This window comes from Peromyscus maniculatus, chromosome 5 (genome assembly GCF_049852395.1).
Source record: "Peromyscus maniculatus bairdii isolate BWxNUB_F1_BW_parent chromosome 5, HU_Pman_BW_mat_3.1, whole genome shotgun sequence".
Classification (NCBI taxonomy): domain Eukaryota; kingdom Metazoa; phylum Chordata; class Mammalia; order Rodentia; family Cricetidae; genus Peromyscus; species Peromyscus maniculatus.
Window position 1 is genome coordinate 23,120,744 of NC_134856.1, and position 144,179 is coordinate 23,264,922.

Below are 144,179 nucleotides of genomic sequence, written 5' to 3' on the forward strand. Positions count from 1 at the left end.
CTAGTTTAGCAGCTGTGAGACTCAGTGATCCTCCTGTCTCTGCCTTTTGTACCCGTCGGTGGCACTGGGGCTACAGGAGTGTGTGGTCAAGTCTGGCTTTTTTTTTTCTGGTTTCTATGCTTGCACAGCAAGAGCTCTTTCTCACCGAGGATCCCTCCAACTCTTTCCTGCATTTTTATGTCTCTCTTTAGGTTGGGCAGTGGTGGCACACGCATTTAATCCCAGCACTCAGGAGGCAAAAATCTCTAAATTTGAGACCAGACTGGTTTACAGAGCAAGTTCCAGGATGGCCAGGCTACACAGAGAAACCCTCAAACAAACAAACAGCAAAACCGGCCAATCAAAAAAGAATTCTCTTTAGTATTTCTAAATTATTATGCATACCCTTTATTACAGAGCTGCAATAATTAAACTCCCCCTTCCATTTTAACGTGAATGGTTTTGGCTTGGAGCTCTGAAGGGTACTGGAAGTTCATAAGCACATCAAAGCATTTGGAGAGGCAGGCACTTTCTATGCATATTCCCTGGGGGCTTTTGCATCTGTGGGACAGTCCTAATCAGAATCTCTTACCAAAACAAATGGCTGCACTTTGCAAACATGAGCTTATATTTGGTGCCATTTAAGCAAATTGGACTACTTTCCCTGCCAAGTAAGAAGAAAAAGGATTTTTTTCCCCTGTAAATAGTGCAAAGTGACAGAGAGTTGGTATTTCCATTCTCAAGTGAATCCCAATGCTTTTGGGGGAAGTGGCATCTCAAGTGCTGGGAAAGCACTCGGGACACACATCTCCTGAGAGGAAGGACTGCCAGTGTTCCTGTCAGGGCTGTGTGGAAAGTGCTGTGAAATCCTGCACACTGAATAGAGTTGAAAGGACAAATAAACTCCCAGATCCAGTTTTATTATATAAAACTGAGTGAGCTTAAATATTTAGAGTCTCAAGTTACCTGAAAATAAAATTACTGAGTTTGGATTGAATAATCCCTGATACGTTTTGAAATATAAAGATATTATTCTGTGAATACATACGGTTTGGGGACCACCATGATTGTGTGACAACTATTCAGAGCTCAGCCTCCTGATAATAGGATCTTGCACTCTAACTATTTGGGTCAAAGTAGTGTGGTCTAGGACTGGGGAACCTGAGTTGCCTGTCAGCACTTCCAGCGAGGCCCGCCGGTAGAAAGCCATCATTAGGACTGGTAAGTATTGGATCCCTGGTTATTGGGTGTCCGCCGCCGCCGATGCAATAGGCCAATCAAGCCAAATTAATGAGTCCAGGTTTAATAAACAGAAAAGCAACTCCTGGGTGACTCTCGGGAAGGTAGGAGAGGAATCACGTGACAGGTCTGGCGACCAGGTCCCAAATACCCTGTAGGTGTGGTCTTGAGCAGCCCCGGGGGAGGGGCTGAGCCTTGGCGGGCTTTCTGAGGGGCGGGGTCTGGAGAGGGCAGGTCCAGGGAGCTGGAGACCCCCAACAAGGATGAGGACAGGGAAAGGCTGAGACAGAAGATGTATACATGATCAAGAAGTGTCCTCAAACTGGTGTGCAGGTAAAACTTGACTGTGGCCTCGACAGGATTAAGAATTACCATGGAATCACATCTCTGTGAGTCATGAGGCTGCTTCTACAAAGGTTTCGCTAATCATTGAAGCGTCCCCTGAATGAGGGCGGCGCCATTCCATGGGATGGGAGCTGTGCTGAGAATAAACAGACAAAGCGAGCTGAGGCCAGTGTTCACCTCTCTCTGTGACCGGCTTCCTCACACAGCTGCGCCGTGTCTTCTCTGTCATGATGGACTGTACCCTTGAACTGTGAACCAAAAGAACGCCTTCCTTCCTTCAGTGGCCCCTGTTGGGTGTTCTATCACAGCAAAAAGAAAAGCAGTGAGCTCACCAGGCTTCACAGAAGGGAGGCAAAGCTGGTCTTCCGCACAGGACTGCAGTCTTGAATACGCTCACCTGCTCTCTTCAGGCTGTCCCCAGTCTAGAAGGGGAGATGTTTCTTCTGAGCAGGCTACAGTCCGAGCACCTGTGCCAGCTCCCGGGCGTGAGTCACAGGCCTGGCTGACCCATCTGAGCACCTGCATGAATCCCAAGACTCGCTCAGGCCTTTTGGGTGGAATATGGAAGCCTGGACTTTGGAGATGGAGTCCTGTGTCTGGGGCTCTTGACTTCAGCTGAATAGTGATGCCATTCAGGGTATGACCGCCAGGGTTAGAACCACTGATCACACATGTCATGATCCAAAGCCCCTCTTCCCAGCTAGATCCTGATGCGCTGTGCTGGGTGAAACGTTGCGGTATGAAGTGACTTTATACTAAGAAGTCGGTCACTTTCCTTGCTTTCGTTCATTTTTTGGTGCTTTTGGAACAGGACCGAATGTATTCCAAACTGGCCTGGAACTTGCTAGGTAGCCAAGGATGACCTTGATTCCAGGCTTGCGCCATGAGGCCCAGCTTTAGTAATTGCTGTCTCTAATGACAGATTAACTCAAGCAGACCTAACATAAACGTTTTGGGGAGTGAGGTCAGTACATGGGGAGGCCTGAGCCCTCCTCTTTTATCTGAACTCTGCTATCATTCTGTATCCGAGGACACTGACTGGCCATGAGACATCAGTTTAAGCACCGTGGCTCCGTGAGCGATGCTGCATCAGTGACCCCTGTGAACTCTTCTGTCACAGTGAGTATGTCACTATTCATGGCTCTGCTCTCAGGGGGATGAGAGGTAGACTGGATGTCCCCAAAGGGACTCGGAGCTGTGTGGGAGGGAGTGGCCCTGGGTACCAGAGTGCAGTCTGAATAGAAGCTCTCACCGGTCCCTTGATCGCCCCTTTCCCCTTCCTTGGGAGCATGTACGTGCACAGGGGCAATCAGAGGGCACATAATGCAGCCCCAGTGAAGCTGGGCACCCCTGGGCTGAACGTGACACATCTCTGAGTCAAACTAGCCCTCTGGCTGCTGGAGTTTGGGGTTGTTATGTAAACGAATATTTGGAGAAATAGGCAGAATGAAAAACAGGTGCCCATGGCTTGATTTCACTACGGGGTTCTCTGAACTTCCTGCCCGTGGCTTGATTTCACTACGGGGCTCTCTAAACTTCCTGCCCGTGGCTTGATTTCACTACGGGGCTCTCTGAATTTCCTCCCCGTGGCTTGATTTCACTACGGGGTTCTCTGAACTTCCTGCCCGTGGCTTGATTTCACTACGGGGCTCTCTGAACTTCCTGCCTGTGGCTTAATTTCACTACGGGGCTCTCTAAACTTCCTGCCCGTGGCTTGATTTCACTACAGGGTTCTCTGAATTTCCTCCTGGCCTGCGGGACCCCAGCACTCGCTCACACCTTGGACTTGCTTTCCCACACACAACCATCCCAATGGCAGCTGCCGCCAGTGAAGAAGGAAGGCAGGAAGACAGAAAGGAGTCGATCAGGCAGGGCAGAGCGTCTGTGGAAGAAGGTGTTTCGCCCATCAGAGGAATTTCAAAAAGCTGCACCCTGATGACTTCCTTGGTGCATCTCCCTTTTCCTTTCCTCCCACGGCCACAGAATCTCTTCCCGATTCCGAGTGTATTCTTTCTCTGTAGACAGGGAAGGAGGGCCACTGGGCACATGTCTATGTCAGCAGAGTTTCCTACTGCACCCTGGCTCGGCGGATGCTGCCTCTCGCCCCCTCAGCGCCTTGGGATGTCACCATTCAAGGTGTCATTCGGGAAGCTGGGGAGACAGCCCAGTTGGTAAAATGCTGGCTGTGCAAACCCACGGCCCTGGTGTCTCTCCCCAGCAGCCATATATGATGGAGGGCATGGTGGTGGCATGTACTTGTAATCCCAGTGACTCTTGGGCTTCATTGGCTGGGCAGCCCAGCTACTCAGTGAGCTCTAGGCCAATGAAAGACCCTGTCACAAAACAAACAAACAAACAAACAAACAAACAAACAAACAAACAAGGCTGATGGCTTATAGGGACTAACACCTAAGGTGGACCAATGGCCTGCAGTATGCATTAGCATACAAATGCACGTACATCCACATAAGTGTCCACACACACGCACGCGCACTCGCACGTGCACGTGCACGTGCACACACAGTTGGAGGGCACTGGCAGCCTTCCCTCCCAGTGATTCTGACGTTTAGCATCACTATTCTGCGCTAGCTCATCCTTGTTTCCTCTCATCTACATTCTCTCTATATGAACGACAATGATGCCATTTTGTCTGCTGGTGGCATCACCTATGAGCTTTCTTAGTGGAAGGCCCACCCTCCATCCCGTCTTTGAGAAGATTCAGGCTGTAATATGTTCAGAGTCCTGCCCTTGACTCATTCTATGCCTTTCGTTCATTTAGTTAGAATCCGCTGGGCATTTGCTTCAGTTTCATGTAGTCCTTGAATGTTTTTGTATGCACACACACGTGTATGTGAACTTGTGCATGTTCATGTGTGTGCAAGTGCACAGGTGTAGGGTACACTTGTACATGTGTGCTAGGGTGTGGGGGACAAAGGACAACCTTGGTGTCTTTTTTCAGAAGTCATTCACCCATTTTTTTTTTTTTTAACAGAAGTAGCTTTTATTTATTTCCATGTTTCTCAAATTAAGCTGGCTGAGTTGGTTGTTTTGAGGGGATTAGTCAAAGAGACCAAATCCCATATCCTCCTCTGATTCCTCCGACTCTTCCTTGGTTTCAGCCTTGGCTGGGGCTGCAGTAGCAGCAGGAGCAGCAGTGGTGGCGGCGGCCACAGGGGCAGCAGCCGTGAAGGCAGCCGGATCAGCCAAGAAGGCCTTGACCTTTTCAGCAAGTGGGAAGGTGTACTCAGTCTCCACAGATAAAGCCAGAACCTGCTTGTACCCATTGATGATAGAGTGCGGCACTGAGGCAACAGTCGGGCACCAATCTGCAGACAAACACTGGCAACATTTCGGACGCCCTCCAGGAAGCGGGAGTGCAGTCTGCTCTGTGATGTCGAGCACTTCCGGGTTGTAAATGCTGCCGTTGTCGAACACCTGCTGGATGATCAGCCCTAAGGAGAAGGGCGAGATGTTCAGCGTGTTCAGCAGTGTGGCTTCACTGGCACCTACTTTGTCTCCAGATTTTATCAGCTGCACATCACTCAGAATTTCAATGGTGCCCCTGGAGATTTTAGTGGTGATGCCTAAAGCCTGGAAGAAGGAGGTCTTCTCGGGCCCCAGACCAGTGTTCTGGGCTGGCACAGTGACCTCACACGGGGTGATGGCACCAGCACGGGCAGCAGCCGGCACCTTATTGGCCAGCAGCATGTCCCTAATCTCAGTGAGGTCCTCCTTGGTGAACACAAAGCCCGCATTACCCAGATATGAGGTAACAGTTTCTCCAGAGCTGGGTTGTTCTCCAGGTGCCCCCGGATGGCCTTGCGCATCATGGTGTTCTTGCCCATCAGCACCACAGCCTTCCCTCGCAGGGACATTCGGATCTGCTGCATCTGCTTGGAGCCCACATTATCTGCTCCCACAATGAAGCATTTTGGGTAATCATCCAAAAGTTGGATGATCTTAAGGAAGTAGTTGAACTTCCAGGTCGCCTTGTCTTCCCTGGGCATCACAGCGGTGCATCAGGGAGCCTTTTTTTTTTTTTTTTTTTTTAAAGACAGGGTCACTCTTTGGCCTGTAACTGGCCAAGCCGGCTAGACTGGCTGGCCGATGGGCCTCAGGGATCTGTCTGTTTCTCCCTCCCCAGCACTGAGATTACAAGCTTGCACCCCATTTTTGTTTTGTTTTTTAAGTGTGGGAACTGGGGATCCAAACTCAGGTCCTCACACCTGTCTGCCCACTCAGTTTTTGAAAGGGCAGCTGTTACCCTCCTTTGAAGAGAAAGTAAGCGGGTCCTCAACTCTCAGTGCTCTGAGGGAGGTGCAAGATCCTTCAAAGGTCAAAGGGTGGCCTTCCCAGGATGTGCTTCTGCGCATACTGGCAGAATGCATAGAGGAAACTTGGCCAGAGCTTCTCAGTGAGCCAGTGGTTGTCAGGGGCCCCCGGGGGAGTCGTCCGAGTCCTGCCCAGCACACTGATGGGAGTGGGTCAGATGTGCTAGCTGCAGAGGAGGGCTCTGTGACTAACATGGCTTGTTCTGGCAGAGATGTGGCTTTGGCAGAGTCCTGGGAGGAGGGTTGCCACGAGACTCATGAACCTAAGAGGAAATTACACAGGAAGCCAAAATCAAATCTGTCGGAAACACTTGGCAGCAGGCAGTCTGTGTTGTTAGAGACATTCTCTGTCTTCCAACAACTCTTATTCTTGGCTTCCTGAATTGTAAGAAGGAGGAAGAGGAGGAGGGAGAAGAAGGAGAAGGAGAGGAAAAGGAAGAAGAAAAAAAGAAGAAGAAAAGAAGACAAGAAGAGGAGGAAGAGGAGAAAAAAGAAGGAGAAGGGGAAGAAAGAAAGAGAGGAAGAAAAACTGCCTCTGGTACCTGCAGAGTCCAGCCTGGAACCACCTTCCTGGTAATATTTCCATCACTCTTGATTCACAGCTCTGTCTCTGCTTCTCCCCAGCTGTCTGCAGCATGAAGGGGTGGGACACTCATCTGTCAATTTTGACCAGAGAAATAAAACTTCAGCTGGAATGTAGTAAATGTGGGCTTCAAATCCAGTCCCACAGAAGCACCTTTAACTCAACACCACCCCCTGCTGGGAGAGAGTAGAATAGATGCTATGATAGACCGTGGAAGGCAATACAAAGGACAGAGTGGAGGCCCCTGGTGGGGTCTTCCCTGGGCAAACACAAAGGGCATGCAGCTCAGTTGACGGGGAGCTTGCCTGGCACACGTATGAGACACTGGGGAGGTGGGGGCAGTGGCATCAAAGGTTCAAAGTCATTCTTGGTTGCACACTGCGTAGTCCAAAGCTGAGTTCCCTTTTGAAGAGGGGGCGAGTGTCACACATTGGTGCATAAAAGTTGAGTCTCAAAATTGTGTGAAGCTACCAAGAAGAGGCGCCATGGTGAGAACCTGCTGGATCTGCAATTCAAGGAGACATTCTGTTTTTTAAAATAAAAAAAGGGGACTTTTCTGGTTGTGCAACCCAAGGCTGGGGCCACTATGTGCAAGGAAACGGAGTTGGTGGAGATGCTCATCAGCAGGAAAACGGATAATAAAGAATTTGTTATGTATACACAACACAATTTTATTCAGGTGTAATGAAAAATGAAATCATGTAATTTTCAGGAAAATGGGTGGAACTGAAAAAGATTAGATTAGGTAGTCCAAACTCAGAAACGTCACATTTGGAGCTTAGCTTCTAGTTCTATGTATGTGTGTTGATGTGACAATAATTATGAACAGAGGCTGGAAACCAGCCAGGGACTTTAAGAGCGGAGGGTGAGGCACGCAGTACGACACACGGGATGTAAAAATGGAAGGGACGTGCTGGGGTGCAAGGGTGTGAGCCGGGGACAGGGAGGGACCGGCGTCCGGAAGAGAAGAGAGAGCCGTAGGGTGGGGGAAAATCAATGAAACTATTCATGAAAATGACATAAGAAAACCTGTTTCTGTATAGTCTGACTAAAAAATAAATACTGTTTTGAAGTGCATTGGCAGACAGCTTACTGGGTAAAGACACTTGCTGCACACACCCTGCAGCCTGAGCAGAGAGAGTTCACTCCTGAAAGTTTTCCCTCAACCTTCATGGAGATGGCATGTGTGTGCACCCACCCTCAAACATACACATCGTATGTACACATACACACATATGAATGTATGCACACACATGCACACATACATATCTAATAAAAACAGAATAAGATTGGAAGTGTGACTTGTAAATATGCACAAATGGGAATAAAGGGGAGATGCTAAAGATTTATGAGTGTACTGGTATCTGCTTGGATCAATCAGTAGCGCCCAGGCTGGATTCAGTTGTGGAGCTGATACCAGAAGAACTGTGGTTTGGGGGAAGATGGGAAGAAATGGTGATGGGGCCCAGTGATTAGCGGCGGGCGGGCTTCATGTCTAATGCTGTCATAAAATGTCCTGACAAAAATCAACTCAGGGGACAAGCGTTTGTTTCAGCTTTATGGGGCAGTCAAGACAGGAGTGTGACATGGCTAGTCACATAACATCCACAGACAAGAGCAGAGAGAGATGAACACACATGCTTGCTTACTCGCCAGTTCAGGTTCTCCATTCTGCACTCCAGAACCCAACCCAGGGGATGGTGCCGCCCACAGTGGGCAGGGTCTTGCCATGTTAATTAAGATAATCGAGACAACCCCCCAGGGTGATCTAGACAGTTCCTCATTGAGACTCTCTTCTGGGGTGATTCTGGAGTGTGCCCAGCTGACAAAACCACCACAGCGGACCATAAGCAACCAAGAGGTATTAAGAACAATGCCTGGCTTCAGATACTAAATGGATATTGATGTTATTAATTAAGCTAAGAAGTAACTGGGAGAATTATGCTACAGAGGGAAAAAATTTCACGCAGAACAGAGACTTTGTCTCTTTTGTGACGTCACAGCTGTTAGCAGCTACTGGAACACCAATGTCTCTTTTGCACATCTAGAAAGCAGGCAGTTTAGGAGGGAGGCCTGGGCTGAGAGACATTGGAAGTCAGTGATAGACAGATGGAGTTGTAAACATCAGAGAGGGTGAGGTCAGGAGGGCAAGTCCAGAGAAGGGAGACTGAGCAGGTCACATGACACCATCATAGAAAGAGGGACTTATACTGTGGAGGAACACAGCTTGTAGGAGACACAGGTCTGTGCTCATGGATGAACACTAGGGGAACCAGGCATGTTAGGCACACAGGGTTGTTCCTTCAAGAGAAAGAATGCAATACCTGTAATCCACCCAGAAGGCTGAAGTGACCTAGACTAGTGACCTTTGTGCTCTCTGTGTGGCACCGGATCCTCTCCAGACCTTCACTGGAAGCCTGTTTTCCTCAGTCTACAGAACCCATCTTTATGAACTTTCCAAGAGTTTCAAGGCAGTCACATCTGATCTGCATTTAGCTTTCTTTGTTCCTCAGGCAGATTTAGGTATGCTTTGTTGTGCACATGGGATTGAGTTCATCACTGCCAGAGTACTTTTCATCAGACTAAGCTGTGCTTAAATATGCCTAAGATAAACTACTTGGGGTCAGACTTCTGAAGCTCGAACCAACTCCAGTTGTTGAGTCATGTTGAGCCCTGGACTGGCCACCTTCTTGCTTCCCATGAACGTCACAGAGACCCGGGCAACAGCTGTCTTGGATGAGCACATCTGGAGAGGCCAGCAGGGCAAGGGGTTTCTCAGGTGGTTCTGACGCAGTGAACGTGCTGATAATCAGCTGACTCCTCCTCAGACAACTCCAGGAAAGGGGCTCCTGCATCGGCGGCGGCAGCTTTTAGGAGACCCACTACTAACCGCCATCAGGAAGCACTCAGCTGCTGGGAGGAAAAGCACTCGATGTGCCCGGAAACACCAAGCTGGCACCACAGCAGAAGGGTTCGGTCAGCAGAGAGGAGGCCCTTGTGTCCAGCCACTGTACCCTCGTCACCCTGCCCACCGTACCCTCGTCACCCTGCCCACCGTACCCTCGTCACCCTGCCCACCGTACCCTCGTCACCCTGCCCACCGGACCCTCGTCACCCTGCCCACCGTACCCTTGGCACCCTGCCCACCGTACCCTTGGCACCCTGCTCACCGTACCCTCGTCAGCCTGCTCACCGTACCCTCGTCACCCTGCCCACCGTACCCTCGTCAGCCTGCTCACTGTACCCTCGTCACCGTCACCCTGCCCACCGTACCCTCGTCACCCTGCTCACCGTACCCTCGTCACCCTGCCCACCGTACCCTCGTCACCCTGCTCACCGTACCCTCGTCACCCTGCCCACCGTACCCTCGTCAGCCTGCTCACCGTACCCTCGTCACCCCGCTCACCGTACCGTCACCCTGCTCATTCAGCTGGAGAGCCTCTGGAACGCACTTGGAATGTACACTGCATTTCTTTTTGAAACGTCCCTTCCCGAGTCCTCTGCTGTGATGGACATGTGGGGGTCAGATCTGGATTCTCTTTTGAGGTGTATTTAAACGATCTTTAAAGGTGGGAACACTTGGGGTAATGGGACAATAACCTAAGTCAAACACTGACTCAAAATGATGCATATTGAACAGCACCGTGATGACGGAATAAGGACCAGACACAGGTCTTTCTGTTCTGACATGTGGAACAAGTATTTTTAATTTTTTATTGTTTTTTAATTGTGTGTATGACATGAGTGCAGGTGTCTACAGAGGCCAGATGAATCAGATCCCCCAGAGCTAGAGTTACAGGCCAGTTAAAAAATTATTTCTCTTAGACATTATAATCACACCTTTTCCCCCTTCCCTTTTCTTACTCCAAATGCTCCCATATAAAACTCTTCATTTTCCCCTTAAATTCAGGGCGTTCCCCCCCCATTAATTGTTACATATATAGATACACACAAACTTACATACCCAAGTACAACTTGTTCAGTCTGCATGTTACTAGTATGTGTATGGTTTTAGAGTTGACCGTTTGGTATTTGTGGTGGTCTGAATGAAATGGTCCCCATAGACTCATAGGGAGTGGCACTATTGGAGGTGTGGCCTCGTTGGAGGAAGTGTGGCCTCGTTGGAGGAAGTGTGGCCTCGTTGGAGGAAGTGTGGCCTCGTTGGAGGAAGTGTGGCCTCGTTGGAGGAAGTGTGACGCTGGGAGGGGCTTGGGGTTTCAGAAGCTCAAGCCAGGCCTAGCATCGCTCTCTTCCTGCTGCCTGAGGATCCAGATGGAGAACTCGTGGCTCCTTCTCAGCACCATGTCTGCCTGCATGTCACCATGCTTCCCGCCATGATGACAATGGACTGAACCTCTGAACCACAAACCAGCCCAAATTAAATGTTTTCCTTTATAACAGTTGTCATGGTCATGGTGTCTCTTCACAGCAATAGAAACCTTAACTAATAAAGTATTGTGTAACCAATTCATGTGCTCTTCCCTGGGGGAGATTATTTCTCCCACTCTCAGTGTGCCTTAGGTGTCTTGCAGGCTGTGCTGAGCTGCCTGACATGGTGCTGGGAACAGAATTCCGGTCCTCTGGAAGTGCATCAAACACTCTTAACTGCTGAGCCATCTCTCCAGCCCCAAACATTTTAAATTAGATAACTGGTACCAATGACCTTTCTTTGTTTCAAATATTCTTGAAATCTTGCATTGTATTTCTTTTTAAGTCTCTCTCCCCCTCTCTCTCTCTGTGTGCATATTATGTTTGTATGTGGGTGTTTGGGGGTGTGTGTTTTGTTCCTGTGTATGAGCCTACATTTACCACAACTTGCATATGGAAGCCAGAGATAGGATCTCTTTAGTTGTTTTCGCTCGTGGCTGGATGACCCATGCATGTCTGGTGACTCTCCCATCTTCATGTCCCATCTCACCACAGAGCACTAGGATTACAGACGCCCGCCACTACAGCGTGTACTACAGTGTGCTTTAGATGGGTCTGGGATCCAAGCACAGGTCTGTACCCAAGCACACCAAGCATTTAACCACTGGACCATCTTCTCAGTTCTACACATTTTCTTACCTCAAAATATTCGCCCATAAAATTTTACCGACTTAGTCCAAATAATTGTCTACTGATAGTTTCCGTACAAAACTGTCAAAGAAACAGCACAGGGTCTCAGGCAGCAACTCAAGCACAAAGACACAATGCCGCATCTGAAGTGTTTTATTTGTTCACATTTATCCTAGCTGAGGTTCATACTACTTCATTTGACAATTTAAAATCATTCTGTAAACAAAATAAAAAAAAAATCACAGCTGCAACAGCTAAATGAAGGACGTAGTGTGCAATGAAAGAAGGAAGCGTGTGGAAAAGAATGTCAGAATAAGCAAAGGACATGTGACCATGACTATGAGGCCAGGAGGGGAGGGTCCCAGGGTCTGTAGGGAACAAAGGCATTACGGTAACTCAACAGAAGCAGGAATTCAAAGTGCAGGTGTGCCAGCCTGGATTTCCACATCCCTTCAGGAGACAGGACATTCTCTTCTGTTACATAAAGTGACAAGTTCTGTTTTAAACATCTAGTTACGTTAGCTTGCAGAGTCTCTTTGCTGCTTACATAACATCTACACCGACATAATGGAAAGTTGGTCATGTGTGATAAATGATATAGTTTCTTGACTCTACAGAAAGTATGGAAATGGTAAAGATCATTGGTTTATTTTTTTATTACATTTTTTTTTTTTGCTGTATTTTCAATGAGTAACAAGAATCTAGAAACCCAGGATGAGAAGCATCAAGACTTCTAGTCCTTCAAAACCAAAATGGAAACAAGAAGCTGATCCTGCGTCCTGGGTCCTCGTTGCTTTCACATTCTCAGATGGGTGGGTTTTTCTGGCCAGCTGATATAAATAATCAGAGCAAGTTGTTGATGTCCAAACTGGTCAAACAGATCATTCTAGCATCATGTAAAAATCGCTTATATTTTCATAACTGCTTGGAACCCAAATGTGTCCCCTTTGAAGGAGGACCAGAATATGATTTTTGGTTAGAGGGTTTTTATGAAATATATTTCAAATCTTAAAAAATATTTTTAAGACTTACTAAAGTAGTTCAAGATTTACCCCAGCTGACAATGCCCTTTCCTTGTGTTTACAACACTCCATTTTCCTCCCCGATCAAATTTTTTTTTGGGGCCTGAATGCACAGAGCACGGCTGTCTTATTAGCATCACACAGCACTGTTTTTACACCATGGATACAGCTGGACAGCAAGAGCACTAAGTTATAATACACATATCACTGACAGTTTGGTTTTTTTTGAGGGGGTCACTGAATAAAGTAGATTCTGGTCGCCACACCCACAGGCAGACTGCTAGTGCCTTACTTTGGGGTATCTATCTCTCACCAGTTTTCATTGTATTACATTATGAAAACACCAGGCTTCAAGCCAGGTACTAATAAATATTTAATTTAAAAGAAAAGAACCCCCCGACACAGAAGAACATAAAAAACTCCTTTGCCCTTGGTCTCATGTCAGCCGGACAGGGCAGAGATTTCATAGTCACTGGCTGAGGTGAGGGGCTTGCCCAGCATCCGGATGTTCTTCGCACTGGTGACCCTGGCCATCATGCACACTGGCTTGTCAAAGTACTTCACCAGAGCAGGCTCTGTCAGCAGTGAGGCTAGGAACTGCTCAAAGGTAATGGCCCAGTCCCGGTCCAGGCTGCTGCTCCGGGGCAGGGTGGCTGTACCCTGGCTGCTCCGCACCAGGACTGTGTCCTCCCCAATGTCCTCACAGTGCAATTTGTCCTCCTCGTGGGAGCCGGCACTCAGCACCGAGTAGGATGACATGGAGCTGTCATCCTTGGTATCATCATCGGAGATTAGCATGGAGGAGCAGGCCCCATTGTCCCTGGGTGAGGAGTCCTCCAGTTTAATATCCTCCATCTGCCCTCCCAGTGAGTGCTCCTCACTGTCAACTGCCAGGCTGGCTGGGAGTGGATCTGCGGATTCCATGGTGTAGGGCTGGCTGGGCCCCTTCTTGGGGAAGAGCATGCCTGGGATGGCCTGGCTGCAGGGTGGCCCGGTAACACCATCCTCCTTGGCAGGCTGAGTAATGAAGAACTTGCCCACCTCTCCAATCTCCAACAGGAGGCTGGTCACCGCAGCTGTGGCATGGTACAGCTCCTGCTCATTGGGGTCTTCGCTGAACATGTTGTACATGGTCTTACAGAGCTCGATAAACTGCCCCTGGAGAATGAATGGGGAAGGTGAGGAGCTAAGAGCAAGGACTGAGCAACTATTAAACCACATCCTTAAAGATCCTAGGAAAATGCTCTTGGAGGAGAGATGGACCTACCGTTACAATGTCTTTATCAGTCTATTTCTTTTTTAATTAGAAAATTTGAAACATCTACAAAACTAGCAAGAATAAAATGATAAAAGCCTTCATAGACTCATCACCAAGAGTGACTATAGCAGAGGCTGGGGGATGGCTCAGTAGCTAAAGTACTTGCCTGAAGTCTCCTAAGAACCCATATTTTAAGAGGGAGGGGAGGTATGGTGACGTGCATTTGCTATCCCAGAACTGGGGGAGACAGAGACAGATGGGTCCTTGGGGCTCACTAGTCAGCTTTGCCTCCTTGGTAAGCTACGGGCCAATAAGAGACTGTCTCAAAACACAAGGTGGGTTGCTCCTGAGGCATGGTAGCTGAGGCTGTCCTCTGGCTGCATGTGTGTATCCACACATGCACCCACATGTGTGCACCTGTGCACATGAAAACACACCCTTCACACAATGACTGAGCTACACTTTGCTTAATTCCTTCTTCTGCTGCTACTTGGTTGTTTTGGGACAGGGCTTCACTATGCACCCCAGGCTGGTTCCAAATTCATTATCCTCTTTCCTCTGCCTCCTCAGTGCCAGGACTACCGGCATGGACTACCATGTCTGCTACTCAGTGCCGGGGACAACAGACTACTACCATGCTATGCACTACATCCCATTTTCTTTTTCTTTTCTTTATTATCTTTTTCTCTTTGCTGAAGAATCTTAAGGAGGCAGCAGACTCATCTCGTCTTACATCTCTGAAGTTTTAGGTCAGCTATAATAGCCTTTACACAGCTCCTCACTTCCCTGTATGGAATGAGAACTTCACTTCTGACCTGCGCCCTGTCTGTTCCGTAGCAGTTAACTCACCATTTCATGATCTTAACCACTATATCCCTCCTCCAACTACGTTTTCACTCTTAGGGAAAATGTGTTAGATGTTTCTACTCTGAACACAGTGACATGGAAGACTATGAACTATCTGAAGGTAATTCTACTGAGAGCAATGGATATATGGCTCTCGAAACTTAGTACTTCTTCTTCAAATTTTCTTCGAGGAGGACATTTTCTCACAGCTGAGCATAATTTTGACGCAAAATTAAATTTTGATGCAAAAATAAATCCAAACAGGACTGGAGATGTAGCTCAGCTGGTAGAGCACTTGCCTGGCATGTAAGAAGTCCTGGGTTCAACTCCCAGCACTACATAAACTGGATGTGGTGGGCACAGGCCTGTAATCTTAGCACTTGGGAGGTGGAGGCAGGAGGATTGGAAATTCAAGGTCATCCTCAGCCACACAGTGAGTTGGAGGCCAGCCTGGACCACATGACATCTTGTCTTACAATAACAGCAAAAGCAAAAATCCCCAAACCCAAGCAGATAATAGTTAAGTACCCCCAAGTCCCCACCATCTTTGGGGTACTCTTTCTATATTACAGAGTCTCTTACCTGATTCAACTTGGGCAAATCCTTTGCATTTTTTGATTTAGACTTATTTTCTGCAGTCCATAGTTTCAGATAATTACGGTTTTCTTGGGAATTTGCCCTCTTCCCTACAATCCAAATGCCAAGAGATGAATGTTCGTAGGTCAAGAAACAAGAAGTCAGGCAGCAAGCAGGTAAAGAGAGAGGAAGATGTCTGTACCTTTGTCCTGCTTCAGACTCACTGTGACGAAACCGTCCTCTGCACTCTGCTTGCTTCTGCTGTCCAACCCAACGACTACCAGCGGATATTCGGAAGAAAGAAGGGTGTTACAGCGTAACTACAGGCTTAGCAGTAGAACAGGAAGATTCTACAGGCAGAGTGGCCTGATTCAGCAAACAGAAATTTCAACCCTGGTTGTGGAGACAGCTCAGCTGTTCGGGCTATGATGCTCTCACAGGGGCCCAGAGTTTCGTCTCAGCACCCACATCAGGTGGCTTAAAACGGCCTGTCACCCCAGCTCCTTCTTCTGGTCCACACACTCACATGGCACACACACACACACACACACACACACACACACACACACACACACACACACACACCAATAAAAATAAATCTCTAGGGTTAAGGATTTAGCTCAGTGGTAGAGTGCTTGCCTAGCAAGTGCAAGGCCCTGGGTTCGATCCTCAGCTCAAAAATTAACAAATAAATAAATCTTTAAACATAAATACATACATAAAATACAAGTATCCCATGTCAGATAATCTGTTGGTCAAAGTGTATTCATGATGTATATTTACACTAAACAAATTATTTTTTAGAAATCTGAATTTCATTGCATGCCACATATTTTATCTAGCAACCCTACCTCTAGGTGAAGGATGGCCCCCTGATTTATTTCTCATAGCTGGGGTTTATTGTACAATGAAAAATGAAAAGGATGATGCCATGCGGTGTGTAGAGTTGTAGAAAATGGCGGTGCTTCCCAGCATTCCACCCTGCCTGTGATCTAGCACTTCTCAAGTGTTCGCTGTGACTTGAAACAGAACCAAGGAGCTTATGTATTCTCTCAGGGACACAGAATGCCAGCAGAAGCAAGACGACCATTTTCCTCCATAATTCGGCATCTCTAAAATATGGTTTTCAAGGACACAGTTATAATTGCATTTTCTTCAGAAAATTGGACATTACAGGACACACAGACACACGAAGGACAAGAGGTACAACACCCTCAGATTCTGATGGAGCTGGCTAACTGAGAGTGTGGCTGGTTTCCCAACTCTCCTTGGCAGCTTTTTAGCCAGAGGGGCAGACTCTGTGTGACTGAGAAATTCTGCCCTGCTTCATGAAAAAGCTTCAGGAGACAAATGGACACCCATAATATTTAATCCATGGTAAACCCCTGCTGTGGTTTTTATGCAACCATCTAAAAACTATGTTTTCTATGAGATTTTCCCCCCAGACTGCACATGTGTGAGATTTATTACTGAGCATGATTTGGTGGATATAGGATTCAGCACAGTAGAAGCCCTTATGGCTTATTCTTATAACACTGTAACACAGGTGTGTGTGTGTGTGTGTGTGTGTGTGTGTGTGTGTGTGTGTGTGTGTGTCCCATAGTGACAAGAGGGCTTTTGGTGGGCATCAGAGGAAAGGAAGACTGTTTTCAGAAATAACCCTAATGACATCAACACACTCCCACTGGACTTTAAGGAAAATGATAATTAACTAAGCGCATACATATACACAAACATTTTCAGAGACTTCCTCTAAAGAACCAATGAAAACGGGGCCTGGCTAGTCGAGCTTGGCAGGTGACCGTGTCTGCTGTCAAGGCTAATGCCCTGACTTCCATCCCTGGGGCCCACATGGTACAGGGAGAACTGACTCCAGCGAGTTGTCCTCCGACCTCCAAACATGGTCTGTGACACACACATGTGCACACGAATGCGCGTGGACACACACACACACACACACACACACACACACACACACTAAAGAAATGTAATAATGCCAAAGAACAAAACAAAAACAAAAGCAAGGTCTGGGAACATAGCCCAGTGGGAGCTTTTGTGCTCATGTGCAAGGCCCTGGTTTCCATCCCCAGCATTTCAGCAAAAACAAACCCAAAATTGTCTAAGTAGTGTGACCCCAGTTTTAGATGTGTATATTGTGTGTGTGTGCACAATCACACACAGTATAGGAAAATATGGAAAAGCAGTATTTCAAGATATGAATAGTTAGTAATTGTATGAGTAAGATTTTCAGCTTATCATATATGTGTGTGTGTGTGTGTGTGTGTGTGTGTGTGTGTATTTTGTTTGTTTGTTTTTGTTTTTTTGAGACAGGGTTTCTCTGTGTAGCCCTGGCTACCCTAGAACTAGTTCTGTAGACCAGGCTAGCCTCGAACTCAAAATCATACCTGCTTTCTACCTCCTGAGTGCTAGGATTAAAGGCATGCGCCACTACCACCCGGCCTGTCTTGTATATTTTAATTTATATTTCAAAACATCCGTCACAAAGCAATCACACTGCTGGAATTAGAAAGATACTCTGAAAAAAGCATTGTAAGGACATTCCACAGTGTGGCATAGTACTGTCTCAGAAGCATTTGTGTAAGAGGAGAATCCTCTCTGAAATGAGCATCCCTAAGAAGGTAAGGCCAACATGTTGCAGATGCATGGCGGCTGCCCACATGAAGACCAGTAGTGTGCTCAGGACCACCTGAGAGATGGTAACTACAGACTATGTGATCTCATTAGGTCTCCAACACACACTTTTTGGCAGCTGCCATCTCCATTATCCATAGAGAAACTGAGGCTCAGAGGCAGGATTCTGCCTGTAGTCACCAGGTCATGATATGCAGGGTTAGACCCCCACCCCCGTCTAGGCTCCTATCCTCAACAGTAGTGCACATTCCAAGACAGCAGAGTCTGGTTCCCTGCTCTGCAGCCAGCTCCTTGGCACCCATCTGAGGTTTAGAAGCAGGCCTACACTGGACTTATTCAGATACAGCAAGAGCTAAGAGGCCCAAACCAGCAACCAACCCCAAGAGGCAGCCCATGTTTACTGCTGGACCTGGGTGAGGTGCTGCTTAAACTCCCAAGGCAAAAGCCACAATACGGAACGTGTTTGGAGATAGATGCAGTGAGCCACACTGCGTATTAGGCCAAATGGCATCCATGTAGACCAAACAATCACACAGAAGAGGCTTTTGTAAACTTCTAGAACGGGCCAGATGGTGAACAGTCATCCCGGGAACTCCACGGAGGGTTGGTTCCAGGATCCCCTTGTGGATACCCAAATCCACAGGCACTCAGATCTGCTGTGCACTTGTGTACGTACAATCTATTTACACCGTCCTACATATTTTAATCTGTTTCTAGATTGCAACTAATGTGATGCAAATGCTATGTGAACAGTTGGAATGCCCCAGTGTTTAGGAAAATACGAGAAAAAAAGGGGTGGTGGTGCATATGTTCAATCTAGATGCGCTGTTTTGTCTGAATATTTTTCAATAAACAATTGGCTGAATCTGTGACTGTGCATAGAGTCCGGTGTGTATTTCAGCCTTTGAAGACTATATAGTTTCTGCCTTAACTGCTTGGTACTGTTACTGCTGCACAAATTAAACCAGTAAGCATGGGGTGTGCTCCTTCAACTTCATCTATCGGTACTAGAGGTCACATTTTACATACTTTTTACAGGGCAAGAAATAGGTTCCATTTGATTTTTAAAAACTTTAAATTTAAAACACGAACAGCTTTCTAAGTTCACGGGTTTAAAACAAGCAGTGGGTTGGGTCTAGCCCCTGAGCTGTCCTTTGCTTTGCAGATGTTATATAGGGCATACACAAATTATGATAATGTCTTCTTCAGTTTTTTAAACTCCCCCCTTAAGTGCATGCATGTGTGTGCGTGTGGGGGGACAGGCGTGTGTGTGTGCTCAAAAAAGTCAGAGGATAAACTTGGGTGTGTTCCTCAGGAATGCTATTACCTTGGTTTTGGCCTGGAGCTTGTCCATTAGGTCAGGCTAGCTAGCCAGGGCGCTTCGCCTCCTCAGAGATGATTCCAAGTGCGTACTGTGCACACCTCACTTGTTTCAAAATGTGCGTTTGGGGTTGAACTCTAGTCCTTGTGCCTGACGGCAGGCACTTTAAAGCCCAAGCCACCCTCCCAGCCTGAGAATGTCTTCTTAAACCAATACCAGTGGAAATTCTGCACAGCGGCGTGGCAATGCACAGTGTTGTGAGGAATCACCCTCATTGGGGAAGGCGAGAAAAGTGTGTGGCATTCCAAGCCATAGTCTTGCCGAGCCAGCAGGATGCAGTGGGTGTGGTTTCTGCTGCCCACGGTGCTTACCCTCAAAAATGTGAAGGTCCATGCTAGGCAACCTAACTTACACACTTCTTTCCTCAATTACAGCAGGCTCTACAGAGAGCAACACAGTCCCCGCGGGGAGAAACGTCACCTACCGTGTGTGCATTCTGGGGTGATATCTTCAAAGAAGTACTGGGTGGCTTCAAAGGCAGAGTCGGGCTCATCCTGATCGGAGGACGGCTCTGTGGGAGAGTGTTGGGACTGTGACTGAACAGTAAGTTCCCTTACTCAGGAAAATGACAGCTGAGGACGAAAATCTGAACTCATTAAAGAGGGATGGAGGGGGAGGCACCTCGAAGGCCTCTGTGGGGGTCACTCTGTTTTTAACTCCATCTTAACCCCACACCAGTGTCCCTCTATATTTCCCTGTTGGGGCAATTTCCCAAAGACTTTGAAATAATACTTCATGGGTCAGTTGTAGGACACTGTCTGCTCTACACACCCACATTTACTCCCATCTGGGGTGTGAGTGCTTAATCTGCCCTCACTTTTACTTTAATGTTTTAGTATTTGATAGACCGGAGCCCCAGGCCTCAGCAGCATGGCCATTTGTTCCCACTAATGTTAAAACTGCTCCTCGAGACACAAGCCCTCAATTCCTCATTTTCCACCTTGGAAAGCTTGTACCCTTTCTCTTGAAGAGAGGTGTGGTGCTTTCTACGAGTTCAACTCATCTATGCCACAGGCAAATGACAATCAAATCAAGGACACCCTCATCCAGGAACTCATGTGAAGGAAGACCTGGGCCTGGCCTTTGAGGAAGAGTGACAGGCAGACGGGGCCACCAAAGGAAGAGATGTGGAGTCAGGTCCAGGGCACCTGATGCATGCTGCTCTGTGTGGCCCACTTACCTGGCAAGACATGCATTTTGTACAGGAGTTTGAGTTTCTCTGTGAGGTCCCCATGGCATGCCGCACCTAGAAATCATGGAAGAACTGGTGTGAAATGTGTCTTGTGAGTCAGTGATGCCCCCAGGCTTAGAGAGTGCTCGAACAAGTTGACTTCTATATAGTCCAACCAAGGCATTGTGTGACGCAAGTTCTGCCTAGGACCTACCTGGGTTAAGACTCTCATTCTGAACCAAATTCTGGTTCCAAATGCTCTATACTTAACTGTGCACTACAGAAGAGCCAGCTTTTCTTTGTCCTCAGTTTCCCCTTCCTGATACTAGACAATAACAACAACAAAAAATCTACCAGTGATCTTGACACTGGGACCCCATGACACACATAAAACTTCATATATTAGTACACACAACTATTTTAAACGCATCAGCTAGATGAATGGTTATAGGTATCGTAAGTGACTTATTAATGGGAAATATCATAAACTGGGCCTTAACAGCCTAAACAACAAGTTCAGAAATAAATGAAGAGCATATTCAAGGTTAACTCCCAATTACTTTGAGAAACCCTTTTTCAGTGTTTTTCTGTTTCCTGAAATATGTTTTGAGTTCGCTCTAACCTTCATTTTAATTTATTCTGACTTTATAAGCTTCAATCAAGAGGATCCTCTACCTTCCCCTTTAAACTCTGAGTTACTCCTGCAACCAGAAGATCTGGAATGTTTGCATACGTCCCTGAGGATGAGTCAGTTTGGGAAGAGGGGAGAGACACTCAAATCCGGGTGGGAAGGGATGTTACGTTACCCTGTCCAGCCTCTCATTCCCCTTGGTTCTGATCCACAGGCGGCTTCTGTGTTAACTCGGAACCAATGTCTCTCGGGAGTGTTCTAGAGGAAATGTCCTCTGTGTGGGAAGTGAAGGACAGGACTTTTGGGCTGGATGACCCTCATTTACAGCCTGGCTCGTACCTGTGTGAACTACATACACTTTCCTCTCACTTGGGTTTGACAGCAGGTACTTACAGTGGCCTAAAAAGCCAAGTCAGCAAGTCACCTGACTTCACTGAGCCGTCAACAGCAATATTAACAGTAGGCAGGCAGATAATGCTGTGACTCAACATGTTGGTGTCACCCCACAAGTCCTGTGTTGAACCTTGACCTCCAATGGGATGGAGCCATTGGCTTTGAGGGGTGAGTAGGTCATGGAGGCGGTGACAGTGGGATTGGTGTCCTTACCCAAGGGACTCACACATAGATGGAACTGTCTACTGTATAAACTGAACGTGATCGATGCTGTTGTGCTTGAGATTCACGTTACAGAATGCTCCCTTGATCTTGGAGTTCTCACCCTCTCCAACTGTGAGCAATCCATTTCTTTTGTGCAAAAAGTGCTCGGTCTAAAAAGCACTTTGCCAGAGCAGCTGGAGCTGACTGAGACAGGTGACAGTTCTTCTTGCTCAGTGTGGCAGTCACAGCACAAACTTTGCCTATGGGCTGCTGGGACTCAAACCCGCTGTTTCTAACCCGTGCCTTAGGGCGAAGCAAATACATACGCACAAACCACTGGGCCAGTGCCTGGTGTGAAAATACTGTAAGCATGTCAGCCGCCATCATAGTTCAAAGGGCTGCTTGCCTTATGTATATACTTAAAGCTCCTTCACGTAAGCCTGCTAAGTGTGTGCACAAGGCTTTATATAATTATGATGACAGACTTAACCCAAGAGGACTTCCCCATGTAATACACTTCCAGCTTCCTCTGATCTTTCACCTCCTTGGCATTATCCTTGCAGAGGGTAAGTCGGGAGTGATTTCTGCAGCATCACTGGGAATATGTCTGGTCTTTCATCTTGGCCTGGATATACCATTTAAAGCATATGGTGCAAGGCACAATTGGTTACTACTGATTGTCAGTTTAATGGGACCCAGCGTCACCTAGGCATCTATGAGGGAGTTTCTAGACTGAGTTCATTGAGGTTGGAAGACACATCCTAGACATGAGTGTCACCATGACATGCGTTGTGTGGGCTCCCAGGCCAGATGAGGGACAATAGAGTGTTGCCCATACCCCGGACATATCTCAGAGAGCACAGCAGGAGTGGGGCTGCTCCCTACTCAAATCAGGCCTGGACCCACTCAACTCCATGGAGACGAAGGCCGCACATCATGTTAGAGTCAGCTAAGCTTCTGTTTCCCCACCAGAGAACTGGCTCATCAAAACCCACGTGACTGGCAGTCTGCTAACCTAACTGCTAGGCTTGGAAAGTCCCTGCCTCAATGCAGTACTTCCTCCCCGCACTTCCTCCTGCAAGCTTTGGTATTGAATTGGTGCCTAATGTTCGCCTGTCTTCAACCAGGTCCACCTGTGCAAATTAGGTGTACTTCCTTGTTCGTCTGTCCTCTCCTCCCCGGCTTGAGCTAGCCCTGTTGCTTAATAAACAGCTGACCCCCGCCCGACACAGTCTCCAGAGACCATCCTCACTGCCTCCTGAGACTGCTCCCCAGGCCCCCTCATCCTGGGACTGCTGGTGCACAATGGCTGATTGGGGTCAGGGGACCCTTAGGGTTGGGGTGCCAGACTGAACAGAGCTGAGACCAGGGGCTGAGCTCCTGACTGCAGGTGCAGTGTGACCCGTAGATGTTTCATTAGCCTGCTGCCAGTGCTTTCTTTCCCCACCATGAACTCAAACTGTGAGCCAAAACAAGTCTGCTCTCCCTCCCTAAGTGGCTTAAGTTGCTAGACATCTTGTCCCAGGGGTGAGAAAAGGAATTGATGCAAAGGTAACAGATTGGCACAATTCTCCCAGAAAAACTCACTCTGACAGCCAGACACAAATCTTGCTGCACCCCCACCTCACATTAAGGGGGCCAAGCTCTCTTACCACAAGACATGTTCTTCATCGAATTCTAAGTGGAGTAAGAATCCAACAAGAATACAGGGAAGTGAGCAAGGTAGATAGGTAGCAACCCGTGTCCTGCTGGTCAGGTGTACAGTGTGTGTGCATGTGTGTGAATGCTTGTGTGCATGTGTGAGTGCACACACATGTCCTAGCTATGGGTAGTCCTTCAGCCAGGAAATGGACAGGGAAGACTTCCATTTAGACAGTGAGATGTTTTCCAGTCCTTTATTAAAATAGATTTAGTGTTACTTAGAAATAGTAGGAAATTATATATTAGAAAGGTTTACCTATATGCAATTATTTTTATATAGGATATATTTTTAATTATTATATTTGTTTTGTAAGACAGAAGCAATCCAATTTACTATCTAGAGCAGTGGTTCTCAACATTCCTGATGCTGTGACCCTTTAATACCATTCCTCATATTATACTGACCTCCAACTATAAAAGTATTTTTGTTGCTACTTAACTGCAACTTTGATACTGTTATTAATTGTAATATAAAGATCTGTGTTTTCCAATGCTCTTAGGTGACCCCTGTGAAAGGGCTGTATGACCTCCAAAGGGGTCACAACCCATAAGTTGAGAACCACTGGTCTAGATATTCCTTTTTCTCTGGGAAACCCATCAAGGTTGTATGATTATGTTAGCATTTTACTGCCATATGCACTCTATTAATGTATTTGTTTAAGCCTACATCAAGTTAGTTACCTATGCCTATGGTGCATGCGTGCGCGTGTGTGTGTGTGTGTGTGTGTGTGTGTGTGTGTGCGTGTGCGTGCGTGCGTGCGTGCGTGTGTGTACACACGCGCCACAGTTCTTGTGTGAAGATCAGAAGACACTCTTTGGGAGTTGGCCCTTTCTCTCCACCACGAGGGTCCTGGGAATCGAACTGAGATCGTCAGGTTTGGGAGCAGATGCCCTTACCTGCTGAGCCACCTCACAAGCCCTCGGATAATATATTTTGAACTCATGTTGACATCTGTCTCATGTAGATTGTCCCTATAACAGGGCTATTAACTAAACACAATCTTATAACCAGCATGCAATCCTCATATGTGTTCCTCCTTCCTCTAGACCCAGTGTGGGGGCCCTGAGGGCAGTAGAGGGGAACCCAGGTTACAGCCCCATTGACCCCAACCAACTCATGCAAGAATACCATGTCCTTACTCAGTCCAGAGACGAACTCTCGGAAGTTAATTAGGGAGTCCCCGTTCTCATCTAGCAGCTGGAACAAGCGGGAGGCCAGCACATCGGAGTGAGTGCCACATGCCCAGGGAAAGAGAAGCACAAACATGCCCTTGAACTGCTCAAAGTCAATGCGATACTGCTCCAGGTAAGGCAGGCTGGGGTCGTGCCGGTCCAGGGCATTGCTGCTCCCGCCCCAGTAGCAGCTGGTCAGATGCTCAGCCTGAAAAACGATACAGAGTGGTTACTCCAACTTACATAGCCCTAGCTCACACACTATTATCCTAGGCACAGTATTCAATCTGCAAGTGTGTGCTCTTCCTACCACACGCAGGCACATCTAACTTGAAGACCCTTAAGTCTAGGAGATACCATGGTGAGAGTGAAGAGCTAGGCTCAGCAATAGCTTCCTGATGCTGTGCATAGAAATCGGCATCTCATTCCAAGAACGCAGGACCATACTACACTGATCCATTGCGTATCAAGTCAACACACATTTGGCCTACCCACCAGGGAGAGAGCACCAAGAAAGAGAGAGCGGTGCCCTCTAGTGGCTAAGAGGTAAGTGGGCGCTTTAGGGAGATCCCTCAGTCCCAAACTCTGTTCCTCTAGGAGCTGTCCACAGGATGTGGGTGGTGTCCTTTATATTTGTTCCTAGACTATCTTTGATCTGCACCAAAGATCTATTGGTAGCTTTTGCTTTTGAGACGTTTCATGCAAGCTAGGCTGGCCTCACATTTGCTATGTAGTCAAGGATGACCTTGAACTCCTGATGTTCCTGCCTCCAGGTACTGGGATGAGAGGCAAGAGCCACCACATCTAGCTGCAGATTTAGTCCAGAGAGTAAATTAGAGATTGTGGCATCATTGTTTCTTGCGTGATAGGAATCTTTTGAACCTTTTCCCTATCAACGGCCACATTCTAATCTGTGACAGATGATAAAACTTTTCTGTAGAAGAAAAGAATTACATTTAAAAAATTATTAGAGTGTTATTTTTCTTATTAAGGATGAGTAGTGGCTTAATGGAAAACACAGAGATTGAACCCATGATCCTCTTCCCTGGATCTGTAGACAGTTTTTGTTAGGGTTTGGGTATGCTTGGTCCCCAGAAGATGGATCCAATCATTGAGAGGTGACTGGACATGAGAGCCTGACCTTCATCAATGGATCTATCATTTGTTGGCCTTATTAGGACATGATAGAAACTTCTGAAAGTGGAGCCTGGTTGAAGGAAGTGTGTCATGTCTTGTCTTGGACTCTCTCTTGGTGTAGTTCTGTTCCCTGGCTGCCATGATGTGATGATGTTGCTCCTCAATGCCCTTTACCATGATGCTGTGCGCCAGGACAGCCCAGGATGGACACAGCAGGCCAAGCACAGGGGAGACTTAGGAAACAGTAAATCCAAACTAACCAGGCCTCTTAACATAGTACGCTTCTTCTTCTAGCTATATATTATTTTTCCTTAAGGCAACTTGGGGCTCAGTAGGGGAGATTAGGAGTTATAAGAACTTCAGGCAGAATTTGAACTTGACCACGACTATTCTGTGGAGTTTTAGAAATCCAGGTTCCATGTTCTAAGGTCCAAGAAAACAACTCCTCTGGTGAGGAAGTGAGCAGCAACATCAACTTAAATTAGTGCTAATCATTGATTTACTTTTCCCACTAAGTACGGCAGCTTTGTCTCCCGGCTCTGTCTTCCACCTTGTGCATGTTGGGGACCTGTGGAACCCCTAAACCACCTAATAGAAAGATCAAGAAGTCCCAAAACAATTAAAGAAAGTTCTTTCATTCCTTTGAACGGGCATGAATTTACTTTGAAACTCACCTTGAAGAGAGCATACAGTTCTTCCAGCTCGTCTATGGTAAAGGAGGTCTCTGTCACAATGGTCCGTACCTATAAAGGGGTGAGCACAGTGACTCCCACAGACTCAAAACATATCACGCTAAGAGAGCCTCTAAGTTCTTCTTTCAAGACCTGCCAGGCTGGAGCCGAGGAGCCAGCAGGAGTGTGCGCAATTTGGGGAACGTGAGGTACCCCCCACCCCCGCTGCCCTTCAGAGGACTTACCACATTGCGTTTGGTGGTGTCCTCCAGGGTCTGGATCACTTTCAGCCTCTGCTTGAATCTCATCTGCTCAATCAAATCCGCCCGGATAGTTCCGAATTTCTGGAAAGAAGCAATATTGGTGTTTCTGAAAAAAATGTGCTAAGGTCGCAGGGACACCTGCAGACTGGCGGAAATGTTCACAACTCAGAATAAACAGCTCTCTCCACAACAGTGACCTGGACTAGATTTTATGTTGGGAAGCCACTCTGGAACTATAAATTACTGATCCAGAGAGTCTCCCATTTCCAGCAGCAGAACTAAATTTCAGTCACACGTGCTCCCCTTGAGTCGACAGTCTATGCAGAAGAAAGCTTGGATGTGAGGCTGTGTGCGACGGGATGCATGTGTGATGGGAAGGGGAGCACCTGCTCCCAGGTGGAGCACTGAAGAGGCTGGGAGGCATTGATCTCCACGCTCCGTTAACAGCTTCTGCTGGGATCAGAAGTTCACTCGGGCATTCTGTGGGCTGGCCATCTCTCCAAATGCTAACCTGCCCACGGCCTGCATGTTTTCCCAACTCAGACAAGAAAGGAAAACATACGATTTGTTTCCATTAAACAGCCCAGTTCAGGACTTGGTAAGAAGGGTCATTGAAATGATTCACTCGGGGGTTCACTGAGGAGAGAAGCTCCCAGGGGAGGGATGTCTTTGGATCCCAACAGCAGCTCAGTGAGCCTCTTCTCTACCGTGACTGTGGGGCTGGGTGATGGCTCAGCCAGTAGAGGGCTTGCCCTCAGGGTTGAGGACCTGAGTTCTAATCCCCAAAGCCTCACAAAAGGGCCTGTGATACCAGTACTGGGAAGACTGAGGCAGGAGGACTTATGGGGCTTTCTGGAAAGTTAGCCAAACTTAGGGGCTCCGTGTTCAGCAAGAAGATCCTGTCTCAAAAATGTAAGGTGGAAAGCAGCGGAGGAAAACTGATGCCAATCTCTGACCTCCATATGCATGTGTGTGTGTGAACACACACACACACACACACACACACACACACACACACACACGCACACACGCACGCACGCACGCACGCACGCACGCGCACGCACACACACCATCAAGGGCCAAATTTAGTGGCACAGGTCTTGCTAAGATTTTCTAGGATTCAAGAGGCTGAGCTGGGAGGACTGACTTTACTTCTGGGACAGGGCAAGGTGGTGCAGAGGTTCCTCCACCTTGGATTCCTGCTGAGGCCATTGCAGGTTTGACTAGAATTTGGGGTCCTTGATGGAGAATCCCGTGGAGAATTACCAGCTCTATTCCAGAAAGCCGAAGTCAGGATGCCCTGACTAACTCATCTAACTTAGTCTGCGTGGGAGGAATCCCCGACAGCTAACTGATTATCTCAGCATCTGTTAAACTGTTTGCTTCTGCAAAACTGTCAAGTGAGATACCAGGGCATGGCTTCTGCCTTTAAAAACCCAGTGGTCTGGACACTTGGGCCACACCTAACTCCCTGAATACTGGGTGTGGTCCCAGGCTGCTGGAATAAAGATTTCCAATTGGCTATAAACTGTGTCTGAGTGGTCATCTCTAGTGGGACACTGGGTAACACTTGAAGGATAGCCCAAGATACATAACGTTTTCTCAGTAAAAAGAATAAGGAATAAAAAATAAATAAATAAAAATTGTCTATCTGAAAGTATATACTTCAGGGGACTCCTAACTACTTAGTGTGGGAATGGGGAATGAGTCATCGATGAAGGTTTCCCACGATGGCTCCTCAACCCACTGAGCGTTGAATCTGACACACTTCTAGATCACGTGTCAGAGGGCCAGAGTTTGCCATACCATTTACAACAAGTTAAGGCCCAAGAGAAATCCCGGGGTCCACTCGGCGTCCATCTCTGAGACCAAAACTTAGAGGCAGTCGCCTGCCTCCAACAACTAATTCTCACAATGTAAAAGGGCATGGGATTTCTGTCTGTCCCCAAACTCATGTTTAAACTTAATTCCCACTTGCTGCAGCATGGACAGGAAAGGCCTTATCTTCAGCTGTTTAGGTTAGAAAGAATGCTATAGAAAGGGCTTGCAGAAGCAGGTTATTTCTCCTCAACTTCTCCCCACGGGGATATGGTTTCTCCCACCTACAGGACACAGATGGTGTCCAAGGAAACAGAAAGACGGGGCTGTATCCCATAAGCACCTGGCCGTAGGCTTCCAAGGCTCTTGAACCAACCGTGAGAAGTCCATCCTTAATCTTTATGAAGCCACGGGACTGCTGTATTCCATGGCGACAGGACTAACTGGATTGAGACAGGTCAGGAGAGGCGGTGTGGGACCCAAGCCCAGCTGAGCTGGGTGGGAACACGGGGGTAACTCTTATCACATGGCTGGGAAGCAGACCCACCTCGTAGGATGTTCCTATGAGTCTGAAGATGTCCACTGCAGGGTAGGGCCCCACGTCGTCACTGAGCAGGGAGTGGAGGTGAGGGATGGGAGGCAGCGTGCTGTCTTTGTTGGTCACACTGTCTAAGTACCTTAGGGGAGACATGAACCAGCTGTCACTGGAGGAAGTGCGACGCCTCAGTTACAGATCTCTAATTGTACATATTAAGACAAAAATCCAAGCTTTTCTCGTCTCTTTCTGGTTGTGCTTCTCTTTCTCTGGGAAGTTCTGGGGATTGAACCTAGCACCTTATGCATGCTGAGCAACTCGACGGCCCCAGCCCCCTTTTTACCTTTTATTTCAAGATGGGTTCTCACTAAGTTGGCCAGGCTGGCTTTAATGTGTGATTCCCCTGCCTCAGCCTTCTGAACAGCTGGGATTACAGTGTGCAACATCAGGCCTTACTAAGATCTTCTTAAAAACAGAGAGAAACTCCCTTTATCTTTGAAGAAAAAGACTGTTGTGCTGGGGGGATGGCTAAGGGGTTAAGAGCGCTTGCTGTACAACCCTCAGGGCTGGAGTTCGGATCTCAGCACTCACAGAAGCCACGTATCCAAGCACACTGTAACTCCAGCTCTAAGGGAGGCAAAAAAGGAGGAGGGGGAGACCTCTGTTCACTGGCTTCCCAGCTAGCTGAGGAAACATGAGTCCTAGGCTTAGGGAGTGACCCCGCCTCAAGAGGATGGTGGAGAGTGATGGACGAAGATACCCAGTGTCCTCTGCATCTGAGCACAGGTGCATCTACGTGCATATGTATGCACATACATATCATACACATCCAGAAAATAAATAAACCTTAAAAATGAAAATGTGTCCTGGCCACAGAGAATAATAGGTCTTTTGGTCAATGAAGTCAAACTCATGAGGTGGCCCGAAAGCCAGACACAGCACAGTACCTTCCCAAAACAGTCATGGCCTCTCCATCGTCCTTGCAGTTTAACAGTTTATCCACGTTGGCATCCAGAACAGCGAGGGCCAACTGGAATATCACTTTGATTCCTTCATAGAAGAAACAGTCCACGACCACCACTGCGCTCTCAAACGGCATCACGCTGAGGAAGAGTGTGAGGAACCACGACAGGGAGATGGTAGAAATCACACCCAGGTCCTGCATGCAGTCGTACAGCTGTGGGACGTAGTCTCGTGCCAGCTCCTCGAAGACTCCCTGGTCCACCAGGGCACCTGAGTGGGTGACACAACATGATCGGTTAGCCCTGCACCTCCCTGGAGGACAGAATCAAATGGATAGGCTGCGTTCCGCCTCCATTTCTGTTGCTATGACAAAATGCCCTGACGGAAGCAACTCAGGGCAGAAAGGGTTTAATTTATCTCACAGTTCCAGCGTAAAGTCCATGACCGCAGGGAACTCAAGGCAGCAGGAACCTGGGCAGCTGTTCACACCCATGGGCAAGAGCAGTGAGAAATGGGCACACATTCATACTTCATGCTCAGCTAGCTTTCTCTATGCTTACACAGTCCAGGGCCCCAAAACAGGGAATAGTGCTGGGTCTTCTCACGTCAGTTAAGGCAGCCAGGACAGTCCTCCACAGACATTCCCACAGGCTCCCTTGATCTAGACAGTGCCTCACTGAGACTCTCATCCCTGGTGATTCTGGTTATGACAAACTGACACTAAGATTGACCATCACACCTGCTTTATGCCCTTATTTATGTAACTGCTCTTTAGCTGTGGGGTCCCAAGGCATGGATTGCTTTTCAAAGCTTTTTTTTCTTTTTCTTTTGAGATTATAGCTGTACACATTTACCACCAGCTTGCTGACATTTTAAGCTGGTACCACACATGTGATGGTCATTTTTACTGGATTTAGAATCACCCAGCATTCCCAGGAAGGTGTTACTGGAGAAATTTAACTAGGGTTCGAGGGGCCATCCTGAATGTGGGCATCACTGTCCCAAGGGCTGGGGTCCTGGACTAAATAAAAAAGGAGAAAGCAGACTGAGTGCCGACATTCGCTTCTCTGTTTCCTGACTGGGGCCCAGTGTGACCAGTTAGTTGCCTTGTGTTCCCTCTGCCGTGACTTCCCTGTACTGCGGACCGTATGGGCAGATTCAGAGCCACAACAAGTCCTTCCTCTCCCTCGCCGATTTCGGGCTGGGCATCTGTCACAGCTGAGGAGAACTAACGATTCCAAGATCCTTCTCCCACTGAGACAGGCTAAGGTGTTTAGCCACAACCACACGTACCTACGACTCTGGTGTTGTAGTAATCAGGAAGCATCCGCTCACACAAGGCTACGAGCAGCCAGAACGCCTCCTCCTCTTTGGCATAGAGAAGCAGTACGGAGGTGACAATGTTCATGGCCTGATGGAAGGAGAGAGGATGCCATCAGACAGAGGAGCAATCTTGGAAAGTGGTGAGGGGCGATGCCCACTCTAAGTCACTCCCAGCTGGAAGCCAGCAGTGGTTCAGGGCATGCCATTTGACAAGCAGCTTCTGACTCCATTTTGAGGATGAGTCCACAAACACCACCATCTGTCTGGTGCCACCCACACAGACTAAAAATACAACAAAACAATAACACAAAACAAACCCAAAAGATCTATTCCTGCAAGTCTACAAGTGACACTCTATAAATTTATTGGGCTGAACAGGAAGGTATCAAAATCAGAAAATTCAGGCCCAAGAACTTGCCGGACATGCCAGACTGAAGGGAGGGTGGAGCGTTCTCACCTGGATCCCAAAGAGAAGGACACCCAAGGCTGCAATGGGAACAGCTGCCACCAGCTTGTTTTCTGATACCTAGCGAGTGCACGCAGGACAAACAGGCGGAGGACTTGGACTGTCCCAGGGTTATCTGAGTGGCTGAGTTCCCACTGTTGACAAGGTCGACTTGTCCAGGCCTCCACCCATCCATCTGGGGTTTCTTGCTGTCATGGAGGCCTGCCCGCTCACCTCTGCAGCTGGACTGAGCTCTACAGCTTTGTCAAACCTGCGACCTCAGCACTGATGCTAGCTACCGCAGTGGCTCCCTCCTCAAAGTCAGACCGGGTCCCTTGTCAGCACAGGCTCTGTTGACCTTTATGTCAGCCTGTGTCTGAAACCCAAGATGCTTCCACAGTCTCTCTAACCCTCTGGATCCATAACACAGACAGACAGACAGACAGACAGACAGACAGACAGACAGACTGACGGTATGATGTTTGACATGGGAGTTATAGCAGTAATCAAGACTGCATTAAAAACTTGTATTAAGCTGGGCCAGACTGCCAAGAAGGTGGAAGGAGCCGGGAAACTGCTGCCACGGAATCCCCAGCACCTTGTGAATTTGTTGTTATTCATGAGATTCTGGCCTTATGGAAAGACACGCGGTGCTTGTCTATGTGTTGATACAGTGCACTCACAACATTGACTAAAGAAAGAAGGAAAATTAGCCATTCTTGCAGATGCCAATAAACGTCCAAGAAAAGCCAGACAATCAAGCTTAGGATTTCAAGGCCACCAAAGCTTGGTGGGTATTCTTCTGCATTGTTAGCTTATGACCCTTTAGAATGAAAAGCCAAGCCTGGCCCTTTTCAGCCACTGCTCAGGGCCTTTCCTCACTGGCACCATGGTCTACCTGACTCAAGCATGCACAAACAAGCCCTTACACAGGCCTCTGCCTGAGGCCTGTCTGACAATGCTTTCAGCCTGCTAAATCCCTTCAGTGTTCTTAATCCTTAACTCAGCGGAGGTAAATATTTCCCTTTCAACTCTCATAAATAGTTCCTATAAGCAAGCACACAGGGCTCCAGGCTGTCCACAGAGAACAAGGAGACCTTTCAGAGTTGGCGCCCTCCCCCTCATTTCCATCCAGGAAAAGATGCTAAAGATGAATAAAGTTGATTTAAAATCCAAAGTAACCAGGTTTTATTAAAAGATATTATCAGAAAGCCCATAACTGCTAAGCAGCTCAGTGGTAAGTGTTCCTTAATTAAAAAATGAAGATCAAAAGATAAAAATGAATTCTATTCTGTCAGAAACCAAGCAGTTCCTGAGTTTCTTTTGATCTTCCAGAAACCAGTACCAATTCATCAGACTTGTGCAATATAAATCCCCTAAAAGGTGTTTGACTGAAAAGGTTCTTTCTTGCAAGCCTTGGTGTTTCAAGGGAAGTGGTTATTAAAATTCCACATGAGAATTAGCCTGCGGGTTCTAGTCCATGTCTCAATTAAGGTCAGTTCCTTAGCCATTCAGGCAAGACAGAGTTCCATGGCTGTCATTTCTCATGGGTTCTGTATGAGGCGTGAGAGGACTGGGGGACAAGCTCACTAGCCTTGAATGCTGCCGAGAGAGAGAGAGAGAGAGAGAGAGAGAGAGAGAGAGAGAGAGAGAGAGAGAGAGAGAGAGAGAGAAACAACAACACTATAAAGTTATGAATCAATCTGGAGATACATTTAAATTAAGTGCTGTCAAAAAGATAAATAATGTGGTATAGGGAAACAGGTGTGTAAACAGGTGTATGTGTGTATGTGTGAGAGAGAGAGACAAGAAGCATGTGGGTATATGTCCACATGTAGGAGAAAGATGAGTGTGTCTAAGAGTTAAGTCTCCTTCAGCTTTTCCATAGACGGTCCAGGAAGACCCACTGATAATGTGGTCTTTGTATCTAGGATCACCTTATCTTGGGGCTTCCTCACTGTCACTTATGCTCAAGGTATCAGTACAAGACACTAAAACATTTACTTCAACCTGTGTTAAAACCTAGCCCTGGTGTGTGAGAAGCTATGTGTGCAGTGGCTTAAGCAGGCATGGCTTAAGAAGATGTAGTAGGAGCAGAACGGCAATCTTAACAAACGTGCCGTGGAGCTGGGTACTCTGCCCACAGGAAGCTATGGCAGGTGGGCCAGGGAATAACCAGAAGACCCTCACCAGTCACTCAGCTGGACAAGGACCAGAAAAGAAATGCTGCTGTTGGCTCCCTTCTCAGGGCAGTAGTTGTCTATGAAGTTGATGGTACTTCTTGGGAGACCTCGCCAATATCTAGAGGGGATTTTGATTTTTCAGAGTCAGGGTTTATACTGCTGCCTAGAGATAGGAGTTGGAGATGTTGCTGAACATGCAACACAGCACTAGGTAGCACCCAGGACAAAGAACTCACTTTCTATAGAAATAATACACTCCTGTGAGAAATCACTCTGCACACCTACAGATGATAGAAAAGCATTTTAGTAAAATATGTGCATGTCGGACTGGAGTTAACACCCAAAAAGGATTTGGCTTCCAGTTGGAGGTTTTACTAACTTATATGCACCTCAGGGTGATGTATTTCACACACACCCAGTTGGAGGTTTTACTAACTTATGTGCACCTCAGGGTGATGCATTCCACACACACTGTCATCCTTAAGTCTCCTTCCGGTCCCAGCTCCAGTTCCACTTTGAACAAGGGCTTGTGCGTCTGGCCATTGGGCAGACAGAGACTTAGCAGGGCCAGCATCACAGTTATTTTTGAAGTACACCAGTGATGCTCTTTTTAAATAGTGCTCACCCGGGGTCATCTGCCCATCTGGGGGCTTATGGCAGGCCAAGACTTAACAGTGGCTGTGACCCTGTGCTGCCCCCTTGAGCTGTCTGTCAGAGGTGTGTTCTTTGGGGAAGGGCCTGATGGCTGGTCAGTCCTGGTGAACAGATATTTACATCTTAGCATCATAAATTTAGCTTATCTCTAAAGGTGTGGTTAGCATACTATTTACCTCTGAGGTACTTAGGGGACAGTGCCCCCTTAGCCAGTCTACTTAGTGTGATTTAATGTCTCCTAAACAGATCTACTAACAAAACCTTTAAAACATTTGTTCCATCACTTTGACTTTCTCCTACGTCACTCTAACCCACAATGCCCATAGTGCCAAGATTGGGGCACCCTGCTGCAATGACTCCCACTAGCCTAGATAGAGCTTTCCTGTCCATTATCTGCTGGCAAACAAAACCAAGGAAAGGTTCACTTTGTCAGTATAAATGTTAGGCAGGAGGTCAGCTCTGCAGGGGACTGACCAACTAGGCCTGAAAGACTGGACATGATGAACAGTGGTGGGTCAGCTCAGAGTCCCCCAAAGAGACGCCAGGATCAATGGCTGACAGTGGAGCAGCCTGGCCAGCTCAGACTCCTCCAGGGGAGGCGTAGAGCGCTGGTGCCATTTCCCCAAGTAAACTTTGGGGTTCTTAAACCCCCACATACGTATTCTTGCTTTGTACGTGTCTATGTGCAACAGACCAAAATCTGTGCGAAACAGTGTTTTGAGAAAAAGCAGCCCCTATAGGTGACCACGTGAGGCAGGCATGAGGGCTGGACAAGCCGTTGCCTGCTGGGTTTGGGGCCATCGCTGCTTGGCTGGGCCAGCTCTGGCTTCCTTGCTTGCTCTAATTAAACTCCTGGCTGGTTGGTCTGGTGCTGAGTCTCATCTGAATGCTCCTCTTTCAGGACTGGAGGACACTTAGAGCCCTCCCCAAACATAAACTCGTGGCAATTACCTGGCAATACCCTATGTTGGGATTGCGAAAAGCGTAAGCCGTTAAGACTCTTCTCAGAGCGGCGATGCCCATTTCGTTCTGGAAAGCGGGGTGTTCTGGAAGGGAGCGGTGTAAGTCTCTCTCAATCTCCTCGGTGGCAAGATTGTACTTCCCCATAGACTTCTCCACTAGGTCCTCATAGTACCCGGGGTGTGTGGCCTTTTCGTTGATGGCCCCTGGGAAGCACACAACAAATAGGACATCAACAAAGCTTAAGTCCTGCCGTCCTAGTTATAGAGAGCGCCGCCCGGCTGAAACTCTGCTTGCCCATCCACCAAAGGAAATTGAAAAAAAAAGAAAATCACCCTGAAGAGTGTTTTCACTTACATCTAGACTGGTAATTTACCCGCGGCCTCCTTCCCTCTCTCGGCCCCACGGCAACATGGCCGCTCCACCTTCCAGCACGAGCTAGAGGTCCACAAAACTGCTTCCCAAGCTTACAGGGACAGAGCCGAGGGAAGTCAGAGTAAGCCAGGCTGAGTTGTTCTCACTCTTAGTTGCTTTCTTTGCTTTTAATTTATGAGAAGTTTTGTTAAAATTTCACTTGAGAAGGAGGAATGCCTCTCAGGAGTGCCTCGTTTCCTACAGAACACAGCAACAGTGACGGGGTGGGGGTAGAAGGAAGCCTCGGAAGGTTTAGGGCTCTGTAAGGCAGCAGGCAGGGCGAGGCTGAGGGTCCTCCAGTAACGATGGGTCCCTGCCACCGATGGGGGCTTCTGGGTGATAGGGGTGGGGTTGCAGAATGGGGCAAAGAATTGCTGATGTTAGATATTCATGTTAAGATTCTTGAAGTCAGAAAAACCCCGGGTATGCACATATCTAAAGCTAATATCAACATGAATTTACATTACCATTGGGAAAACGGAGAATCCACATGCAGAGAATGGACTGCGCCCTGACCTCACACTACATTCCCAACCAACACAGCACGGATGGAGGACTAGAGCATAAGCCGTAAAGCCAAAAAGCTGCCCGAGGAAAAGAGGGAGGACATTCTTGACAGAGCAGTTCGGTTTTGGGTATGATATCAACCACACCCACAGGGCACAGGCAGTAATAGTAGAAATGGGTAAGATCACCTAAGTTCAAAAGCTTGGCTCACAACAGAGAACAATCAACAGAGCGCAAAAGAAACAGACAGGACAGGGAAAACACAAATAAACCATGTATCCAATAAGGAGCAATTATCCAGAATGCAAAACTTTACAAGGAATTTGGGTGTCTCAGTAAAAGCACTCCCCATGCGAGTCAGATCAACTGAGTTTCATCTCTGGACCCAGAGTGGAAAGAGAGGAGCAACACAAAATACTTCGTTTTCTGACCTCCACATGTGCACTGTGGTGTGTACACACACACACACACACACACACACTCACTCACGAAAGTATCCAAAAGTCATGTCAACCCTCCCAGCACAGCCTAAACTGACTGTCAAGTGATAAACGCATCAGGTGCGGCGCTGGGCTCTAATAAGGAGTGAAATGTTGACACAAGCTGCAATGTGCTTGAACCCTGCAAACGCCATCCTAGGTGGAAGTCAGTCAGGAAACACTGAGGGTCCACAGCAGACAATCTACAGCGACAGATTGTAGGTGACCACTCTCTTCCATGGCTGCAGGACGTGAAGACTGACTGGCAAAAGAGTATGGGTTATTTCTTTTGAGAACGGTGACAGTGGTCTAAAATTAACTGCGCTGATCAGGAAGGACATGAGTCTATGGATATTCCAGACCACTAGGTTGTGTGCACTTTGGTAAATCTTACGTTATAGCTCAAAAGAGGTTTAATTTAAAACAAACGGTAAAGTACATAGAAAATGACAGAGTAAACATGTACATTTCATTTTAGAAGACAGTGTCACCAAGCCAATGGTTGGCCCTGTTCCAGTGCCTGACAATGGCCGACTGGTTGGCAGCATCCTGACGTTGGCTCTGCTCTCCCTGGGGACAGACTGGATGTGACTTCAGTAGGTCCAGAGAACAAGCAGCAGCCTTAAGGGGCATTGGAAGCAACAGGTCCCAGCATGGGCTTCCTGGCCAGAAGCTGGACGACCTTTATGGGCAGGCTGGTTCCCACGTGTACCCCACTCCTCAGTGTATGGGCATATACACAGCCAAGGGCGGTGTGCAGACATGCCACCCTTCGGTCACATACACCCCTCTGTTAGACAAATACTGACTGGACCCCTCTACCTGAGTCTGACTCTGTGAGTGGGCTGCGTGCTGCTGCTGTAGACTGGCTTCATGGTGAATTCATCTGAATCTAAATTGTAGCTATAAATAAGTTCTAATTTGAAGGAGAGGGAGAGAAACGAACTTTTCCTGTACTCTGTCGGTGCTCTGAATCTGGTTGTCAAGGTGACTACGCTGGATAAGAGAACTCTACACGATGATGGTCTTCTCTGATGTGTGATTAGAGAGTGCCATGTTCCAATCTGAGCTTCCTTTTGCTTTTTCTGAAACAATGTCTTTTTAAGTAACCCGGGTTGGCAATGAACTAACTATGGATCCCAGGCTGGCCTTGAACTTGAAGAGATTGTCTTGCCTCGGCCTCTACAGTCTTAGGATTGCAAACATTCACCACCATGCCCAGCTCACATTTAACTTCTAAATGAGGACCTGTGTCTGGTCTACTTAAGGAAATAGGGGAAAAAAATCAAGTTTACACAAAATAGATAAAACCATTTTTATCTTTATTTTATTTTTAGAACTTGATCCTCTTATTTCTGAGATATATCCCGTGATAGGGGATATTTTCCATTTTTATCTACCATTGCGTGATAGGCAATTTTCCATTTATATCTACTTTTAGAAAGATCCACAAGTGTTTGCAAGGCTTTCTTGTAAGTCCAGTCACTTTATTTTTAAGTTTCAATACTATTTTTTTTCAAGTAAAAAGATTTAATAATGGTACTTGGATGAGGCCATCTCTAGGTTCAAATAAAAATATTCTCATGGACCTAGTTAGAGTGCTGACATTTCCTATCTTCATCAGCTAAAGCAACTGATGTATGATTAAAGTGAAGGTCGGTGATGGCCAAAGGTATGTTCTGTGGTTGGGGTACAAAGATTTCTGAGGTGCACTGGATGTTTCCAGATGGCAGAAAACAGTGGTAGCTTATCCTAAAAGACTAAAATATTAAAATAAAAAAAACACAGAAAATTAGTTCACTATTTTAGATGACTTTTATTGTGGAATATTATTTTATTACAATGACTTTGTTTTATTATTGTTTATTAATATTTTACCCTGCCTCGTTAGTAAGTTAGCCTTTATCATAAATATGCATGTGTGTATAGGAAAATCTCTAGTACATACAGGATCGAAGTCTGCTGTGTCTGCAGACATTGACTGAGGGGTCTTGGAAAGCATTCCCTGAGGACAGAGTGTAATGAAAGCAGCCGCCAGTCATTTCTGGAGACCTTCCTCAGTGGTTTCCATGACAGCAGGTGGCCTGTCCTCCTGTAAGGACCCTCTCACCCACACTCTGATGGGTCAGCCTAATTACGCTCACTGGCTCACTAACCAGACCTCAGCGAATTTTTTCTTTAGTCATCCGTGGGTGCCCTAGTTGGGGTGAGTAGACGCATGCCCACATCTCCCCAGGAAAAGTCCACACAACAGGGTCCACTGAAATGTTCTCAGTGAAGTCAACATTGCCAGGAGAAGGAGCATTTCAACTTACAAAGTGTCACACTCCTACTTCAGATTCTGTTTCTTCCCCCTAAACAGCCTCACTGGAGAAACAGGTGAGGTGAGGGGATTGGACAGCAGGAACTACTGGCCTTGGGTACCCCATGAGGGAACCAGTTACTATGGCAGACTTCAGTACCTGGTGAGGAAACCAGACCCAGCTTTGATTTGGGGTCTCTTATCTCAAAGGACTTGGGATGCCTCTGTGGAGATTGGGAGGAGGCCCCAGTCACCCAACAGCGCTGCTCTTAGCGCCCCCTACCTGAAAGCAGCAGCCAGAGCTCTCCACGCATGCTCTCTGGGATCCCCTTCAGCACCAGCTCCCGAGTCTTCTCTGTGCGGTACATGCAGATCCCCTGCCCATACTCAGCAAAGTGAATCTTCCAGGCTTGCTCTTTCAAAAATTCTTTGGCCTGAAAGACATAATGGAACATGACTGATGTCCCAGAAGGCTCTGGGGGGAAGTGCTGAGGACTGTCATGACAGATCGGAACGCAATCCCTGTTGAACTGACAGAACTCTGGAGAATGTAGAACTCAGATGTTAAGAGTTCTTTCCTAACTTTATCCATCAATCACAGCCTGTTCCGTCACCAAGCTTTCTGTTCAGTATCAGGGTCCTACTTAATGGGCCAGTAGAATGCTAATCATACCTGTGGTTTTATGTGAATGTGAACTGGTGACTTTTAAACGCGCTCTGAGCAAGTATGTACTTATTTGTTGTTTGGCTTACACAGTAGTTAAAACAAGACCAAAGACAAAGAAAAGTAGTCATACCGCTGTTGTGGCTCTCAATGCTTTAGTAAATCACTCTGCTATCTAACGACATAGTTAGATAAATACTGCTTTGCTTGTTTATGGGAAAAATATGTTAGAGACATTCCCACAGATGTTTTTGGCCACTTTTGTAGATGTTAATTAGTTTAATTCCATTAAAAATATCTACATGGGGATTAGAGAGATGGCTCAGTGGTCAAGAGTATACAATCAGAATTGAGACCCCGGCATTCCCATAAGTCAGGAATCTTGAAATCGCCTGGAGCTCTAGCTCCAAGTGGTCTGTGCACACACGTGCATTAGTGCGCACATGTGCACAAGTAGCAGATATGAATCTTAACATGTTTTAATGGTTTTGTTTTAATACAGCAAGTTTTGGTGAAATGCAAGAGGTACCTACCAATTTCGGGTTGAATTCTTCTGGAGATCGCCGCCGGTACATGGTCATGAGGGTCTGTGTGGCTGTGGGGACGCTGTTGCCATTGAGGTTAAAGGCGCGCTCTCCATCAGGGTCGGAGCTAGTGCTTCTCTGGGGACTGGAGGAAACGAGGCTGCTGGGCCGGGAGTACACCTGTCAATGGAGAGGGACACGTGGATGGGCCTGGACGCACAACTGACTCCTTTATGTCTTCTGTACGGATATTAATGGCTAGGTTATGTTTTCTCATATGCTTCTTGCTACGTGAAGAAACAGGAAATGCCAACATGTCAATACTTTTTCAGGAGTTATAATGGGGCAAAAGTCATAAACAACAGCATTTCAGTGCTCAAAATAGATTTCCCGGGACCAGGCATGTAGCTCAGCAGGTATAGGGTGTTTGCTTACTATACACAATGCTCTGGATTTGAAGCCATAAGGGATGCTGGACCATCCTGAAGTTTTTTTTAGAGCTATGATCAAATACCAATTCCTAATAACAAGACAATCTTGCTGAAATATTGTACTGGTACTGGGGCAGGGGGCTTAGCACAGCTGTTAAATCTGACAGGCAAACAAGTTGACAAGGAGGTGCACACTCCAGGCCTGAGCACAGGAGCACCCCACTACGCTCAGGTGTCTCCTACCAACCTCATCATCAGAACTGTTGCAGCTTCCCGAGAACTCTCTGTCTGAGTAGATTCGAGAAGTCGTTTGCTGCAGGAAATCTGAGATCCTCTGCACCAGGAAGTCTCTGTCTTTCAAGTTGGCAAACAGGAAGGTCATTCTGTTCCTGGTGCTGATGGACAGGGGGCTGGGGAGCACACTGCAGCTGTCAGCCTTTTCCACGATGGTCACCTGAGGAAACAGGAAGCAGGGGCCCTCAATGGGAAGGGCTGGAAATGCAGCTACGCTGAAGTTCCAGTTCCCTGGAGGAGCCATCCATGCCCCCCTTAGACAAATGGGGGCCCTCCCAATTCTGCCCCAACGAAACACAATGCCTTATACAAATCAAACCGGGGTCGATACCAGAAACTACAACTATCCTTCGGGGTTTTTCCAAACCAGGGGGTGTTTTTCAGCAACCAGAGGCATATTTGGTTGTCACAAGTGGGGATGCTGCCAGACACCCTGCGGAGGCACAGGTCTGCAGCAATAACTGGCCCCGGATGCCCAGGGTGCCAAGGTTGAGAACTGAAAAAGAATTCCAGTTTTTCATTAAAATTTCATGGGGCGAAAGGAGACAGGACTCCTAGCTGCGGTCTCATCAGCAAGAGAGGAAGCAATTCCAATGCTGGCTCCTTTTACTAAGTAAAGGCTAGCTTTCGAAACACTACCAGTCCACTGGGTACATCACGTAGACGCCAGGGCTTGGCCGCTAACACTTTCAAGGACTTGTTCTGGAGCAGACATGACATAACAACTCAGCTGGAGCCCTATGCACACCCGCAGACTCTGTGTGCCTGTGTGTGTGTCTGTGTGTGTGCCTGTGTGTGTGTCTGTGTGTTCACACAAGTCTCCTACAGTGTAAAAGACAAGGGAAAGAGAAATAGCTGTCTTTGAACTGAAGACATATGTCTCTGCGTGTTTTTTTGTGAGCGTTGTGTTTGTGAATATGTGTTTTCTGTGTGTGCATGTGTGTGCACAGGCATGGGCAAGTCAGGAGGAAATTCTGAGTGTCTTCCTCAATCACTTTCCTACCTCACTTTTTGCTCCTGAACTGGGGGTTCACCAGTTCGGCTAGGCTGGCTGGCCAGGGAGTGTCAGGGACCCTTCAGTCTTTGCTGCCAAAACAGGAGCATACTGCCATGCTTAAATTTAAACACGGGTCCTGAGGATGCAAACTCAGGCCATCTCCCAAGTCCAATGCTGATGGTTTTAACAGGGTTGTCATCAAGCCCAAACAGACCCAAACACACTAAGACTATTTGCTTTGGTACATCAGGGGAAATCTTAAGGCAAACACGACATGGTGTGCCCATCATCACAGCTCCGACTTTCTGTCTAAAGCGGCATTTCCTCCACTCTGCAGTCTAAAGTCTGAAGAGTTGAGTTTCCTCTGCACATTGGATCACTATGCCTGTCCTGATCCCAAAGTGCATTTCCCTTGCCGCTCTGGGTAACTGCTATACCATGTCCAGGAGGGATCTGACGAAGGAAATTGTGCTAAGGCGTCAGCAAGCTGGTTCATCAGGTAAGGGGCTTGCTGTCCAAGCCTGGAACCAATGTCAAGTTAGAAGAGAATCACCACTGAGACACAACATTGTCCCCAGACCTCCATGCTGTGCTGCGGCTTTCATGCCATCACATACACATCACACACATCGTACACACATATATACACACACCACACACTCTCACATACACATTTACACACATCACACACATATCACACATGCACACACACACATCACACACACATCGTACACACATATATACACACACCACACACTCTCACACACATTTACATACACTCACACACACACACACACACACCACATACACACACACCACATACACACACACCATATACACTCACACACATCACACACACATCACATACACATCACACACTATACACATGCACATATCACACACACACATCATACACATATATACTCACACACACTCTCTCATACACATCACACACACTCACACACATATATCACACATGCACACACACACACACCACACACTCTCACACACATTTACATACACTCACACACACACATACCACATACACACACACACCATATACACTCACACACATCACACACACACATCACATACACATCACACACTATAAACATGCACATATCACACACACATATCATACACATATATACTCACACACACTCTCTCATACACATCACACATATACACTCACACATACCACACACATCATATACACTCACACACAACACAAACACACTCACACATATCACACACACACACACACACACACACACACGAAAAATTTGAAAATTATGCTGAGAACTAAGTGAAAAATTTATCAACCAAGGTGAATTTGCAGGAAAAAATTATGAAGCCCGTTAACTACTAAATGTAAATGTAATTGATCTCCCCACCTCTGAATTCACCCCCAGTAAATTATCCTGGCCTCAAAATATGTTATAATACCAATGAGCTAAACCTGTGACAAACTGAAGTGAATCCATCAACTGTTTGATAGTTTGTGGTTTGTTTTTTTTTTTTTTTTTTTTTTTTGATTGACCAATTCAGCTTCAGGGAATCCGTAATTGTAACTTAAGGAAATTTATACATGTGACGGGAAAAACAGCAAGAGTGAAAGTGTACAGCCATAGATAAATAGGTGAACACATTATGTACGTACATTAATGGAGTAATATGTAGTCATTAAAAATTGACTTAGGGAACTGATTTAAGGTATACTCACTGTTAGATGAAATAAAACTAAAAACTCCCCTACATTTATGTCTAAATTATATGACATATGCATAGCAATACACAGGAAAAGCTGGAGCAGGAAGGATATTGTCTTTTTATGATCTGTTCTTTTGCAAATGAGCTATGGCAGGAATGCATTACTCTTAAAATACAGGGAAAGAGGGAAATGTGATGACTCAGTCAACACTTTAAAAACAGAGAGAAGAGCAGCAGAGTGAAACCTGACATCTACCACGAGGCTCCTAACACAGAGTCCAAAAGCTCTGCTCCCCTAACTTCTGACTGGAAAACACAGGGCTCCCAACTCTGTGCTGCCCATCACAGGCATCATCGGTAATCACCGATGGCAAAAAAACCTGAATGATGTCTTGTTAAAAAAAGAACAAGAAGGGGGAGGGGGAGGAGGCGGAGGAAGAAGAAAGAAGCCCTGGAGCAATGGTGTGCTGTGGATAAGAGCACTCAATGTGTATTGGACTGGAGTTTGAATGCCACCGAATCCACAGCTCAGCATGGCTGCGTCTGTTCAGCCTGAGCACTGGGGGTGGAGACAAGTGAATCACTGACCATCAGCCAGCTAAGTTAGACCAGTGAGCTTCTGGTTCAGCGAGAAGTCTGCTCAAAGCAGAGATGATGGAGGAAGGGCCACCGACAACTTCTGTCCTCCACCGGCGGGCGTGGGTGCACACTGGCACACTCTTCTGCATGCAAAACACACACACACACACACACACACACACACACACACACACACACACAGTAAATAAAGAAAAGAAATCCCTGGTTCACACAGAAAAGCATTACAAATGGACGTCCTAAAATATGGATTTCCATTCAACACTTACTTCTCGGAGTGGAATTATGAGGCTGCAGAGGTTTTCCTCCTTGCTGGTAAAGCAGATGTAATTTGTGGAGACAAACATCTGGCCCAAGATGTGCATTTTGTTAAATGGAGTCCACAGGGTGCAGTCAGTGTGACCATCGAGCTTTTCATCTTTGGGCAGCCGGAAGAGGGCACGGTACCGCTCACTCTTCGCCCTGGCATCCAGATCCCTGCAAAGCAACTACAGTTCAGACCACCAGGAAAGAAGCACTAACGCTCTTTAACTATGGCCATGTAGGTCCCCAGCCCTTGCCTCTCAGCCTTCCCAGACCCATTCCTCCCATTCTCAGCTGTATATTGCTGGGACTCCAACCTCGGGATCTTAAAGTACAGCATCGTTTTACTATATCCAGCCATTTTACAATTAGTATCTGTAAATGTTAAAAAAATCTTGGGCAAAGTAGGACTGAGAAAGGAAGTTCACTCTCTTTCTAAATAACTCAGGAATTCTTAAAGAGGTCTTTAAACTTTTATCCGAAGTCTTTTCTTTTTTCTTTTTTAGTTTTTTGAGACAGGTTTCTCTGGGTAGCCCTGAAAGACCTAATGACATCCTGAACAGCAAAGTGAGTCTGCTGGATGTCACTCTCCACACTGAACTACAGGACAGTGTGAAGAGACCTGGGGACAATTATAGAGACAAAGGCTCCAGATCTCACCTGAGGCCTCAGCTGACCCCAGTACTGCCCTGCCGATACCCTTTCTCCTGTTTAGAACTTTCCCTTCAGGCTTCCAGGCCACCATGCCTCACAGAAGGTCTAGTCTGCCGCTTGGCTTCCCCCAGCAGAGAGGGTGAATGCAGAAGAATCCTCCACCCTCCCTGTTCTCTGTAAAATCACCTGGGTCCTCATCAGCTCTGGAGCTGCACACATCAGCATCCTTTTCACTCCTACAGAGATCTCATTTGAAGACTGTTTTCTTAAGCTTTGTTCTTAGGCTTCATTAGGGTATCTCCCCTCACCAATAAAGTATTCCCAGCAGTCTTGCATCCAGCCTGTTTTGTTGCGTAGCCATTTTTCCCTGAATGGCACCACCCGCTCCTGGAGGGAGCAGGGAGACCCCTAGACTCCCCAGGCCACACAACATTCACCAGGCCCCTCCGAGGGCTTTGGGGGCGGTGAACACTGCTGGGAGAAGGCACTCTCCATCAGGCTGAACGGCCTGTACCACAGTGGTGGTGATGCAATGTCTCCAGGAGTGAATGCCCATGCTAGGGTGGGTTTCTCAGTGACAAACTCGGGCTCACTGGTTCACTAAGCTAGATTCAGGTGAATCATTTCTCTGGTCTGTTACAGGGGTCATATCTGGGATGGACAGTCACTTGTCCCTGTCTCTGTGGAAAAAGTCACACAGCATCAAATAGTTCCCAAACTTAAAAAAACTTCCATCCCTTCTCTGTCAATTGCCTTTGACTTTTACCAACTTTATCATTCATTAAGGTAATTAATAAATCTGTTGTTCACTAGGATGTCAAACCCCACACAGAACCCCAAAGACATCTTAACCACTTCCTCTCAGGCTCCCACTGCCATTTGAGTACAACTGCTTCCACCCTCAGGTCCCTTACAGGAATGACCCCCATCCTGATGTCCTGCAGACAACTCCATGCAACATAATCAAAGCTGGCCTTTCATATGCCCTGGATACTCTCTTCCTCAACTCATTTTAAGGGACTCTAGTCGGCCCAAGCATGGCAAGCTTGGCTCTGGCAGGCCTTGCCCTTCTCCCTGTTTCCTCTGTCTTGCTAAAAAACCATTAGATTGCATTCCTAAAGCTAGCCACCAAGGTCTGTTCCCTTCTTTGGACACTTTCTTATGCCAGACTCACTCCTAAGGCTGACTACCAAGGTCCAGCTATCAAAGTATTATCAAAAGCCCCCTTTGGCTCAACTAATTAACATGCCCAATTAAAACTAAACACCTCGTCCTCACACAGGGTTTCCCCTTTACCTTTATAAACTGCTTTTTCCCTATGTGCCACATCTGCCTCCTCCATCCAGAGGCAGTCCTTTGTTCCAGCCCCTACACTAACCCCTGCACCAGACAAATCCCCCTGCCCCCTCTCCCTTGTTCCCTTCCCCTTCTGCCCTCTGTCCCTCTGGGACAAATATGTCTCCTCTGTGCTGAGAACTTGGCCTTGGGGGTTCCGAGCTGATCCTTTCTTTTCAGCTTCCACACCTAACCTTCCAGGCTTCCCTGCAGCTTCTCATTCTGTGCCCTGACCTCTGACCTACTGCTCCTGGTGTTTCTTGGGCTTCCTCCACATGTCCATCCTTCTGCACAAAGTGTGCCCCTTTCTGTCACCCCTGAGCCCGGCTCAGGGCAGCTCCACTGAGAGGTCACGTGAGGTCATTGTGGGCCCACTGCATTCTGTACTTAAGGCTGGCAGAGACCCCACCATGTGGTAGAGGAACCGGTCATTCCTGCCTCTCTCACCAACTGCAGTGGCTCAGGCAGTCTTTCCCCATTGTGCTATGCTCAGGAAAGTGCTCATAAGCTGGAGTCAGTCAGAACTCAGTGTCTGCACGAATGGAAAGGCTTTCCATTCCTGAGTTCCGAGGTTTCTCTCACCCACCGTTTCAGAGCAGACACTTTTTTGGGAGATTTCTTCTTGAGTTTCGGCAGGGACCGGTCTTGTTCAAATCCTTCATTGTCCAAGAGCTGCCTCATGGCTATGTTGGCAAGCTGCTCCATCAGCTTGAACGTCTCGTTGATGTTGAGGAACACAGAGAAGAAATGCTCGCTGGATCGTGTGCTCACTTTGATCACATCTGGCAAAAGCAGCGTGGCGTTCTTCTCAAGTTGAGTGATGTCCACCCACCGGATCACCAGCTTGGCTGAGCACAGGCAACAAGGTCGAGTCAACACTTACTTTAGTGTCTTTCCAGATAGGGTAACCTCACGGCCTTGCTCCCAACCTGCCCACCTCTTTTGAGCTCCTGACCCTATCTTTATTGCCTCATTTGTTTGTTATAACTTGTATTACTTGTATAAACTCTGGGATCAGAATTATTACAGACTGAAATCATGTCTACTAAATCAACTATACCTTTAGTGAACCCCAAGTACTCAATGGATAATTTGTTTGCAATTTTGAATTGAAAATAATTGAATTCACTCGTTAAATGGTCAGGAAAAGATCTCGACTCAAGTCTACAGACATGCTTTTGATATTCTGACTTGGTTTAGGAGTTAGAGAAAGCCTCAGTGAACTTCCCAAAAGCTCCCACTGAAACACTGAGCACTCACTCACCTTCCCTGCCCATCAGGAAGGAGGAAAAGCACAGGTGGTTAATGCTGAGGTACATCCAGCCCTGCCGGGGCACCTTCCCCTTCCAGTAGCTGCAAGAGTAATAGTTGACAAGTTTCTCCTCTTCAGGCATCCCAAACAGCCTGTGGAACTTCACGATGGCCTCTTTGAACTTCTCTGTGTCGTCATCTTCTTTCACATCATTGATTTTGTTATATTCTGCAATGATGCCCTGATGGGAAGAGAGCATACAGATGGAATTATGACTGCAGCTGAGCAGATTGGAATGAAACACTTCCTAAGCCCAGATTTGTTTTAACGATTAATTCTCTTCAGAGGCAACCCGCCAAATTCTAAGCTTCGGGTTAGTTCTGGGTTGTCCTGGAACTCACTATGTAGTCCAGCCTGGCCTTGGGATTCACTGTGATCTTCCTGTTTCAGTTTCTCAAGAGTCTTCATGCTTAGCCAATTAACACATAGCATTTGTGCACTGAAAGATTGCCCAAGGATTTTATTACATGTCCATTGGTGTTCATTAGTTTCTTATGCTTCCTAGAAATGAAGCTGCTTTATTTCAAAATAAGAAAACATAAGCACCTTGCTGGATTAATTTTTACTAAGCACGTTATGACAGTGTTATCATAAAGGTCAGCTTCTGCCTGTCTCAAAAAAAAAAAAAAAATCGCCATAGAAGGCCAAGGAAGGAAGGATTGACTGTATGTCACTAACAGACATCCAATCAGAGACCCCACACCTTGGGAGTCATCCAAGATGAAAACAAGTGTATACAAGAAGGGAACTCAATTAGACACAAGATTCTTTGACAGCTGGGCAGGAGATAAAATGTTTGTTTAGCAAGACACTGGTCTAATCTAAACCTGCCACGGAATCACTCCAGCAGCCTGAGAAGCCATTTAGTTGCTAGCCAATTCCTCTGTAACTCCCTGAAGACTGTTTCTGTGCATCTCTTTAGAGAAGAAAGCTACTTTGGGCTGGAGAGATGGCTCAGTGGCTAAAGGCACTTGCTGCCAAGTCTGATGACCCGAGTTCAATCCCCAGGACCCAAATGGTGGAAGGAGAGAGCCAACTCCTGCAAGATGTCCTCTTAACTTCCACACGGACACTCTGGCACACATGCCAACATACGTGTGTGAGAACATGCGTATACATACACACAAAAATAAATATTCTTTAAAAGAGAAGGCTCCCTCGAATTCCATGACTGACTTTGTAATCATCAAATCGGCCCCTACTTCATCTCCATTTCTCTGATCCCTTTCTCACTGGAAAAGCCTGAACTTCAGAGCACAGCAGCTGTGGATTCAGGGCCCAGTGTGTCACCTGGGTCTGTGTGAACTTGTGACAACTCTGGGATTTTCTTAGAACTGACTCAGCCCTCTGGCATCCCTGGGATAAAAACTTACAACAGGCTCACGATATGTACAATTCCTGGCCCTTGGGCTATCTACTGGGCTCTCATCCTTCCAGGATAGCTTTAATATTCCCCCCGCAAACATCCTCTTAAAACAAAATTTGAGGGAGGACTAGCTACCTGGACCAGTTAGTAAGGGGGTCGCTGAATCCAGCTGCCCAGAACGACACGGAAATCAGCTGTGGAGACCACTCCTCTAAGGCTGGCTCTGGTGAGGCAGAGACCGGCAGACCCCGGGTACTTTGGGGTCAACCTGTCTAGCTGAATGAGAGACTTCCAGATTCTATGAAAGACATTGTCTCATAAAATAAGGTGGGGAACAATTGAGGAGAATCCCAAACATTGCCCTCTGGCCTCCACACATGTGTGCATTCATGCACATGCACCCATCTCACAAACACGTATACACACACACACTCATATATTTACACACACAATACATACACACTCATACACACACACACACACACACACACACACACACACACACACACACACACACACGTTCCCCCCAAAAAGCTAATTTTGGAAACTGGAGCAATGGCTCAGTGGGTAAGAGCGTTTATATTGCAGGGGCCTGGGGTTCACTTCCCAGCACTCCCACGGTGGTTCACAACGGTCCATAACTCAAGTTTCAGGGGATCCAGCTGCCCCTCTGGCCTCCACAGGCACCAGGCACATATGTGATGCACAGGACATACGTGCATATGCAAAAGGAGTAAAACTAATCAAAAACAATAATTTTGACTACGTAATTCTTACTATCAGTAACCTAAGCAGTTCACCACTTCTGTTCCACCAAAAATACCAAGTGCTCGTGTTCATTTTGAGTCAAACCAACACTGTAACTTTTTCCTTCACTGTACAGTGTCTGAATAGCTCCGCAGGTGCCCTCTGGGCCTACAGTGTCATTTTTAACTCTCACCTTCTCGTGTCTGGTGCTGTCACTCTGAGAGTCCCTGAACGGCCTCAGTCACACCAACCCTCAGAGCCGGGCTTTTTAATTCCCACCTCCCTGTGAACCCCTAGCTCTGAGTCTCTCCCCTTGCACAGCACTGGTGACTCTCTGAGTCACAGACTGGAACTATTTCCTGAATTTAATGTCCCTTGCCACACCTTCTCCCTTGTGGCCTGCAGTGGTGGCAATGAGGAACAGTGGCAGAAGGGAGGCCTCCGTCTTCCAAAAATCCTCTCACCTTTCATGGGACTGAAATCCTGGACACAGAGCTAAGAGCAAAGAGTGGAATCCTTACGTGAACACAACCCCACACCCCAACGTCCATCTATTCCACCTTCAAGCCACCCCTAGACCCTCAGCACAAGCCAGAATTATCACAGTGGCTTCCTGTCAAGATTCCCTCCCCACTCAGGTTTTGTACAGCTGTGTTCTGAAACAGAGACTCGCCAACAACATTCCTACCGAAGCCTATGCTGAATTCACATCATAAGATCGCCCCCTGACCATTCCCATCCGTCAACTAAGCAACACATAATTCCATCTAAGCGTTCTCAATTCTATACGCTTTCAGTTTACGCTGGATTCTGTTTATATTTTCCTCAACTAGTAAATATGAGTTCCAACACTAACAACCGTGTCTTGAACATTTACCATACCTAATATCTAAAAGGTATCCAGTGCAGTATTCTTAGAAGAAAATATGCTGTGCTCCCAAATGAGAACAGATCTTAAGGAGTCATATTTTGGTTTTTATTGTATAATGTCAATTATGGATTGTGGAATCTACATTGTTTCACAGTGAGCCATGTTTAGGAAGCTAAGTTTCCAGTTGTGGACTCCGTCTTTCATCACCCAGGGTAGCAGTATGGCTGGCACGAGAAACACAACATTCTTCCCTGGGAGAACATCTAAGAGAAGACTGTTTTCCTCTAACTAGTTCTGCTACAAAGCCTGAGAGAACAGAGATGTTGATGTTTGTGGAGGCCAAGAAGTTGGACCCAGGTTATTCTAGGCATGAGAAGGCTTCAGTAGAGATACATGAGGACTGTCAGACAACCAGAGGTGGTGTGAGGGCATTAGATTACTGGGTGGGAAGAGTTTAGAAGGATCTTGATGAGTTTGAGGCCAGCCTGGGCTACATAATAACTTCTAGGTAAACCTGGGCTACAAAATGACACTGTTTCCAACAAAAAAAAAAAGAAGAAAAGAAAAGAAAAGAAAGAAAGAATGAATGAAAAAGCACATGCACACAATTAAGAGGAGAATCCAGTACTAGGAAGCAGTATCAGCGTTTCCTAGGCAACCCCAGCAACCTAGAATTAGCCTGGAAACCTCAAGTGGGCTTATATTTATTGTTCTGGACCACTGTGGCAGATCTCTTGCCAAAGTCAGAATAGGGAGGACATTAAAACCAAGTGATATACAGCAGACCACAGGTAAGGCCCAGTATTTTTTTGGTACAAAAACACTACGCTAAATACCAACTCTAGAATGTTCATTAAACTTAAAAAGTGTTCTTAAGCATGAGTAGATTTATGAAAGTATGAAACTAAGAAACGATAGCTTGAGACGATCTGGGGCCTAATGTACATTCGTCAATAGACCAGTCAAACACCACACTCCCCCCCACACCCCACCCCCCCTTCCACCTTTCCCACCTTTCGGAAAAAACAGTCTGGAATGCCCAAGCCAAGTTCCTTGGCTTTTCTGGGAGTGTTAAGCCAGAAGGCCAGGTTGATGGAACACAGGAATGGAATGTTTCTTTCCTCTAAGTTCTATGGGCTCTACTTACTCTACAATAAACCACTCTGGTCCTAGGTAACAGCCCCTCATAACGTCAGAAATTCAACATATCTAACACAGTGCATGCCTAATGTTAATTTAAATATGCAAAGATATCCTCAAAGAGTAAAATAAACTTGGTAAGCCAGAGGCTGTCCACTGTGGTGTATGCTTTAATTGCTTGAGAGGAAGAGGCAGAGAGTTCTCTGTGAGTTCTACACAAGCCTAGTCTACACAATAAGTTCCAGATACGCCAGGACTACACAGTAAGACCCTGTCCCAAAACAAAACAAAAACCCCAACCAACCAAACAAATGAAAACCCAAAAACTTGGTAAACACAAAAAAATGTTTAGCCTTATAATTGTGGGCAGAAAAATAAAACATAGAGACATTAAACTTCAAAGTCATTTCAACAACAGGCTGGAGACATGGCTCAGGTTAAGGGCAAGTACTGCTCTTCCAGAGGACCCAAGTCCGTTTCTCAGGACACTCATCAGGTGGCTCACAACCGTCTGTAACTCCAGCTCTGCAGAGACCTGCACTATTGTGCACATACCTTACACAGACACAAGCACGTACACCTAGTTAAAATAATAAAATAAGGCTTTAAAATTCTGAATGTGAAAGCAAGCACACAGGATTCTGATATAACAACATATACTTAAGGTCCATTAAAATATTTTGGTTCATTAAAATGTTTTAATAACTTCATCTATTAATCTCTATCCTAAAGGAGAGTGGAGAAATGTAATTTGTGTCAAAAGTCACGGGAGCTAAAGTGGTAACTCTATTTTTATTTGTGCCTGCCTATCACTTGCTAATTTAGAAGCAAAGGTAACTTCTAGAAAGACAAGAAAGTAAAGTCAATTATGGAGAGTTATATTCTTTTATTAAAACAAGCATAATTACCCAGGTGGTAGTGGTGCATGCCTTTAATCCCAGAGCTTGGGAGGCAGAGACAGACAGATCTCTGTGAGTTCAAGGCCAGCATGGTCTACAGAGTGAGTTCCAGGACAGCCTGTCTCAAAAAAATAAATAAATAAATAAAACAAAAAATTTAAAAAACCCAACAACTATAATTATAAATGTAGTAGATACTAGTCAAGGCTACATAGGAAAACAGAATACTAGAAATAAGTATACAAACTGTTATGCATGGCACTTGAATTCCTGTTGTCTATATAGTTAACTATTACATTAACCATTTACAAAAGTTAATTAGATATTATAACAAATAAGCCTAGTATTTCCCTTAATTAATTATTGGACAATCTGTGAACCAGCAATCTATTCATTTGCACATGAATGACATTCTTTCACACATTATTACATTAATGGGGATTCCCTCCTCATAAATGGTTTCAGGGGAAATAAGCCTGACATATTTAATGTAGTGAGAAGAAAAACTATTTGACATAATTTGTCCTCCCATCGGATGGAAGCTTTTGTTTCTTCCTCTCCATCTTTCTTACTTTATACAGAGATGGCAGTATGAGAGGCCGGACTATGGTTACAACGTAGGTGGCCCCTGGTTATCTATGCTGTCACATGTCTGTGTCTTCCCAACTCCAGCTGGCCGCCATCTTTCCTCCAGCCCCTCATACATGAAACAATTAGTAGCTCTCCTCATCTCTATATTCACACACATGAATTATTCACAGAGTCTGTTTCACCACAGAGCTCTCCATTACTACACACACACACACACACACACACACACACACACACACACACTCGAAAGTTGTCTGTATCTGGCCCTTCCCAATGTGCCCATTCATTCTGAGGGAAGGCTGGGCATAAGAATCATGCTGGGGTCACTGTATGAGCTTTTTCTACAGTTCATTTTCAGAGATGGATATGGCCCACTTCAAATTCAGCTCCCTACTTCAAACACATCAGAGCCTAACAGGTAATGAACTTCTATTTGTTATTAACTTTCCTGTTTCAATTATTACATGCTTGTGGGAAAGTTTAGTCATGTAGAAAGAGGAAAGAGAGCACTGGTTTTTCTATGGGATTTTACAGCAGCACTCCGCCAGACTACTTAGAATTCCCCTTATTTGGGTTCTAAAAAGGGCTTTTTAACCATGTCTAAAAACCCAGTCGCTACAGAAAGAATTGATCATTTTGAGCAATCCCCAAACACACAAAAGTCACTTACAACTTTGTGTGGCAAAAATTGTCATGAGCCAAGTCTGATGACAAATGAGAAACAGTAACAACTACAGCACATGTGTGTCACCAGCAAAAGGCAACGGCCTTTCTATGTGATCAACTTCTCGAAATGGAAGAAAAGGAGCGAGGAGCTAGATCCAACCCCTGGGACCCAGTAAAACAAAACCAGGCAGGGTGCAGCATCCTAGTGTGGCAGAGACAGAGACAGACAGGGGGGTCTCGGGGGCTGGCGGCCAGCCAGCTTAGTGACCTTGCCAGTCCCAGGCCAGAGAGAGATTCTGTCTTTAAAAAACAAAAGAAGAGGAACTTGAGGAACGACACCCTGATTGTCCTCTGGTCTACACACACACACACACACACACACACACACACACACACACACACACACGAAACATTCAAGAAAAATAAGACCCCCAAATCCTATGAAAGACAAACAGAAGATACATGCAGCAGTGTATAAAGAGATACAGAATGTGGCCCTTCAACAGAGGAAATGCTACCCAAGTTCTCACACAAACACAAGTCGGGCACTAGTGATGCAGTCTCCCCGGCCATAAGGCTGGCAGAAGCTGGAAAGCTGGAAAATCTGCACTATTGGAGAAGCTGTTCCCACACATGCCAGTGGGAATAGACAACAGGACAGCACCCTGGAGGGGAGCTGAAGATAGTTAGCAGAGCAGCACACACATTGACCCCTCAGTCTGGCAGTTCTACTGTAGCTCAGCCTACAGGTACAGCCTCGATCACATGCAAGCACAGATGATGAGATTTTAAATGTAGCAGAATTTATAGTTGCAAAATGTTGGATGGCACCTAAATATCAGAGCACAGGGAGTGACTGAACTAATTACAACACACACACCCAACACAGGACCGAAGAAAGAACAAGGGGACAAAGGAAGTCTATGATTCTGGACTGGATTGTGAAATGAAAAAAGACATGGACTTTTCAAAATGATAACATTGAAGTAAAGTCTAAGTTATATTAGTCTGTCAGTGTCAATTTTATATTTTAATAAAACCATCATTTGCAAACTTTCACACTGAAGAACTATTCAGATTTTTAAAAACCATTATGGATACTACACCAATAGGGACATTTTGACCAAAAAAAAAAAAAAAAAATGGGGTATCTGTGGTTTAAAATATTTTTCTATAGAAATATCATTATTTATAAATATAAAAGTGTGAATGCTACAATGGAAAAATGAATAGGTTTGAACAGGTTCATGAAACCAATGTGGCAGATGAGTATCGTGTGCCTCGGGACACAGTAGACCGAGGAGGACACAAGACGCCAACTTAGCACTCCATCCCAGGAAGGCACAACTTGAATTCAATCACAGAGAGACATCTGACAGAACCTCAGATGAAACATCCTTTTATAAAAACCAGAAGTGCACAATTTAACAACATTAATGTCAGAAGACATAAGGGAGGCTGTGGAAATGCTCCAGACCGAAGGCGACTGAAGAGGTGGAAACCAACTCGGTTCCCTCACAGGCTGAACAACACAGCCATCGAGGCTACAATCAACCCCGTTTAGATCAGACTGTGTGGGACTGGGGAGATGGCTCAGCGGTTAAGAGCACGGGCTGCTCTTCCAGAGGATCCGGGTTTGGTTCCCAGCACCGCATGAAAGCTCCCAAGCATCTTTAAATCTAGTTCCAGAGGCTCCAATGACCTTTTCTGACCTTGGAGGGCACCAGGTACATACATGGTGCACAGATACACATGTGTGCAAAACACTAAAACACATAAATAAATGTAATTTTTTTTAAAAATTAGAATATATGCTAAATATTTAAGGGCTGTAATAATGATGCATTTATATACATTGTTAAATAATGTTTAGGGTTTTTTCATCAAATATCACTAATGGAAAACACACACTGGAGGGTGTGTTAGTTAGCCTTAAGAATCCTAAGTAAATGGGGTGGGATGTTATGAGGTAAGTCTGAGTGAATTGCACACAGTTAGGTTATATATAGTCCTTATTTTTGCAATATTTCTGTAAATTTTAGGTTTTTTCAAATTAAAAGGCTTTGGTGTGTTTAAAATATTTTTTAATATTGTTTAATAATGTTTTAAAATATTTGAGAATTTTATACAAGCATGATGCATATTTCAGTAATATTCAGCCAAAATAAAATGAAAAGGCTACTACCTGTATTTTTCCCCTTACGAACGTGGTGATGTCATTCTCATTCTCGAAGATGGAGAGTGTCTGCAATAGATTCTGCTCCAGCCATTCCCAGTGCTCAGTAACCTCCTTCCTGGAGCCGCCTGCGTGGAAGCAGAGTGGGCAGCAACAGATGTCAAGTTTCACGCCAAAGACATGTTAAGAACCAAGCCTACTCCTCCAGCATTTGACGCCGGCAGGAGACTGCTTCCCAGCCCCGGAGTTCTGACTTCAACCCCCCAGAGAAGAGACACACAGGACAACAGCTAGAAGGACAACCAAGAGCAAGTACTGTGTTCTAGATTATTCGAACGAGGTCATTCCAGAAACAGACTGGTTCAGTTGACGTAGCCACACATACTGGAAAGGCGCATGAACTGGGATGTAGCTCTTTTCTTCTCCCTTCCAGATGTGTCATTTCCAGGGTGCCGTAGATCTTGTCAGGATGTGAGCTTTCTGTGGTTAAGCTGCAACACTGAGTGAGCAGTGCTCATGGAGATAGTACAGAACCATCTCATAATGGGCAAAAAAATGAGCCTTGTTCAATTATGAATGAGATATGAAAGTAGCCCATCACTGGAGGACAGCAGTCACCCTCCCTGGTGCCACTCGCTGCCTTGAAACACAGATGAGCTCATCCCTGCAGCTTCCAACCAAGTCACTGCATTTCTGCCAGTTGCTAAGAAACACATAACCTCACTTGGAAACCTACAAATTAAACCATCCCAGCCTTGTAATATATGTAGCTACCCTGCTGGGCATAACAGGATGAGAGTCAGGATGAAGTTAGACAATGCTAGAATAAATTCCCTTTATCATGATCCTACGGGGAAAAAGGCTTTAGAGATAAATTATCTGCAGTTACACATCTTGATTGCATGCGCTTCTTATCTCCACATTGAGGAATGAGCTCTGGTGTCATTGGTTCTTAGGATGTTGCCTAAGATTCCCAAGTTATCTTCTAATTGAGATCTCAAGAATACCCATTTTCTACATTCTTTGTCACTAGAAATTCAGAATTCCCAGCAAAGGAAGAAAGGTGAGAGACGTGGGTGTTATCTGCAAATATACTCAGATCTCCGGACTCTGAACTAAAGCATCTTTAAGACTGACGGGAATGCTCCAGGGACCTCCAGACCACTCTTGGAGGGAAGACAAAAAGAAAAAGGAAACCCAAGCTCTTTCCCTTTAGGACTAGACACTGATAAGGGATACTTCTGTTAGACTAGCGTGGGTGCTCAGCTAATATGTGCAAGATGAGCCTCAGTTCATTCCCAAGGACTGCAATAAAAAGATAACACTGTAAAAATGATGCTCTCATAAAGGGTAATGAAAAGATTTCTCAGCAGAGCAGTCGTGTGAGGCCCTAAAGAAGAGATCTTCTGCATTGTAGGTGCTTTCCATGGCTCTGGGCCCGGGGCAGGTGCATGTGAGAGTAATATGATGCCAGTATCAAACAGTGTGGCAATACCTGGAACTCGTGAACCTGGCCCCTCCCTCCATCTGGCCACCATGAGTTAGGTGGCTATCTTTAGATAGTTTTTAATATCCATCTCAAATTCTCTACAGGAGGAATGAACACATGAACAATGGCATCTCCTCCCCCTCAGGCTAGCCCTGGAGACCCCGAGGGAGCGTGTCTATCGACACAGCTGAGAAAGTGGGGATTCTTTCAAATGCAAAATGCAATTATTATTTGGAGTATTTAGGGAACTAATGAATTTGTGGAGTTTGACACAGAATTTTTGACCCTTTACAGTAAAAAATTCAAATAATAATTAGAATTATTTAAAAAAAATTCAAAATAAAACTTTGGGCCTCGCATACTCTGGTTATCTCTTCAAACTGAATTTCTCACCCCAAACCCAAACTCTTCTTTGTCGAGGTCACTGACCCCATGAGCTCTGAGATGCTACTCATCTCAAGGGCACCTTGCAGAGTGAGTGCCAACCAAGTACCCGCCATCCCGCAGTTCCATCTGTGCTTGTTGGCATGACCAGATGCACTGAGCCTTAGAAAAGAGGCACACGGAGAGATGCACAGGACTGCAGAGCCTCTGCATATCCGCTCTGCACAGCTCCCAGCCTCTGCTTTTGTCTCTTGTGTGCTTCGTCTTACTCACGGCTGTGCCAGGAGCTGGGTGCGGCTCGGCAATCGAGATCTGCTTCTTGAATGGCGTCTTACCACACTCTGCCAGTTACAAGAAATCACACTATGATGTGTGTGTGTGGTATGTATGGTGTGTATGTGTATGTGTGTGGTGTGTGTGTGTCTGTGTGGTGTGTGTGTGTGTGTGTGTGTGTGTGTGTATGTGGTATGTATGTGTGGGGTGTGGGGGGGGGTATAGGGGAGAAGTCAGCCTTGGGCAGCATTCATCTGACACCCTCTCTGTTACTTTTGAGATAGGGTCTCCTGTTGGCCTGGAAGAGGCTTTCCCAGTTTCTCTTCCTGTTGCTGTGATAAAACACTCTGATAAAATCACCTTAAGGGAGGAAGGGTTTATTGTGGCCCACAGGTCCAGGGTACAGAAGCATGGCAGAGAAGTCAAGGCCACAGGAACTTGTAGCACCTGGTGCGTCCCATCAACGGCCTGAAACGCAGGAGAGGAGTGCAGTACTGTGGCTCAGTTCCTGCTCTCTATTTACACAGTCCAGAGTCTCAGCGAGGGAATGGTGCCACCCACAGGAGTGGGTCCTCCCATCTCAGTTCACACAAGCATACCTAGAGGCCATCTCCTTGATAGGTACTTCTAGAGCCTTTCAAGTTGTCAAGCTGAAGGTAAACACTACCTATCGTGGGACTCAACAATGAAGCCAGGCCGGGGTTCTCCTGACTGTCTTCCTGACACCAGGATTACAGGTACTTGCTACCACACCTAGTTTTTTTCACATGGATGCTGGGGATTAAATCCACGTCATCGGACTTCTACAGTGAGCATTTTATTGAACTATCTCTGCAGCCCAACGTCTAGATTCCCTGTTTCACCTACATGATCCAACCCACTGGCTCAGCTCAACCTCAGTATTCTTTGGTTTTCATGGATTAAGACTTAGGGCAGAGCAGATATGTCTTCGCTTTGCACAGCTTAGGACTGCTTTCAGTATTTTCTTTATCCACAGAGCCATGTGTGTACATCTCTGCCATACCCACACCCACTGTAGGAATAGTGTGCACACACATGTTAACTTGACAAGTATCTACCCATGCCCCCATGCTCCCTGTTTAAAGCCAGATGTAGAGCATGGTGGCATGTGGCTATAGTCCCAACACTTAGGAGGTTCAGGCAGGAGGACTGTTGTGAGTTTGAGGCCAGCCGGGACTATACAGTAAGACCATCGCAATAAGTACTGTGGGCGTGCAAGTGAGATGGCTCAGCAGGTAAAGCCACGTGCTGCCAAGCCTGATGACCTGAACCCAAACCCTAGGACCCACAAGGTGAAAGGAGAACGCCCACTCCCACAAGGTGACCTCTGATCTCCACACACACCCATGACACTGTCATAGGTTTCACACATGTGCCTGAGCAAATTTTCAATGCTGTGTGTGATGATGATGGAAAACACTGAACTATTGTGGTCTGATAACTCAATCAGTTTAAAATGTATCTGCAGCTCCGTGGAATGTACTTGAAACTAGAAGAAAGAAATGCTAAGACAGTCTCACAGAGTGATTGTATCTGGCCTGACCTCTGAGGGTTCAGAACAAAGGTTTAAATCCCTGGGGATTGATATTTGGATTGATATTGTGTGGTACTGACAAATATACATGTTGGGCTTTGGTCCTGAGACCACAGCACTGCCCTGAAATGTTCTCACTGTTAGGGTGGAGGGGAAGAGACTGAGAGAGAATATGTTTGCCTATAAATTAAAACAAACAAACAAATTTAACACACCAGAAAACAAAGTCCACTAAAATTTCTAAGGGTTAAAAACAACAATGTGGTATTTTCAGATGTGAAACAAGCTGAATGGATCTCTGACATGTTTAGTCTTCAAATACACAATGTTGAGAATAAATCAAATAAAAGGAAATCAACAAAGGCATCTGTGGTGGTTTGAATAGGAATGGCCCCCATGGATTCATGTGTCTGAATGCTTGGCCCATAGGGAGTGGCACTGTTAGGAGGTGTGACCTTGTTGGAGGATGTGTGGCCTTGTTGGAGGATGTGTGGCCTTGTTGGAGGATATGTGACCTTGTTGGAGGAAGTGTGGCCTTGTTGGAGGAGGTGTGTCGCTGTGGAGACCGGCTTTGAGGTCTTACATATGCTCAGGCTAGGTCTAGTGTCACAGTCTTCTGCTGCTGCCTTAGGATCAAGGAGAACTCTCAGCTCCTTCTCCAGCACCACGTCTGCCTATACGCCACCATGATGATAATGGACTAAACCTTTGAAACTGTAAGCCAGCCCATAATTAAATGCTTTCCTTTATAAGAGTTGTCATGGTCTGTAGCAGGCTTTCTTGTGGGCCACCACCAGCTCCCAAATCATAACACGGAGACTTATTATTAGTTATGAGTGCCTGGCCTTATCTTATGCTTCTCTCACTATGCTCAGCCTTGTCTTAGGCTTGTCCCACCAGCTCTCATAACTTAATTTAACCTGTTTCTCTTCACCCTGTTCTGCCTCGGGGCTTTTTACCTTTCTTTCATTCTGTATGTCCTACTCTGTGTCTGTCTGTCTGGTGGCTGCCTGGCTGGCTGGCCCTGGGCATCTCCCTTTCTTTCTTCCTCATTCTCTCCTCCTGCCAGCCATGCTTATCCCTCTCCTGCCTATTTATTGGCTTTTAAGCTTTTTTTTTTTTTTTTTTTTTTTTTTTTTTGGTTTTTCGAGACAGGGTTTCTTTGTGTAGCTTTGGGCCTTTCCTGGAGCTCACTTGGTAGCCCAGGCTGGCCTCGAACTCACAGAGATCCGCTTGCCTCTGCCTCCCGAGTGCTGGGATTAAAGGCGTGCGCCACCACTGCCCGGCTTTTAAGCTTTTTATTAGACCAATCAGGTGTCTTAGGAAGGCAAGGTGAAACAGCAACACATCTTTACCTGATTAAAGGAATGCAGCATAAACAAATGTAACACATCTTTACATAGTTAAAGCAATATTCCACAGCAACAATTTGCATTGTCTTCTAGCCCTCACATTCATGCCTACATATGTATACACACCCTCACACACATGAAAATTCACATACATATGCATATGCACACATGCAAGAATAGTTTTTGAACCACACAGACTGAAACCATGATTCTAAAGATGCCTATCAACTCCCACATTGTCTATCTCATGTGGAAGGGAAAATCAAGCTGACTTTTTTTGTCTACTGTAGCAAAAAGCAGGAGCAGAATCATTAGCAATGTTGAATTACTCTCTGGGTCTTACAGCTACTGACTGAAAGAATGTTGAATCATGAAGCCAGCACAGTGCCCCTTACATGGTGCCGGAACAGAGCACAGGACGTGAGAATAAGAGCTCTACATGGCCAGCTTTGAGTGGGAATGAGAACACTGCCCCTCCTCACCTCCTAAGTATGATGGTTGACAAGGTGATGCCGGTGGACCTGTCAGTTCTGAAGCCAAATGGCTCATGAGATTCCGGGTGGGCAAAGAAGTGTCAGACTGAACACTGGGCAGCCAATCCAAGGCTCTGTTCAGGATTGTGAGAGGTGAGGTGCCCATCAAACAATGCAGCTGACACTGATCCAGGACTCGTCGTTGTTACCACTTTAGCAGTAAGCTACACTCATCCACAGGCCCAGAAAGCTCCTCTTGCCTGGTTTTCCATGTCTCAAATCTAAGGCAAATTGTACACCCGGGATTCACAGTTCAGAGTCCCGTTGATCTACAGAGTGGTCCATGTCAAGACATAAATGGCAGATATGGACACTCAATGCTCTCAGTTCAGTTCACTCTCATGGATAACTTACAACATCATGTAGGACAAGGCTTTGCTATCTTATGGCTTCCAAGGAAGTGAATCCAATTTTCTCTTGAAGTTTTGCTTACAAAAATGTGTAAAATACACATACACTTAAAAGGCTGGGACATATTTTTCCTACCAATTACCAACTTTGCAGTTTAACATTAAAATCATAAGCAGAAAGGTCAGCATATTGAAGAAATGATTGTGTGGTAGGAGCTTCTGTTTTAAATATTAGTAAGTTGGGTTTCAAACACAAGTTGGAACAAAGTGAAAATAGTTAAGAAAAATAATTAATGAGTGGATGGGGCTTTGTAATGGCTGTCACTTCCTTGGAGTCTTCTGTGAGGAAATTCTGGACTTTCTCTATGGGTAATCAATACACATAAAAGATGAAGCCATCCTGGGTTTACTACAAAGAGGTCACAAGTTGTGACAGGCACTATTTAAAAGAAAAATGAAGGTGCATCTTTTTGGGTATAAATTATGCCACCAGCAGTTATAGGCTGCTGTTCGTTCACCTTGGTTCAGCAGGTAATTAGCAAACAACTAAGCTTTGTGGAACCAGGTTCCACCCCACGTTGAGTGTTTGTGAAGAGCTGCTCTGTGGAACGGCCATGGCCCAGAAGCCAACTGAAGAGCACTGATGTCAGACAATGAGCAGGAAAGGGTACGACCGACACACAGAAGAAAGTCAGAGGCACAAGGTGGTGCTCACGTCACTGAAACCTGACCTGGGGGCCTGCAGGCTGCCACGAGATCTAAGCCCTGAGTACTCCTCACTCCACGGGATCCCTAAAGCATCCAGGACCCAAAAAATGAACCGCTGCAGGTGAGTGAGGAAGCTGGGTTCCACATCCTCGTAAAGTCAAGGGTTACAATGGCTCTCCGTGATCTTTACTGTTCTCTGTGTGTATGTCTGTGTATGTGTGCACATATTCATGTATAAGGAAGTGCATGTGTGCATGCCTGTGAAAGCCAGGGGACAAACCCAAGTGTTGTTACTTGGGGACTGTTCACCAGGGCCTCTCACTTGTCTTCAACAGCCAAAAAGGAAGTGACCCTCAGAGGTCTGCCTGCCTGTCCGTCCCCAAGTGCTGTCATTACAAGTGTGCACATCACAGCAGATTTCTTATGGGGATTCTGGGGTGAATTTCGGGTCCTAAGAAGCATTTTACCTGTCAAGCTATCTCCTCAGCCCTGTCTTTTGTTTCGAAGTGTACCCTTCAGGCTTCGGTGTCAGATTTAACATTATTCTCAACTGTTTTCCAACTTTACCAAGCAGAGACCAGCACAACCCACAAGACACTCCCCCTGGCTTCCTGTTGAAGTATTGGTATGTGTTGGTGTGAAGCTCTGGGTTCAATCTCCAGTACCCAATAGATAAGAAACAAACAATCCAATAGAGGTGAAATCCCACAATGCACCACGAACTTATCCTTCAGAACTGCCAAGGCCATTCCAAGCAAGGCTTCCTGGGAAACTTCCACAGCTGAAAGAAACCTAAGAGGCTACGACAAGATAATATGGTTTACTGGTAGGATCTCAGAACAGAAAACGAAACAAAACTCTGGGAAGATTTAGGGAATTCTGAGCAAGCTGTGGCCTTTTATTAGTCTGTCAATACCAGTTCACTGACTGTAGGAAGATGTTAATAATAGTGGGACTGTGAGTGGGAGGTGTATGGAGTAGAAGGTCTTTGAGCTACCTGTTCAATTTTCCTATAAACTTAAATGTGTTTCAAAAAAGAGTCTATTAATGCAAAAAACAAATTAAAAGGGGACAAAACAAGGTAATACAACCAAACGGTAAACTGGCACTCCGGCTTTTTTTACTTGCCACAAGTGAACAGTGACTGTAAATGTCTTGGCCATTCTGTGAGCGTCAACAGTAGCAGGGTTGCTTGCTGCTGTTCTAAGCACAGCACATCATAGACACTATCATGAAGAGATAAAAAAATCACACTCACGGGAGCTACTGGGCTGATACATGAAGGATCGCCGGGTAAGCACTGCTAAGTACCCGCCATGTTCCTCTTTGTTTCCCAGCTTCCCTTGCAGCTAGTGAGGCCCATTTGAGAAGTTCCAGCCAGAGTGTGAGTAGATGTGATGCGTACACTTGTGGCTGAGGAAGTGAAACTCAGCTGGGCTGTACTTCTTCCTTGTGGACTGGCCCTCAAACTGTGTTCCTTCTACAGAGCGTCACTCTAGATCGAGGCTGCATGATCCCAGCAAGACTTCAGAGTGAGAAATTTGACCATGGTAAGCCACCACCACTTTGGTCCTGAAGTGACCAAGATTCACTACCCCAAACCCACAAGACTGCATTCAGCAAGCACATTCCTTTCAAAGCTGCTACTTGGAAGCTTTTTTTTTTTTTTTTTTTTTTCTGTAAACATGTGCATCATGGAATCCTGGGACTTACCACAGGCGATGGTCCAATATACTAGGGAGTCTGGAGTCTGGTACAGGATTCGGTAAGGCGCGACGCGGGCGCTGGAGTCCAATACTACATCCAGGGTACCCACCAGGAGGCCTGAAGATGGAGAAGTGGGAAACAGGTCAGGATTTCCATGCCAGAACCCCAAATCATCAGTGTGAGCTCGGCCCTCCAGCTGGATCTCCTGAGGGCCACTCTTCCCATTGCAGGGCACCTTGACAACACTTTTGTCATACAGGATGCTGGCCCCATGTTACTTGTTTCAAAAATCTCCAGGAGGAGCTAAAGCTCACAAATGGAAGGCTTTATAACCACATGAAGCTCGTGTCCTAGCACAGTCCCTGGCATATGGTGCTTTTCATGGATGCTGTTAATAATAGGAAAGGCCATAAATACTCACACTCTGGAGTCTTTCCTCTCGCCATCTTTATGCCTGGTACATGCTATGCCCCGCCCCCTCGGGCTTTGAAAGACACCTCTGACTGAGTAACTGGACAAAGCCACAGGAACCAGGTATAATTATCTAACTGACTTGTGTGTCAGGATGCTCTGCCTGTATTTTAATCTGCCAAACTTTTCTTTTGTCTTGAAAAAACTCAGCTCAAACTACTAACTTTCTACTACGTAGACAAATCCTGAGGGTGCAAGAGTCCCCAGGGCACCTGCAGAGGAAGACAGAAAGTCACTGTTTCAGAGTGGGCAGGTGTGAGCAGAGTCTCCCATGTAGTAGTTCTTGGCCATCTGTGACATCCTCACTACAGCTAGAGGTCACGGGAGCCTGCTCAGAACTCTGAATGATCATTAATAAGGCTGAGGGCCAGGTCATACATTCCTGGTAGCACAAGGCTAACTTTTGGGGTGTATATCCTCAATGAGCCTCAGTGTAGATGGGATCGTCTTTTTTGGCCGCCAGTTCACAAAAGATGACATGGAGACTATTAATTATGAAAGGTTGGCCTTAGCTTAGGCTTGTTTTTAACTAGCTCTTATAACTTAAATTAACTCATAGCTTTTAATCTACGTTCTTTTATGTGGCTCGGTTACCTTTACCATATATTTCCCATCTTGCTTCCTCCCTGGCTGTCTAGTGACTCCGCCTTTCTTCTTCCCACAGCTCTCTCTGTCCAGAAGTCCTGCCTATTCCTCCCGCCTAGCTATCAGCTGTTTAGCTTTTTATTAAACCAATCACAGTGATATATCTTTATACAGTAAAGGTCCAAGCTTAGGGGAGCCCCTGGTAAGCCTCCCTGAAGTTCTGTTGAGGCAGAGCTTGTGTGTTCAGCAGAAAACATCACTAGACTCTCTTGATGTGACACTTTCCCACAATGTCTTGGGTTTGTTTCTGACCAGAAGCACCTTGGCACACACGATACTCCACAGACCACCCCCACTTGGCTCTGCCAGCCTGCACACTAGAAAGAGCTATGGACTCATCAGCCTGTGCTGCAAAGCTCAGTGCCTGCCGGGTCTGCATGGGTTCCAGCCACATTGGCGGAGCTGGGCAGGCCACTTAGCTTTACATGGCTCTGGTTTCCTCAGTTGTAAACCGCTGTAGCACTGTCTTCCTGAACTAGAATTATTAATCAAGAAGCCTAAGTGATGTGGACCACAGGGAAGTCCTATGCCTGTCCTTGGTCACTGTCCAAGGGCAAAGCATCTACTTAGACTCCTTGCAAACCACACTGATCATCAGCTGACCCGAACAGATCAGAGAACAACAACAGCAAAAAAAAACCCCAATGTTTTCTAAAGTGGAAATTCATTTTCTCTGAACTAGATAAAATGTGATAAAACTCTTTAAAAATGAAATTAAAATTCATGCACCCTGCCGAGGTTGGGTTAGGTTTCTACTCAACATCACTGATGAATGCATTTTTGTTCACTTTATTGTGACCCAGATTTTCTGGAGATCTCTAATTATTTCCATTACCCACACATGGGAAAGTGTAGCAATAGGAGAGGCAGAAAGTAAGGCTGGCTGAGAAGAGTGGTGTTCCTCCAGCGCGAGCCAGAATCACGTACATGGCCAGGAGACGCCCACTGGGAGTCTGGATGGATGGTTAACAACTGTGTGTTGCTATCACAACTTTCTTCTTGGGTCTAAAGAAGATATAATGCCCGGCCTCCTGCAACTCACGCATGTCTGTTCTCAGGGATGTAGACTTCAGGTGAGGTTAGGGAGCTGGAGGCAAGGGTCAGCATTGTGTCTGATGCCTACTGAGTGTCTAATGCCTACTGAGTGTCTAATGCCTACTGAGCATCTCTATCGACAGACACCCTCCCACGGGCAGGCCAAGAGCAGTGCGCGCTGGCAGCCCGAGTCTGGAGTGCTTCACTCCTCACTTGCCAGATCCTGCCTCCCTGACTCAGTTTCTCCATCCTTGTTGGGTCCCTAAAATTTTGTATTCTGTAAAACAAAAAGAAAACTTCTGAGCCGGGCGGTGGTGGCACATGCCTTTAATCCCAGCACTTGGGAGACAGAGCCAGGTAGATCGCTGTGAGTTCGAGGCCAGCCTGGGCTACCAAGTGAGCTCTAGGAAAGGCGCAAAACTACGCAGAGAAACCCTGTCTTGAAAAACCAAAAAAAAAAAAAAAAAAAAAAAAAAAAAAAAAAAAAAAAGAAAGAAAGAAAGAAAGAAAACTTCTGGAAAAGCTCAACTCAATCCACATATCTCAGTCACTTCAATGGCACCAACTAAAATCATCTCCAATGTCACAAGATTAATTAGAGCGCCAGGTGTCAATCAGAGACACAGAAAATGCAACTGCTTAAAGTAGAACCCCAGAGTGGTAGACTAGAACTTCCAGCTCCTCTACTTTCAGTCTATAGAACCCAGAGTGGGGGTTCTAGACTAGAACTTCCAGCTCACATACTCTCAGTCTGTAGAACCCAGAGTAGTGGTTCTAGACTGGAACTGCCAGCTCATCTACTCTGAGTCTGTAGAACTCAGAGTGGGGTTCTAGACTAGAACTTCCAGCTCATATACTCTCAGTCTGTAGAACCCCAGAGCCAGGGTTCTAGACTGGAGCCACCAGCTCATCTACTCTCAGTCTGTAGAACCCAGAGTAAGGGTTCTAGACAAAACTTCCAGCTCATATACTCTCAGTCTTAGAACCCATGGTAGGGGTTCTAGACTGGAGCCACCAGTTCATCTACTCTGAGTCTGTAGAACCCAGAGCCAGGGTTCTAGACTAGAACTGCCAGCTCATCTACTCTGAGTCTGCCTGCACACCAGCACCACCAACTTCCACTATGAATTAGAAAAAAAAAAAACTAATAAATAGTTAACATAAAAATACATGGATACAAATTCGTATCACAAGGTCCATGTTGAAATAGTTTATAAAAGCAGTATAATATCGAGATATCCTATTACATTAGAAATTTAAATCCTTTTTTTTGTATGAAAATTCAAAGGAGTAGATATTCGAACAGAATATTATGGTGATATTTTATTTGTACTAAAATGTGATTTGTATGTTAATAAATAAAGTTGCCCGGGGGTCAGTGCTATTAGCAATCCATAGCAGAAACTGGGCGGTGGTGGTGGTGCATGCCTTTAATCCCAGCACTTGGTAGGCAGAGCTAGGTAGATCTCTGTGTGTTCAAGGATACAGCCAGCATTGGAGACACATGCCTTTAATCTCAATACCAACCACAGAAGACTTGGAAGTCTGTACAGACAGGCAGTGACTAGGAGGTCATGTGGTTTACAACCAATGAGAAGGCAGAACAGAAACACTATAAAAAGACAGACATTCAGGAAGTAGCACTTTTTTGGAGAGATAGGACCACCTCGACAGTGAAGGGTAAGGTTTTTAGCTCTTAGCTATTGCTCTGACCTCTTAGCAACTTTATTTATTAACATACAAATCACATTTTAGTACAAATAAAATATCACCATAGAATATTGCAAACTGAGCTATGCTGTTGGCCACTCAAGTCAATAAATCCATACTTTCAGTATTAACCAGATTCCCAGGCATTTTCATACTTTGGTCACAGGGACCAGATTTTAAAAAATCATATTTATCATGTGTATGTGTCTATGTGTGCATTAGAGTGCAGATGTCTACAGGTCAGAAGAAAGTGTCAGCTTTCCTGGAGCTGGAGTTACAGGAGGTTGTGAGCCACATGATGTGGGTGCTGGGACCTGAACTCAGGTCCTCTGCAAGAGTAGTGTGTGATGGTAACCACTGAGCCATCTCTCCAGAACCAACACGGACCAGGTTTTCACCCCATTTGGAACATTGCTGTCTGCTTTTGACTCACCGTCTTGAATTATAGACCCCTAATTATTTAATGGTCCCTCTTTCTAACTTGACTCTCAGTCCTGTTCCCACAGCACTGACTGCATTTATTTGAAATATCTCTACATCTTGCCTTGCATCTCTCTTGCCCTCCTCACGGGGAGTTCCTTGACAGCCAGGAAAAGCTGATTCTGCAGCGACCGCAGGTTTTGCACTTTGATTGGAAGCCAGTAAATCCTCAGCATGTGTTTGATAGAGAAATAAGCTACGTATTTTTTAAGTCTAGATAAATTATTCTAGTGCTGTCTAAGCCTGATTGATACACGTCAAGGCTCCTGTATCTTCCCTCTGTTCATTTAGAATATTAAAAGATGATCTGATCTGAGCAGAGGAGTGACAGAGGCAGGGAGTGGGAAAGAGGAAGAGAGGGATGGAGGAACCGATAGCGAGGGAAACGAAGCAACAATCGGGTTTTCTTAGAAGCCTTCTCGCCAAGCTCTGGAGTAGCTGTCACAACACTGCTCCGTCATCATCTCCCACACAAAGCAGTGTTGGAACAGCTGCCCCAGCCAGCTATTTCTGGTGTTAAACAATCTTTGATCGCCTGAGATAAGGAAACCAAATTATGGCCCTCAAAATAACTATTGTCTGATCTTCCTTCTACTTCGGCTCAGGAACATCTTACCAAGCAGAGCGTCTATTTTCAAGGAGACTCAGAAAACTCTGGGAAAGTGATGCGCCGAAGCTTTCCCCTTGGTTGAGGTGACAGGGGAGGGGGGTGTAGTACACGGTCACCCTCTGCATCTGGAACACTGGTCTACATCTGGAACACAGAGTGCATGGTCTATAGTGTGGGGAATGGCAGGGATGTATCAGGAGGGTGTGAGGATCGTAGGAAGGTGCTCATGACATCCATCCATGTATTTGTGAGTGGTCTCAGGTGACCTCACACAAAGCTGGAAAGGATCTGATGCTCTCCCCCCCCCCACACACACACCATGCTCCCCCGTCTCTTTCTTCTGAGATAAGCCTGTGACAATGGGAAGGGAAGTGGTCTCAGTCTTGGCTCATGTCCTGGCCATGTATTTCCTTTATGTGCCTACTTCCAAGCACAGAAAGTAAAATAGCGCCCACCCTAAAGGGTGGCTGAAGGTGTGACAGACTATTGTTTAATGAAATATGAAGAGTCGTAGGAAAGTATTAAGAACTTGGAAACTACATGGGCCATTCCAGGTGCTTTTGACATTCTTTCTCATCTGCTGTGGGTTTATGTCTTCAAAGGAAGGCGATAGAGCACACACAGCAAGGTGCTTTTCTGGGCCTATATTCCCAGTTCTTTCTCCAGACCCTTATATAACTTTGATTGACCCATGTGTGTGTACATGTGTTAACACAGATGTGCTTTGTAATTTACATCCATGATTTAAAAAAAAAGTAGATACCCTGGGGCTGGGGATGCTGCTCAGCTGATAAGTGTGCCCTCATGGATTCACTCCTCACAACGGCAGAAACCAGGATGGTGTCACACGTCTGAATCCCAGGCCTCAGGAGGTGGAGGTAAGAGGATGGGAAGTTCATCCTTGGATATGTGGTGAGTTCAAGGCTAAAGAACCAACAACAAGGAAGGTAGGCAACGCTAACAATTTACTTGGTACAAAAATTTGTAAATCTGCTAATAACGTTGACTAATTTACTTTATACACCCAATATTTCACTACATAACCGTGCTGTTACATTCATTTTCCTAGTAAAGGGCATTTGATTTTACTCCTCCCTTTTTTGTTTTTTACAATAATACCCATGCAATTATACTTTGGATAATAAATCCTTAGGCACATGAGCACATTTCTTTAGAATGGATTTGTTGGGGACTAGAGTCAGTGCAACCCAGAACCTTATTAGACAGTACAGAACTACTCTTAAAGCTGCTCTGCAGTCTATCCAAGAACCTGATCGTGTCTGTTTCCCCATGAAACTTCCAACATTTAGTTCTACAAGACATCCAGAGGGTAAAAAATGGCATCTTCACGCTGTGTGCTTCAATTTGTATTTCTCTGGTTATTCAGCAGCCAAGTCGGCTGGCCTGTTCCTTCACAGTGTGTAATCTGCATTCCTCCTGTGCTGACATTGCGGAAGTGATCAGGGGTACCAGACTTTTTCTTTTGGGCCACAGCTCCCAAATCATGACATGGAGACTTCTTAGCTATGAACACTCAGCCTTAGCTTAGGCTCGTTTCTTGCCAGCTTTTATAACTTAACCTGTTTCTCTTTATCTATGTTTTGCCTCATGGCCTTTTACCTTTCTTTCTTTCTGTCTGTCTGACTTTCCTGCTGCCTCCATGGCTGGCTGGCAGCTGCCTGGCTTCTAACCCCAGGTGTGCTTCGCTCTTTCTCCTTTGTTCTCTTTTCTTCTTCTCTCTCAAGTCTAGATTTCACCTCCTACTTATTCTCTCTGCCCACCAGCCCCATCTATCCCTCTCCTGCTGAGCTATTGGCCATTCAGCTCTTCATTAGACCAATCAGGTGCCTTAGGCAGGCAAGGTAAACAATGCAAAAATCTTTACATAATTAAACAAATGCAGCAGAAACAAATGTAACACATCTTTACATAGTTAAAATAATATTCTGCAACATGCAGGCTTCCTTCTTCGTGTATCTTGCATGTAAATCCAACATTTTGGATTGGTGTATACAGCCCCAAGAATCACTCCATGTCTGTCTTCTTATCTGGGGTAGTGGAAGATTTCTGGAGGTCACCAGCTTGCACCTTATTCTGGCTGTTGCTCCCTAGATGTAAACGAATACCCCCAGAACATCTTAGCACTTATGCTGGCAACATGATATGGCACAGGAAGTAATTAAGCAAAGACAGGAAGCCTGCTCCTGACAGATGTTCCACGTGGTCAGTTTTCCATTCCTTTCAGCAAGGTTCCCATGCTTGCGATTGTTTTTATGTCTTCAAGGTGGTGCCCAGTTTGTCATGTGATCTGAAATGTCCTTTCTTTGATTTGTTGTCTCCTTCCTGGTCTATTTCTATACCTCCCACTATCTACAAGGTTACCCAGTTTACGGGTACTACTTTATTCCAGTACTCTTCCTAGGTCAACGCCCAGTGACCCACCCCCAAGTCTCCTGGCAACTGATTAATCCCTTTTCTGGGCTCTGCCAACTACCTTTCACTTTACACTACTACAGGAATTAGCACATTATTTGCCAATTTAAAAAAAACTTCAAATATTGTTTTCTTTTGAGATGCTGTGAGTTCTTTTGAAATTCCCAAATCATGTTCAGAACATGACACTGGCTAATAGGTTGGTGTCCAAAACTAAAGAAGAACTATCAAGCTTTCTCATGGGCATTAGCAGCAGCCAAGAGCTGCTTCCAAACTTCCTCATCCTCATACTGGTTCTTAGCAGAATGGGCTTTAACAAGTCTGCCTTAAATAATTAAAAACCAAAGATCACACAGTCAAAGGACATAGGAAGGCCAGAAACTCCATTTCAAAGAGGGGGTATTCAACCATCTGAAGAAATCAATTTCTCTAATGTCAGCATTAATTGGAGATTTATCAAAAGCAGAGAATCTCAGGGAGAAGACTAGCCTTCCTTGTCTGATTTGGCAGCTTAGCCTGGTGGCGAGAGCAGTTGGTGCCAAAATAAAACAGCAGCAGAAGCCTTCAGACTTCAACTAGCTTGCTGACAGGCTCGCCCTCAACACACAGACACTGTATGTTGCACGGCTTCCTGGCCTCGGGTGCCATCAGGGCAACGGTGAAGTGTTCAGCTGCCAGGAACACTGCGCTTGCCAGGTGAGCGTCGACGGGCCCTAACTATGCTTGCACGTGGGTTTGTGGAGTCACCATGAATGACAGGAAGGCGCTGTAGGTCAAAGTGACCAGCAACAGTGTACACCACATAAAAGGGGCGCAGGCAATGGCTGTCCTCTGTGTAGAGGTGATAAGATAGACTCAGAGGAGGGCTTGTTGTGGGTGGCTGAGGCAAGAAATGGGGGCACTCTGTTTTTCTGTTTCATAACCTACAAGCATTATTAGTTCTTCTCAAGTTTGGGTATTACTCACCACAAAGGAAAGAATGAAAAGATTATGGGAAAGTGTGAAGCCAGCCTCAAAACTAGGGTTCTACCTTCAGTGCAGGGAAGTCTGAGCACAGTTTTATTGCCCTAGATACCATGTATAGTCCCATTCCTCCGAGATCTCCTGAGAAAAGCAACATGCCAGTGTACAGGAACCCTCTACAGCTCTTCTCACTTCAACAGCTGCTTCCCATGACATCACCCTAGCTGTGGCTCTAACATGATGGTCTTAAGGGAAAGAGGTGGTTGTACTACACACGCACACAGGGACCAATCTGCTCTTGGTGGCGAGAAGTACTCCAAAGTTTAGTGGCATCATAAACACCCTACTGACTCTGTTAGGTATACCAGTGCTCTCCAAACTGGCTGTGGCTACGAATCAGTGTGTGTGTGTGTGTGTGTGTGTGTGTGTGTGTGTGTGTGTGTGTGTGTGATTTTTAGTTTCTGTGGTGGTCTAAATGAAAATGGCCCCATAGGCTTGTATGTTTGAATACCTGGTCCCCGGTTGGCTGAACTCTTTGGGCAGGATTCAGAGGTGTGGCCTTGTTGGAAGAGGTGTGTCACTGGGGCAGGCTTAGAGGTTTCAAAAGCCCACGCCATTCCCCGCTAGCTCTCTCGACCTTGTGCTTGTGTCTCAGGGTGTGAGAGCCACTGCTCCAGCACCATGCCTGCCCGCCTGCTGCCATGTTCCTTGTTATGACAACGGTCGCTCACAGACTCACTGAAATGGAAGTTCCCGGTCACCTCACCCTTCTACAGGTTGTCTTGGTCATGGTGTTTTGTCACAGCAATAGAAAAGTAACTAAGGCGGTTTCCAATCTACTGTAGACTTTTACAAAATGCAACAGTAAAAAAAGGACATAAAAGCAAGCAACCATGCTTTATTGTTAAATTCAACAGATAAATTGCTCTAAATTTCTAGATGTTTAATCTCAAGTGTCTATTCACAACTGGGGGCAAGATAGTAAGAAACAGTTCAAAGACCTGTCTTTTGAATAGCACTAGCCTAGCCAAGTGTGGTGGTGCATGCCTGCATCCTGCATACAGAAGGACCCTGCAAGAGGATCCTCAGTTTGAGGTAAGCCTGGACTACATAGTGGGATACTATCTCAAAAGTAGTCATAATAATAGGCAAAACAGGTGGCACCAAATGAAGGAAAGAAGGTTCTAGGGCAGTCCTTTTCTCGGGAGTCTGCTTAATAGAATTGCATGTATAGTTTTTAGAAATTGCCTTCAGTTCTGTAACAGCTTTCAGTTTGAGAAAATAAACTCTTCTCACAATGCAAATGAAAATAAGAACCAACACAATCTCTCAGTTGAAGGCGAGAACACATGAATGGAGGAGAAAGGAGGCTTTTTTCCCACTGGGCATTGATTCCCACGGGGCACGGTTTTCAGAGTGGTGAGAACCTGATCTAGTGTATCAGGTGGTCCCCAGGGTCCCTTACCTCATCTTGCAAAGAGGGAAGCAGACGTAAAGAGGCAGAAGACAGAGCCAGGGCAGGTGGAGTACCTGCTCCGCAAGGCTGCGTCTCAGCGTCTGTGACCCTCGTGCTTCTGGAAGCACACAGCAAACGAACTTGCAGGAGAGAAGGCAGAAGGTCTGTTCCCTGCCTCCAAAGAGAAAGCACCGGCCGGCTTCTGACTAAACAAACAGAGCAGGAGGCTGCTCTCTGAGAGGGTTTTGTCTGCAGAGCCTTTGGGAGACAGCCAATTAGTGTGTGCTGCTCTAGGCTCCCAGGAACAAGACCTGAAGGCCAAGTCTTCCAAGAGCTGTTCCAGTTTGCCCAGAAGGGCGTCCTTTTAAAGTCACACATGCCTCACTCTCTTGCATAAAGGGAGAGCAGCTGGAATGACTTTTTGCCTTCCCTTTGGGGCAGTGGCTTAGAGATATCACTGAAATACATATCAGTGCAAACCCTTATTTTTACATCCCACTCAGGACTAGTGAGGCCTGCCCAGCCTTCATCCTGAATGCAGCTGAGGATAGCTATGGGAGTGGCCCAACATAAAACCATAAGCTTACTTACGATATTACTAGATTTTCCCTTCTCTCTTGTTGTAACATACCTGTATTCTTCACGAACTTCATAGATGACAATGTTGTCCCATTGTCAAATGGTTGGATGTGCCTGACTGCTGTATCACTTGCAGGGCCCAGCACACAAACCACAGTGTGGGTGCTGCAGCCAGAGAGACGGCTCAGTCAATAGGTATTTGGTGCTAGCATGAGGCCCCGAGTCCAGATCTGAAGCGCCTGTGTGAAAAGCCAGCCAGTGCCTATAATGTCAGAGCTGGGGAAGCAGAGATGGAAAGATCCAGAGGGCTTGCTGGCCAGACAGTCTATCCAAACCAGCTAGTTCCAGTAAGAGACCTTGTGTTGTAGAATATTATTTTAAGATGTGTTACATTTGTTTATGTTCTGGAACATTTGTTTAATGATGCAAAGACATGTTGCATTCTTTTATGTTGCATTTGTTTAACTCTGTGAAGCTGTGTTACTGTGCCTGTCTAACACACCTGATGGTCTAATGAAGATATGAACATCCAATAGCAGGGTTGAAGAAAGGATAGACGGGGTTACCAGGCAGAAAGAATAAGTAGAAGGAGAAATCTGGGAGGAAAAAGAAGAAAGAACAAGAGAACAGGAGAGGAGGATGCTAGGGGCCAACCACCCAGCCACCCAGCCACCCAGCCACCCAGCCACCCAGCCACAAAGCCAGCCACGGAGTAAGAGTGAAAGTAAGATTACAGAAGTAAGAAACAGGAAAAGGCCCAGAGACAAAAGGTAGATGGGATAATTTAAAGTTAAGAAAAGCTGGCAAGAAATAAGCCAAGCTAAGGCCGAGTATTTATAATTAAGAATAAGCCTCTGTGACATGATTTGGGAGCTGGGTAGTGGCCCCCCAAAAGAGCAAAAACAACCAACAACAACCTTGTCTCAAAAACTAGAGGAGAGCCATGGAGGAAGATGCTGGACATCAGTTCAGTTCCTGGCAACACACAGCACGTGTACATACACACAGAGAGAGAGAGAGAGAGAGAGAGAGAGAGAGAGAGAGAGAGAGAGAGAGAGAGAGAGAGAGAGAGAGAGAGAGAGAGATTTTCAAGATGGCACCATCAGGACATTAAAACAGCGTACAGATGCCTCTGACCAGACAGTTCACCCAGGAAGCGGCCCTGACCCCAGTTGGTGATCTCATGCCACACATAGCTAGCTATCCTCTGATTTTCAGCTGGGATCAATTCTGCTGCCACCCAGACCAATGGGATGATTGGACTGAAGTCAGATAAAAGGCACCACAGTCACAAGCTGGCAGCAGTGAGGGCCAGCTGCCCTTCATTTAAATTTACAGCTGCTTCCCTCTGCACAGCAGGAAAGCACTCGATTCTAATCTTGTTTACAGGTAGATCTGGAAACCTGACACTGACCACTGGGCCAGCCAAGGTCAGCTCTGAAACAGGGAGGAGGGGTGCTGAGCTCCTGGTGCTGAGCATCACCCTCCTTTTAAGGGGTGAGGCCAACTCTTCCTGGATGCTTGTGGAGCTCCTGCTCCCCGACCCTGACTCTCACAGGCGTGACATTTATAAGAGCCACGGTTCCAAGCTTTCTAATTCAATTAATTCAACTTCCATCTCTGAATGTATGACAGTGTCTATCTAGAGAATAACACCTCCACAGTGAAATGTTATTATTATTATTCTGATTATTATCATCGGTGTTTGGAGACAGGGTTTCTCTGTGTAGCTCTGGATGTCCTAGAACTTGCTCTGTAGACCAGATCCACCTGCCTCTGCCTCCTGAGTGCTGGGACTAAATGTGTGCACCACCACTGCTTGGCATAATGAACTGTTATGAAGCAGAGTAGTGCTGAACTGGAATTTACACTTCTATGACAACTCCTAGTGTCTAAATAAATCATAGTGTGTCTAGATATCAATACCAAGACTTTTAAAACCACAGCTCCAAACAGCTGTTTAACGGCATGGTGAAATGCACCTACTATGTTATTTGAAAAAAAAAAAAAAAACCCTAAAACTAACATTTGTTTTGTATGACCTATTTTGTCAAAAAATGATCACTTATGTTGAAAAGTACATATCAGTTAAAGATTACAAAAACAGATATAAATATTAACATTAGGGAGTGAGATAAAAATTTTAAAATTTTCTTGAATCTGAATTTTTAAAGATTTCTCAGGGGCCAGAGACATGACAGAGGACCCAAATTCTGTCCCAGCACCCACACTGGAAAGCTCAGAACTGTCTGTGACTCAAACTCCAGGGGATCCAATTTCTTCTTTTGCCCTTCACAGGGAACTGCACTCATGTATGCACACACACACACACACACACACACACACACACTAAATTGAAAAAAGTCTCAAATGTTCATTCAGTATTTTTATAGTGGGAAAACTGAATAATTAAAAAAATTATTTCCAATCGAATAGTAACACTGTCCCTCAAAGAGAGATCATGCCACATCATGGCTGCTGTGTTTAGAATGACTACCACTGCCTAGCTGATAACCATCCTTTGGCAACCTTGTCTCCAGGAAGCTGGAGATGTATCTAGATGATGGAGTTTTGCCTAGCATCTAGGGAACCCTGAATTCAGTGCCAGCATCTCATAAACTGGGCACCCGACACTGTGTGCAGCACATGCCTGTAATCCTAGCATTTGGGGAAGCAGGGCAGGAGGGGAGCAAAGGTCAGGGTTATCCTCAGCTACACAGTTTGAACCTATCCTGGGCTCTATATTACATGAAAACGCCAGTGAGTATTTGATACCAACCCGGAAAGCACACAGTGGAAAAGGAGCTGACCTCGCACTCTAGAACTGCTTCTCTTCTCTTTCCCCGTTGTGTGTAGGTCCAAGTGCAGATCCATCCGCACAGCCCTGTGCTGCTTCCCAGTCATGGGAGCTGGCGTTTCCTGCTTTGTTCATCTAAGCCTTACAAGCTATAAAACTTGAATGAGTCACCTGGATTGCAGCATTCCCACCACTGTGTAGTCAGTCACTCACGTGCGGTCTTTGGACTTCTATACATAAGAAAGAGAGAGTTGTCTGTGCTTACATCAGCTTCGGAAGCGTCAGAAGGGTGCACAGTAAACTGTGGCTGATGGCTGCCTTCACTGATGCAGAAGAAACAAGTCTTCCAGGTGTGTGCGTGTGTGTGTGTGTGTGTGTGTGTGTGTGTGTGTGCGTGTGCGTGTGTGTGTGCGTGTGCGTGTGTGTGTGTGTGTGTGTGTGTGTGTGTGTGTGTGCGCGTGTGCGCGCGCGCCTGCGTCTGTGTGCCTGCGTCTGTGTGTGCACTTGTGTGCATGGCCGTGCATTCAAATGTGGCGTCCAGAAGGTGGCTGTTGGTGTCTTCTATCACCCTCAACCTCACTTTTTGAGACTGAGTCCTTCACTGTGTTTGGAGCCCATGGTTCCTGACAGATGGGATGGCAAGCCCCAGGGGACCTCCTGTCTCTGCCTCCTGACACTGAGGTTGCAGACATGCACTTATCTGCCCAGCTTTTCATGTGGTGCTGGGGATCTGAACTCAGGTCCTCACTTTGCCAACTGAGTAATCTCCTCACCCCCAAAGCACATCCTTTCTTGACATTGGGGTGATGCATATTTTTATTCATATGTGTGTGAATATCAGTTTGGGGTGTGCATGCACATATGTGTATGCATGTTTGTGGGAGGCAGAGGACAATCTCATGTGTCATCCTCAAGGGCATCACCCACCTCCTTTGAGACAGGGTCTCTCCCTGGCCTGGGGCTCACCAATGAGACACGCTGGCTGTACAGTGAGGCCCAGGGATCCTGTGGTCTCTCCTCCCCAGTGCTGGGTACATGCCCCACTCCTGGCACTTTATGTGGGGACTGAGGATTAGCTTGGTCCTCATGGGTTATTTGTCAGGTAAGCACTTCACCTACTAAGTTATCTCTCCTGCTATAGTTTAAAGATTGTTACAATGTTAGAATTCTCATAAATATCCTTATTCATGATTATAAAGCGTGTACATGATAACAAGGTAACAGAGAAATAATCTAGACTACCGCCGGGCGGTGGTGGCGCACGCCTTTAATCCCAGCACTCGGGAGGCAGAGCCAGGCGGATCTTTGTGAGTTCGAGGCCAGCCTGGGCTACCAAGTGAGTTCCAGGAAAGGTGCAAAGCTACACAGAGAAACCCTGTCTCAAAAAACCAAAAAAAAAAAAAATAATAATCTAGACTACCAAAATACTGTAATGAAGAAGCCCCTGTAAGAGTTTGTCAACAGTGACATTGACATTGGCTTCTACTATTTTCTGTGTAGGCCATGGGCTACTCCAAGAACTGGCAACCCCTAGAATACTGTATGGGACGGACCTGGGAAGGCAGAGTGTCATATCATACAGAAAAGGCCACCTCAGCCTGCCGCAGACCAGGACACAACTGGAGTAAACCCAGGACTAGTGTGTAGCCTCAAGGGAAGAGATAAGTCACCCATCACACCTCCTCAGGGATGCGAGCTGAGAAACCAGAAGAGAAAGGCCACGTTGCTATAGGAAGTAGATGTGGAAAGGACTGCATGAAACAGAATGCCGCAAGGCAGGTCACATAGAGCAGATGCTGAAGACAGGAAGCAGGCACTGAGGATGCCAGCCATCAGGGGATCATATGGCATCCTGGAGAACCAGAGGGCGAGATTAGATAGCCACTTCCGCCCAGCTGGCTCCCTTGGTCGCTTTGGTGTTCCAGGTCTGGCTCCCAGTCCGGGTATCCTAGCAACCAAACCCAGGTAATTGAATTTAAGATAACTTGAATGAGTCTCTCTTTAGTGCTACTCAGAGTCCAAATAAACCCCAACTAACCCCTGTGGTTCCAGGAGCTTTTGAGTACACGCCCCTTTTACAGTACAACAGCCAAGTGTTGCTCAAGGTGCCCAGCATTAACCACAATTTAATAGTATGCTCTTCAGCTTTGCATTAAAATATTCTACACAAGTGTAATTAAACTAACCATACTATTTACAAGGGAGGGAGACAGTAGCAGCTTGCCTTGATGAGGAGGAGTCTTGCCGCACCTGGGTTCTCTCCTAGGAAAAATCCCAGCTCAAGTGAAGGGATGTTTCACAGAGAAATCTCATTTTGTGATGGTTGTGGAAGGAATCTCTAAGGTCCACACTGAGCTTCAACACAGAAAGTGGAGCTGGAAGAAGACCGCGGCACCAACCAACGGGGTAAACCAAGCAAGAAGACCTGCAGAGGTGCAGAGCTGGAAGCAGCCTCCACCCTCATCTGACAAGGGTGTCCAGGGCAACATCGCTACTCTTCAGCATCTGAAAGTGACCTGTACATGTACTTGGGTTCCTTGGGGAACATGTCGGACCCAAGTGAGATTTCCTAAGAAGTCGCCCAGCTTGGCCTAGAAACACCATGTCAGTTATTCTGAAATACACTCGCCGTTTCTAACTCAGGGTCACTGGTTACAGTGAAAGGGATGTGCTAGGGAGGAGAAGCATTTCGTTTCAAAATCACTTCCAAGAGAATGTTGTTTGCCCATGCTGCTTGCTGTAAACCTGCCACACCGACACACAGAAATTTTTCAGCAAAGGTTGTGACGGTGGCAACTGTCACCCACTGTGTGTCTCCTTGGCTGGGGGAGGATGAGCAAAGGAAAGGTGGGGCAATTAACGAGGAATTTAAAAATTTAATAAATTTTGCTTTACTACTTCTTAAGCTGTTTTCAGACCTCAAATTATATCTTCAGCCCTAAGTTTATTGATCTCATGGAGAAAACTGCATACAAACATCCACACATATAACCTAGAGCACACCAAAGGCCCCCAAAGCCACCGGTGCAGCGCTGACCTCACTGTGGACATCTTTCCACAGGGTGCTTTAAAACATGTTTTTCTAGTACCGAATATGGTTCAATGCTACATAAGTAGCTGTTCTACATCATCGTTTAGGTAACACTTCTAAGAGGAAATGTATGCCATGTTTAGTACAGAAATGTTCTTTTCCTCAACATTTTCCATGTGAAGTCCCATGGTTGACTGCAGCCCGTGGATGGCAAGGGCCGGCTGTACTATATATAGTACACTTTGATCTTTGAAAGCATTTCACATGAACTAGGTCTAGAGAAGAATGGGCATTCAACACTTGGTCTCAATCTACTCTGGGATTTAATGAAACACAGCACTGCAAAGAGAGATGGGATCATATAAAAATAAATACTGTACCACATTTTTAAAAAGATAATTGTATGCTAGGCAATGGTGGCACATGCCTTTAATCCTAGCACTCAGGAGGCAGAGAAGCTGGTGAATCTCTGTGAGTTTGAGGCCAACCTGATCTACAGAGCAAGTTCCAGGACAGTCAAGGCCACACAAAGAAACTCTGTCCTAAAAAAACCAACCAAACAATAAAACCAGCCATCATTGTTGTTGTCGTCATCATCATCATTTTCATCCTCCTCCTCCTCACCGTCATCATCATCATCATCATTTTCATCATCATCATCATCATTGTCGTCGTCATCGTCATATAAACGATTGTATTCAAGAATTCCTTCTATGCCATTGTTTTTCAACCTATGTCCTCACTGGATAAGCAGAAGGGTCTCTGTTCTTCCTCGGGTGATTACAGCACCCTGAATAAAGGCTCTGACTCTGCAGAGGTTCAAAAATGTCCCCTGATGCAGATGATGCAGGCAGAAGCGTGAGCCCAACTTTCTGTCTTTAGTGTTGAAAGGGAAAGTGATAGAGACAGAGATGAAAAGGGAAAACACAAACCAAATGGACGCCTTGGCGGTTTTGCTTTGTTTCTTTGAGAGATGGTCTCCCTGTGCAGCCCAGGCTGACCTTGGCCTCTCCAGGCCGCCGCCTCCCTATTCTCGGTACCAGGATTACAGGCATGTGCCACCACACATTGTTTTTTGTTTTTGTTTCGAATTCAAGATGCTTCTTCAAACAGACTGTGTGGGCTGCTTGTTCGTCAGCTACTACACAAATGAGGAAGGCAGACCACTGAGCTATCATCTGTTCTTTTAAACACGACTCTCCTTTGCCCACTTAGGTCTAGCAGGTTAGAGCACAGAGTGGTCACAACAAGCATTCGCCTTTGGCTGAGCATGGGCAAGAGCATTAGGCACCATACCCTAGCACTTGCTCACTCCCAAACTCCCCCTCGGCCTGGTGAGGGACAAAGCCTCTACATCTAGAGACAGATCATAAGTCAGGTTCTTTCCATCGCTCATGGTGGCCTGAAGATGTGTGACTGGGAGACGGGTGTCTGCCCTCTCGGGAATTCCCCCTGGCTGCAGCAAAACATGGCTCTGACTGGCCAGACAGGCAAGCCATTGTACTCCACGTTCACCCACCCCTTCATTTTCTAAGTCCTTTGCCACAGCTGCCCAGTGATGCTCTGGGAAACACTGACAAGGAGTCTGTCCCCTCAACTTCATGGCAGCTTCAGGGAGCCTTGGGGTGCGCTGAGATCCTTTCACTTCCTAGGTGTGCTCTAACGTGAAGCAGGTGTCTGGGCTCTGCTGAGGACTCTACTGCATACGAAAGCTGTTCAGCACTGTTGCTTTAGATGCCATTTTTACACCTTTTAACTTCAGTGCATGTGACAAATTCTAGGGAATTGACAGTATGTTACTTCTCAATGTTAGTCTGCATACATTCTTTGCTTGTATATACTTAAGTACAGCATTTTTTTCATCAGCATGAGCATCAAGCAGTGACTCAAAGACATCTGCCTGATCTTTGCTTTTCATGGTGCAAGTTCCTGGAAAGTTTACACAAGGGTGGACAGTTCCCTTTTTGTGAAGGTCTGAGGCTGCCTAGTCTTCTTCGCTGGCCCTTTGAAAGAGCCCAAGGAAAATGGGTCAGAGTCCCACATACGGTCTATCCCCAGGTCTCAAGCCTCCTTAGCATCCCTCAGGGTGGTTCAGAGAGTAAGCGCCAACAATCGTGATTGAACGCTTTCACAATGAGCAAGCCAAACAATTAGAAATTTACCAAAAAATAATTAGAAATAACTTCCAAGATCACTAGGGAACTCCCTCAAATAACTAACTTGTTTATCTTGAATTTGGGAGAGTACCCAACAATCCAAAGAAGACATTTACAGGGTTGTATTATTGTATTTCCTTGTGGAAAATCATGTACACTGTGACTATAAAGGGCCCTCCAGAGGGGCAAAGAAATCAGAGGATGTCAAGTCTCACTTTTCTGCTCACTACTGGTGCTCCAGAATGTCATGTAGCCTGAGCCATAGGTTTCTGTTGCTAGATGAGGGAAATCCATCTTCCCTACCTATCTCCCAAGGCTGTGGGGAGATCAGATAACCTTCTACACAGAGGGATTTCATACGCTGTAGACCAGTGGCTCTCAACCTCCCTAATGCTGTGACTCTGTAATACAGGTCCTCACGTTGTGCTGACTCCAACCATAAAATTATTTCATTGCTACTTCATAACTGTAATTTTGCTACAGTTATGAATCATAATGTAAATCTCTGTGTTTTCAATGGTCTTAGGTGGCTCTTGTGAAACGGTCATTTCACCCCCCCCATGGGTCATGACCCACAGGTTGAGAACCTCTGCTCTAGATGATCTTTCTTGGGGGGTAAAATTAGAGCAGATTTTTAAAAACAGCATTTAATTTTAGAGTAAGGAGAGAGAAAGGTTCTGGTTACCTCTCTGTTGCTGTGACAAACATCAGAAGCAACTCTAGATTTCACTTATAGGTTTCTTCAGTCTGTCATCAAGGGAAGCCGAGACAGGAGCCTGGAAGCAAGAACTGAAGCAGAAGCCATAGAAGAGCTGCTAGCTGGCTTGCTTCCAGCACCTCCAACTGCCACCCCGCAGCCCCCCTCCCATTCAGCTACCAATCATAAAAAATCCGAAGCCCACCTGCACAGGGATGGTACCATCAACAGTGGGCTGGGCCCTCCCCCCTCAGTGAGCGTCAGAACACGGCCGAAGGAACGAGGCATGGTGAACAATGCCTTGGGAACTGTGAGAAGGCTCCGGGAGAAAAGGCAGAGGACTTTACCTCTGTGCATTTTGTTCCCTGGATTATTTTTGAACGTGATTTCGTGCCTCCTGTGACAAACATTTACATTCAATTTGTAAGACATGTTCATTCTTGTTGGACATCAGAACACAGCTATAGAACCCAATCTGGTCCGCGTGCCCTGGATCTGGATAAGTTCTTCTGCCTTGTTTTTGTGCTTTCATGGATATGATCTATATAGCCTGTCAGGCAACTGTGTTTAAACTGGTCTGTCCTGAGAAAGTTCTGGCAAAGGGCTGCTCCGTTAACATTTAGTTTGTGCCTACTGACCTTGATCTACATGGTTTTCTGATCATGTTTTTTTTTTTTTTTTTCTGAGTGCAAACAACCTTCCTTGGATCGCTGCTTTCTTTGTTACGTTTGGGTATAAAAGTCCACGAAAACTGAAGTAAAGCTGTCTGCAGTGTTACACTGTAGTTCTCCCCCTTCAGTCAGGTCCTCAGATCCCAGGTCCAGGGGACAAGATCTGCACAGGTCGGCCAAAAAGTTGACAATGAGCAATCAAGAAAAATGCTCCATGAACACGTCCCTGGGCCTATCTGATGAAGGCCATTCCTCAGTTGAGGTTCCCTCTTTCCAGGTGTGTGATGTGACAACTGTAGCTAACTATGACAGGGACTGGGTATGAGATGAGAAAGTACTTGTAAGACTGTGTTCTGAATGTTAGTACTTGGTCACCACAGTTAAAAGCACCGAAAAGGAAGGAGTTCCTGTCCGGGAGGCACGGATTCCATCACATCATGCATTCCATCACGTCATGCAGCATCACGTGTGTGGAGACGACACACGGATGGACATGGAAAACACGTTTCTACCCCTGTCGTCTCTGATGATATGAGAAGGGAAGACGGAGGAAACAGGTACTGAGTCATCACAAGAAGGCAGAGAGCTGAGCTAGCTCACCTGGCCTGCCTCGCCACATGACCGTCTTCAGCCCTATCATGATGCAGTAAGAAGGCCTCATCGAATAAGAGTCAAGCTCTTCCACCTCCCAGCCTCCGGAACCACAGCCTCTGAGTTTTAACAAACCTGAGTCACCTTCCCATTTCCACCCGGAAATGGATGCGATATCAATTCATAGGTGGAAAGGTTTATCCTGGATCACAGAGATTACAGTTCAAAACCGGGCAGACCCACTGCCTGGGGCCTCTGGCTGGGCACCGGGTGACAGCGGCGGGAGGCACATGGCAGGGCAAATTGTCATCGCATTGTCAGGGGGAAAAGTTCCCAGGATCCCTTGCAAGAGCACATCCTTCTGCCCAGGACCACTCGCCAAGCCTCGCCTCTTGGTGGCAGTTCCACCATCTCCCAAGAGAGACCCTGGAGACCAGACCTTCAAGAAGTGGGCTTTCAGGGACACTTGTCCAAACACTGAACCCACATTCGCTATAAATTACCTATTGTCGTGCAACAGACAATACACTAAGATACCCAGGGTTTTGGTTAGTCTGTCTTAAACCCTGGTTTAGCTACCCAGATAGAAGGAATGGCCTAATAGACTCCATCTCCCTTTCTACCTCTTCCCAAGCCCCACAGTATAAAATTCTAGCTTGTGACTATGGGCTCACTTTCGTGAGGGATTCTCTGAGGAGTGCTCATGTTTTTTTTTTTTTTTTTTGGTTTTTCGAGACAGTGTTTCTCTGTGTAGCTTTGTGCCTTTCCTGGAACTCACTTGGTAGCCCAGGCTGGCCTCGAACTCACAGAGATCTGCCTGGCTCTGCCTCCCATGTGCTGGGATTAAAGGCGTGCACCACCACCGCCCAGTGCTCATGTTTTTTATGATCTTACAGCAGGATCATCTTGTAAGATGGTGTCTAGAACTATTCCAGTGCGTGAATGTCTATTCTGGTATCTGCCCAACAGCCCGTGTCTCCTGACTCAGGGTCCTTTGGTTGGCAGTAACTGTCTCCACTTAGATCTTTACCAAACCCTACGAGACCCTGTGCGTCCATTCTAGCTTTGTTCTCCTGGGTCCATTCTCCTATCCCCAGCCTGAACTGTCACTCTTGTCTCCTCAGGAACATGCCTGACTGTTCTCCTTCCTTTCCTCTTCAGAACACTGAATTCTACCCACAATTCTTCCCCATGCTCGGTGAGTGATGTCTCATTACTCTTCAGGGCTTATAACCCAATATAATAGTTTATAAACTATATATAATACAAAACCATATACAATAAACTATAACAATACAACCATTATGAACTCCTTATTTTTCTCACTCCCTTCCTTTTATGACTTTCAACCTTCTTGTTAGAGGTTGAACTTTTCTCAGACCACGCAATTACACCGTATTTTGTGTATCATCACAGTGGTTCCCATTGACAAAGGCCTCACGGTGTCTGCAGGTTATGACATATAAACACCAGTAATTCCTAGAAATTACCCCTGTGTGCCGTGCACTCTTTCATGAGTAAAGGAATCTCTCTCTCCCACAGCTTCTCATCACACTGGCCTTGCCTTGGATTACCGAACTGCCACCGCCCCTGAGAGTTTAAAAGGGGACAACGTCCCCAACAGAACTGACATATTTTCTTTTGTTTCCCAGTCTCAATCGTAGCTTCCTTTCAAACTGGGTAGACTCTTAGAATTACCTTAATAAGAAAACTTGAGTGTATGAATGGCACGAAAGTGCATTTTAAAAAGCAAAGTGCTGTTTCTCCGTTATCAAGATGGTTATGCTTTCTGAATAAATTTAAAATACTCAAAGTCACAAAACCAAACAATCCCTTTGTGAAATGGGACCAAACAGGCTGTGTTAATTCAAGGCCTATCGTGTCCACCCTCCTTTCATGATATGCAGGCCTCACAACTGCCAAGACAAAGGAACTGGCGCAGGCTGAGTGGAAAGTTGGTCCGTGAGCAGTTTAGGAACCGCTGACTGAAAGACGCTGTCTGGTGTTAGCTCCCTAGCTCTGCTGTAGACGCAAGGACAGTACGCCCAGCCCCAGTGCTGAGACGCAGAGTAGATGGTTGCCATTTTCCAGTGGTGGCTTCATCAGCAACCGGCAGGCAATGTCAGAACATTTTTCAAAACCTTTCCATGGTTGGCGTGCATGGTGGCGGGTGTTTGAGGCAGCTGGTCCCCTTGCATCATCGTTCAGGAGGGAAGGGGGTACTGGGGCTGCACTTGCTTTCTCTATTCCATTCAGTCTGGAACCTCAGCCTGTGCAGTGGTGATGCCATGTTTAGGGAGGGCCTTCCCACTTCAGTTAACCAGACCTAGAAATCCCTGAGACGTGCCCCGAGACCTTCTCCTGCGTGACTCTAGGGCAGTGGTTCTCAACCTCCCGGATGCTGTGACCTGTTAATGCAGTTCCTCATGCTGTGGTGACCCCAACCATAAAATTATTTCGTTGCTACTTCATAACTGTAATATTGCTACTGTTATGAATGATAATGTAAAGATCTGACGTGCAGGATGTCTGATATATGACCCCACAAGGGTTCACAACCACAGGTTGAGAACTGTTGCCTCAGGGCAACTGGGGAGACACAGGAGAATGAGCAGGCCAACAGTTGAGCCCCAACTTCACTGAGAGACCCTGTCTCAATGGAATAAGACAGAGAGTGACAGGGTGGAACAATGATGTCCTCTTGACTCCGTGTGCACACACATAAGCATGTCCATGTGCACACAAACACATGCATATTCGCCACACACAGACCCATTCAATTGCATAAAATATATACAAATATAAGGTATAGAATGATAGAGGAAGACACTGGTATAATCTCTGAGCTCCGCATGTGTACACACAGGTATGCACACAAGCATGCACACCACACACACACACACACACACACACACACACACACACACACACACACACACCACACACCACAAACACCCTGAAGAGACAGATTCCTGGGGGATTTTTGAGATTGATCTGTGTGCAATCCACTAGTGATGAAGGACTGTGAAACTGGCTCCTAGCAGCTGGCTATAACTGGTTTAAAAGGATGTGAGCACCTCCATTCACTCCAAAGGAGGCTTTTACCGCGGACCTGACTTTTGAATCCCGAGAGCTCAGGCACTTGGGCTCCTGAGTTGACCTTCACCTTCACACTGCAAACAGCTGGAAGGTGGGGTGGGGCAGGCAGTGTTCCTGTGCCTGCTCCTCACTCAGATCCTTGCCTGGGACAGTCTCAAACTACCTATGACGGGAGGGCCTGTAGACAATCTGTGATGACATCATCTCAATTTGGAACAAATAACAATCTTTCCACGGGCACATATATTCAATGTGCACTTCAAGGCCTTTCTCATCAAGCCTTAACAAATCCCAAGAAACTGCTCCTGGTACCTAACATCTGCACAGCTGTGTTGAATCGCATCTCTCCAGCATAGAAGAGGCATGTAATTGTGGATCCTCAGTGAATACATGTGACAAGCATCCAACATCTGTCTGTCTATGGATGAATAAGGACATGAACAGTTGAGTGAATGAATGAGTAATGAATTGGTCAAAATGCAAAATTAGCACCCATTGAAGTAATCTGTGGTGGCCGGTTCTATCTGAGAACTCGGCCTATTTATCTCCAATACCACTCTTTTATTGCAGTGAAGCAAGATTTCCTTTTGCTAGTTAAAATCTTTCTTCATAGAAAATGATTTTTTAAACCCCCTTGTCTAAGCTAGGTGTGGCGGTACACATCTATAATGCCAGCACTTGGGGAGGCTACAGCGGTAAGATGGGGAATTCAAGGACAGTCTAGGACAGAAGGCTAGACCTTGTCACAATAAAAGATTAAATTAAATTAGAAACAACTTTAGAGGGGGATGGGTTCAGTATCTGCATTAGTCACAAAGCGCTGGCCTAGCCCACATAAGCCCCTGGGTCTCAATCCTCAGCAAAAAAGACAAAAGTAACAATGAAACACTACTCTACCAGGAAAACGAGAATTTAGTTTCTGGACTGAGAGATGGTTCGGCAGCTAAGAGCACATACTACTCATGCAGAGGACCCGAGTTCAGTTCCCAGCACCCAGGTGGCTCAAAGCCATGTGTTAATGCCATGTCCAGGAAACTGAGATCTCTGGCTTCCTTGGGAACCTGCCCTCATGTGAACACACCCATACACGATATAATAAAATAATTTTTCTAAAGTTTGGTTTCCATGCAGTTACTTTAAATCATTTTTTTTTTATTGTAAAGCACTTGGAAGTTTGACACAGACTTATTCTGATTATCTGGCCTATTGCCAAGGCCAAACTGAAGCAAGGAGCTCCCACTAGCCGGAAGTCAACAGGAATGTAACACTGCAAACGCCGTTCCAGCAAAGGCTGTGTGGACAGTAAAGGTCACGCGCCGCAGACTTCACACACATTCTTCAGAGCCGGTGCCCAGCATCAGACAGGAATGTGGGTCACAGTCCAACAGAATGAAGAAATGCCGTCCCCCCTAGTTCCAGCAATGCTCCAGCTGTATAGAGAATTATTTAAACTTTAAATGGGGAGGATGAGAGCAAATAAGTTAATTTCCAACAGACATTTGAGAAAATATAGAAATGTACTTCCTGTTATAAAAATTACATGGAATGTAAAAACATTTTTGGTGTTTCTGGGGCACATGGAGACATTTCAGTTCCCTTTCTAGCCTTAATTCTTCCTGTTTGGGGATATTATCTACTGTGTAAATTTCATCACCATGGCTACACAATTGCCATTAATTGGTTAATCTCTCTCACCGTTGACATTTAAAATTTCAACTAAAAACAGAAAAGCCAACTCACTGTGCTCTATAATGCAACGCTCTCAGGAAAACAGTGTGGGAAAGAGGTGCTAGATAACGTGGCTTGAGAGATGAGCTCCCTCGACAGGCTGAGCGCTCCTTCCTCTTGGTGGTCAAACTAGATGAAAAATAACGATACAACAGGAATGCCTCCCTCTACAGAGTTCCCCTGGAGCTCTGATTTCTCTTGGGTCTGAGCAAGCACTCTGCTTTGAAGGGTTATCACAACAGTTGGCCGGATACTTCGCTGCAGTCTCCATGGGCCCGAGACCAAAAGTATCAGGAAATGGTAGCGGTATATTACCAGCGTCTGGATTATAGCTAATTAGGCAGAAAAAAAAGCTTAACCCACGTGTTAGTCAGTTTTCCATGTATATGACAAAATACCTGGAAAAATCAGCAGCTTATACAGAGGAAAGATTCATTTTGGGTCACGGTTGTAGACACTTCAGTTTGTGTTTGGTCAGGCTGGCTGCCTTAGGACTTGAGCTGACCCAGCCTATCAAGATAGGAGATGTGGGGAGATGGAGACTACTCCCTTCACAGAGGCAGGTGAGGAAAGAAAGGCAGAGAGAGAGGGGGCGGGAAGGGAGGAAGCGAGGGAGGGAGGGGGAGAGAGAGACAGAGACAGAGAGAGACAGAGACAGAGACAGAGGGGGGGGGATGAAGGGAGGGAGGGGGTGAGAAAGACAGAGACAGACAGAGAGACAGAGCACCCACGAGTACCAGTACCAGGTCCCTGTCAAGGGCAAGCCTCCAGTGACCTCCCTTCCTCCCACCAGGCCCTGCTTCTTTTCTAAAGGTCTTTATTAACACATTATTGGCACGTATGTAATGTATTTGATCATGTCAACCCTTTATTCATGTCTCTTGCCTTCACCTGCTGACCTTTCCCAAATACTCCTCCTCCTCCTTTTATGTCTGTCGGGGTTTCTGTTGTTTTGTTTGTGATCTCTCTGTGTGTGAACCAATGATATTAATTTGGACTACTTATGAAAGCAAGAGAGGGGTCTTCACAGGACCCAGTGGGTCCCACTTGTTTAAAGTGTCTACAGTAGCCCCCAGCACCACTGGCTAGCTAGGAAGCCTTCCGTACACAGGCCTTTGGGGAACAATTAAGGGCACTTACAGACAAGCCCTAACTTTATTTCTCTCCAGAATCTCACAGAGCTTTTGCCCAAGTCCCGCCCTCACCGTCCCACCCTCACTTAAGGTACTGAAAAGCTTTTGTTTACTACTAAGCCAGTGGTTCTCAACCTGTGGGTCGCAACCCCCTTGGCAAACCTCGCTCTCCAAAAATATTTACACTACAATTCATAACAGTAGCAAAATTACCGTTATGAAGCAGCAATGAAAATAATGTTATGGTTGGCGTGACCACAGCATGAACTGTATTAAAGGGCACAGCATTGGGAAGGCTGAGAACCACTCACTGCACTAAGAATCCATCCTGAATAGCTATTTCTCACTGGTCTACACTGAGTCCTCTGCTATATACAGCCTGATGTGTTCAGATGGGACTCTTGAGATCAAGGTACCTACCTGGTCAAGAGAGAGTCACCCACATTCAAGCAGGACAAATCAGTTATCATTTAACACTTCCAAAGGCAGCCTGACAGATAATGAGTCTGGTGGCAATGTTTAAGAGATATCAAGAAAAGGACATGTATCTGTTTGTATACCAAAACCATAGCATGGGGATATCTGAACACCATAGGTAACAGATATGAGAAACAGATTCACCTGCCCCAAACATGACCAGTGCAGACAGACCTTCCTGTGACTGGAAAAACTGATGAGGACTCTGGACAGACTACCTAGGTTTGCAGAAGCACCACAGGCTTGGTCCCATCGTGTACCATTCAGGGAGAGCGGGCAATGTTATTCATTTGGGATCGCTGTGTCAATCAAATGACAGCATGTGTCATAAGGCCCTGGGCACAGGGCTGGCCATTCAGAAAGTCCCAGCCAGTTACTAATATCACTAAGACATGACACTATTATTACAAATTGTTATGGGGAATCTCAGCCAAAATCCTGAAACGTCTGATTATTTACTACAAAAATAAAAGGGTTCTGAAACCACCAAGATGACTGACTCACAAGGGGCAAATGCTCTGCAAGCTGCTGCCTCTCTTGTTGAATGAACATTTGGGCTAAAGTCCCGCATAGTGATGAGAACATGTATACCGCCAAAGCACAAAGTCCCTCTGGAGTCCTGAGTCCTCTGATTCACGACTCGGGGGGCATCATCAAAACCCCAAGGAACGGAGAATTACATTTTATCACCCTCTCCCTGTAGCAAACAGCTGTGGCTCGTGGAGTCTGGTCTCAAAGCCAGACTCTTCCCTGTACCACCCCAGGCAAATGTTCCTTACGTGGCACACACCCCTCCAGGGGATCCACCAGCGCTCCTTCAAGCTCTCCCTTCTAAGTGACAAGGGACAAGACAGAAGGACCACCTGAACCGAGCTTTGCTTCCACACTCACTCCTCATTCTCTTTAGCTCACAGGAAGGAGACTGTTTGGTTCAGAGCATTTTGCCTTTGTAAATATAAATAGATCCAGATGAGACCGAGCTGGGAAACAATTTGTGTCAGATCATACTTGTTTGGGAGTGAGAAGTGGGTTTCTCCTCCAGCACTGAGCAATCCCACGCCCCTGAGCACTGTGTGCACTCACAGTGCTCCCTAGACTAGAGGCAGTAGCAGTGATCTCTACCTCCAGAGCTGCTTGGCAGTCTGTACTTCCTGGTGGTACAATTCAGTAAGGATGCCTTTCTCTAAGCTCACTGCCAGACTTGCTCAGGTTGCGACTCCAAAGCCATAATCACCAGACAGCTGTCCCTTGAGGCAATGCCAGCAGAAACTATAACTCCGGCACAGCACTGATAAGCACATGAATAATGTATCTGATGTAATGGGTTTTGAGTTATTAGAGGGACATAGGGTTGGGACGGGTAGATCAGACCTCAATATTTGCAGCTGACTTCCAGGACACAAGTCTCCAGGGCAGATGCCCATCCTTGTCAAAGACCTGTCATAGGCTTTCTTTGGGAAAAAAAAGCCAAACACTAATAGCTATCTTGGTAGCGTGGCAGACATGTTTGCATTGGAAGATACACCATCCCTGAATAGTCACACAATGAGGTATCCCAGCCTCCTGTAAGACTTTTGAGAAATCAGGACACCTTTCCCAATTAGGACACTAACTGTCGAGTCACCCCTGCTCCTCCAGTCCTAAATAAAGCCTGCTCTGTTCCCATTAAGTCCTTTCTTAATTAGCTGAAATACAAATCAGGATGTGGTGCAGTACTGTCAGTTACACTATACCAGTTAAGCCTCATCCAACCAGCAGCCCTCTGAAAATTATGACCGCATGCATCATGGTGGCACTGTACCTTTGCCAGTGTGAGTGACAGCCACCTCCACTGGACAGAGACTCCCCCACTTACCCTGATCAATCCTCATTATCTCCCCAGTGATGGAGCTGTATGCGCATCAGTTTTCACTGGTCACCTCATAGTCATAGAAAGGCTAAAGGCAGTGTCATGATGCAAAAGCAGAGTTCTGTAATCAAAACTATGCATTCACCTAAGGTGGGCTAATTAAAGCTCATGTGGTCATTCAAACTATCTGCGGAGAGGAGTTTCTCTGTGCAATAAAAAGTCTTTCTAAGCATTTAACATTTTAGGAAGCTGACCTTTAACTTTTACATGCATCCCTCCCATCCCTCCACCTTGATCTCCTTCGAACAATGATTTGATTTTTAAATACCAGGAGTTAATAATACCCAGGTACTAATCCTTCCTTTACTTATCTGCTGTCAAGACCAAACCTGCCCAAGAGAAAACAAGTCTTTCCAGAAAATCTCTATGGGAGATATTTTCTGGGGGAAGACTGAACTAATCTGATGCTTATTAATTTCAGAAACTACCTTACGGCACGAACCTAAGCAAACAAAATGCTCACCGCCTGTGTCCACACACTCATCTCTCGGAAGCCATATCTTCCGCCTGTGCCTATGCTCCTAGACAAAGGGCCTCCAGACAGCGGCTAATGGCTCCCTCACCACTTCCTGCCTTGACAGGCTACTCAGAATCTAAAAGAAAAGAGTATCTCGAGGTGCATGGAACCGCCTGTGCCTTCTGTCTAGTTCTATGTGTGACATAAAAATCATGCTTTATATTCTCTACAAAGACAGACACAATAGTTATTCTGCTTCCTGGAGATTAAGAACAAAGGCCAGGCTATTTACATCCCAGATGGTTACCATGACCAATGCTTTTCTGTCTCCTTTTTTCTCCCTTCTGGTCTCTGCCTTCCTGCTGAACCTGAGGAGAATCTGCCATTGATGAGCAAGGCCACTTCATTTGCACACCCATCACACTGGCTCCATGCTGCCAGAGCTGCTGGTGGCTGTTTCCTGTTTGTGGAAGATGGAAGAGAGAAGATGGAAGGGTGTGGAATGAGGAAACAGAAGACGCTACAAGAAGAAAGAAGCTTGTAAGAGAACACAGGATTCTGACGTCATTTCCAACGTGACTGGCGCTTTTGCTCCAAAGACATTCCCAGGGTCCTTTCAAAGATGAGTGTCCTCTAAGCAACTGTCTACTTTCCTAAGGTTTTTGTTTTGTTTTGTTTTGTGTGTGTGTGTGTGTGTGTGTGTGTGTGTGTGTTGCAGGGGCGTGTGTGTGCTGCTGTATGGGCAGGCATGTATGTGGGTGCATGTGCCTGTGTGCACCCAGAGGTTGGAGGAAAATATTCTCTCCCCCTCTGTGTAAGCATTGTGGGACTTCTAAAACAAAGATCTAGCTCCTAAGAGTGAGGGGTAATAAAGACACCCCCAAAGTAAAGATCTGCAAGTGGCCTTTTCAAGCACGCATGCTCCAGTGTAATACACAGTCCCTAAAACATGGGACTGCATACCATCCTGCGGCAAACTGAAAGGACCACACAGATGAGGGTGTGAGATGTGTTCTGTGTTGGTCGCCAAAAGTTTTCATTTGTTTTTTAATTTACTTTAAATTGTGTGTGTGTGTGTGTGTGTGTGTGTGTGTGTGTGTGTGTGTGTGTGTGTGTATACACGCACGCGCACGCAGGTGCTCTTGCAGGCCAGAAGAGGATGTTGGAGGTGGAGTTAGAGGAGGTTGCCGGCCCTCTGATGTGGGAGCTAGGAGCTGAACTTGAGTCTACAAAGTACAGCAAATGCTTTAACTGCTGAACCGTCTCTCCAGAACCTGCAACCAAGTTTTTATGGGCACCTAGAAAGAGATCATGAGCCATTATAAATATGTCCACGAAGCGTGCACACCAGGGTCCTGAAACGGTGACAGTGTGGTGGAGAAGTCGTGTGGGCAAACACCCACTGTGCAGCCGGGATGATAAGGACTGGATCACAGGGCTCTGGAAGGAAGGGTCCCTAGATTTACCGCTTTGTAAAAACGAAACAGCAGGACGGAAACACCACAGGCTTTGCTGTCAGGTGGGCTGAAGGGGGAGGGAAACTGCGTTTACCTGGGGAGTAGGGACCAGTCTTTCTAAGGTGACAGTCTTCCTGAGGTGACAGGTCACATCCCATCCCTACCGAGAAGCTGAGGGGGTCTCGTTGCAAGCCAGAGTCACAAGAGAGCTTTGCCATTCTTGCCCCAGAGGACTGAACTCCACAAAGTTTAAATGGGGAATGTGGGCTTGAACCACAGGCTGCCCCATCCAGCCACAGAAGTCACAGAGAAGTAACTCGTGACAGTCACTGGCCAATGACAGCACCCACGTGGAAGGCACAGCCTCACTTACCCAGCCTCCTAATTTGCTCCATTTCTGAGGCCTGAGTTTCCCTCGCTTCCTTTCCCGGTTCCTCTTTCTTTTTCTCCTTGTTTAGTCTCTTCCCTCTAATCTCAGTCAAAACGAAGCACAAATCCAGTGACCGCCTGCAGGGTCTCCTCAGCAAAGAGACATACTTTCTCTGAGCACTTAGCTTCCTTCCTGGTCACAGACAATCAAAAATCAACTCCCTGGGTTGTTAGAAAAACGCAATCAGTGAGCCAGATGGTGGTAACACACGCCTCTAATCCCAGCACTCGGGAGGCAGAGGCAGGTAGATATCTCTGAGTTTGAGGCCAGCCTGGTCTACAGAGAGTTCCAGGACAGCTAGGGCTACACAGAGAAACCCTGTCTGGAAAAAGAAAAAACAAAACAAAACCCCAAAACAATCAAGCAAACAAAAACCTTAACCCCGGGCTGGAGAGATGGCTCAGAGGTTAAGAGCACTGACTGCTCTTCCAGAGGTCCTGAGTTCAATTCCCAGCACCCACATGGTGGCTCATAACCATCTGTAATGAGATCTGGTGCCCTCTTCTGTATACATAATAAATAAATAAACCTTTAAAAAAAAAAACTCAAACCAAACCAAACAAACAAACAAACAAAATTGGTGTCTCTATGGACGCCTCAGAAGGCCTGGAGCACAACACTTCTATAAACCTTATAGCCTCTGCTGATAAGCTTCCTGCATGACAACTGCGAAGTTCAGTTAAAAACAATAACAGGATCGTGTACTAACGAAGAAAAGAGCCACAACAACAGAGCATTCATTTAGCTTTAGACAACTCAGACTTGAAGATTCATTACAAAGACGCTTCTAGAATTCATGTGTTCTACATTTTTCATTGTAGCAATTGACAGGTCAATGGGTTAACATGCAGAGTGTGAGAGAGCAGTGACCTCAGGGTTTTTTTAGTCACAGAGCCCACATTAAGTCTAAGACCCTTTTTTTTTTTTTAAATTAAAGATCACCTTAGCTAATAGATTAATAGAGGTTCAAAATGCATTCTGGTGATTGAAATGCATGTGGTTTCTTTCACTAGGAAGTGTTAAGGCCAGGCGTGGTAATGCTTCCCTGCAATTCTAGTGCTCAGAGGCTGAGGCAGGAAGAGCAAGAGTCCAGGACCAGGTGAGGCTCAGTAGTGAAGGCACTGGCCAAAGCCTGCGGGCCTGAGTTCAGTCCCGGGTTCACCACGGTGGGAGGAGAGAACAGACTTCCTTCAAACTGTCCTCTGATTGCCACATGTGCATGATGGCACTCATACACACACGTACACATGTACGCACACTCACACACATCTATTACATATATCAAACGCAATAAAAAAGTTAAAGAAAAGAGTTCAGAAGAAGCCTGGACTTAAGTTTCATTGTCTTTAATCGTCGTATAACCTGGTGGTGGGGGTGGAGAAAAGAACCAGATAAGCAGGGTTCACCTTTCTGGGCTGAAGTGTAAACAGAGATCACATCCTTAATGCTGTATTTGACCTTCAGTCAAGCAAACACCTGCCCAGAGAGTCTCAGAATAATGAGACTGAGAAAGCGAGCGTGTTCCGGTTCACATTTCCCAGGCTGGCGCCACTCCAAGGACTAGTCACCTGACTTTGTGCTCCTCGCTCCCAAATCAAAAGAGTCGATTTCACCCAGATGGCAGTTTCTCGTCACAGTCTGTGGTGGGGATTTAGGAGGGTCTTGTGCCTCTGAGAATTACTGAAGCTTTAAACAAACCAGATCACACAGGACAGAGACAAAGAAACATAAAGCAGCTTTGAGCTGTCTTCAAAAGCTGTGTGGTCACCAAGACCGTCAGGAAAGAGGACACAGAGAAAAGCAAAGAGAAAGGCACAAAACCAAGTCATGGTCCCAGCAGACAATTAATCTGATGATGACTTTGAAGTTGGTCAGCTTCTCTGCAAATTTACTATGACATTACGTTACCTCAGCCTGCTCTGGAGCAGGTTTCTCCACAGTGAGTATATGCACGCATAGCCCATCTCTAAGACACACTGGGCTAGCCACTACCTCGTCGTAATTATAAGGCTCACACCACAGGTAGGCGATGTACCATCACAATGAGTCATGCTATGCATGAAGAGCCATGACAGAGGGGACAAGGCTCGGTAACCTGAACCCCATATTTCCATGTGACAACGTTGGAAACCAGGCCCCTGCCCACCTGGGAAACTGTCCATTTTCTCTCATTTGAATCAGCCTTCCCACATGCTGGCACCCATGTGCTCTAACAGGATGGAGGATCTTGTCCCTGTGAGCTGTGCTTAACCAATCAAGAGAGCAGAGGGACCCACTGGGCCACTAACAGATCTCCTGAATGGATCCCACAGCTCAGAAACGCAGCAATTGAATGCTCACGGAAAAGCTGTGTAAATATAAATAACCTACGGCGAACCTGAAATGCCATTTACAGCAAGCTAGAGGTTGGGGTGATGGCAGGCCCCTGCAGAAAGTGACGGGGCTGTCCTCAGAGCTGGGCAGGACACACACCTGAAGGGCAGGGGTGGAGGCAGGGAGGAGGACAGGAAAGCAGGCTAACAACTTCCGGAGCCCCCATTTCAGCACTAGGGAGGTCTGAAAATCTCAAATTTCTGCAACCTAACTATACAGTGTGTGTTGGGAGGGGGGCGGTGAGATTGATCTGAGATCCTGTCGCCCACCCAGTCCTCTCCCTGGTCATCAGTGTCAGAGGGAATCTTTTGTGTGAAAAGGAGAGAGGACAGAAAAGAGGCGAGGGACGGCAGAGAGAAGGATGTCTAAGTACTGTTTCCCGGCAGGGCTGTTAGAATGTCCACAGCAGGAAGATGGAGAGAACAGAGAAGGGGAGGGAGACATAAAAAGGAGTTCTGCTGTGGGATGTTCTGTATGTCCTGTGGGAGCCCGTTCTCGGGTTCCTCCTGGCTTTACCCAGCAGGTCCGCATAGAGGATGATCAGGACCACAAGCCTGAGTGCAGGTGTCTGAGATGGTCTGCACTTGGCTGTGCTGGGGAATGGTCTGTATGTCAAGTTGCTCTGATTGGTCAATAAATAAAACCTGATTGGCCGTGGCTAGGCAGGAAGTATAGGTGGGACTAACAGAGAGGAGAAAAGAAAGAACAGGAAGGCAGAAGGAGCCACAGCCAGCCGCCGCCAGGACAAGCAGAATGTGAAGAGGCCGGTAAGCCACGAGCTACATGGCAAGGTATAGATTTGTAGAAATGGGTTAATTTAAGATATAAGAACAGTTAGCAAAAAGCCTGCCACGGCCATACAGTTTGTAAGCAATATAAGTCTCTGTGTTTACTTGGTTGGGTCTGAGCGGCTGTGGGACTGGCGGGTGACAGAGATTTGTCCTGACTGTGGGACAGGCAGGAAAACTCTAGCTACAGAATTATGTAGAAAGAATGAAGTTGTGCTTCAGAATCATCTTCCCTGCAAAGCCTGCACCCGACATAACCATGAACTGTGCCACACAGAGAGCCGTTCACCTTAATGTCACACGGAAAGCCATGTGCTTTAACAGGTTGTTTTAAGAATGTTTGCTCTCTCTTTCTCCCTCCCTTCCTCTCCCTCTCTGTTTGTCTCTGCTCCCACCCCCAACCACAGAGCTCTTCAGTCACACACACTGGTGTGAGTGAATTACAGCAACCACTCTGAAGTATCTACCTAAGAACCCGGGGCCACGGGGCTACAGGAGGAGGACAATGGGCTGACAGCCATAAAGGCTCTTTTTACACATTTATTGCTACGCCTGATTCATATCAGCTGTGCCTATCAGTGGGTTTTGCTGAAGCATGCTCACCTTGGGCAGCCTTCCCACCACCCTCCCCACGGCTCCTCTACCTCCGATCTGCCCGGTCCCCTCACCATCCCTAGCTGTGTCTCTATTACTTTCAGGGCATCTTTTTTGTAATTATCATTCTGATTTGCCACATGACAACATGAGAGAAAACTCACAGTACTTGACTTCCTGCATCTGAGGTTAACCTACAACTTGATTCATTTTTCCTGCAAATGACAAGACTCCATTCTTCTCTGTACTAGGTAATATTCCATTTTGTCTAAGAACCATGTTTTCTTTATCCATTCATCTGCCGATTCTCTTGGCTATTCTGAGCAGGTCCACAATAAGCATAGGTGGGTGGGTCTCTTCTGCATCCTGACGTCATTGCTTGCAAACACACCCAGCTGTGTACATACAGCTGGGCCACTTGACCAGGGTTGCATTTTATGCTTCCTTATAATGTTTGGGAGATTTTTCAAAGCAGGAGCTAAAAGCCTAGTTAGCTGCATGGTAAACAAACAAACAAACAAACAAACAAAATCCAAACGCAAAAGGAAGAGAAACTTTGCAAAGCATATTGGCCACAGCAGGGGCAGCAAGCTGTCTGCTTTGTAAAGAGTGTGGCAGAAAAACAGAGCGCGGAAAGCTATGCCAAGATGAACATCCGAAAAAAGGCAGCGTAGAGAAAGACTGGAAGGCTTCGGGAAACAAACGGCGCATGCTCAGGCCAGCCTGCGGAGAAAGACAGCATGCCCGCCCGTCTCTGGGCTTCATGTGACAGATGGAGCTTGCTAAAGGAATATGGGAGCTGGTGCTGTGTAAATGTACTGTAAAGGACTAGACACCTCCTGGCCCAGCGCTTTGGGGTTCTCTCGGCTCATCAGTCCATTCTCACTCTTGCTGGTGCTTTCCTTTTTATTAATAAACTGTTTATTTCTGAGCGTGCATCAGCGGTCCAGTTCTTTGTCATAGATACAAGAACCTAACTACTTCAGCAGAGACCAGACCTGCTCATATAGCAAAAGTACTGGAGACAGGTAGAGCCCAGAGACAGAGAACATGAGGAGCTGAAGAGCTGGCTACCAGGAGCTTCTCTGCTTTGCCTCCAGCGTGCTCTGTGCTGTGGCGATGCCTGGCTTCAGCCTCCAGCTCAGGGTGGTACCCACCACAGCTGAGAGGATAAACTACCCAAATCCCTGATGTAAACAGCTTTCAAAAGACGTCGTGGGACCCCGACCTCCTTAGTCTGGCTCCTCTCTGTACAACCAGCCTGGACAGTGCTTGCGACATTCTGGGGCCTGCAGTCTGTCAGCCTCTCAAATTCCTCACACATCCGAGGAGGAGCTTCCAGCTGTTTGCCTCTTGACTAATTTCTTAGGTGAGTTTGCAAGCACCTACGTGATGTCAAAGATCCTTTCAAATCCTCTGTGAAGTATACACGTTTGTTCATGAGGACTTTGAGAGCAAAGTCTCACGGCAGATTGCTATGGGTGACCAAGCTGAGACCAAGCAGAGGGAGCAGACTAAGCAAAGATCCGCTTGAGGCAAAGAATGCTCCTCACACTTACTCATATGAAATTTTTATGAGGCAAGTGTTACATCACCATGGACTACTACATACAGAAATTATGAAATTATTAAGTTCCATTAGGAGCTAGAACAAAATTTAACTGATATACACATGTATAAATGTATGTATATAAATAAATATATAATGTATAATATATACTATATATGTATATAATGTGTATACACAATATGTATATATGTGTATAATATATACACTATATAAATGTCTGTATGTTAACAAACAATGAATTGCTGTGTTCCTTAAAGTGGCAACTTTGATAACACTTAAGTTGCAAGATGAAAGCATCTACTTAGGCAGCTAAGAACCAATCAAGGCTTTAAGAACCTCGCTAATGCCAGGCAGTGGTGGCGCACTTCTTTAGTCCCAGCACTCAGGAGGCAGAGCCGGGTGGATCTCTGTTGAGTTCAAGGACAGCATGGTCTACAGAGTGAGTTCCAGGACAGGCACCAAAGCTACACAGAGAAACCCTGTCTCAAAAAACAAAACAGAAAGAGAGAGAGAGAGAGAGAGAGAGAGAGAGAGAGAGAGAGAGAGAGAGGAAGGAAGGAAGGAAGGAAGGAAGGAAGGAAGGAAGGAAGGAAGGAAAGAAAGAAAGAAAGAAAGAAAGAAAGAAAGAAAGAAAGAAAGAAAGAAAGAAAGAAAGAAAGAAAGAAAGAAAGAAAGAAAGAAAAGAACCTTGCTGCTGCTTTGCCCCCAGCCCTGGGACATCTTTGATCGACAGTTCATCAAATGAAGACTTTCCCTTCATTTGGTGCAAACAGAGACATTTCCAGGTAAGCCAGCAAATGCTCTGGCTGGGGTGAAGCTGTCTGAAACAGCCTCAATCTTCTTCAGTCAAGTGGTCTTACTGTTCTCATCTTTTCTTGAGTTCTTCACCCAGCTGTGACACCCAGCAGCAGAAGCCAGCCTTGTCCTTGTGTTATATGTCTGTGAAGTTCAAATTCAGCCTAGCTGGCCCTCAAGCACATTTCTTACCGAACAGGTTTTACACTCTGATTTGGGCCAATGAAAACCTGCCACCCTCTCTGGTGACACCCACCAGGCTGAAGTTCCTAAGTCCTAATTCACCTGCCATCCAAGAAGCCCCTAAAGCTACAAATGGAGTTTTAGAATCTCTCATTTTGGTAGAAAACCATGGCTGTCCTTAGAGTCTCAAACATGGTGGCTATAACATGGAACTTAGAATAACACAAACCATTTCTATTCGTCTTATAATAAGTGTAACACAATGTAGTCTCAATTAGACTCCACTATTAGCTGTGGGGCTGAGAACAAGCCCTTCAGACTCTCTGAACCTTAGTGTGCTTTTCTAGAACATGATGGTCATAGTATCTGCTGCCCATGTGACATAAGGGAATGTGTACCCACGTCCAACCGAGAGTAACTACACACACTGGACAAGATGTACCTAAAAGTGGCAAAAAAAAAAAAATCAGAGACAAATAACCTCACCCTAGGAAAAGAAAGACTGGCAGGAAAGAGTTGGGCACTGGGGGAAGGAAAAACCAAACAAAAAAAAACCAACTCACTTGGTGAGGCAAAAGCCAGGTGTGCTGTTGACCATGAGCTCCCACAGAACTATGAGCGGATGGACAGGACAGAAGTCACTATCAAAACGGGAGGGGCTGATGATGCCTGCTTACTCTGAGGAGTTAAAGGTGTACAACCCAATGACAGCAGCAGTCAGCAAAACCACCCGGGTTGGAGCTCAGCTTCTAATTGTTACAAGTATCTAAATTTAAAGCAACTTTAATTTGTAACTTAAAAAAAAGTTCTTTTATAGACAACAAAACCACCTTCTCCTGGCACTGGAGAGAGAGCTCAGAGGTTAAGCTCACTGACTGTTTGTGCAAAGGACCAGGATTCAATTTCCAGCACCCTGAACCCATGTAACTCCAGTTTCATGGGATCTGACGCCCTCTTCTGGCCTCTGTGAGCACTGCATGCATGTAGTGCACATACAGACAGACAACTCTCAGATACACGAAATAAATGAAACATTTTAAACTGCCTTATCCTAAGACTGCCTTCTCCGAAGTAGAAGTATAATCGCCAAAATAATGGAACGGCCCAGAAACACCAGTGAAAGGGAGGAGAAACAGCAGGAGAGCAGACATGGAGGCCCAGGAAAGCTGAAGGGAAAGGGACTCTCAGAAGAGCAGCGTGGACTCAAAAACACTATAAACCAAGACCGAGAACTGCGGTATTCAGAAATTATAAAAACAAACCAAAATGGAATTTTCAGAATTGAAAAAGTAATTATATACTTAGGTTAATCTCCTTAAGAGGAGATTAAATACAGAAAGAGAAACTATGAACTGAAACAGATCAGAATAAATGAAATATATTTTAAAAAATCAGTATGTGATATAAGAAGGCCAAGAGGAGAGATGGAGAAATGGGAGACACGCACGCACGCACGCACGCACGCATGCACACACACAGTGGTGGCAGGGGCATGGGGCAGCATCGGGGGTGGGGGAGTATATAGAGAATTTATAAAACCCAGTAAGGAGCCACACCTTTAATCCCAGCACTCTGGAGGCAGAGCCAGGCAGATCTCTGTGAGTTCGAGGCCAGCCTGGTCTACAGAGTGAGATCCAGGAAAAAAAAACCTGTCTCAAAAAACCAACTAACCAACCAACTAACCAACCAACTAGCCAAACAAACAAACAAACAAAAAACCCGTAATGATTAAAGGAACTATACTGTCCTCAAATGGGAGTTGTTTAAAAAAAAAAAATAAGAAAACCACCAATTTTGATTATAGCAAAAAAACTAGAAAACCAAAGTCAAAGAAAAAGCCATAAAAGCAGGTAGAGAGAAAACATGACCCAGGGACAACAAAGTGACAGATTCTGAGGGACAGTCTGCTTTCCGAGAGAAACAATCAATTCAGAAGACAACGGACAATGTCTAGACCACACTTAAAAAGTCTGCAGGTGTGAAAACTAAGACTGTCCAGCTAACATATTCCCAGAGAGGAAAGGATACCTTGGGGGCAATAGAAGATGATTCTAGAATAAAGATCAAAGTCGGAAGATGTAGGTGAAATTCTAAACAGTCTTAGTAAATAAGAAACACAGAGCCAAATACAAGGAAATAGCCAAAGAGATCAGAGCAATAGCCACGACTAGCTTTAGCTTACCACCAGCAGTAGCTTCCCCAGAGAGTTTTATCCTGCCTGACTTGTGTTTTCATTGCCTTTCTGTACTGCCTTCTCATTGGCTCTTCCTTATCACTGCCCGTCTATACAGACCTCCAGGTCTCTATGGTTGGTACTGGGATTAAAGGCTCGTGTCACCACTCTTGGCTGTGTCCTTGACCACACAGAGACTCTGCCTGCCATGTGATCGGATTAAGGGTGTGGGCTAACACTGCTGGACTTCTGCTTAATGACTATTTGACCTCTGATCTGCAGGCAACTTTATTTATTAACATACAAATAAAATATCACATTTCATCACAAATAAAATATCACCACAGAAGAACATTAAAGAAAGAACGGTAACTGTGGGTAAATACACTGAATATTTCTAAAAGCAGCCGTGACGGGCTGCTGAGGCGCCTCAGAGGCTGAGAGTACGGGCTGCTCTTACAGACGGCCTGGCCTTTGGATCCCGGTGCCCACACGGTGGCTCCCAACTATCCTCAGCTCCAGTTCTGGGGGTCCAGTGCCTTCTTCTGACCTGTGGGTACCAGGCACATGTATGGTGCACATGCATACATGCAGACAAAACAGCCATACAGACAAAATAAATCAAAAAAAAAATTAAGTAACAATAAGTGTATACTCTTGGGTTGAAAATATACTAAGAAATTAAGATGTGTTGTAACAATTTGAGGGCTGGGGGCAAAAGAGTTAAAGTATTCTAGGATATTATTTATTTATTTATTTATTTATTTATTTTGGTTTTTCGAGACAGGGTTTCTCTGTGTAGCTTTGCGCCTTTCCTTGAACTTGTTTTGTTGAGCAGGCCTGCCTCTACCTCCCAAGTGCTGGGATTAAAGGTGTGCGCCACCACCGCCCGGAGGATATTTATTATTTAAAAAAAAAAAAAAAGATGGTTCCGTGCAGAAAAGCACTTGCCAGACAGGCCAGACAGCCTGAGTTCCATCTCCAGACGCCACAGGGTGGAAGGAGAAATGACTTCTCATGGTTGTCCTCTGACCTCCACACGTGCACTGTGGCCTGTGTTCTCCACGCCCACCCCAGACACACACACACACACACACACACACACACACACAAGCACATGCATGATGGTGATGATGATGATAATAATAATAATAAATAACATTGGGAAAAATTATTAAAGTTAAAAAACAAAGCCAGGCAGTGGTGGTGCACATCTTTAATCCCAGCACTGAAGAGGCAGAGGCAGATGGATCTCTGTGAGTTCTTCCAGGACAGCCAGGGCTACATAGTGAGACCCTGCCTCAAAAAACAAACAAACAAACAAACAAACAAACAAACAAAACTGACAATATACATTACTAAGTCAAAATTCTTTTGTAATTTCCCTTTGTTTTTGCACTAAAAGAATACTGGAGTACATCTAAAACTTTCAGCTAAAAGAGCCTTTAGCAAACATAACATTAAAAAATAATAGCTCTCACATCCCACTTCAGAGCAAGCAAGATGAATAAAAACAACACAGAGCAGGTAGAAAAAACAAGAAAGCATTTGCTTAAACACATCACAGTATGCTTAAGCTCGAGTCCCATATGCATTGACTAACCAAGCGTGCTGGAGGCCGGGCTTCAGAACGGACCGGGGAAGGGAACATCATAAGCTACTGATGGGAGATGCACTCAACTCACAAGGTGATAAAAGCTGAAGCCAAAGCTCAGAGTTTGGTGTTGACTCCTGCAGTCCCAGGATTGGGAGGCTGACGCAGAAGGATCACCCCAAGTTCAAGGTCAGCCTGGGCTACATCGTGAAAACCAGGCCAGGCCAGCCAGAGTCACATAGCAAAATCTCAAAAAATTAGATTTTAAAAAGGTGCTCACTCTGCAAGCCTGACAACCTGAATGCCATCCGGTTGACTGAGTCCCCAGAGCCCACATGAAACACCCTGCAACTGCACAGTTCCACACATGCATGCACATTCATTCTCTCTGTATATAATAATAAAACTTAGGAAAGTAAAACTTCAAAAGAGAACATATCACCACTAACCAAAGAAATCCTTGTAACTGTAAAAATGGAAAGTTAAGCAAGTCAGAAGACACAGTTCTTCTGTGTGAGTAAAGAATTCAACTTGTTAGGAACATGCTGCAGTTATGACTACATAAATTTGTCTACTGAGACCGCCTGCCTCAAAGAGCACAAAATAAAAAGTTGAGGAAGGAGAATAGTCAAAATGGTAACTATGATGGGGACTCAAATAAACTCTCTGTAATTACAGAGTTCAGTTTCATTTTATTTATTTATTTATTTATTTATTTTTTTATTTATTTATTGTGGGGGTTTCAAGACAGGCTTTCCCTGTGTAGCCCTGGCTGTCCTGGAACTCACTCTGTAGACCAGGCTGGACTCAAACTCACAGAGATCCTCCTGCTTCTGCCTCCCGAGTGCTGGATTAAAGACATGTGCCACCATGCAGGGCCAGACTTGATCACTGGAGATGCTAAACGTGACCAAATGAAAAGGAGGAAGTGCTGTAGCGTGTTCTCAACCACAGCATGCTAGCTAACGCACAGAGCATCCCCCAGCAGCAGGAGGGCATCACACAGAACCTAGCGCCTGCAAAGCACTGGGATCGCATGACTACCATCCCGACTTCATTAAAGTGAAGCCCAGGATGACTGAAAATTAAGAACGACACATCTAAGAAACTTGAGATTTTACAAAATGAGAATGGAAAAGAAAATTATTTTGAATGAACTACAAAAATCCGCCCAATAAAAACATAGCTGTGGAATGCAGGTGTGTATAACCACCATACCTGAAAATCACAAGTATTGAAAAAATAAAACTTTCAGTATGATCAGATGCTGTGATTGTGTGTATAGGAGCCACAAAAGATTGTTCAGATAAATTTCTATTTATTTATGCCGACTACTTCTAGATATAAGGTTATAAAGCTACTGAATATTTCTAGGTCCCAGTCCAAAACAAATGAGAAATGAATTTTTAAAGACATGATATCCAAAATAACTAAAATATTGCCCACTTAGGAATAAATCTAATTAGATTTATTCTTATAAATCTTATGAACACAGAAATCTATGTTTTATCAGGAGAAAAGTGTGTGTTACCAGTTCAGAGGTCAGGCTCAAGTGTTTTTCAACATCGCTTTCCCAGAACAGTGTTTTGAGGCAAGGTCTCACTTATTGGCTAGACTGGCTGTCAGGTAGGTCTCAGGGATCCTCCTCAGTCCTGGGATTAAAGGTGAGCAGAACTCCTTTTGATCTCTACATGGGTGCTGGGGAGCAATTACCCACTGAGCCCTCTCCAAGATACTCAAAGAAATCTCACCAAAGCTAAATAAATAAATAGAGAATACAATTCCCTGGCTTGGAAGGCTTGAAATGTAGATGCAATAGAAACTCATCAAAATCCCAAGTTTTCGTCTTTGTTGCTGCAGTTGTTTTCTTGGGTAAAATTTAAGAAACAGATTCTAAAATATTGTAAGTATGAAAGCCAAAGAATGGGCAGCAAATTCCTAAAGAATAAAGAACAAGGTATGAGATGCGTTCTACTCGATCTACTGATTCTAAACCCCAATAAAAGTACAGTGTGGTTGGTAGAAATTTTACTAACGGGGAACCAACAAGGCCCCACACAGACCAGGCACATTTGGGCTCTTGCTTTAAAATAAAAACAGACCTGTGTTGCAGTAAGAACACAAGGGAGTCTCTGCTAAATTATGCCAGAGTAAACATGTCCACTCCCCCAAAAATTCTCAAGTGAAAACTTGGCTTCTACTTTACATGATAAGCAAAAAAATAAATTCTAGTGAGTATTAGACATGAACTTGGAAGTTAAAACTGAAGTTTCTGGGAGATAATAGAGATTTGTATCTTCTAGGTGGAAAGAACTAAGTTACCAATGCAGAAGAAAGGACTAAGTTACCAAAGCAGAAGAAAGACTAAGTTACCAATGCTAAAGCCCCCACATAGAGGAAAGGGATCTGTAAAAGATTCAGATGCCAAAATGAAAAACCTTCTCTCATTAAGGAACTGAAAAAGCAAAAAGGAAAATCAGGATTCTACCACACTTTAAACAATGAACTTATCTCTAGAACATTTAAAAATTCCTGCAAGTCGGTAAGAAAAGGACAACTCGGTTGAACATGGCTAAAAGTTGTGCAGCCATGTCACAAAGCATCTTGAAATGGCCAGTGAGTATGTGAGAACGTAATCGACGTCATCAGTTAGAAAATACGTTAACTCCAGCACTCCGTACTACTACAAACCAAGATAAAGCATGGGGCCACTGGTACCACAAACCAGTGACAAGCTGTAGACCTGGCACCCGTAAGACCCAAGGAGCTGCCAAGGTTTCCCCAGCAGTACAACAGACAAGCAGTGGATAAGTCAGTTATAGTAATTCATAAGTGGTTTTTACACACAGTACCAAAAGTAAACAGTGAGAGCCACAAGCAACAGTGTTTATGAATATCACCAACCAACACAGAGAAGAATCCATGGTTCCGAATCCCTTTCTCAAAAAAGCAAGAACGAACACACTTAGAGAACCAAAGTACCATGGTTTAGGGGTATGTTCTTTGTTGGAAAACAGAAGAAAAGCAAAGTCCTGTTTAGCAAAAGGCGTGAGACAGCTCTTGGGGTTAAGGGAGGGTGGGAGCCGAGTGTGGCAAACCTGGGTGTTGTAATAGTCCCCTTTCTGTCCTGGGGTGTTTACCAACCATTCACTTTGTGGTAAATTCTTATATTCTGCACCTCATTTTGTCTAACTTTCTTTATACTTAAAAACTTTCAGTTAAAAGTACTTAAATAGTTGGGCTGTGGTGGCACATGCCTTTAATTCCAGCACTTGGGAGGCAGAGGCAAGTGCATTTCTGTGAGTTTAAGGCCAGCGTGGTCTACAGAGTGAGTTCCAGGACAGCCAAGACCACACAGAGAAACCCTGTCTTTAAAAACCCAAAAGAAAAAAAAAGTGTTAAAATAAATAATTCAAATTCATGTACACCAGAAATCTTGATAATAACTGTGCATAGCATCTTTAATGGAGTAGCTTCTTTTTTTCCTTTTAAATTGGCAAATGTCCCCACTTTAGTCCACTATTTTTTTTTAAAGATTTACTTATTTATATATATGAGCACTCCATCTTCCTGTACATAAGCAGGACAGAAGAGGACATCAGATCCCATTATAGATGGTTCTGATCCATCATGTGGTTGCTGGGAATTGAATTCAGGCCCTCAGGAAGAGCAACCAGTGCTCTTAACCACCGAGTCATCTCTCCAACCCTAGCCCATTTTTTTTATAGCTTTCTGTGCTTTTTGTTTTGTTTTCTGTTTTTAAGAGTCTGTGTAGCCTAGGCTGGACCTATGTAACCAAGGATGACATCAGAACTGTTTTAAAGACTTTACTTTTTTTTAGTTTGTGTATGTTGTCTATGCTGAGTATATGCCACATGTGTCTGGGTGCCTAGGAGGCCAGACCAGGCATCAGAGCCTCTAGATCTGGAGTCACAGGCAGTTGTAAGCTGTATAGCATGGATGCTGGGAACTGAACTCGGGTCCTCAGGAAATGCAGTACTTGCTGGGCCCATTTGTGTGTAGGGGGAGGGTCCTGGGAACCCAAGTCAGACTCCAGGCTGGGCAGCAAGCAGCTTTGTTCACAGAGCCATCTCAGCCTGACTCTGAACTCTTCGTCTCTATTTCCTGTGTTGGGATGATAGAGTCCACCACCACAGGCAGCCTTCTGTGGTGCCGGGGATCAAACCCAAGGCTTTATGCTTGCTAGGCAAGCATCTACCAACTGAGCTGATCCCCAGCCCTAACTTCCTACAGGTTACCATGAGGACCACCCATGGAGCATTCCTGGCCAGTTCAAAGTGGACAGTTTCCCTTCTGTCTCAATGCTCGTTATAAGTCCTAAGATCTTCCAGAGAATCTCTCACAGCTGACAACACAGGCTCTCTTCCGTCTTCACACGCCCGCCCTTTGCTTTTCCCAGGTCTCTCAGGGCCACTAACCCGGATTGTTCCCTTTTCCCCATGGTCACCCTAGCCCTGGTGGCCAAGACTAACAGCGCATTTCTCTCCTTACAAAGGCTATGCCGGCCATTTTCAGTCAGCTTCTTCCTTCCCTATTCCATCCCTGGGAGGCTGATCTCAAGGACCACATCACTAGGCCTCCCTGCCAGCTGGCTTCTGTTGGACTTTCACAATGATAGAAGTTGGATGGCAGGGAGCAGAACAAGGGCATGTCACCTTCTTGCTGTGATCTGTGTTTTGGGCAGGAGGAGGCTTCCTCCAGGATGGACTTCCTCCTCCCTGGCTCCAGCATTAATTTCTCTGGTCCAATCATTGCTTTGTGTCTCTTAGGCCTCCCTTGCTTTCTCTGACTCAGATACCAGGCCAGCCTCTGTCTTCATAAGTGCTCCATAAACCCTCCTCATTTGGTCAAAGTTGGACTCTGCTTTTAGGCTGGGACCCTGCACACTGGTAACATTAAATGGATTTATGTGGTTGTCTTATCATCTGTCATCCACTAGGCTGCAAGCATCATGACATTGGCACTTCTGAAGTTGCCAACAAACACTTGTTAATGATTTAGCAATTCAATGAATGAACTCACATGATTACATTCAAGACATAGTACAACTATTTTAAAGATGTTCCTGCTATGTTTGAGAGAGTACCAGCGTATCAGACCAAACATTCTAGCATCACTGGTTGGAAACAGCTTCTGTTGGCAGTGGGATCTGTACTCTCCAAGATAATTTCAATTGTTGCAGAAACAGCCTCTGCAAAAGCAGTGAGTTCTCAACTTAAAAACAGAATTCTACCTTCGTAGACTACATCATCAACGACAGATTCTAAGTGGACAAGATGAAATACACAAATGGACTCCCAACTGGAGTTCTAAATATTAGAAAACAACAAAGTTTAAGTAAAAAAGAAGACAAACCCCTCCCCCCGCCCCGCCACCTAATTTTTCATACCCTAGTGCAAATGACTGGGAAAGATGAATATTAGTGTACGATGATACAGAAAGTCAAATTCAACAGCAAGTGCTTTGTCAGCAAGGAGCTTCCTCACATTTTGTTGTTCCAGGTTTAAATGAAGGTAATCTAGGCACGTCCCAAAATTACAGTGCAAGAGACACATTAAAACGTACGGTTCAGGACCTTCTACAAAATGACCTGGAGCATTCCAAGTCCAGTTCACTAGTCAGAATCTCCATAACAAGGTCTGAAGCCCCACAGATTTTCTTTATTGTGGTTTTTTAAAAAAGGGCAAAACCCGTCAGGTTACCTACAAGCCACTGCCTGCACTAGCCTAGTATTTCAGACATAGGTATTCTCTACCAGAAAACATGTGAACTTTCATGTGAAGAAACCCAGTTTGTAAACATCACATCTGTGTGCACACTTCAACGGGAATTGTCATGTCACAGCAGGCCCTTGTAAGAGCAGTTTACCTAACACTGAGACTCTGGTAAGGTACAGTCTCAACTCCCGAAGATTTCAGCAGTTCGTCCCGTTTCTGAGGCCTCCTTCCTAGACAGCCGTCTAACTGTTTCTCTAATTTTTTAGTGATATTAGAATATTTACCAATATTGTAGTCATAAGAAGGGAAGGTCCAGTATCTCTAGCACCGTAGGAGTTCAGTATGATCTGTAACCTCCCATCATGCAAGCCAACTGGTTAATAAAGCAAGATCTTTCCAATATGGAAATACCCAGATTATGAGTGATTGCTAACTACCTTGATAACTCCTTGTTGAAGGAGTTTAAGAAGTAACTAACTCGTTAAATGTAGTTATATGGCCGGAGCCAGATAACTTGCTTTGTTTTCTGTCTAATCCCATGCAACAAAAGAATCCATTTTCCTTATTCATCCTCATAGGTCATATGAATATAGGAAATGACCACATCACCCTGTTATCAGATTGCTTCCCTGGTAACAAACGAACGGGTATTTTACACCTGATGGCAGTGATTGCCGGTAAAGCCAGCTGAGTTCAAACTAACCATCTTCCGTCTCTCTTCTCAATACATTCAGCAATATGTTAATGGGGGAGGTGTGCAATATGACATTCGATTCTTCAATGATAACGCTACATTCACTCATTGCTATTCTCATCTTATCCCACTTATGGGTCACCCAGTACGCAAAGACCCCATCTCCTGACAGGGTCAGGAAAGAGATATTTCTCTGCTAGTTTGAAAAAAAAAAAAAATCACAACTCGAGATGCCTTCCGGGCACCCAGGCTGGGCAGGCGGGAGGCCCAGCCCCGGGGACCGGGCGGCGTCTGGGGTGTTCGCAGCCAGGGCCCGGGCGTAGCCTCCCCGCAGTGCCCCGTCCTTACCCGCCAATCCACCGCCGCCGCCCCCGTCGCCCCCGTGGCCCTTCCTCCGTTGCAGGATGAAGTAGGGGTTGGCCCGCTCGGTGATCCACAGCGCGTTGGCCAGCAGCACCTCCTCCGGATTCACCCACATGGTCCCGGTGGCCGCGGGCAGTCGCACAAAGGGGCCCGCACACCGGTGCGCACTCCCGGGCACACGCGCGCCCGCCCGGCCGTGGGTGCGGCGGCCGCGATGGCCTTCAGCAGACGGCGGCCCGCGGCGCCTGGCCCGCGACAAAGACCCAGCGGGCGCCCGGGAACGACGACGGGGATCGGGACCGAGCAAGCAGCATCCTCCCCGCGGCGCCGCACTCGCCGGGCGCGCAGCCTCGAAGCCCGGCCCGGCCCACCGCGGCGCGAGCGAGCGGCTGGGCTCGGTCTCGGGGCGCGGCGGCGTTCAAGGGCGAGCTGGTGCGGGGACCCGAGCTCCCAAGCTGCCGTGGTCTCCAGCTGCCGCCGAGCCCGAGATCACCGTTCGTGGACACCGCGCGTCGGGGCAGCGAGCTGGAAGGACGCTCCGGACACTGCGAATGAATGACGACAGTGCGGCTCACTCGCCGCGAGCCCGGGTGACCGCGGGTGGCTTCGTGCGAGCCCGGTGGGGACGGTGTGCGGAGCGCTGGGCCCCACGCCCATCCCAGCGGGGAGGACGCTGCCCGCCCGCGAGAGCCTGCGTGTAAGCGTGAGTGTTCAAGGCTGACGCTCGGCGGGACAGCGCCACCCCTGCCCCGGAAACGTGTGCTCCCAGGTTCCAGATCTGGCGCTAGAGACCCGAGTCCGAGGTGGACGCAACCAATGATTGGTAATGTTTTTGTTTCCTGCATCCCTGGACCAAGTCACGCGCTAAACTTGTCACCGCCGGTGGCCCCGCCCCCTCCATTCCATTGTAATTAAAGTGGCCCAGCTCAATGCATTACATCACTTCTTTCCTTGACCTACAGGGCGTGAGCTATAGCGAAGTTGGAAGCGGCCCAAAAGCTTAGAACAACTAATTCTTGTCACAGCTGTTCCTATATCGGGCATTAAAAGCTTTGAGGGGGACTAGCATGGCAGAATTCAGATGTTTATCCAAACTTAATGGACGGATATATATATATATGAAAATTAAACTAGAGGAACACAGACCAGACACCTTCATCCTTAACGGTTTCTCCTTCATGCATGGAACCCCTCCTTGTGGTCTCAGCTCATCTACCTGCATATCTGATGCAACTAAACGCATTCACCCAAGAGATCAGAGAAATGTTTTCAGCAAAAGAGGCTTCCCTTCTCAGATGATGGGAGTTTCATAGACTCTGCGATGGCCCAAAGGTTGGCCAATCATGGAACTTCCCTTTTTTCAAATAACTAAACCATTCAAACACATTTTGTGTAGCAATGGTTTAAATGTGTCCCTCCGCCCCCAAATTCAGCCACTGTGACAGCATCCATCTGTGGGGCCATTAGAGGCAATCAGGCCAAGAGGGCGCCCTCCTCAGGGATTGGGTTAAGACACACAAAAAAAGCAGCAGGCAGGGGGTGGGTTAGTTTGTCCATCAGCTCGAACCTCTGAGGAAGCAGCCGTAGAACGCGCAGCAGGTGTGGCCCGTTTGCCGTAGCCTTACTGGCGTTGACAACCGTGAGAAGTGAATGTCCGTCCATTAAAATTACCCAGGCTCAACTATTTCATTATGGCAGCACAGGTTTGGGTGTCTCTGACTTTCTGTTGAGGACTCTTTCAGGTAGCCGTGAGCACAGTGCTGGCCATCCCAGTAAGTCTGTGTTCCCAGCCCTGAGGGCGCAGAAAGAATGCAAGGCTCTCCTCCCAGGACCACACCGGCCTCCCCCGCCCTGCAATCGTCTGTTTACATATCTATCCATTGACAAGTTCCCACTTATAGCCCAGAATGGCCTTGAACTCAAGATCCTCCTGCCTCAGCCTCTCAGGAAGCAAAAATGATGGGTTTGCTGGTTGGTCTGCACCTCCAGTCTCTTCAGGAAACATGGCCCTTCAGGCCTTTGAAGATGCTTAACATGTCTAACACAGACTCAAATACGTCACTTTGTAGAAGTATAGTTTTAAAAATGTAATAACCCCTTCAGGTTGAGGATGGAGACATCAGGGGCAGCCTAGGGTCAAGTCTCCCTACCCTGAGAAAAAGATGCATTAAACCGTCTCACAGTTAAATCTACTGATTTTCTCCTGTTTCTTGGTTTCCTATAAATGTAGGTACTTCTATGGGCCCAGTGGAGAGAAATTCAGTTTTTTCTCTCTTGTTTAGCTAAACCACAATAAAGATACTTTTCTCCATCAATTTCTGTCTCCTACAGAGAGGCTAAGGTGTTGGGTTGTGGACCTGAATATTAGGTAATAATTTGGCATTTCTGTCATAAAACCAGCAAAACAAAAACAAAAGCAAAACCAAAACAAAACATGTTTGTAAAAACTGCCTGCCTCTGCCTCCCGAGTGATGGGATTGAAGGCATGTGCCACCTCTAACTGACTTGTAACTAATTTTCAAACACTCTACAAAGTCCCTTGATAGCATCATTTGTTGCATCCTTATCCTGATCAAACATATGACTTGACACCCAAACCTCTACATGCCCTAAACGGCAAATTTAGCTTAGCTTTCTTTAGTCTCTTGGAACCAAATTACTATTTTCTTGTGCAGTACATGCATTCAGTCATCCACTCATTCATTTAACAGAATGTCTTCTATACCTGTGGCCTAGGGGCAGAAATTGAACAAAACAGAAAAATCTCTGCTTTTGTGAAACATAAAATTGTTATTAATAATAAAGCATTTATTTAAAAAAACAAAGAAAGAAAGAAAAAAGAAAAAGGAAAAAAGAAAAATGCTTGGAGAACAAAATTGGACCTTGAGCAGAATGAACACACACACACACACACACACACACACACACACACACACACACACACTCCCACACACAAACCTTAGTTATTTTCAAGTTTCTTGCAAGAATTGGTATATTTTACAGACTATCAGATAACCTGCAATAGAAAGACATTTTTAAAATGCAGAAATTACAAGGAGTTTTGGTGATCTGCTGGCACCAGGCATTTAGCAGATTTGTTAGGATCAGAGCCTGGGCCCTGGCGGCCCTAACAAGCTGGACTTGATCACCCCTTTTCAGCTGGCGATTTAACAGACAAGAGACAGTGAAAAGAAGAGAGAGGCGATTTCTCAATATGGCCACATTAGGAACAGATGTTTGTTAGCTTGTCCTCCTGTCCTCCAGTCTGTAACATGAATTGCTAAATGGTCTTATTAATAAAAACCCAGAGCCAGATATCAGGGTGAACGCTGAAAGATCAGAGAAGCAGAAGAAGCCACAGCCACCACCTATTACCTCACCAACTCCACGAATCCTGACTGAAACCCTCAGCCTCAAGAGCGTGAGTTCCTGTTTCCTCACACCTTATGTGCTTTTCTGCATGCTGCCATATTACTTTCTGGGATTAAAGGCATGTGTCCTTCCCAAGCAAAGACAAGATATCTCAAATGCTGGGATTAAAGGTGTGTACCACCACGCCTGGCTCTGTTCCCAGAGTGGCCTTGAACTCACAGATATCCAGACGGACTCTGCCTCCAAAGTGACAGGATTAAAGGTGTGTGCCACCAGGCCTGACCTCTATGTCTAATTTGGTGACTGGTTCTGTTCCCTGATCCCCAGATAAGTTTCATTGGGATGCCGGGCGGTGGTGCATGCCTTTAATCCCAGCATTCGAGAGGCAGAGCCAGGCGGATCTCTGTGAGTTCAAGGCCAGCCTGGGCTACCAAGTGAGTTCCAGGAAAGTCGCAAAGCTACACAGAGAAACCCTGTCTTGAAAAACCAAAAAAAAAAAAAAAAAAAGTAAAAAATAGTTTCATTGGGGTGCACAAATAAAATATCACCACACAAGTCCATCTTCAGGGTCCTGATATGCTATGAGATTTAGGTTTGGATGAAGGACAAGGACGTATGTGTAACTAAGCATCTCCAGTCAGGGTATGGTCCTACCAATCATTACTCTGCTTCTGTCTGTCCTGGAGGAGGTCTGGTAAGTATTAAACTGTATGAAATCTATGTCTGGGGCACAAGTGCCTTTTCTGGATGCCACCAGACTGAATTCAGCCTGTTCCTTCCAGCATGAGATTTTGGGGGGTGGGGATTCTAATTTCTTGGGAGCCATTATTTCAAAAGTATGGCATTTCTGGGGAGCACATGTCTGGGGAGCACTTATCTGGGGAGCACAAGTGTCTCTTTAGACTACCTTCATTCTGGCCAGGATGTTTATAATTCTCCTATCTGCATCTTTATTGAAATGTGGCTTTATAACAAAGAAATAATCAAATATATCTCAGTTAGAAATGATCCATGGAGACCCTAACTTTTTTAACAGTTCTGTGAGATAAATAGTATCTTTAGTTTCCTATTCATTCTTTTTTTAAGCCCAAACATGTCTTCATTTCACATGCAAAGGAAAACAGGGAACAGATGTTTAGATAGGGGTCAATGACGTACGTAACTGTCTGTACTGCCCTGAGCTTTCCTACTTCTCCCCAGATGGGAAGAACCAACACACTAAGACCTGGCCCCCTGAACAATTAAATAGTTTACTCCCCAGTACCAAGTTTGACCCAGGTGACTTTGTGGGGTAGTGAGCTTGTCTTTGACCGTTCTTACCTCATCCCTGCAATCGTGGTAGTATATTTTTCTCTTAATCCCCTCTTTTCCCAATAAGTTCTCTGCATTATCTTCTTGGGATGTCCCCACTCTTGGAAATATCATGGACACATAGGCATTATCTTATTTGTACCTATGCATCTCCAAACATACTCATCCTTCATGACCTAGGTCTCCCAGGGGCAAAGGGAATATGAATGTAGAAAACTAGTCTTCCTTCATCCCCCCCCCCCCCCCCCCCCGAGGTCCTGGTGTGCTTCATCAGTAGAGAATTCAGTTCCAGTTACTCAGAGGTAATTCACCAGGCAGTGGTAAAGGGCTACTACTTCCCAGAAGAAGCCCCCTGCTGTCTACCAAAGACAACATCTTCTTAAGGACCACATGCTTTAAATGGCCTCATCTTCCTTGCCAACCTGGAAGGATGGTAGCTCTGGAAGGCTCCTTGGGATTTCTCCTGTCTAGAGATAGAAGTGTGGCCGCTTGGTACAGATAAGGCTGGTGTAGTGGAGATCTGAGCCTTGGCAGTAGCTTTGATATTGAACATAGGATTCCTAACAGTGGGTCCAAGATGCAAAACCATCTGGAAAAACTAGATCGACCAGTCACCACAATGTCAGCTCTGCAATTACTACAGCTCATTCATGACACAGAAGCCACTTTTTTCTTCCAGTTCTAAGTGGCTGAACGGACAGATCTACAGCCAGGACCATCCTCACAGACAGGACTGAAGGAGCAAGAAAGCCCTCAAAAGCCAACACTCTGGTGTGTAACTGTGGTTCCTCCCTCCCTTCCTTCCTTCCATCCATCCATCCATCCATCCATCCATCCATCCATCCATTCATTTGTTCATTCTATTTTTGAATCCTGAGATGCTCCAGGAATAAAAAAATGAATGGAACATTATTTCTTTCCACAAGAGTCACTTGGGGCAGGCAGATTGCCTTGATTAGAGGCATCTGTATTCATGGAAGGAGGAAAAGAGGTTTCTTTATAGGGAACATGAAGTGCAGAATGGACAGAGACATAGGTGGAAGTTTCTGTCTTGTAAGCAACTCTCAAGTGACCACACAGAGGCTTAATAATAATTATAAATGCTCGGCCAATAGCTCAGGCTTGTTACTAGCCAAATCTTACATTTAAATTAACCCATATTTCTTATCTATGCTTTGCCACATGGCTTGGTACCTTTTTTCAGTACAACATGCCCATCTTGCTTCTCTCTACATCTGCTTGTGACTCCTCCAACTCCACCCTTCTTCCTCCCAGCATTCTTAGTTTGGCTCTCCTGCCTAATCTTATCCTGTTCAGTTATTGGCCAGTCAATTTCTTTGTTAAACCAATCACAGTGACATACACATATTCACACAGTGTAAAGAAATATTATACATAGAGACACATTTCCTAATTAATTATTTGTCGCTAAAGAGAGCAAGCATTAATGGTTGGAGAAGAGTGAGAAGGTGGTGCCTTTATATCACAGTAGAATGAGGGAATAGTCCACTTCAAAATTATGTATTATTGGTATTCTAAAATCAGATAGCAAATGTTTTCCCCAGGCTTAGCATTTGTGAGTCTGTAGGTGGCCAACAAAGATGTATTTACATAACTACTGGATTTCTAAACTTCAACTAGTTTCCTGACTTTAGAGAGAAAAAGACCCCAGGACCTTGGTTACTGTTACACTGGGTGTCCCAGTTAGCTTTTATCATCAACCAGAACATACAGAGGGAGCTTCAACTGAAGAACTGCCCAGATTGGGTTCGCCTGTGGTCATGTCTATAAGAGATTGTCTCTATTGATGACTGAGGTGGGAGGGCCTGGCTCACTGTGGGCGGGAACATTCCTAGGCAGGCGGGGCTGCACTGTATAAGAAAACCGAGAGCAAGCCAGAAAGCAGGTCTCCTCTATGGTGTGTGCGTGCGTTCCTATGTGACTTCTGCCCTGGCTCCCCTCGCTGACTGACTGTTACCTAGAAGCATAACCTGAAATCAACCCTTTCCTCCCCATGTTGCTTTTGGTCATCATGTTTATCACAGCAATAGAAAGTAAACTAGAACATGGAACCCTTCATTTTATATAGGAGGGAATTAAGGCCCCAGAAGCAGAGAGACTTACCTGGGATCTCTGATAACTTCTACTGGTTACTTTTACCTTACTATGACAGAATGCCAGACACAAACAGCTTAGAGAAATGACTTCTCTTGGCCTGAGGTTTCAGTCTGTGGTTGCTTGGCTCCATGTACCTGGATACATCATGGCAGGAGAAGCCTGTGGCAAAGGACAGATATCCACTTTATGGTTGATCAGGAAGCACAAGGATATGGTGGTATTTTATTTGTACTGAAATGTGATTTTGATTGTATGTTAATAAATAAAGTTGCCCTGGGGGTCAGAGCTATTAGAGCCATAGCAAGAGCGTGGTGGTGGTGGCGCACGCCTTTAATCCCAGCACTTGGTAGAAGAGCTAAGTAGATCTCTGTGTGTTCAGGGATACAGCCAGCATTGGAGACACATGCCTTTAAGACCTGGAGGACTGTACATACAGGCAGTGACGAGGCAGTCACATGTTTGGGTTTACAACCAATGAGAAGGCAGAACAGAAAGACTATTTAAAGACAGACACACAGGAAGTAGCTCTTTTTCGGGGAGGTAGGAGCACTGCAGAAGCAAAGGTAAGGTTTTAGCTCTGAGCTCTGACCTCTTGGCTTTCTCTTTTACATTGGTTCTGTGTTTCTTATTTAATAAGATGGTTGGTTACATCTACACAAGAAGCCAGATAGGAAATGGCCAAGGATGTGTCCTTAAAGACCTGTGACATGTGTCCCAGTGACATACTTCCCCTAACTGGTTCCTGCTTCTCTAGTTTCCAGACTCTCCCAAAATGACACCACCAACTTGAGTCATTAAGAGCCTGAACCCACCCCCCTTCACCTCGCCCCACTAACCATGTTTCTCTTAAAAACCAAGTATGTCCTAAGTACGTACTTTCATGGCCTTGACCCATCATTGGGATCTAGATGTTAAGATCCATCTATTGACTGATCATAGCTGATTCACATGCCTGCCCAAGTGAGGATGGTGGCAGAGGATTGGGATCAGTGTGTGGAGGACAGTTGTTAATCCCAAAGATTGGAGGAGAAAGACCATTAAGCCTAATTGTGGCCAAATTATTTAAAGCAAACATTTTTGTTCATGTACATGGGATGTCTCCCCCTAAAGGTGACTTCAAGAGATCAGCATTGGATGTGAGGAAGACAAGGTTTTTATAGCTCAGGGGTAGGAAGTTTCCAAATGGTGGATTTGGTGAGCAAAATAGGCAGGGTTGCAGAAGCAGAACCTAAGGTAACAAGTTAGTCCCTCCTGAAACAAAGACATGGTCGTAATAAAGTAGCCATAACAAGCTTTTGAAATAAAGGTAGGGTTGCAAGGTGGTTATAATAACCTTTTGAAGCAAAGACAGACTTGCTGTTTCCTGGAGCAGGTAGTAGAGAACCATTGGTAGTTAAGGTTACAGGTGGGACATAGCCCAATCCTTGAGAAACAGAGATTTAATCATAAACAGGAATGAGCCTGGTTTGTCTTTATTACAAGAGGAACTTTAAGCCTAAGATGGAGGCAGGCTGGCTAATCACAGTTCCCCAAGGTCAAAAGAGGACTCAGGTTTGGCTTGTGCTGAGGTCCTCAGCACTGTTGCTACCCCCCCCCCCACAACGAGTTTCCTTTTGAGGATGTCCAGCATCGAAGATGTCTTCTGCGTCTGTAAAATATAGACCTAAATAGACATTTTTCTCATAAATTTGGGCTGGTGAGGATGCTACTTTTCTTGCACTTGCAATCTCTTTATAGGCTGTGAAACGTAATCTTCCATAAAAAGGGGATGTGTAAAATCACACTGATTTCTCTTTCAACGAAAATTACAGTTCACTTTCAATGCCAGTGACTCAGTCAGAGTGACATTCCATCTCTGAATCAAACTTCTTTAAACATATTTTCCTCTTTCTCTCCTTATACAGACAGAGGCGAACCCCACTCATCTATGTCAGCTCCCCAAATTCCTTTTCCCAAAGTCGGGCATTTAGACAAAAGCCTCCAGGACTTGAAGACAGTTCCTGCTTGCTGACAGGAGTCACTCTTCCTACTGCCGGCAAAAGGGCCACATGACTCTTCATTAACATATGCCTGTGATGTGTTAGTATGTCTCGGGCTCCTCAGTCCCTACTCACAGGCCCCCGCTCTGGCTCGAAGGCTGCCTTCCTCCCAAGTACTCATTCCCGCATAATCCAGGAGATTTTTCTTTCCTGCTTCTCTCTGATAGCCTTGGCAGTTTGGAAGCTTTCCCCTTTTCACCCACGGGATGGTTATTTTGGTTTCTTTACTGCCCCTGTTTTTCATTCAATCTAGAGAACACTGAAGAGAGAGCCACATACAGAGCCTGGAAATAAATATCCACTGACTGAAGTATCGCCACAAACTGTGGCCCTCGGGTTTTCACCTGAAGTCTCAATGAAGAAGTGGACTGAAGGAAATGAGGAAATAAGGTGCTCCAGTGGATGAGGTGCTCCAATGGATGAGGTGCTCCAATGGATGAGGTGCTCCAATGGACCAGGTGATCCAACAGACCAGGTGCCCCCAATGGATCAGATGCCCCAACGAATCAGATTCTCCAATGGGTCAGGTGCTCCAATGGTTCAGGTGCTCCAGTGAATCAGATACTCCAATGGACCAGATGCTCCAATGGATCACAGAGTTCTAGATGGAAGTGGTGGAGTCAGATAGGGCTGCAATCTTCTAGAAACGACATTTATTAAATAAACAATACACAGTATTTTGGACTCTTGAATTCACAGAGATCCACCTGCCTCTGCCTTCTGAGTGCTGGGATTAAAGGCATGCGCCGCCACCGCCTGGCTGTGCAGACATTTTTAAAGGCTATGCTAGAACCACGTGAGATTGTGTCAGATCATTTTTAGATCTTACTGGTACCTGGAACAATCAATCCCCAGCATTGTAAAAAGTGTGTGTGTGTGTGTGTGTGTGTGTGTGTATACCTTATATGAACTATTTTATAAATTATGCACCTCTAATTGATATTTGAGTTTATGTTAAATTTTAAATCCCACAAAAAAGCCATGCTAATTCTACAAAGGTCAAAATTACAGATAAGCCAAAAGAAAAGATTTTAAAGATGTATTTGCATGATGTTTTTCTTTTCAAACAGAAATGAAAAGAGTCCAAGGCAGAGGATTGCTATAACTTCAAGGTCAGCTTAGGATACAGTGCCCTGTCCAAAAAATTAAATTAATTAAATATTTTATACAAAACTGTAACTAGTCTTTATTCCATAGCACTCTTGGGAACATATTCCAAGACTTTAAAGTATAATTACATGCATATACTCACATTGTTGTTCATACTAATTCTATATTGTTTAATCATATGATGTTGTACCTTTGTAGCAGGCTACTGGAGTGCTGTTATGCCATCTCATGAAAGTATTCCTTAGCACTTTAAGTACTTAAAGTATCTTGAGTGAGACTGGTCTCTGGACCAGCCCTAAATTCCTATACAATGTAACCCTGAGCTCCAGGTGAACTGCCTGACCATTTAACTGTATATATCATAATGGCGAATTTTTTTCCCTTAAAAACTCAAACCAGGGGGCTGGAGAGATGGCTCAGAGGTTAAGAGCACTGGCTCTTCTTCCAGAGGTCCTGAGTTCAACTGCCAGCAACCACATAGTGGCTCACAACCATCTGTAATGAGATCTGGTGCCCTCTTCTGGTGTGCAGGGATACATGCAAACACAACACTGTACACATAATAAATAAGTAAATTTTTAGAAAAAAGAAAAAACCAAAACTCAAACCAACTGGAGGTCCAGCTGCTTCCCACTGGTCTGCTGGGACAGACCTGCTGGTGGTTACTAAAGACTGCCCTCTACTTAGTCAGGCCTCTTGGAGGTGTTCTCTCTTCAGATACCCCATATTACCTTCTTTATTTACCTCCTCCGTCATTCTTCCTTGCAACTTTACAATATTACAGAGAAAAATGAGATGAATCCGTTAAAATGTAGATCTTTGCATATTTACTTCTTTTCTTTGTACACACTTACAAAAAGCCAAACTTCTAGGCCATTTAGAGTGGACCTTTTCAACGTTCCTGACAAATGGCTTTCCAGAAAGATCGTGTGCTGTCCTTTCCAGACAGAGGCCTGGGCACCTAATCCCCTCAGTCTGGAGTGTTTCTGTCCTCTGAGCTGACATCATGTGACTCAGCACTTTTATTACATTTTCTAACTTTTGATGGACAGCCTGCTTTTTCTAAGACTGGTTTTATTTTCAGGTTATAAAAATGTGTTTATATTGGTGCATGGTAGAAAAGTATAGGAGAAAGCAACGTCCCAAAATACCACACAAAATATTGACACTTACAGATAACACCTGCTGTTCTGAAGGGTAACCTCTCAAATAGCAGCCTGGGCTTTTTAAGAGAGATAGATGCCTCATTCCTGTGCCAAGTGTCGTTGCAAGGTAGCACAGCTTTCCATCTGTTTTCCAAGGATGTTTCTGGTGCCTATTCCAGAGAGTTAAACTAGAGATCAAGACCGCAGTTTTGGACACGGATGAATCCGTGGGTTCTGGAGAAGGGAGGCACACATACTCCACTTTCTTAGTTTTGTGTAGATTAGACCCTAAGAAGATTCATGATAACAAACGAAAATGCCAGGCGGCCTCCTCGGTACCTTGCTGCAACTGGAAAGGGCGTCAGGGAAGGATGCACAGGACTTTCGTTTCCTTCTTAAAATCTGTGTAAATTGTTCTCTGCAGCTATCAAGCAGACTCAGCAGGTGGTGGAGCTTCCTTCTGCAGGAAGCTGGAGGACCGAAACTGAAAGAAAAAAAGAAATAAAAAAGGAAGGACGTGACTGCTCCTAGGTATGGTGGAGGAGGAGGTTTGTTGTAGATAAAGGGGAGAGCATGAACCAGAGGCAGGAACATCTGGGAGAGTCCAGAGTGAACGTGACCCTGAGCCTGGCCATGTGAGGAGAGGAAGCCAGGGCCAGACCAGGAGGCCAGGAGGGTGAAGGGTAGACCAAAGGGGCTGGATAACCAAAATAGCTGGGTTATATAGGGAAGGGCAGCGCAGACCCTGGCCTGGAGAGTCCAGGGTAGGGGAAGCAGTACAGCAGCCACATCCTGTAACAGGTAGGGACTGAGGGATGCTGGGAAAACCTGGGGGCCAGGTTTGTTTTGATGTGTTAAATGGGCAACTCAGTTAGCTGTTTGTCCTGGGTTTGAGACCTAACAAAAACATCTCTGCTGAAAGATATTCCATATATTGATCTCAAGTGTTAATTCAACAGCAGGTTAAAAGGACAATTTTAGCAAGAGTAGAAATGCCTTGGTACATTACCAGGATCCTAGGAAGGCCCTGCGGATTGCCGGAAAGACGAGACTGTAGGCCATTTGAACCCCGTTATGCCTTTATACTCTGGATTCCCAAATCAAATTGCTAATAGCTTCAAATGTGTATCATCAGTGAGAACTGACCCAGGCTATTGATAATTCATCTAGTGACTACTCTTTTGTTAGAAAAAATGGGGGCTGGAGAGATGGCTCAGAGGTTAAGAGCACTGACTGCTCTTCCCAGAGGTCCTGAGTTCAACTCCCAGCACCCACATGGTGGCTCCTAACTATGTGTAATGAGATCTGGCGCCCTCTTCTGTATACATAATAAAAATCATAAAAAAAAAAACTTGTTAGAAAAAATGTACACTGTAGACAATCCTTACACACTAGTGTCCTTAGTGTTCCTAAGTCCAAAGACTTTGTATTATATACCTTCAGTACTGAGGGGATAAGAAAAAATGAGCATTAAGATAATGAACAAGTCTGATGGCATTCTATGAAGAGGCCCAACCTTGTTCAAGTGTAGATAAGACACTGGCCTTTTCTTAAATACGTAGCCTCCTCAGAGGCTTTAGCAAAGGCATCTAAGCATGTTTGCTGGCAGGCTGCCAGTAAAACAGTCTTTTTCTTTGGCTTGGAAGAAATTAAGAAGAATCTGGAGAGTTGAGTCAAAATTCCTAGGGCCCCATGTAATAGCAGAGGGAGGCATTTGATCACAGTGTGAGATGACCTCTTTCGTGAACTAGCTCTGGAGGATCACTCCTCTGTCAGGTGAGCATGACTCTCAGGGTGTGTGGCATGAGGCATATGCAGGTTGTTTGGAAAAGACCTTTGATAATGACATCATAGAGAGCTGTGGTCACTCAGTCAGCTCACTGCTTCCCGGTGTCCTGAGTGTCGGAGGAATGACGGGTTTGGCAATACTTACACAATGTCTAAACATCAAAGTATCTTGCTTCTAAGAATTTATCTTACACATTAGTGCCAAAAATGAGTGTATATACATTTCACTGTTGAATCAGTCAGACTGGAGCGCAAATACCCTTCCCAGAGAAGGTGGGTTGTAGAGAGTGTGCTATACCCTTGGAGGTGACATAAGTCACAACTTTTAAAATACGAGGCTGCTGTCTCCTGTGACCAGATTGGTGCCTGGCCTAGCTGTCATTGGAGAGGTGTCAGCCAGCGACTGATGGAGGCAGATGCAGATCCACAGCCAAACGTCAGGCAAACAGAATTCAGAAATCCTGTGGAGGAGGAGGACAAAGGAGTGTAGAAGCCATCGGGGTCAAGGACACCACAAGAAATCTCATGGAATCAACTAACCTGGGCTCATAGGAACTCACATGGACTGAACTGACAACCAGGGAGCCCACGTGGGACTGACCTAGGCACTCTGCATATATGTTAACGGTTGTGTAGCTTGGTCCTTTTATAGGACTTCCAACAGTGGGAACAGGGGCTGTCTCTGACTCTTTTACTGGCTTTTGGGACCCTGCTTCTCATACTGGGTTGCCTTGCCCAGTCTTAATGGAGGTGTTTAGTCTTATAACAGCTTGATGCCATGTTTTGTTGATACTCATGGGAGACCTGCCCTTTCCTAGATGGAGACAAAAGAGGAGGGGGTTGGGAGCCATGAGGGGAGATGGGGGTGAGGGGCTGAGAGGGGAGAATGGGGGGAGGCTGCGGGTGGGTTGTAAAATAAATAGATGAATGAAAAAAACATGAAGCTGCTCCTCATGAACATTGACTATGAGATGAGCTTATACATAAAGCTAACAAATAAGAAGGCAATGTTAATGAGACTGTTCTCAGTCACAAAGACAGTGGGTTGTCTCACCTTGTCCTTTCAGAATGTCTTTGGTCCAGCTCACCAACTGTACTGTTTTCCATCTGAGACTCCAGTGCACCAGCCACACATGACACCGTTGTTCATTGGGGGTTAGGTGTTCCCAAGCCGCCAGCTGAACTGTCAGCTGCCTTCTGGAAATAAAAGCAGAGGCCAATCTCTCAATAGGAGCAGTAGAGAACAGGTAGGAAGGAAAACCAAGCATTCTTACCCCAGGATTTGAGTAAACACACTTGTTTGTTCATCCATCCATCCATCCATCCATCCATCCATCCATCCATCCATCCATCCATCCATCCAGCTACCCACTCATTCACTCATTCATACATCCAATTATTCATTCATTCATTCCTCTATCCATTCATCCTTTTATCCATCCATCTATCCACTCCCTCATTTCATTCATTCATTTATCCATCCATCATCCATTCACTCACTAACTTCATTCATTCATTTATCAATCATCCACTCACTCACTCACTCACTCACTCACTCACTCACTCACTCACTCACTCACTCATTCATTCCTTTATCTGGAAGCAGACCTTAGCTAGGTACATGAACAGAGACCCAGCCTGCTCCCCTGGAACTTACAGCCTTTTCAGCTGGGAATGCAATGGAACCCAGATGATGCTTCTGGTAGATCAGTTAAAGTTTACTGTTCTGCCGAAGGCCTTGACAAAGAGTGACTCCAAGACTGAGAGAGTTGACTCCAAGCTGATAAATGAATAAGCCTGAACAACAATCCAACATTTAGTGTAATTGGCTTTAATCTTGCTAATCTTCTTCTCAAGGTGCAGATTTCAGAAACTTTTAATCTGTTTCTGAGAGAAGCAAATTAAAATTCCTACCACATTGTATTTTGTAAGTAAAATGTATGCCACAGTAATTTTTAAGGATTTGGACAGGTGGGAAGATTTGCAACATGTTCCTGTAATTGCTGGGTACCGTAGTGTGTTTAAATATATATGTTATTTACCAGTTGAGATTTTTATGCATCTATACAATATATTTTGATTCTATCCACCTTGCACGCTGGCCTCCCACTCCTCCCAGACTTCTCTGGTTTGCTCTGAATGTCATGCTCTCTGTTTTGAACTCACCGAGTCTAATTAGTGCCACTTATACGTGCACGGGTACAGCCTCCCACTGGGGCATGGGCAGCCGACCAGGGGCCATATCCCCGAAGAACCCGACTCTCCACCCCTGCAGCCACTGACTGCCCAAAGCTCCTCAGCTGGGGTAAGGCAGTACAACGTTTTAATAGCTTAAAGTAGTTCCCAGGAAAGGCTGGACTGGAAGGAAGGCTCCGGGAATGAGCAAAGCCCCTGTTTTTTTACATACAAAGCACCTGCTGTTTTAACCCAAAGTTCAAATTCCTAACAAGACTTAAAAAATACAAATTCTGGCTCCAAATAGGAAGCTTCTCCCTACAAAAGTGCATTTTGAGCTGAAATCTAGGGCTCTCTTTTTCCCAGAAACACGTGTTTTGAGTCTAGAGAATAGGCAAATGTAACCCAGTCTGACTGTTAGAGCAGGCTTTGGTCTCTGGAAACCTGTGCTTCTGAAGAAGAACATGGGTTAGCTGGCAGTCAGACTGCCAGGGTGGACCTGGAGACACCTGGCTCGAGAGTCCCGGGCCATCCCTCTGTTCAGACTGGCTCCTCATGGCAAAGCAGGGCTGGCAGCCTCTGATACGGTGGCATGCCTCGCTCAAACAGCCATTATGAGAATGTTAGCAGTTGAGTAAATAAAGTTGAGAACATGCTTTCCTCTACAACGCATGTGTTTTGACCTACTGCTTTAGAGGAACTTAATACACTTATAAAAGTACTGTGTTTCAGAGGTCTTCCACTGGAAGCTTATGAACGCATAGCACAGATTAGTGTCTATCATATATAAGCAGCACATTAAATGTTGAATTTGAGTTGTGCAAATTTGGAAAATCTTACACAAGTTTTGTGAGTTAGATTTCTTTCACTTGATGAATGTGATTTGCATGTGGTGGGAATTTTTCACGGCCCATAAGATTTTGAGAATATGGGAACTGGTCCCCGGGCACACTTGATTATAGAATAAGAAAGGACAGTTCTGACAGGTTTTCTATAATTAAGTCAGTTGCGTCTGGTTTTGATCCAGACGATCCCACAAGCTTGAATAGTATGGAGGTCATGCTATCATGATCTTTGTGCTTAAAAAACTAAGCAAAGCAAAGCATAACAAAACAAAACTCCTCTTCAATAGTGAACTCAACAAAGTTCAAGGGTTAGGGTGGCCAAAGAAAAGGAAGCCTGGGTAGTTAGAGGTCAGAAATAACTAAAATGGTAAGCCTGGCTTCTTTTTTATTTACTTATTTAAATTTATTTTTGTATTTTTGTTTATTCTTCTCTCATTCAATATATCCTGACCACAGACCCCTCTCCCTCCAGCTTGACTTCTTTTGAACAAGCTAACACTTCACAAAACAAAAGTTTGTTCTATAACAAGGTGAAGTCAATGTCATACCTTTTAGTGACGTTTAATATGTGCAGGCTAGTGACCCCATATTCCACTCCAAGTATGCTAACAGCTTTTCTTTTTTTTTTTTTTTTTTTTTAAAACTCAGCACATTTTATTATAGGCAATCAAGGATGTCCAAAGTATACATACACTCCCAACACTAGGCTTCCATTTTTAGTACCAGAAGAAAACTTATCCTACTTATTGAGAAAGTAAGGCAAAAAATTCTGCCCTCCAAGGTATAGAATCGTGAGTGAAAGCACTCCAAACAGGAGAAAAAGAGACTTTCTTGGGCTCCCTTTCAGCCCTGAGTATATCCAGCAGCTCAGCACAAAGTAGCTTAAATTCCTGATAGCATAACAAAGGGGTAGGGTACAGCTCATGGGTCAGCTTGGCTGTGTGATGTAGAAGGTTCTTCAGGACAAGCAGAGAGATATCATTATTTTTGAAATTGACCTTAGTAAGCTGGGAGCATTGGCTCAGGGAAGGCAAGATAGCATTGAAATGACAGTCCCTCATCTTGCACTCCTCCAATTCCAGGGTTTGCAGGGTTCTTGCGATTCTCTCAAGGAGAACCCCAAGAAGCTTAGGGCATGAATCAGATAGCTCTACACCACTCAGGTTCAGATGTTTGAGCTCCTGGATGTTCAAGCACTGGCTCAGGTAGTCCAAGTCTGACTGGGAGAGCCGGCAGTCAGTGATTGACAGGGTCTGCAAGGGGTTCTTCAGGCACCTTAATACGTTTCTTCACTGCAGAGTTAGGACTGATTTCCACTGGTTGCTCCTGCCCCTCGGCTTGTGGTGAGCAGTCACCTTCATGGGTTCCTGCCCTATTGCTCCAGAAGTCATGGTCCACATCCATCAAATCAAGCACTCTGAGGTTTGACCTCCTGGGATGAACCTTGTCTGTAATCAGCACATCTAGTCCAGCAAGCAGAGCTTTCAAAGTCTCCAGGTCAGAGTCCTTTATCAGGGCTCCTGCAGAAAGGCCTGGGAATGGCCAGGCAGATACCATGGCCCTCAAGATGTTTGTACGTCTGTCATTGAAGGCCTCCTCAAACATCTCCGGGAGCAGCCCCACAGGCAGGTCCTCCAGAATAGAAAGTGTCAAGTCCTCCTCCCTCAGCAGCCTCTGTCTTGCCAGCTGCTTGAGTGTGGGTGGGGCCTGGTCTCCCATCATGACTGGTTTTCAGGGATAATAATGCTGATCCAAACACTGATAACAGATGTCCGGATCCCAGTCTGGGGAGACGGATCCCAGTCTGGGGAGACGGTGGCTCCAAGAGGCTCCAGGCTCCAAGACTGAGAGTTTCTGATTGTTCTGACCATTATATACTTCTCCACACACCTCCCAGATCCAGCTTTTCTTTTAATGAGATTGTCTCTTTGAAACACTTTTGTGTATGTGTGTGTGTGGGGGGGGATACATTTGTACACACATTCCTGGGGAGGGTAGCATGCATGTGTGTGCGCATGTGGGGTCAGCCAGGGGTCAGCCTCCGTTGTCCTCCTCAGTTGTTCTCCACATTTTTCCGTTTTTGAGACAAGGCCTCACACACTGAACCTGGAACTCACCGGTTTGTCTGGACTGGCTGGTCAGCAAGCCCAAGGGATTCCATCTCCTCAGCCTGGGGCTACAGGTATGCACATGTCCACAGGATTTGACTTGGCTGCCGGGGGTTAGAACTTGGGTCTTCATGCTTATACAACACATAAGCTATCTCCCCAACTCTCCAATACTTTAGACGTTTATTGTGGACGAGTGATTCTAACTGATAAACTAATTATTATTTTTTTTTTGCCAGTCTACCAGCAAACTGTCCTCGATAAGTAACTGTCAAGTGACATTTTTCATTGAGTTGACTGATAGCTTAATGCATTTGGACAACCTGACTTCTTTTTATAAAAAGTAAAATTTAGTCATCACAAGTAAAGTAGCTCATCAAAGAAGCCACACTTTTAAAACTGTATGCTAACTTTCAGTTGCTTTCTAACCAGAGTCAGTTCTTATCAGTTGGTTCCGTTGATTTAACTAAGGAAGAAAGGGCTTATTTGGACTTAAGTTCCAGAGGGATAAGAGGCCTTCATGGTGGGGAGGCATGGCAGCAAGTGGCGGCCATGGTAGCGGGAACCAGAGGCTGAGAGCTCACATCTGAAAACTTAAGCACACAGCAAAGAGGGCAAACTGGATGAGGCAGAGGCTATGAACTCTCAAACCACCTCTTCCACTTCCAGCAAGGCCACATCTCCTAACCCTCACCTACCAGCACCACCAATGGGGCGGGGTGGGGGTGTTCACCTATCTGAACCTATGGCAGACATTCTCATTTAAATCACTACATATGATCTCTCCCATTCCCAACACTGTAATTCTGATCAAAGTGGTGATAATTCATGTTGGAATGAATTAAACAAGAAAAGAGTACCTACCCAGTGTTTAGGAGAGTGAGTACACCTTCTGTTAGGGTAGGTATGGTGTCCCACAGCATAAAAACATGGAGGGATAACTCCAGCTAAGAATTAAATAAATGTTTATTGATCATTGAGTATAATAGACACAAAGAGAAGACCCAGTCTATGACTTCAGTTTCCATTCATCAGAGAGGGTTATAACTAACTGACCAATGAGTAACCAGAAAGCCATAATCTAGAATGGACATTTGTATCAAGACTATGATTTTGAAAGTGTTAGCTTAAACTCTTTGTTTCTTTGTATCTAAAATTTGACAATAATACCAAACTTACAAAGTAAAAAAAAAAAAAAAAAGCATACATGCTTTTTGCAGTGCTGAAGATGGAACCCAGAGCCCCAGGCATGCTAGACAAGCACTCTGCCAATGACCTACACTTTAGGCCCTATATGAAAAAACTCAATATACAGTAAAGACCTACCAAAAGTTTCTGTCACAACACTACATGTTTGCTGCATAAATACAAATCCAGCATATGGTTTATGCATGTGTCATATATACATACTGTAAGACATAGAAGTATTGGTTTCAAGAGAAGTAGAATGTGATGGGGTTTTAAAGGAGAAAGACTATGTGATTCTGGCAATGTGGCAAGTGTCAGGTATGTTATGAGATGGGATTTGGAAATCAGACTTCTGAAGATGAAGGTGAAGGGCTGAGGAGCAAGGAGATGCTTGAGTTAGGAGGAAAGGTGTGTCCATGGGGGAAGTGTGTGTGCTGCCCAGGTGTCTGATGCTTACAACCACACTATGCTGACGAAGAACAGACTCTTGAGTTAGTTTATGTCTCATCATCCCTTCAAAATGGACAAAGGCAATGACAGGAAGGGATGACCACCAAAGAGTCCATCAAGGGATGACCACCAAAGAGTCCATCAAGGGATGACCATCAAGGAGTCCACCAAGGATGACCATCAAGGAGTCCACCAAGGATGACCATCAAGGAGTCCACCAAGGATGACCATCAAGGAGTCCACCAAGGATGACCAAGGAGTCCACCAAAGATGACCATCAAGGATGACCATCAAGGAGTTTCATGGAACATTAGATTCACACAGATGTTTAAGACTTAAACGTCAGGACCTGAGAACATGTTATCTCACATGGTAGAAGGGACTTTGCAAGTGTGACTAATTTAAATATCTCCACACAGGGCAGTTATCTTGGGTTACCTGGGTGAGACTAGTCCAGTGAATGACCTTTTAAAGTAAAAGAGGAAGTCATGGTCCTCGGCATCAGAGAGAAATTCGAAAAGTTCTGCTTTCTGCCTCTAGAGGTGGAGGAAAGAACCATAAGCTAGGGATGTGGGGACTGCCTCCAGAAACTGGAAAATACTTTCACATCATAAATTTGTCTCACTTTGAACTCCTCACTCCAAACCTTGCCAGTTCCCTCAGTACGAGTACATCTCATTTTCTCCTGATCCAAACAGAGACAAAATCAATACCTCCTCTTCCTTCTCTTCTGGTGCAGTCGAAGTGATGTGGGGATTTTCAGGTGCAAGCCTGATGAACTCTCACAGAATCAAACAGCGTGGAGGTAGCCACACTCTTCACACCTGACACTGTAAGTGATGGTGTAGACTGATCCATGGGTAGAAAGAAAGGTTTATTTCAGATCAAACGGCCAAGACCATTTCGCAGTAGTGGTGGTGAGCTCAGACAGAAGAGCAAAATGTCAGAAAAGCAAGAAGATTTTATACCACAGTCAGTGGGGGTGGGGATCTGAGCTGACATACTGACCCAGATCTAGGTGCTCTTACCCAAGGTAGTTGACCTTTAGGGGAAGGTTAATTCCCAGATGATTATGGGTGGTTCCTGGTAAACAGGAGATTAGATCTCCTCTTAAGAGACCTGCTTTTCTGGTAAGCAGAAGCCCACTGTTAGGTTTGTTCACCCACTAACAATCCTTCTGTTCACCTGGGGAGAACCTTCTGTTTAGGACTGTGTCAGTAGCACTGGCATTTGGTGGTGGTGGTGGGGTTTTGGGCCCAACAGACATGACTTTATACGCCATTACAGACCAAATCTCAGACATAAAGATAGGACATGGCCTATCCTTAACTAATACCAGAGCCAAAGGTTATTTCCAGAGTCTTAGGGTATCCTTAGCCCTTGTCCCATCCTAGTTGAAAGACACATCTAATGTGAACATGATCCAGGTTAAAGAACTACTCGGAGTGGAATGAACAAGTAGGGGCAATGATGAGGACGGTCCTTTTACCCCAGAACAAAAGAAGCTTCTTTTTGTGTGGGCTTTGATGGTAAGCTTTCTGTTATTGCAGTGAATATCGGAAAATCAACATACAAGGAAAGGAGGTGTATTTCGGGCCCCAGTTTTGAAACTGTAGACAGTGATTTGTTAGCCTTACAACTTTGGGCCCTTCTGCAAGGCAGAACATTACTATGTAGCATTTAGGGCATAACAAAGCTGCAAACTTCTGTGACTAGGATCTGGAAAAGAAGACAAAGGAGCTGTGTCCCCAGATCTCCTTCAAGGACACAATGACCAAAAGATCTTCCACTTTAAGGTCCCCACACCTTAAAGATCCCACCATCTCCCAATAGTGCCATGTTCTGGGTCTTTGAGGGGGGCACAAGTTCCAGCAATCTGCCTCTCTCCACCTCCTCAGTGTGCTGGGGTTACAAACATGCACCCCCATGGCTGGCTTCCTTTGTCTTGTCTTCTCTTCTCTTCTCTCCTCTCCCCTCCCCTCTCCTCTCCTCTCCTCCCTCCCTCCCTCCCTCCCTCCCTCCCTCCCTCCCTCCCTCCCTCCCTCCCTTCCTTCCTTCCTCCCTTCCTCCCTTCTTTTCTTCCATTCTTTCTCTTTTTCTTTCTAACTTTTCTTTCTTTCTTTGAGACAGGGTTTGTCTGTGTAGCTCTGGCTGTCCTAGAAATCACTTTACAGACCAGGATGCCTTCAAACTCAAAGATCTGCTGACCTCTGTGCTGGGATTAAAGGTGTACACCACCACTGCCCAGCTGGCCCATGGCTGGATTTTTAATGTATGTACTGTGAATTAAACTCATGACCTAAGTAAGCACTTCAGTAAGAAATTAAACCATGCTTTTAAAATATAGCAGAAGGCATGTTCATAGCTGCTTGGAATGTTGGGTACCAGGGAGTTCATTAGGCTCCAGACAAGTTTTCTGACTTTCTGGGAAGACAGTAGAGGAAAGGGTGGAAAGATAAGAAATCACTGAGGAAGTGAGTCACACTCTCTTTCCTACTAGAAAAATTGTAACTTGTTATGATTTTTCTGTGAATATAGTTAAGGTTTGATTTGTGATCCAAACTAACGCCAAAGGGATTTTCTTATGATTGTAAAGATGGTTCCAAGAGCAGAGAACAAGTCAGGTGTCTTTCATGATGTGTACACTAAAAGTTTTCATGGAGAAAGAGCTAAAAACAATATGTCTCAAAACAGCAGGTGACTGCCAACTTTCATCAGAACTGAAACTAGAAAACTGGAACTGGGCAACTTCGTTTCCAGCAAACATAACTTGACACAACAAAATGTGCCCAATGTGTCTGCCTATGTGTGAGTGGTGAAACCCTGTCCTTGTCACAGGCAGATGATGCACCACAATGAACTAGGGTCACCTTCTAGCCGAGGGCGTTAGAGTGGAACAAGCCGTCAACGAGGAAGGAGGAGGACAATGACGTGAAGTACACTGTATCTTGAGTGTAGGACTGGGAAAGGAAGAATGGGGTGGAGCTGAGTCCTGCCTCTCCTTCCCAAGTTGGACACTACATTAAAGAGGTAGGCATTTTTGTGCCTGGATGTGTTCCTTAGTGACAGAAAGGATTGAAAGGGGTATTCCCTGAGTGCTAATTCTGTGCTGGTAAGATTCCGTGTAGGGCCTGTGGTACTCACCATGACTCAGACTGACAGGAGAGACTGCTGTCAGTCAAGAAGTAAGGGGCAGGCACTCTGTTGGGATCCCTGGTTCAGCCACTCATGACAGTGGCCTCCTGCAAATTATCAGCCATTTACAGCAACAGACAGATCCTAGGCTGGCTTCAAACTTGGGGTGTAGCTGAGGATGACCTTGAACTTCTGATCCTTCTGCCTCCACCTACTGAGTGCTGAGATTACACTAGACACAAGACTCTGCCAAACATCTTATTGCTTCTTTTCTCCCCACAATATCCTTATAAATGAAGCACTATTATTACTTGTATTTTAAAGGAACAGAGGCAAAGATAAATCAAGGCAGAAAGAACTGTACAAATACTAGGACATCTAGATTTTTGAGGGATGTTTTGTCCAATCCAACTGGACTTCCTAGCTGTGTGTACCTTAGGCAAGTGACTAAACTTCTCTTGGACACTTACAGTACTCCAATTATTGGCATACAAGGACGATATTGGTTGATGGCAGCTACTAGTGTAAGTCAGAAATATGGCTTGTGAAGGATGTCAACTGCTCTCTGTGAAATGACCAAGGCAAGAGCAGAGGTTGAGCCTCAGGACACTGATGTGAGGCTGGTGTGTGCATCCCCCAGTGGTTTCTGAAGGTGAGGCTGGTATGTGCATCCCCCAGTGGTTTCTGGAGGTGACAGGCTGGTGTGTGCATCCCCCAGTGGTGTCTGGAGGCGACAGGCTGGTGTGTGCATCCCACAGTGGTTTCTGGAGGTGACAGGCTGGTGTGTGCATCCCCCAGTGATGTCTGGAGGTGACAGGCTGGTGTGTGCATCCCCCAGTGGTTTCTGGAGGTGATGTTTGTGACTGTGCGTGTGCTCACTGGCCACCTTCACCTCACCAAGGTTGTGTCTTCCTCTTTTGGTTCCTCTTGGGGGCAGGGTGAGACTGAATTCAAAACAGAGGGGTGACATGCCTTTCTGATCTCCCTGAAAGCAAATAAGGCTGCCAGCTTAGAGGGCTGGGACAGACTCACATCAAAACACCAAGCTGATGAGGGTACTATCTGTGGCATGCGGCATATGTAGCAGAAATGTATTACTAACAGACTCTGTTTGGAGATTCTGCTTGCATGCTAGAGCATTGAATCCCAGTGGTTAAACCAAGTTCTGTTATAACACTTTGTGGATTTTGAAATCAAGTTTTATTAGCATAGCAAAACTCCAAATCGGACGATGAGACTCATGAAAGTAATGAAAAGATGAAGAATTCACTAATCCCAATTCAGTGACAAACTGGTGTGTGTGTGTATGGGGGGGGTTGTGCTGACCTTAAATACTGTTTCAATAACTGTCCAACCACATAGAAGAGAGAGCTGGTAATAAAATCCAGTTGCCTGCTTTTTGGAAGGGACAGTGAGTGCAGCGATATCCTCTGGCACTCCTTCCAGGAAGGAGAGAGAGAGGCTCAGGACACACAAGAAGCAAATAAGTCTCTCAAGTCCTGGGAGAGTTGAAACCAACAAGATTCACGAGGCCCCTCCAAGGGTACAGAGCCTGTAAAGAACTGGCGGGAGAGGGAAGACAGAGGTGCATGGAGGAGTCTTTCTGACTAGTCCAGCAGTTCTTGCAGAGTTCCAGGGCTGCAGCTGTGATGTGGGCTTCTCTGTGATGAAGCCCCTTAGGGTCGTATCTACTCCTGTGAGCAACCTCCCATCTGTACTCTTATGGGCAACTTCGCATCCATACTCCTGGGAGCAACATCTCATCCATACTCCTGGGATCAACCTCCCATCCATACTCCTGGGATCAACCTCCCATCCATACTCCTGGAAGCAATATCCCATCCATACTCCTGGGAGCAACCTCCCATCCATACTCCTGGGATCAACCTCTCATCCATACTCCTGGGAGCAACCTCCCATCCATACTCCTGGGAGCAACATCTCATCCATACTCTTGTGGGCAACCTCTCATCTATAATCCTATGAGCAACCTCCCATCCATATTCCTGGGAGCAACCAACTCCAATAAGCTGGTTGTCCAAGTAGGACTTGGGTGGCATCTTTCTTTGGTCTCCTGTTGGCCCTGTGCCCTTTAGAGTGAGTGGGCATTTGTGCCACATCCCCACAGGAAAAGGATCACGCAACAGACACAAAGAAATGTATTCATGCTTCTCCTTCTTAAAGCTTTCTGCTTTGAATGGCGGGTGTCTAAGCTCTGCCAGCCTTCCTTTCTTCTTCCTTTCTTCCTTTCTCTCTCTCTCTCTCTCTCTCTCTCTCTCTCTCTCTCTCTCTCTTTCTCTCTCTCTCTCTCTGAGACACTCTCATGTATCCTTGGCTGGCTTCAAGCTTAGTATGGAGCTGAAGATGACCTTGAATTTCTGACCCTTCTGTCTCCACTTCCTGAATGCTGAATTTTGTGCCATGCTGGGGATTGAACTCTCTACCAACTGAGCTACATTCCCAGCTCACTATGATGATTTAAAGGCTCTTTATTTTTAAGGTCTGCTAAAAACATTGTCATGAAAGGCCCTGGATGCTAGAGGCTTCTTCTAGAACCAACCCTCAGGAGGTGGGTGATGGAGAGGCTTTGCCAATTTGACAAGCTGAGAAATAAAGTCTTTGGCTTGGCAGCCCCAAAGGCTGATAAGCTGCATGAGTGGGAGATATCTGTTATTGGGAAAGGATACCCCATTTTTCTTTCAACACTTGCTCACTCTCCCTCCCCCTATCCTGCCCAGTCTCTGAGTCTGGCCTGCCACGGATTATCCACTCGATTTGGTCATAGTAAATAATCTTCAAAAGAGTCCTAGTGATCTGTGACCAAAACAGCATCATGGGGCAGCTTTCTATGTATTTTCCTCCGGGATATTTGATCTCAGTATCTCCTGAGTAACCTGAGTAGTTGAGATGTAGCATTCGATGCTTCAGACCTGACTACAGCGAGGTCTTAATTGAGATCACTGTGGTAATTGGCTCTGAAATCTTGAAAGGGCTCCGTTTAAGGTCCAGCAGCACAGCGATGGCACAGCCTCGGGGGTGGAGCACATGACGGTGTCTGCTCCTACGGGAAGCCAGCTCGTTCTGTTTCCAGTGTGAAAACAAGTGAGCCCAAATTACAAAGGAGCTGATAGGGACGGTCAAACAAGACATGCAGAAATTAAAGAATGGCTGTTACCCAACAAATTACACTCTAAATAACACAGTCATTAATGCTTTCCTAAAAACACATCCTGAACATTGTATAAATACAAAATAATAAAACAAAGTTTATAAAATAAGATTGGATTATCCCCTAATGATAAGAACTGCATACATTTATATGAACATTAGAAATAGGTGCTCTCTTTATAAATGTATACTTAATAGGTAGATGATTATAGATAGATGGATGGATAGATAGATAGATGATAGATTATATATATGGATAGAGGTAGACAATTAAATGAGATGACTTCTGGGTACTGCTGCCAAAACCTAGTTTCTTTTTAGTATATAGACATAATTGTCCTGGGAAATGTTGGAATCCCAGTCTCAGGATGTCACCAGACCTCCTCATTACCCTCTCTGGCACAGATAGAAAGGACTGGAGACTGAGAGGAAGAGCTGGAGCAGGAGGGCTTTCCCTTCCCAGGAGAGTGAAGTATTGTTCTCCCATGATGCTCTGCTCCTTCTCATACCCTTCCCTCTGTGTCCAGATGGCTAGCAGGACCTGAAGGAAGTCAAGTTCTTCTGCTCCAGGGGCTCAGCACTTGTGGAAACTCTGTGACCCTTGGCATCAAGGCAACTGCCGTCCAGTCCTAGAAAACATAGATTATCAAAATGTCGAGGTGGAAAAAAGAAATTAGAAGGCTTCCGTAATTCACTTCCTCAGCTGCTCTAATCTACTGAAGGTCTTCAGCTTGGCAGGCTGAAGGGCCCAAAGGATCCACTCTTCAAATAAAAGGCCCAGAATGAAATAGGAAGGAAAGAAAGAAAATGATTCTCACTGAAGTTGAGAGTTGAGTGGTGACTGCCTACTTGGTGTGGAGGACCAGGCAGGAGGTAAGGACAGGGGGCAGGGGTCAGTGGGTACCAGTTAGATCGGGAGTAAATGCTGGGGCACTGGTTCACAGCAGAATGACCACAGATGGTGATAAAGTCTGTACATTCAAAAACATCTAGGAGAGAGGGCCTTGAAATATTTCTAGTACAAAGAAATAATACACACAGTAGGAGACAGATATGTTTAATCTGACTTAACCATTGCACAATGTATATGTATTTCCAAGCATCACATGGTACCACATCAGTGTGCATTGCCATTATATACGAGCTAAAAAGAGAAATTTAATTTATAAAAGGCACAGAAGAAAAATTCAAGAAAGAAAAGCCATCTGGAGGGAACAAGGCAAGAGCAAAGAAGAACTGGATACTCCAGAGGGTTTCTTTATGCATCCTGATGTGACCTCCAGCTTGGTCTCCAGGCTGCCCGTTTTCTTCCATAGCAACTTGACCTGCTAGTCATGGGTGTGTTTTTCTCGAAGTTTCTCTTCTGCACTAAGAGCTACTATATCACTTACTGGGCTCCAGCTGTGTCAGATAAATACCAGAGAAAGCAAGTTAAGGGGAAAGTGTTTAATTTGGCTCATAGTTCAGAAGGATGTGCTCTGTCATAGTGGAGAGGGTGTAGTGACGGAGCTGCTTGGCCTGAGGGACCAGGAAGCAGAGAGACGGAGATGGTGGAGATGGTGTGTTAGCTTGGCCACCTTTGTTTCTTTTTCTGTTTGGTGCAGTTTCAGCCCAGAGGGTGGAGTACTGGTTCAGAGTGAGTGCCCTCTCTTTAGTTAGACCTCTCTGGAAATGTCCTCAGAGGCATGCCTTCAAATGAATTCAAATCCAGTTACCTTTTTTTTCCTTTTGTTTTTTGAGACAGGGTTTCTCTGTGTAGCCCTGGCTGTCTTGGAACTCGCTCTGTAGACCAAGCTGGCCTCAAACTCAGAGATCCACCTGCCTCTGCCTCCCAAGTGCTGGGATTAAAGGCGTGCGCCACCACACCTGGTTTAAATCCAGTTATCTTGACAACGGGTAATGACTATCACAATTAGCACAATTTTAGGTTTCACACTTGAATGTCTGAGTTGCTGTGATGCATGAACAAATGAGACAAAGGAAAACTCAAGGCCAGGATAAAAAACTGAGCCAAGGAGGGTCAGTCTTCTTTCTTTTATCAAGATGGAAAATGCTCAAATTGCTTCAGCTTTGCGCTGGAGCCGCAGGATGTGGGATGGGTTTGGTTTGGGGACTGGGAAACGGGGAGTGGCTCTTTTAGTGGAACAGCTCCGTTAGTTCAAGGCCAGCACAGAGCCTGACACACGTTTCTCACTCATTTTCACCCACCGTCGGAAGGAGGAAGTGAGAATTCAGTTCCTGACACCCCGTGTTCCCCAGGGTTCTACTTCCGTTCTCTCCACTGTAAAAACAGATGTGTGGGTTTTTTTTTTGTTTGTTTGTTTGTTTGCTTTTTCCTCCCTCCAGAAAGGTGTTTTGTGTCAGACGCCGAAACGGCACTTTCAGGACATGTCCTTCCTACGTGTTTAGCAGCCTTCAGGCCACTCCTTTGAGACGCCAGCAAGTGACATCACTCTCCCCTTTGGTAAAAGTGACTTCCCAGCTAGGTGTACTCAGTCGCATTTGTAATTTTAGTACTGGGGAAAGTGGTTACAGGTTTGGGGCGGTCTGAGCTGCGCAGTAACACCCCATCTCAACAAACCAACAACAGCAGAACAGATTCCTCTTCTGTGGAATGGGTGTGTTATTTGCTCTGTTGGTGTGATGCTTAAACGGTAAACTGGGGCAATAGTAGTTTAAAGACATTAGATGCATAAAATCTTCATTTATATTGTAATAAAAGTATAACATATGTCTGAAATAGCCTTACTTTAATTCCGAAGCACAAGACAATGCCCTCTTTGATTTCCTTTCTGTTTTTTAGTTTTATTGAAATTTAGTTATAAACAAAAACCTATATTCAAGGAGCATTATATTATATGTTGATATGTTTTGTTCATCCACACTGTGAAACAATTACCACAATTAAGTTAATAAGCATATTCATCACCTCACAGTGTTTTTTATTTCAACTCACAACAGTCCTGTATGTATGCCGTGAGCAGGAGTCCCATTTAAGCTGAACAGGCTTAACTTCTGAGATCTAAGGAGCTCCGGCATGCTCAGGACTGCATGGCTATCACACCCGCCAGGTAAGCAGTGCCTCCTGGTTGGCGTCAGTCTGCATGCTGTACATTAGGTCATAGAGCCTACGGATTAGGACTCGGACATCTTGGGGGTTATTATTCAGCCTGCTGTAGCAAGTGTCCCCCTTTTTAATGTCAAAATATGACAGTGTTAAACATGTATAATAAGAATAATTATATGGAGCGAGCGGGCGGGCGTGTGGAGCGGCGAGCGCAGCGCGGGATCTGCCTGAGTGAGTGCGAGCGACGACGGCGGCGTCGCCATGAGCGGGGGCACTCCTTACATCAGCAGCAAGATCAGCCTCATCTCCAAGGCGGAGATCCGCTACGAGGGCATCCTCTACACCATCGACACCGAGAACTCCACCGTAGCCCTCGCCAAAGTTCGATCCTTCGGTACAGAAGACAGACCAACAGACCGTCCAATACCACCTCGAGATGAAGTCTTTGAGTATATTATATTCCGGGGGAGTGATATCAAAGACCTCACTGTTTGTGAGCCACCAAAGCCACAGTGTTCTTTGCCTCAGGACCCAGCTATTGTTCAGTCCTCACTAGGTTCATCATCTTCTTCATTCCAATCTGTGGGTTCCTATGGACCTTTTGGCAGGATGCCAGCATACAGTCAGTTCAGTCCAAGCACCTTGGTTGGACAGCAGTTTGGCACCGTTGGTGTTGCTGGGAGCTCCTTGACATCCTTTGGAACAGAAGCATCAAATAGCAGTACCTTATCCCAGAGCAGCACAGTTGGTTCTGCCTTCACACAGGATACAAGATCTGTAAAACCACAGCTAGCCCAAGGTCGATCAAGCCCTCAGTTAGACCCTTTGAGAAAAAGTCCAACCATGGAACAAGCAGTACAGACCGCCTCGGCCCACTTACCTGCTCCAGCACCTGTTGGGAGAAGGAGCCCTGTACCAACCAGGCCTTTGCCATCTACCAGCCAGAAAGCAATAGACAACCAAGAGCACAGGCAAGCTGAAGTACACAAAGTCCCAAGGCCAGAAAATGAGCAGCTCAGAAATGATAGCAAGAGGCAAGTAGTTCCAGGTGTTCCTTCTGCTCCAAGGAGAGGACGTGGGGGACATCGAGGTGGCAGGGGAAGATTTGGTATCCGTCGAGATGGTCCAATGAAATTTGAGAAAGACTTTGACTTTGAAAGTGCAAATGCACAATTTAACAAGGAGGAAATCGACAGAGAGTTTCATAATAAACTTAAATTAAAAGAAGATAAACTTGAGAAACAGGAGAAACCTGTAAACGGTGAAGACAAAGGAGACTCCGGAGTTGATACTCAAAACAGTGAAGGGAATGCTGATGAGGAAGATCCTCTCGGACCCAACTGCTATTACGACAAAACTAAATCCTTCTTTGACAATATTTCTTGTGATGACAATAGAGAAAGGAGACCAACTTGGGCTGAAGAAAGAAGGCTAAATGCTGAAACATTTGGAATCCCGCTTCGTCCAAATCGCGGCCGTGGGGGCTACCGAGGCAGAGGAAGCCTTGGCTTCCGTGGTGGCAGAGGACGTGGCAGTGGCCGAGGAGGGACTTTCACTGCCCCTCGAGGATTTCGTGGTGGATTCAGAGGTGGTCGTGGGGGCAGGGAGTTTGCAGATTTTGAATATAGGAAAACCACGGCTTTTGGACCCTAAAAGGTCTGGATTGGTCATACTGCTTTCTGAAAGAAAGACAACAGAGTTGCTGCATAGTCTACAAACAAGTCTTTGAAAATAGGTGACTCCTAGCTCTTCGTGGTCCTGGAAAGTGGTTTCGGTCTTTGTGAAGAATGAAGAAGTCAAGTTGCTGTCTGTCTGTCACCAGCACTGGGTTTTGTCTGTCTGTTTTTCTGCTTCATTTCAAAGCGACACTCAGTTGCTTTGGGGCAGGAAGGCTTGTCTTAAAACATGAGCATAAGTGTATGTGGAGTAGCAGAAGGTTGTAATCCTTGCTTAGAGTCGAATGAACTACAGTGAGCTGAATGGAACTGCTAAGTATTTTTTCATCACTGAAAGGATTTTTCTTATCACTAATTAATTGTATTTGGTGATTACTTCGAGTTGCCTGCAGATAGGCCGTGATACTGTGTTTTGAGCCACAGAAGGTTTTGTGTTTGTGTGTGTGTGGTGTGTGTGTGTGTGTGTGTGTATGTGTGTGTGTGTGTGTGTGTGTGTGTGTGTGTGTATCTTTTTCTTTTTGGAGATCCTATAATATGAGGTAGCTTATTTCGACACTTAATTAGGGTGCTGGATGGTAGAGAATTTTGTCAGTCAACTATGTACACACAGGTAAATACTGTTTCTTAGGCAAAGGTAACTTTTTTATATAGTTGTAAAATTCCATTATATTCCATTGCCAAAGAAACATTTAAGAACTTTGTATAGCTGTATAAAAAGCAACTAATTTTTTAAAGAATAAACGTTTAAAGTCAGCAAACATACGTGTCCTTGCTGAAGT

General features: G+C 45.7%; 2 protein-coding genes and 1 pseudogene across 6 annotated transcripts in view; 1 reads left to right on the plus strand and 2 right to left on the minus strand.

The window, feature by feature from the left end:
* Window positions 1-4,536: 4,536 nt before the first annotated feature.
* LOC102915958 (large ribosomal subunit protein uL10 pseudogene) lies at window positions 4,537-5,582 on the minus strand (annotated as a pseudogene).
* A 6,090-nt stretch (window positions 5,583-11,672) lies between these two features.
* Tbc1d9 (TBC1 domain family member 9) lies at window positions 11,673-112,825 on the minus strand. 4 transcript variants are annotated; one of them, XM_006995735.4, is made up of 21 exons: window positions 112,691-112,825; window positions 64,832-64,942; window positions 56,484-56,602; window positions 47,971-48,199; window positions 47,293-47,554; window positions 44,684-44,891; window positions 41,064-41,270; window positions 40,395-40,565; window positions 39,481-39,631; window positions 35,487-35,701; window positions 31,224-31,341; window positions 29,915-30,200; window positions 28,980-29,109; window positions 26,597-26,695; window positions 26,355-26,423; window positions 24,511-24,751; window positions 20,451-20,516; window positions 19,695-19,781; window positions 15,440-15,514; window positions 15,244-15,347; window positions 11,673-13,715 (listed from the first exon to the last, which is right to left on the minus strand). In XM_006995735.4, exons 1-21 carry the CDS (start codon window positions 112,818-112,820, stop codon window positions 12,999-13,001), a joined length of 3,795 nt encoding a protein of 1,264 aa, XP_006995797.1. In that variant the 5' UTR covers window positions 112,821-112,825; the 3' UTR covers window positions 11,673-12,998. The 4 variants fall into 4 exon arrangements, with proteins under 4 accessions (XP_006995797.1, XP_076428035.1, XP_076428036.1 ...); XM_076571920.1 differs by lacking the exon at window positions 15,440-15,514; XM_076571921.1 differs by lacking the exons at window positions 56,484-56,602; window positions 64,832-64,942; window positions 112,691-112,825 and adding an exon at window positions 50,820-50,896.
* A 29,084-nt stretch (window positions 112,826-141,909) lies between these two features.
* LOC102914926 (protein LSM14 homolog A) overlaps window positions 141,910-144,179 on the plus strand; it is a 2,791-nt gene continuing 521 nt past the window's right edge. The window contains exons 1-2 of one of the 2 annotated variants that reach the window (XM_006995734.3): window positions 141,910-142,523; window positions 142,701-144,179. The exon at window positions 142,701-144,179 is cut by the window's right edge and continues 521 nt beyond it. In XM_006995734.3, coding sequence (XP_006995796.1) covers window positions 141,986-142,523; window positions 142,701-143,377 — 1,215 coding nt within the window. In that variant the 5' untranslated portion in view covers window positions 141,910-141,985 and the 3' untranslated portion in view covers window positions 143,378-144,179. The other variant, XM_006995733.3, reaches the window with a different exon arrangement.

Excerpts from the sequence above, each read along its gene's own strand:
- Tbc1d9 (XM_006995735.4), bottom strand. The coding sequence starts at position 112,820 with ATGTGGGTGAATCCGGAGGAGGTGCTGCTGGCCAACGCGCTGTGGATC. Across the intron at positions 39,632-40,394 it reads AAGAATTCAACCCGAAATTG|GCCAAAGAATTTTTGAAAGA; the intron begins GTAGGTACCTCT and ends TATGTCTTTCAG. Across the intron at positions 29,110-29,914 it reads GCCATGACTGTTTTGGGAAG|GTACTTAGACAGTGTGACCA; the intron begins GTACTGTGCTGT and ends GTCTCCCCTAAG.